General features: G+C 48.8%; 4 protein-coding genes across 12 annotated transcripts; 3 read left to right on the forward strand and 1 right to left on the reverse strand.

Moving 5' to 3' along the window:
- Positions 1 to 2,772: 2,772 nt before the first annotated feature.
- KLHDC1 (kelch domain containing 1) lies at positions 2,773 to 33,037 on the forward strand. The gene is made up of 13 exons (XM_082317845.1): positions 2,773 to 3,634; positions 7,358 to 7,428; positions 10,043 to 10,160; positions 11,121 to 11,239; positions 13,030 to 13,108; positions 14,017 to 14,100; positions 15,263 to 15,346; positions 21,471 to 21,529; positions 26,251 to 26,363; positions 27,143 to 27,215; positions 31,446 to 31,530; positions 31,871 to 31,923; positions 32,057 to 33,037. Exons 1-13 carry the CDS (start codon positions 3,533 to 3,535, stop codon positions 32,229 to 32,231), a joined length of 1,215 nt encoding a protein of 404 aa, XP_082173971.1. The 5' UTR covers positions 2,773 to 3,532; the 3' UTR covers positions 32,232 to 33,037.
- Positions 33,038 to 33,342: 305 nt separating this feature from the next.
- KLHDC2 (kelch domain containing 2) lies at positions 33,343 to 48,208 on the forward strand. Of its 3 annotated transcripts, none has more exons than XM_082318239.1 (14): positions 33,343 to 33,408; positions 35,114 to 35,281; positions 36,127 to 36,206; positions 37,228 to 37,345; positions 38,704 to 38,819; positions 41,145 to 41,226; positions 41,315 to 41,398; positions 43,484 to 43,564; positions 43,642 to 43,700; positions 44,050 to 44,159; positions 44,628 to 44,700; positions 45,817 to 45,904; positions 46,989 to 47,041; positions 47,339 to 48,208. In XM_082318239.1, exons 2-14 carry the CDS (start codon positions 35,126 to 35,128, stop codon positions 47,460 to 47,462), a joined length of 1,224 nt encoding a protein of 407 aa, XP_082174365.1. In that variant the 5' UTR covers positions 33,343 to 33,408; positions 35,114 to 35,125; the 3' UTR covers positions 47,463 to 48,208. The 3 variants fall into 3 exon arrangements, 2 of the variants coding, with proteins under 2 accessions (XP_082174365.1, XP_082174364.1); XM_082318238.1 differs by having other exon boundaries at positions 33,381 to 33,470; XR_014228866.1 differs by lacking the exon at positions 47,339 to 48,208 and having other exon boundaries at positions 33,381 to 33,470; positions 45,817 to 46,085.
- On the reverse strand, positions 43,707 to 73,681 carry NEMF (nuclear export mediator factor). Of its 6 annotated transcripts, XR_014228864.1 has the most exons (34): positions 73,571 to 73,681; positions 72,471 to 72,539; positions 71,698 to 71,800; positions 70,335 to 70,460; positions 70,101 to 70,249; positions 69,820 to 69,887; positions 65,382 to 65,468; positions 64,354 to 64,430; positions 63,744 to 63,814; positions 63,578 to 63,653; positions 62,468 to 62,530; positions 62,049 to 62,126; positions 61,033 to 61,241; positions 59,448 to 59,633; positions 58,888 to 58,951; positions 58,173 to 58,261; positions 57,416 to 57,519; positions 56,921 to 56,983; positions 56,026 to 56,138; positions 55,328 to 55,385; positions 54,888 to 54,946; positions 54,274 to 54,394; positions 53,853 to 54,129; positions 52,992 to 53,034; positions 52,857 to 52,906; positions 52,358 to 52,505; positions 51,965 to 52,042; positions 51,698 to 51,892; positions 51,041 to 51,073; positions 50,138 to 50,244; positions 49,997 to 50,040; positions 49,821 to 49,900; positions 48,899 to 49,040; positions 43,707 to 43,966 (listed from the first exon to the last, which is right to left on the reverse strand). XR_014228864.1 is itself a non-coding variant. In XM_082318235.1 (33 exons), the coding sequence occupies exons 1-33, from the start codon at positions 73,627 to 73,629 to the stop codon at positions 48,963 to 48,965; spliced, it is 3,222 nt and encodes a 1,073-aa protein (XP_082174361.1). In that variant the 5' UTR covers positions 73,630 to 73,681; the 3' UTR covers positions 48,402 to 48,962. The 6 variants fall into 6 exon arrangements, 4 of the variants coding, with proteins under 4 accessions (XP_082174361.1, XP_082174360.1, XP_082174362.1 ...); XM_082318235.1 differs by lacking the exon at positions 43,707 to 43,966 and having other exon boundaries at positions 48,402 to 49,040; positions 53,853 to 54,126; XM_082318234.1 differs by lacking the exon at positions 43,707 to 43,966 and having other exon boundaries at positions 48,402 to 49,040.
- An 11,347-nt stretch (positions 73,682 to 85,028) lies between these two features.
- ARF6 (ARF GTPase 6) lies at positions 85,029 to 89,074 on the forward strand. Of its 2 annotated transcripts, XR_014228910.1 has the most exons (3): positions 85,029 to 85,125; positions 85,201 to 86,426; positions 87,884 to 89,074. XR_014228910.1 is itself a non-coding variant. In XM_082318515.1 (2 exons), the coding sequence occupies exon 2, from the start codon at positions 85,604 to 85,606 to the stop codon at positions 86,129 to 86,131; it is 528 nt and encodes a 175-aa protein (XP_082174641.1). In that variant the 5' UTR covers positions 85,029 to 85,125; positions 85,201 to 85,603; the 3' UTR covers positions 86,132 to 89,074. The 2 variants fall into 2 exon arrangements, 1 of the variants encoding a protein (XP_082174641.1); XM_082318515.1 differs by having other exon boundaries at positions 85,201 to 89,074.
- The last annotated feature ends 15,327 nt before the right edge of the window (positions 89,075 to 104,401 follow it).

Here is a 104,401-nt window from a genome sequence, read left to right on the forward strand (position 1 = left end):
GGTGGAAGAAGGGGTGGCCGCCCCGTCCCCCCACTACGTGCCCTTGTAAAAAGCCCCTCTCCAGCTTTCCTGTAGGCCCCCTCCAGGTACTGGAAGGCCGCAGTAAGGTCTCCCCGCAGCCTGCTCTCCTCCAGGCTGAACAACCCCAGCTCTCTCAGCCCGTCCTCACGGGAGAGGTGCTCCAGCCTCTGAGCATCTTCATGGCCTCCTCTGGACCCCCTCCAACAGGTCCACGCCCTTCTGTTGGGGGCCCCAGAGCTGAACTCTCCTTGCAGGCCCTGGCGCAGGCTGCACTGCATCTCCAGTGGTCCGGGGCTTCTCCAGGTTCAGTTTTACCTGCCATAAAACATCCATCAAATATGGCCGGCTGTGCATCCGTCCTCTTTGTACTCCTGTGCCCGAGCCTTGTTTTCGCCTGTTGACACCTCCAGTCTGTCAGATGGCACAGGACGCTTCTCTCCCATTCTTCATTTCTTCTCACGCGTTGATCGGTCTCCTAAGGCTCACCAGCTCTGGATCGGGGCTGTTGTCAGTCTGCTAAGTCCTGCGGTCGGTCACTTCGTTGTATAACATCTTTCCTAACTCTGCCTTGCCTTTAACTACCGCTTCGTGGGACTCTTTCCTAGCTGGAAGGGTGCCCTTGGACGCTGGTCCTTACTCGTACACGCTGACAGCAACTGTCCTACCCGGGTGCCAGGTTTCCTAGGACAGCTCTCGGTTGCCCGAGAGTTCAGTATATGGTCGTAGCTCTTCAGCTCATCGCTGCTCACGTGCCAGCGCTGTCAGGCGGGGTCCCCTCCCAGTTGGTTCCATCTTGGCCAAAAACACACGACGGTCTCCATGGTGGTTTTTACAGATAACCAAGGACCCACTGTTCTACACAATTTTTCCTTTGGCCCTGAGCAGTTGAAGTCTGTTGCGACATACCAAGTCCCGGTATAGAGCACGATAAATGAACACGCTGTGCCTCACACAGTTCAGTCCTGTGGGGCAGCTGCCTCCTCTTCAGGTGAAAAATGATTGTTTCATTCAAGCGCTCTGAGCCCCCTCTCTCAAAGTACAGCTTCCACAGAAGGCTCACAAAGCAACTCTGAAAGAAAGTTTCTTGATCAAAAGACTGCAGGGGTAGAATCATGGAATTGTTAAGGTTGGAAAGGACCTCTGAGATCATCAAGCCCAACCTGTTAACCTCACTGCCTGGCCCACCTCTAAACCCTGCCCCTAAGCACCACATCCACACGGTTTTTGGACACTTGCAGGGACTGTGACTGCACCACTGCCCTGGGCAGGCTGTGCCAGGGCCCAACCACTCTCTCCGTGAAGAAATTTTTCCTAATATCTAATATAAAGCCGGACAAAAAATGTCAGCCTATTTTCTATAGTCCATTCTCAACTGCATAATTTATACTCACTCCTCCTCATCTGGGAGCAAGCTCATGGGTGAAGCTGCATTTACTCTCTTCAGACGAAAAGCTACCATCTGACAGGTCTCAGCTATTTTGGCAGGAAATATGATCCATTTTTCATCTCAGGCATGCAGCTAGGTGCAAATTATGAACCCAATCCTTACGTAAGTTCGTCTGTTTGCTAAGATTACCACTTAAGGAAAATCTGGTTTTAACATTCAGCTCGTGCCTCACCTGAAGAAGGAAGGTACACCTGGAGAAGGAATGTACCCCTCATCTAAAAAGAAACTAATTTTCTTTTAAGATATGACCAAACTGGGAATATAAAGCATATTCCTGCAGCATCCTGCTGTATTTGGGGTTCTGTTAGGTTGCCTGGAGCCTCCCACCAGAGATATAAAAGTACTCCAGCATGAGCTGTAGACTTCTGTTCCACTGAGCCATCTGTCTTGAGCTCTGGAAGCCATGCCCAGCTCTTTGTCTCCGCCGCCTGCCACGGCTCGATTGGACATCACAGCGCTACGGTCTCAGCACATGTGGGCAGAGAGCAGAGCATCAGCTGAGACAGCCTGACGGTTCATCACCCGACAGCACATCTACCTCACGCCAAAGGTGAATCGACGGAATTGTTTTGTTACACCGAGCACGACAAATATCTCATTTTCATGTCTGTCACTGCCCCACTGGCAAAGCCATGGGCTGCTGACTTTGCACTGTTCCTAAGCCTTTCTAAGACATCACATTGTAGCTCTACCCGACCTATAGATCTATAGATCTAGTTTGCCTGTTACACGTTTTTCTTAACTCTTCCAGTTCCTGTGTTTTAACCATCATCCCCCTGCATCATCATTACATTTCTTCATTTTAATATTAGCAGTTACTGACAGGAATAGTTAATGTCTTCCCTCCTAGATCCAACAGAGGAAGCATATGTCCCACTTTCACAAGAAAATCTTTACAATTACTTTTTGGTGTCCTTTTACAGGATGCTAAAGTGCTCGTTTCTCACAAGCTCTACTCTACTACTCTTTCTGAAGAGCTGTACCTGGTTTATTTTGAATTCCATTCATTCCAGCTGGATCCACAACTCAGCTGGAAGGGCAGCGTAAGAGGCTATTGCTTTTCCCAGCCTGCTGTTTAAGGGCAGGCCAACATATAGGAAAGACTCTATAATGGTGGGGATAACAGGGATCGGAAATCCCTCAAATAATGAAAAGCGTGTAGTTTGGGACATGAAGGGAGGTGACCCATTGAGATGCCAACATCAGCTTTATTCTGTTAGTTACCTCCAGCTCAGCACTGGCCCCCGTGCGCAGGTCCTGCGCAGCACCTCCGGTGTTCTCCTCAAGGACTCCCCGCACCGCGGTGCGTAGCTTCGTCCTTCACCTCCTTCCAGGCTGCAGGTCAGAGGGGAGCACTCACAGGATGTTTCTCTCTGGGGTCAACAGTTTGAACTCGTATATAACTGTTTTAATTCCTATCAGCTACCATTTCATAGCTGCTATTTCTGGCGGGAGCATAACTTGTCCCACCTTCAGAGACAGAGCGAGTTCTGCTGTGGTTGTCTTACACCACCTCCCACGTGGAGACCCAACTCTTCCTTCCATTCTTGCACTGGATTTGTGTTTCGGTATCCTATTCTCGGTGCTTTTTAACTCCTCTCGTGCTCTTTATTCACAGGCTTCCGCACGGTTTATTAGGCCTTAAATCTCACACCGTACGGTTCAGCGTGCCTCGCTGGGCAGACGCCGCGTTCAGGCCCACGGCAGGAGTCCGTACCCGCACTGCCAGCGCCCCTTCCAGGCGCTGCGCCGGGACAAACCTGGCCAAGCGCCTCCACACGGCCCCCTCCCAGGCCGAGGCAGCCGGGGTCAGCGGGAGGGCCGCGGCCCGCGGGCACCGCCGGACGGCACCGCACCCGCCTTTAACCCCCGCCCGGCGGCTCCGGGGAGCCCGCCATGGCCCCTGCGCTGAGGGGAGGGTGACGCCCCACACTTTGGACCCTCCTCGCTTCCCGTCCGCCTGAGGGGAGCGACCGGCGGAGAAGCTGCAGCCTCTCCCGGAGGAGGCGGTGGCGGGACGCGAACACCGAGGCAGGCGAGCTGCTTCCTCCTCCTCCTCCTAAGATGGCGGCAGACTCCGCGGAGCAGTTCTGCGTGGCCGAGGAGCGGAGCGGCCACTGCGCCGTGGTGGACGGGAACTTTCTCTATGTGTGGGGGGGATACGTGGTAAGGCGGGAGGAGGCGGCCGGAGGGCGCTGGGGGCGAGGACGAGCAGGGAGGGAGGGAAGCCGGGGGGGGGGGGCGCGAAAAGCCGCACGGCGGGGCGCCGCGCCGCCGCACGGGGGGAGCCGGGCTGAGGGGAGCCGGGCTGAGGGGAGCCCCGGGCGGGGAAGCGGAGGGGGCTCCCCCGTCGCCCTGCCCTGCCCCGCCTCGCCCCCCGCCGCCCCCTCAGCCGGTGCAGCCCCTCGGCGAGCCGGGAGCCGAGCGCTGTTTACCTCAGCGCGGGCGCTGATTGGCTGCCGGGGCAGCGCGCCCCGCAGGGGCGGGCGTTTTAAATGGCGGCGGCGGCGGCTGCTCTGAGGAGAAGGGTGCGGGTGGCGGGGGGGGGGGGTTCCTCCGTATGCTGCTCTCCTCTCGTCTCTTTGGTCCTTCTCTAAGCATCGGTGCCTCTGCCCGGCGCCCATGGCTGCCTGCTGCTTCGTTTTCAGCTGCCTCCATCACGGAGCACGCGTTGGGGAAGGGCTGGTGGAGCCGGTTTGCTTCCCCTGTCCTACAAACGTGCGGTTCCCGTGTGCTCTGGGAGTGCTTCTCTAGTCTCCCTTCCTCTGTGGGATGACGGCTATAATTTGTGGCTTATTTTTTACCAGTGTGTAATTCTTGTTTCTGAGTTCCTGCATTTTTTACTTGTTAGTAGTTGTGTGTTATGTACAGTGCATTTTCTCCCTTAGAAAGCAGGTCTGTCACTTCAAAACCAAGCTGGTGGCAGACTAAAACCACATCTGCTTTTTTTCCATCAAAAGATCAGTACCAGTTCTGGCATAAGTAAATCCTTCTGACTCTTATGTCTGGATGAATTCAGTCCAAAAGAAAACTATGAATGATGCTACGTTATATGTAGCCAGTTCATTTTATCCACAGTGTTTGTGCATGTTGGCCCTAAAATGTGAAAGTAGCTCTGCTTGGTATTATTCCTGGTCTTGATCAGGTTGAAAACATGTTTCTATTAATGTATTCTGTATTCTTCTATCTATATTTTTCATGGGCTAAGGTAAACTTTCAAATGTGCAAAGCTGGTCCTTCTGTACTTAAGCAAAGAGTTCTAGTTGGGAATTCCTGGATTTAAATTTGAAAATACATTGTATGTTACGAGCGCATGCGATAGCAGGGGGAAGGACATTTCGAGGGCTCTCGGGTACTAGTGGCTAGTTGTCTCTTCTGAAGCACATTATGGTTTACTTTCTGGAAATTGAAATGGGTTTTGGTTGGTTGGGTTTTTTTTAATAACTAAAAACGTTTGACTTAAAAGGTGGGGTAGAGCTAGGCAGCTTGTGGAATTTGAGGAGTTGCTGTGCTCCTGAGCTTGCTTCATTTGACCTGGAAAGGGTTGTGCTGCTGGTGACTACTGAAATACTGAAAATACAGACAGCTACTGCGTACTGAAATACAGCCCCGCAGCTGCGGTAGGAAGCAAGGCAGCAGGGTTTCACTCGCTGGGTTACCCTGGCATGCCTTCTCTAGCCTACTGCATGGCCAGGCTTGCCCAATACCCAACTGTAATGAAACTGAGGAACCCTCGGAGCCTGTAAACTGCTCCCACAGCTTTTCTTCCCTTTGGGGGTCTTTGGTAGGTAGTGTTTCTTGTGACTGCAAGTCACATACGGATTTGAATGCATATTTTGTAGAGTCAAGAAGTTAACCACCTTTAGAATAAATATATATTTAAATAACGTGAGTCATCTGTGATGTACAGGAAGATTTAGTGTCCTTTTCTGGCCTTAAACTCCATAATACTCTGTATAACTATGCAACACCTAAATCGCTGGTAATTCTCAGTAGTTCTCTATGCTTTGGTCTTTAGAAACTAAGGTTGGACTGGCTAGCGCAATATTTTCAAAGGTTTTCTAATAAAGGATCCTGGGTTCATGGCACAGTCAACATGGACAATGTGTGCTAAGTTTAGCAGATAAGCTTTGCAAGCGTTTTTAGTAGTTTTACATATTTATTTGTGGAGAGTATCGTGAAAATCATGGTTACTCTTTAAGCAGTGCTTTACACAGGTAAATCATTTTCTGTTTTTACATTTTACATGTTGATGGTGGACTGCTGCCCAGCTGAATTATTTTTGGCATCAGCGTGTTTGCGCAGAGCTGGTTCTGTAGCAGACGCTCAGCCTCTGACCCCTGACGTGTCTAGATTAAATTGGGTAAACTTGTGCGCTTTGTGAAAGCTGCACGCTGTGTGTAACAGCAGAGCCTGCCTTATGAAAGGTACCTGGCAGGAGAAGCTGGACCAGACATGGTGCGTGATGCCTGATTGGCACCTTTCAAATTGAGAAGGTAATAATAAAGAGTCATTTAAAAGCAAATAATCACTATCAGTAACTGAATTGTTAATAATTAAATTTCAGTTTTGTATTTAACTTCCTCACGTTCATTTAATTTTGATCTACCTTTTTTTTTTTTTTTTTAATATTTACTGACTCTGGTCGCTTACTCCCTCACAGTCTTTCATTTCTTTCTAATGCTAAGACAATAATTAATGGTACAGTTGTTACTCAGCCTGAGTGCTGCAATTGCATTCTTTTGGGCTTCCTTCTCCTGTTTGTTATTTTTCCTCATCATTATTTTCCAAATTATTCTTTCTTTCTGACGTGGCCTCTCTTTGGGAGTCTTCATAGATCTGTTTTCCACAGAAGAATTAATTTTCTTGTTCGTGCTATGGCATAGGTTAAGCTCTTTAATATTTGACATTTTGTTCTTTCAAGTTGCTTCCTTCAGTTGCTGCAAGTAACTCTTCTTTTTGTGCTTTTCAGTTACGCTTTTCTCTACACTTTTCCATTATGCAAAGAATTGCCTCCTAATTACAAGTATCTCCCAAAACAAAAGATGATGAGTTTTAATTCAGCAGATTCAAATCTGGTCTGGTTTATGTTGTTACGCATCTTTCTTGGTAAAACATTAAGTTGGTCAATCTGTACCTTTAATGAGTGAGCCGGAGGAATTAAGTTCCTTATTTTTAAAATGAATACTTTTTTTCTGACTTTTGATTTAGTTGTTGGGTTCTTTACCCAACTGCACAGCCTGGCAAGGTATCAGTTTCTGGAAAAGATAAAAAGGGGTTGTGGAATGAGGAAAAAATCCTTCAGGTGAAGGAGAACCCTCTTTTCCTTAAAGATGCAAAAAGCCCCAAAGAACAGCATTAATACTTTGATGCTCGTCTTTGATGGTCTGTATTTGGCTAACAGTACAGCAAAATTTGCTCAGAGTGATCGCATCAGTGACTGATGGAAAATACTTCCTTTAGTAACAGCATTTTAATAGAGGAGGGAAGCATCTTTGACAGTCTCTCTTAAGATTTTTGTTGGTTTGGTTTTGTTTTTTTTTTTTTTTTTTAAATCCATGGTCATGTTATGGTACTGTTGTGCTACAATCAACAAAGCTCAATGACACCAGGAAACGCCTAGCACAGTATTTCTAATAGCTTCAAAAAATGAAAAACATCTTTTTTGAAGTTCTAGTATAAAATGTAAAATATTAGCATTATTGAGCTGCCTGTTTAAAACTGTAATGATCAGAGCAATAAAGTTGGGGAATGACTTATGCCTTGGTAGGTTATCTCCTTAAGATTATTCCGTGTTGCTAAGTAACATGATTTGGTATTTCATTTTAAAACGTATGGTATATAATGCATAATTGATTTTAAAATTTGCAATTTTTTTTTCGGTTTTAGTCAATTGAAGAAAATGAAGTTTATCTGCCTAATGATGAGCTCTGGATCTACGAAATGGATAGCGGGTTATGGTGAGTTGCATAACTTATATTTAATTAATATATAAAGTTGATCTTTGCATAGATTATAATTAGCTGCAGTGAAAAGACTTACTTCAGTTCCATGAGTTATTGGTCATGTTCCCTGGAGTTTAAATAGCAGATGTTTAATGTGAAGACTGAAGAACAGACATATGTTCTTGCAAATTGCTGTAGGAAACACATTAATTCCTTAAGTATCATTGTTTTTTTCAAGAGGATGTTTGAAATGGCTGGCTTAAGGCTCTGTTGCTAAAACAGGTGCATTTTATTTGTGCGTTTATTTTGGCTTAGTTCTGCATACATTGATTTTTATGTTAAAAGGAATATTTAAACACTGGATATTTGGGTTCTTGATCTATTTACAATTATATACTTTTTGTTCTTACTTGTGTTACAAGTGTATTTGCATAAATAACTTACAACTATCCAGATCTTGCGCATCACTAGCAATTTAATCTTTACATTTTATATTCATTGTGTTCACACATCGTATGTGGGGAGAGATAACAATGGCTATTTTTTAAGATTTCCAGTGGTTTCTATTACAATAATTGCATTTGGTCTTGTAAGGTAGCATGCATTTGTGCTTATATATGTTTTCTGCCAGCTGTCTTTCTAGTCTCCCACCTGTTTATATATTTCTTGCATACCATATTCAGGAGATTCATTGCATACCCATATTCAAGGCAACAATTTGAAATGGAGGGAAAAAGGGAGGAGGGCTAGATCAGGAAGGTGTCTTGTAGTATGTATGAAATTCCACATCTGTGCGGTCAAGTCACTGACTTTGAAAACAACAGTTTGCGTATGGTTAGCTGTGAAGTTCTAGCAAGTCTTTTTTCTTTTTTTTTCTTTTTTTTTTTTTCTATTTTTTTAAGATTGCACCCTCACTGAGACTGTGGTTTGCTGTCTGTTTCTTTTGGTGAAAGGGTTGCCTAAAGCAGCCTCATACTCGTTTTTCACCCCCGATGTCCCCGTATCGGTTGTACTGGTACAGCTGTTTATATGGTCACACGGGAAATTGGATCAGGAAAGCGATCTGGGTTAAATATAACTTTTCTTTTTTCAAGGTTATTTTTAACCTGGATCCGTTCTTGATCTCATTCAGTTTACATCACAGGCAGTGGTACGCGTACGGCTGAGCGCGCCGCAGGACACGGGAACAAGCAGGAATGAGAGGGCAAGAGCAGAGAAGGGAAAGGTGGGCTGGCCGGTGGCAGTGCTGCTGCCAGAGCAAAGCTATTTGGAAGCAGTGCCCTTAGCAGCTGTTAACAAGCGCTGTTTTCCATAGGGACAGGTTACACCCACATCATTCACATCTGGTGATCTAGCGCATAAAAAGCTTTTTGCTTTAATGGCTGCTTCCAGTTCTTTTAGGTCGGTCAAGCGGCAGAACTCAAAGCTGTAAGAATCCTTTTCTCGTGCATAGCCATCAGTGATAGAAGTTGAAGGTGTCTGATAAAGATGCGGGTGTATCCAAGAAGGGAATGAATGGAATTGGCTGAGTCAGCAAGTGTGGTGATACTAGACCTAGCAGAGAGAAGAAAAAGTGGAATCGGGCTTTGAAGGTGGGAGACCATGACTGAGGGGGGAGACCGGGCTAAGGACCCGGTTGGAAGGCACAGAGTCAGGTGGAGAGCTGAGAAAAATGAACGGGAACAGCAGGGGAAGGAAGCTTCAACCAGAAACCGTGGGGTGACAGCAAATGGGATGTCGGCAGCAAAGCTGGGGCAAGGAGTTGGAGTGCCAGCGCGGAGAGGCTGGGATTTGGCTGCTGAATCTACAGAGACTGAAGGTGTGGCAACAAGGTGGAAATCCTAAACAAATCACATGTCCTCTGTGCACGTACGTGTGAGAGGGAAATGCAGGGCCCTGCCTTCTGTAGAAATTTCAGTTCCTAGGAAAGCTCTTTTCAATGCAGAGTGATGATTCTAAGCGCAGTCTTGGCCTAATGCTCAGCCTCGTGAGTTCGGCAGAAAGCGAGTTTTGTCAGGTAGTTGTGTAGTGCTTGAGATTGTGTGATGTTAGGATTTGCATCGCAGGAAGTTACTGGTTTGTACGTGAGAATAGCAAGGAAAAGGCTAGGAGCTGCTGCTGCTGCTGAACAGAGGACTCATTGCTAAAATTGGCATTATTGAAGATTTTTTTATTATGCTAAATGCAGTGCAAAATGCAGTTTTAGAGTGGGTACCAAAATTAGTGAGTACTTCTGACCTTTATTTCTACTTCTGCCTTAGTTTTCCATTTGTTAAGTATCAGCAATACCATGTTCTCATTTCAGGAGTTTTTGGAGTTAAGAGTATTTCCAGGTTTTGAATAATTAATGTTTCAGCTCTACTAATGCTCTCTTAATATGGGCTTCACCTTCAGAAAAACTGAGATGCTTCATAAACACACGCACAATATTCACGTGAAAGTCCTCTTACACCACAGGAGCCTGACTTCGTGTATCAGCTGTAGTTTCTAGTGCTAGCTATGGCCAAAACATTGCAACTGTATTTTTAGGTTTAAGTCTAAAAATTATTAATACATCTGTGTTGGGTTTGTTAATTTTAGCAGGTTTGAAAGCAGCATTATAAGACTTAATGTCTGTGCTAAATTGCAGGACAATGCACCTAATGGAAGGAGAGTTACCTACCTCCATGTCAGGAAGCTGTGGGGCAAGCATTAATGGGAAGCTGTACATTTTTGGTGGATTTGATGATAAAGGATACAGTAATCGGGTATTGTATTCTTTTCTTTCATAGCATGTTGTATTTGAATGCATAATAATGCTGACCTTACTGTTTTGTCTGGTGTACTTTGCATTTGAATGAAGAAATTTAAGGAAAAGCTCTATTTTTGTAGAAAAAGTTTACTTTTAAACTGGCAAAAAACTTTAGTTTTTGTTTTAATGTTCAGCTCCATATATTTTTCTGGGATTTTTCACTGAATCATAGCTTCAGATGAAGACCCATTACATGAAACCTTCTGTATTTGTTTCTGAGAACTGCCAGTGCTTTCCCAATTGCTTTTTTTTTTTTTTTTAAATATGTTGGCAGCCATAATTGAAACTGATCTCAGAATATCCCTTTTATTTTTGCTCTTTGATAGTGATTACCTTTCTTATATAATCAGCTAATAATTAAAGTTAAAATATAGCTACCAGTTTTCATTGTAACTGAAGGCTGGAGTAGCAAAGTAGAGGAAATGAGCTGTTGTATCATTTAGCGTAGATGAAGTCAGGGTTCAGTCCTGGCTAGAAAATAACGGAAATGGAGCCTGTAGTCGGATCTCAGTTTAGTGCTCGGTTCCCAAGCCTTGTTGGTATTTGTGCAGTTACCTGGTTAGGTTAGGCAGAACTACTGACACTTCTGCCAGTAGAATGGAACCGAGAGCTGTTTGGCTCGCCGAAGTTTTTTGCAAGGCTTCAGCTGACTCTGGAAGGAGCAGGAGATGAGCGTTCTGGTCTGGCTGAGAGAAGGCAAGGAAACGTGCTGCTAATTCTCTCGCTTGTTGTGTTCTTGTTGTGTATCGGATTCTTCCTATAGGTTGCTACAACCTGTAAACTTCACTGTCAATTCCTTTTTTTTCAAAGGAAGTAGTGTATTCTGGGGGTGGTGGGCTGTTCTTTTTGCTGGTGATTTGTGCTGGGTTCTTCGACATCATTTATACTGAAAATGTTGTAATTTTTTTCTTTTAAGCTGTATTATGTTAATTTGCGAACAAAAAATGGAACCTATAGGTGGAAAAAAATTACAAATTTTAAAGGTCAACCTCCTACACCACGTGACAAGCTTTCCTGCTGGGTGTATAAGGACAGGTAACACATTAAGAATATTTAATATGTGTTAATTGCAGAGAGGAAGTACTATAAAGTGAAGAGAACACGGGTTTGGGATTCATGAAACTCTAATTCTTAGCTTGACTTGCTATGGGATTTTGTGTAACTCTCCTAACAACTTTCTGCCAGAGTTTTCTCACATGTGAGCTGAATTAACGGTAAGTATAAACCCACTTTAGGAGAGGGTTGGGAAATGTAGTGAAAGTTTCTGGAATGCTTTGAGACTTTAGATAAAAATCACTATGCATCTATTACTTATGGTTTTAATTTTAACACGTTAAAAGTCAGTATACAAATTACATTTTTTTTTGTTACATTATGTAAGCATTAAATTATTACCTGCAATAAAATATATTTAGTATATTTTCAAGGATTTTAATAGCATACAAATGCTGACAATTGCAGAGGCATTTCAGTGAGTATCTTTATTTTCTAAGAACAAAGTCAGCGTAGATATTTGTGTTGTAAAAGTTACTGAGTGTATTTGGAAAAAATACTTAGCTAAAAATAAATACTTCACATTTTGTGTTTATTATGGAAAGTGTCTGGATATTGTGGCATGTGCAGTCACAAGAAAGTGACATGTCAGTGATTTGTTATAAAAGTTATTGTAAACAAGAAAGAATGTGATATACAGTGAACACTATCAAATGTAAATGATGTATCTGTTTCTGGAGTCCACAGCTAGAGGGGTTCTGCATAAACTGTATAATGCCTCTCAGCACTGTATCTTGGTTTTGTAATTCTAATTTAACTGCAAGACATACGAAATTACGTATATTTGAACAACTTCTCCGGAGCTGTTAATACAAGATTATTCAAAACTAAATTAATCTATTCAGAGTATCATGTAATCCACATACTGAGAAAATTACCTACTTGAGGTGGCAGAGTGTAACCTTTTCATTTACAAAAAGTATTTGGGGACAAGCTATGCACCTTTTCAGAAGTATACCTTAAAGTTTCACAAGATGTGAATTTGCAGATGAGGATGTCGCGGTGTATTGCACAATGCTTTCAGTAACTCTGTTTCCCTAGGAATGTCAGTCTGGAATGACCTTCACCATCCCATCATTTCCTAAATTGCCTTCTCCCAAGATCACTAACAACTATACCAAATATCCTCAAATGTTGAAGTTAAACAAAACTTTAGGAACCATTACTTATGGATGGCCATTTCATGGGTGGAATTTTAGGCTGGGAGGTGTGTAACAATACTTGCAATGCAATATGTTCAGTAGTGCTTAGTTGAAAGAATCTCTGTATAAGCTAGGGAAGGGCTTTGTGGGTCACAGGCAGTCTGTGGGCTGAGCCTTGGGAACACTTGTTGTGAAAAGCCGTATACAGAAGGCTAACAAACATAGCAGGAGCATAGGAATTTCAGTAAAAAGGGCAGGAATTCTAGCAGAAGCATAGGCAGTTCACTGTCTTGCGTGTTATGTGTCATTTTGAGGCTCGTGTCTGAAAATGTGACTGTGATAAGCTTGGGGATGGAGGAATAGAGAACAGGGACTTTGAGGTATCTTGAACCTCCTTCCTTGCTTCTGTGGATTTCTGTCAGGGTTGTCGAGGAGTGTAACAATATTACCTTCATCTCAGTAAGGTTTTCTGTGTAATTAGGTGCGATATTTAAAGTATTTTAATTTGTCTATATTATTAATAGCACAGTAGGTAAACCAAAATTTGAAATTAATTATTACAGCTTATTCATTTGAATGTTATTTACAAAACAGCTAAGTGAACTTATTTTTTTATTGTTATTCTTTTAGGCTAATATATTTTGGTGGCTATGGCTGTAGGAAGCATAATGAACTGAGTGATTGTTTTGATGTCCATGATGCATTTTGGGTAAGAGATTTGTCATAATTTAGAGTGATCTGTCCTTTCTGATTGTCAAAACGTGATCTTTTATACTATCCTCAGTAAGTATGAAAATCTGTCTGATTTTTCTTTTATTTGTAGCATCAGCAGAAATGCAAATTAGAATCTTCTACTTAGATTTGAAATCTCAGATATTGCATGTTGGGAGCGGTGGGTGTTCAGTGTATTCCACGTACCCAGTGCTAGGCTTTGAGTGCAATGAAACAAAATGCTGTCAAAGCAGGAACAAAGGCAGTACTTTAAATCTGAAGACATATTTTAAATATAAAACTCCCAGAAATTTTTAGAATTTATTTCCTTGAAGTAACGGTAGGGAATTTATAGCTTCACAAGTCAAACTGACAAATACTTTTGGTTAATTTCTTTAATTTGGTATCCAGAGTAAATGCCATTAGTTTAAGATGCCTGGATTAGCTAGTTTCCTATAATGATTTCTTACAGCTAATAGAAAGAAGGAGACTGATTATGTAGTGACAAGAATTAATAAGAAATAGATATGCATTCAATGGAGTATCGATCCTTATAGCAAATGTTAAATATTGACTTACAGAAATGTATTTCTTTGTACAATATATTTATTTCTCAGTATGTTGCACTCGGAATTAGAAGGTAGAATTTGTCTACTGCAGTGACTGGTGTCGGAGCCCAAAACCCATTTTCAAAAGCGTCATCAGCCCTAACATTCCCAAATGCTGTTGACCTTCAGCTAGACCTGAGCTGCTGCATTGTTATTAAAAATATTAACAGACGTTTCTTTTAATAAAATTCTGTACTTAGTTTATTTTCTGTTCACTTCTAGGTTTGTGTCCTTTAATAAGCACAAAGACTTTAAAACAGAATAAACTTATTTTTAATTTTTTAACTTATTTTTTTAGGAAGGACAGATATTCTGGGGATGGCATAATGATGTTCATGTTTTTGATACAACCACACAAACTTGGTCTCAACCAGCAATTAGAGTGAGTGGTTTTTAGTCTTGTCTTTTGACACAATTGTGATTTTACTGCATTTTGAGTAGTTATTGTGCTCTAGAAATTGATGTTGGCAGAAGTAATTTGAATATGTTTAATATCGCTCAGGCTTGTAACATTAAACAGGAGGACACTCAGTGCATCTGAAATGTGGAAAATTCAGAACCAATATGAATTTTTTTTCCCACAGGATGTTACTAGACTGGTGTTTTTTCTATAATGTGGTTCTGATGCAAAAAATATTCTAAGCTTCAGAGAGGGCTGAAAGAATAACAGTAGTCTTGAAATCTAGTCTCTCTTGATTCATTATTCAGCTTTTACAGGCTTAAAAAAGGCAAGGGGAGAGATGGTAATTGAACAAGCATCTCCCAGTCACGCTATATTGTTAGAATAAACAGATCAGGTGCTCTTCGGCAAATACATTATTTTAATAGTCTTCCAAAGGAGCATGTGTACTTACTTTACCAGTAAAATAGTAATGCACACATTTCTATTTATTGATATTAATATGATAGTATACTATAATGGTTCATAAAATCCTGGTGAGTTTAAGAAAGAACTCAGTAGAAGTATATTGTAATGAGTGTCTGACACTGTTTTATAGTCTTTATGGGATGTTCTAAAATGCAAAAAATTACCTTTGAAAAGTAAAAGCCAATTTTACTATCTTTATTTCTGATTTACACAGGGAATACTTTTTGGCATGTGGCTATTGGATGTAACATCAAATTTTAAGATCTGATTTCCAGAGATTTTTTTACCAGTTCCTGATGGTTCGCACTTTGGAAAAATAAAGCTGCACAGGACACATCAACAATAACTGATGTGCTACTGTAATTTTATGCTTAGGAATTAAAGATTAATTGAATTTCACTTAAGTAAAGCAATGATAAATCAGATCAAGAGGGAATATATTAAACATTAGCTACTGAGGGAACTCAATTAAAGCTGTCCTTGGCAAATATGTATATCCTCTAATGTCTGTGAAGTCTTGGACATGACTACAAATTATTTCCTTTTAAAGTTGCAGTTCTGGCAGCATATTGATGCATGTTGGCCTTACTTTTGCAATCTCTGTGGTACTGACTTGCCAGTAGCATTGGCTGGCACTTTGATGATGTTCTGAAGGATCTTATTTTGGTTCTTTCAGGGTGGAGATCCACCTCAGCCTCGAGCAGCTCATACATGTGCTGTGCTGGGAAATAAAGGTTACATCTTTGGAGGACGAGTGCTGGTTAGTGTTTAATTAAAACTTTTTACTGTCAGTAATATTATTTCCTTGGCAGTTATTTTTTTTATAGCAAATTCTTTTTGTAATAGAAAAAAATGCAAAATATTTTTGGCCTGACCTGTATGTTAGAGGCGTTGAATCCAGGATGCTTCTTTTCATCCCAGTCTACAAAAAGAGGAGTCTGTCTTTCTGTCTGTAGCATTAATGATGAAGCATATACTGTCCCCAAAAGGGAAGAAACAGATGACTGTATGGTAAATGCAAACGTTTATAAATCAACAAAAATGGCTGATGTATGTGTAACCTCTGCAGGAGATGGTTCTTTGAGAGTGGAGCAGAAGCAAGCCTGCTGATAGACCAGGTTTAAATAAATGACGAGATGCTAGCATTCTGTGCTTGCTACAGCTTAGCAGATCTATACATCAGACCTGCTGGCTTTTTTTTCCCCGTTTCACTTAATGAAATGCTAGCAACTAGTAAATATAACTGGGATTTTAGCTTGTGCTTCTCCCCCTGGCCCCCGCTCCCTGCTGAAGAAAGAGGAAATGTGTAAGAACAGTCAATTTCTCACGTACTCATCTCTCACACCCTGATGTTTACCTTCTGGGAAAGCGAAGTTCAGAATAGCAGTTGGGATACAAGATTTTATATTTACAGTTGCAACATGCGGTTCTGAACGGTAGGAAGTAACAGATCTCAGTTGGCTTTATAATTTAAACTTTTGTCATTTTTTGCACATAAGTGACTGAAATACAGATGTCTGGAAGAGCAGCAAGTGATTATAATGTCTGGATACAGAGGTATTAGTCTCCATACGTTCAAGCTGGTACAGATGCTGCAGCATGTTACCTGATAGCACAGGTCCTTCCAGTCCTGTTCAGCCTCTCCTCTGCTCTCTGAATGCCAACTTTGCAGTCTCAGTCTTTACCTTTAGCATGCTCTGTGCCCTTGATACAGCAATATGTGAAGCACACTGTAGAGATTGCTGTTAACAGCTTTATTCTGTGCATCCAGTATAAGCTCTTTACTGCAAGAGTAAGGCTTGTATTTGCTTTCTGACTAGTTGATCCAAGACTGTACCATTTAATACACTGTGGGAGGATCTTAAATGTGTTGTCCCTTAGGTAATAGTTAAAGGCAGCATAAGAGCTGTCTGTTTAGGATGCAATCAGTGCATACTTAAATCAAGGCTAGAATCTTGCTATAATCTTAACTTTTTTTAAAAAAAAAAAAAGTCATAGGCATCATCCCCCGGTTGTCTGTACCTAACAAACTTGAAGCCACCACTGGTAAGCGAGGAGATACTAAAACCTCTCAGCCACACACTTAATTTTCCTAGTACTAGTCAGAGGACATTTTCTCTTCAGTTCTCTGCTGAAGCATTAATGTAAGAATTTAAGCTTGAGGCAGCAATCCAATATAAAAAACATATTCCTGTCTTATGTCTGAAAATAAGGATGGTAGTAGGTAGTCTTAACTAATGCAGGCTCCCTTATCGTTTGTACGTTTTTTTGCAAGAATAGTTTCTTTATGGGCTGGAAAGCGCACCAACTGTTTTTAGAACTGCTGCAAAAGCATAGTGAAGATAATATTTTTAAAGGTCTCTGTATGAGCTGGAGTTTATAAGGAATGTGAGAAACAGATTCTGTAAGGCAAGTAAAAAAAAAACCTCCTAATTTAAGTTACTGTGTACTCTTCCATATTTTTTTAAATTTACGTTTTTAGCTCTTTTTACCTTTAATTATATTCAGCTAAAGGATGAGACTTGGTGCTTTCTATCTCTACTACTGTGAAAAGTAACAGTGAAGAAGCTTTTGAAAGCCCTCAGTGCTGCATTTCTATAGTTCTGTTAGATGAAAGAGAAGGAATTAACTGTTTGGAAATGCCCTCCAATGAACATATGCCAACTTAATCTTGGCAAGCTGCCCTAACCTAAACCCTGTATTCTCAAGTACTTGCAAATAAAACAGGGTAAAATTGCACTTTGTTCCCTATGCCCTGTTTTTCATGCTGTAAAAGCTGTACTCTCCGGCAGTGCTCTTCTCGGGGAAAGTCTACAGTTCTGTTACAAAATGGCTTACTCCTGCTTGCTCAGACAGAAACCAGACGTACAGATCAAGGCAGGTTCAGAATGGCCACCCAATGGCCAGCCAGTTTTTCAGTTTGAATCGCCTCCCACAGCTTCAGGAAAAGTTTTTACCCAAGTACCTTTTCAGAGCAATCAGAAAAGAAAGTAACTGAAATTGATCCTGTTTATTCTTACCATTCTGCCTTATGTGGCCTTTCATACAGGCTCACAATCTCTGGAATTGTTGCTAAAGCCCCACCTCTTGACTGAGAGAGACCGGCACGCAGTAGCTTCCAGAGCTGTAGGTTTGGACAAACTTGATTTGCAAATAACTCAGGAAATAAAGGGATATTAAAGAGATTGAAAAAGTATCTAGTCTTACTTGGATCTTGTGCGTCAGCGTTAGCTGTGCCAGGCTAAGCGAGCCCTGTGCCTCTGCTACGGACTCGCTCTTTCGTGTCTGCTGTATAAATGAACTCTTGCTAACCACAGCTGAATTGAATCCTGCTCCTCATTTAGCAAGCCTGCAGACATGAGAGGGAAAGAATCCTAGATGTGAAGAAGTAAACACGCAGCTCAGGACCTTCTGGCCTACCGTTTATTTCTGAGCACTTCCTCAGCCTTCAAAGCCTTGCTCCCTCTGCCTTTTGTTAGCAAGGGCTATCTCTGTGTGCCGCAGAGGTCTGCGCACCAGAAACAGAATAGCACTGAGCGTTGTGCCCAAGCTAGTTAGGGTGGCTGCGCTGTGCCTGTTGCAACTGAACTGCTTTGTAACTCCAGCTAGGATTCTCATGCAGCCTCTGCAAGTGAAATTATTGGTAACCTGGAGCTCGCCTGTCATTTCTCCACTGTGCTGTTGCATGATTAGATGTGCCCTGAGAGGACATGCCCTCTGGCTTCTATTTAACTCTGACTATTTGACTACAGGATTCAGAAATACAAGAAGGCTCTGATCTGAAAAGGTTTTTCTCTTCCTCAGGCAGCATCAGCTTCCTTAATAACCATTTGCTAAATTTCAGTGAAACCGCTTGGGAACGGTGTCGGAGAAGAGTAAAATTTTGGAAAGCTCTATTTAATTTTGTAGGAGAGCAGCAAGTGTAATTTTCACCTTAGTGATACTCTAGTATTGATTCGCTTTCTATCCTAGAAATAAAAGGAAGGCAACTTATAAAGGTTAGGGAACATTCAGTGGGGCTTGAGGAATTAATGTAAGTCGTGAAACAGGAAAGGAAAGCTAATGACATCAGAAAACGCTACATTTCCTGACAACAGGAGTAACTCCTCCCCAAAGGATGAAGTCGCATTTCTCCATAAATTAAGGAGCAAATACGGGGTTGCTCTGCTCCTCCTTCTCCTTCTAGTTCACCATAATACAAATCTTCCCAGGGAAAAGGCTCTACAAGGAACCAGAAAGGGCCAGGAAGTGTCATGAGGCTTCTCCTATTCATCTTTCTGGGAGGAAAGGGCACCTTTTTCCAAACTTGGAGCTAGAACTGGTAAAAGAAGATGATGATGATGATGATCAAAATCAATTGTACCAGGAATCATTTGAAAACAGGCTCAGAAGTATTATGTGGACTCTGTTCCTCCAGGTAAGCCCCTGAAAAAACAGAACTGGGAGAAAGTGGGAAGGAAGGAGAGTTAGTCCGAAAGTCGATGCAAGTCTCATGTTTGATTTAAGTGGAAAGTTTTCATGTAAAGAATGATGCAGTAATAAAACAAAGTCTTTCCAGCAGCTCTTCACACATCTGATGCCTTAATGTATGCATGTTTATATTTCCTGTTATCCTTTCTGTCACTGAAGATCAGAAGATACGTTGAACTGCAGTCCTTCTCTTACAAAGATTTGATCTGTAATAGCTGATTGTAAATCTCAGAATGGAAAGCTGCACAGAGTTTGCTGTAACAGCAGTGAGCTGCAAATATGTCACCCTTAATGCCTTTCATCGTGCTAGAAAGCTAATCCTGAGACGAAGCAGATCCTGGTTAATGTTTACGAGGCTGCAAATAAATGAACATGCTATAGCTAAGTAGGATGTCTTAAGGAGTCCTTGTAGCTCAAAGGGAAACGCAAGCCCTCTTACGAGGCTTGATGCCTTTAAGCCCATTAAGAATCATTTTAGGATTATCAGCTAAATGATTAAACATAGTAGGTAGCACTTACAAATACGTGAGAACCTGCAAGAAAACTTTGCATGTGGCAAGTGACGATACTATAACCTGACCGTGCGCTTTACAGTTTCCCAAATAAGGGTTGGGTAGAAAGGCATTTTCATTTGTTAAAGCTATGTTAAAGGACTGAATCTTAGACATAAATGTCCAACTGGTGCTGTGTTTTGAATTCAAAATGAGGTTGATGTAATTATGCATCTGTCAATCTGTTGACTCATGAGAATGTAAAGATTATAATACATTGATTTCCCAGGGACCAAGAAACTGAAAACTGCTCTGTCTTCTGCCTAATGCCTAGGAAAGGAAAGTCAGCGAGGAGCTCTTGAACAGGATCTTCTTGAAACCTTAATTACCAACATAGCAGCAACTTCCTTTCTTCCCTTTCTTTAATAGACATCCTCCGTATCGAACTGTGTTATTGCAAGATGATGAAATATTTTTAGTTCTAGAGGCCAGGATGTTGCTTTCTCCCCACCCTACCCCCAAGTGTATAGCTGTGTACAGGTACAGCAGAAGATACTAAGAAATTGCATTTTGCTTTCTGCTTGTATAACTTGTTCCTCATCTCCTTCAAAGCCATCTGAAGGAGCAGGAACCTGCGTAGACTTGTCATGGAAGACAGATCTGTTCCACTAGCTGTCAGTTGGACCCCACGTTATTGTTACAGTCGCCCTCTTGCAGGGATAAAGTTTCTCGGGCAGTGCACAAAAGCCCTTGCATTCTGCTATTCTTTAGCCTACTGGCCTCTCTGAAGGCGCTCCCAAAATGCTAGTTAACAGTCTCTTCCCTTGGACAGAAAAGGGCTAGCACGTACTTGATCAGAGGAGGCCGTAGCTATCCTGAAAACCTTGCTGTTTCCTGAAATACCCCGAGAGACTTTCCATAGCTCTGATGCACAGCTTCGGAAGTCTCAAACTCACTCACTGGCTGAGTTCTCAGGGGTAAAACTACTCCTATTCTGACTTAAATGACAAGTCTAGTTTCTGCCTCAAAGGATCTGCAAGCTGGAGAAAGGCTTATTCTAATAGATCTATGGACTACCCTAGGAGAAAAGAAATTGTAAGGTAAGGCAAGATATATTTCCCTACTTCTCAGATATTGTTTTGTAGTACCTAGGGGAATCACAAATATCAGTCAAGTGTATTGCGAGCCATTGAAAATATTGCTATGGTCTAAAGCAAAGAAATTCTTTCTTATATCCCCCCCCCCCCCCCCCCCGATGTTTCTAAAGCAATTACTTTCTTCATCTCAAAACAGAGGCAGGTATGCAAGTGTATTGATTTCCCCTTGTTCTTATTGACACATTCTGTTACTTTTATGGCAAATGCTAAAGGGTCATAAAACGTTGTTGTTGCTAGTAGTAACTTTGCGAAAGGGCTTGCCTTCCGGAAAAGAGAGAAAAACACAGATGTGATGAACTTTTTGTGGGATGGCATGTACTGAGTACAGTACCTACGAGAATATTTCAAGGAATAAGTGCCCAGGCAGGAGGATGCATAGTTCTGAACAGAACGCAAAGAAAAATAATGAGAGGAAGCTATATGTAAGAGTATTTATACCTTCTGCAATTACCTGCCAGGAATTCTATGGACAAAAATTGAATACCTTTGCAGGAACTGAGTACCACATATTAAACTACTATTAAAAACTAAGATTGGCCCCATAGTGCCATTGCATTACTGTAATATTCCTGACAGTTGCATGGGTTTTTTGAGAAGAAATGCTTTTCATCTGCCACATAATACAGAGTTGTTTTAAGGCACATGGGTATGGTTTTCTTCAAAATATTGTTACTTGGAATATTCTGTCTCGGGAAGGCCTCGCTGAAATACTTTGCTCATTGATTGCTTAATATAACACAACTGGGATTTTATTTATTTGTTTTAGCAAACTAGAATGAATGATTTGCACTGCCTGAATTTAGACACTTGGACTTGGTCTGGAAGGTAGGTTTCTCTCTATAACACTTAAAGTTGAATGTAGCAGATTGAAACATATTGTTAAATAGTTCCAGTGCTAATTTTGTAGCTTTTCCGAGAGGAGAATGGGAGTTTGGGGACTATTTTAACAGCTGTTATATTGTGATTTCAATTTAATTTAATTTGGTAGTGGTTACTAAGCTTTTTCTGTTCTGCACCAAAGCGTTGATGATGCTATTTTAAGCACAGCATGCAGTGATTTAACATCCTCATTTTCAAGATGGGTACATTTATCCATATGGAATTTTAGTTTGGATGTCTTTTTGAATACTGTTTTTACTATCTATATTTGGCTCGTTATGGTACAGAATGGGGAAGGATCTCCCCCCTCCAAGATAAGCATCTTAACCACTTTTTTAAAAATCAAGTAAAAAGCATGACCTAAATATTTCAGTTTTAAACTCAATCAGGTATTGGTATACTTCCTAAGATTTGTTTGTTTGCACGTAGCATTTATGATAGTGCCTACTACACGTGTAGAATCGGTGGATAGATTGTTAGCTGATAGACTACCCTGGAGATAAACAGTAACTGATGGGCGATAACCACTGTTCTGTTCCTATTCTCAAGATAACCTAATAATAATTTCATAAAATTCACGAAATACCCCTTTCCTGAGCATGTGTCAGTACTGATCCTGCTCCAGGGCTTTGTGCTTCAGGCACCTGCGGTGGGCAGCTTTAATCACCCGTGGCTGCCGATCTGATCCTGCGCTACGTGTGTTCCTCTGCCCCGAGCCGAGAGCAAAGCCAGGGAGTAGGCGCAATCCCCCATCCGTTCTTTCTTGCTGCTGATGGCAGCAGGACAAAAGTCCCACAGCGTCCTTTCAAAAAAACTTCTCTTTGAAGATGTCTTTAATTAGCACTTATGATTAACTAATCGGTTTAATTCCCCTTTTTCTTTGCTGGCTGTTTTAAAATTAAGTGTTCTACCTAAATGATAGCATTGTCCCTCTTAGACTGTGTAACTTTACCTCTGAGTGGATTGATTATTCAGATTAGCTGCTTGCCTTTGTTGTTGTTGTTGCAAGAGCAGCGGCGGTTTGGCTTGCTTTATGCCGCTTTAAAAAAAGGAAACCTGTGGCAGTAGAGTGACAAGTCAATGAAAGGAGCTTCAAGCCCTGGAGGAGGAGTGCCAATGTCAAAGTTCTGTCTTAGTCCTCATCAGCCAGTCTTCCCTTTTCTTTGGCGTATGAAAGCTAATATTGAAGTTCTTAAAAAGTCTTTTCTGTTCTTGACCTGACTACAACAGGCTGATTTTACGCACGTACACACACATATCCTTAGACTAAGGATGGTAATACTAAATGCAGCCGTTCCTAAAAACTGAAGGTTGTTCCAATACTCAATTATTTCTATATTGTGATCCAAGAATAGTTCACAAGACTTACCCAGGAGTTAGTGTAGAGTCTGATCGTTATAAATTTAGGAGCCTACTATCCAGCCATTCTATAGCACCTCTGCAAAGAGTCTTTGAGAGACCGAAAAAAAAGAGATTTAAGGGAGACTAAAAACAGATATTCAAGAGAGACTAAAAAAAAGATATTTAAGAGATTAGGAAAAATAGAGTCTTTGCGGAGTGTCTGCTGCTGTGCTGGCACCTCGCAGGAGGCAGAGCGTTCATCTTTATTCGTATCTAGAGAAATGTAATTCAGACTATCACAGGTGGCAGAATTTAGATCAGCCATTGTCAACTGCAAATCGGGGAAAATAAATAAAAAAAAAAGGGTACTTTCCTAGGGCTAGATGATGTTTTCTCCAAATAATTTATTTGTGGCTATTAATTATCTGTTATGGTAAAATCATCTCATATTACCAGGCCACCTATCAGCATGCACAAACATACAATACCTCTTAGCATGATTTCATCTCCTAATTACAAGAGGAGGAAAAATGGGTGTATCTTTCAGGACGATATCAAATTAATACTTACATTTTGACTTCAGTTTACAGTCTGTCTTTGCAAATTGTTTGCAAAACTATTTCTGGCTACACACTTCCTCTCATAAAATCGGTAGCGGTCGCTGTGTTAGAAACTGGGCATTTGTAGGGATCATCTCCAATATAAAGAACTTGGTCCCAAAAGTCCCGTGATTCCACACACAAACATTGTAAAATAAGACAGAGTAAATAAATAAAACAGGCCAGGGTTTGGCTTTTTTTCTCTCTCTTTTTTTTTTTTTGTCTGCAATTCACATAGCAAATAAGTTCTTGCTGAGACCTATAAAGTTATGTATTAACAGTGTGAAGTAAAGAAAATCACTCTATATCCTTTGAGTACCAGCAACAGTTTTGAATCGTTCGAATCAGACAGTCCATTTCCAGCTGAAAACTGCCTCTAAAAAGCCCTAGTGTCATTCCAGTATTTTACAGGGGGGGGAATTCCTTCAGACTTGTTTGCTGTCAGTGTATTTTTCCCTCCAGGTATTTCTTGCAAGGAACCTTTCCTTTCTTTATGCTCTAGCTTCACATTCCTTTCTAGTGAAATTTCTGATCCAATGCTGAATGAAAAATTGGGCAGGATACAACCTTTCTGGTCTTGATAGCAGAATTATCTCAGGCATTCTGCAGCTGCACAGAGATTGCCTTTGATTGCCCATGTGAATTCTCACCACATGAGACTCAAGGATTTAATACAGATTAAAAAGTTGGGCTGTCTGAACGCTGCTGACCAAGACAAGTTGACTGCAGGTGTTTGAAGTTCTTCTGTACAGATCTCCCAGCGAGGAGGATTTGGCTTGTGCAGTCCGACATTCAAATTCACTTCTTGGACATCCTCTCCGAAAAGAAAAATTCCAAATGCAATGATGATTTTATTTAAAGCCCCACGGTTTTTCATTAACCAGTCATGTCAGATTTTTTTCTTATTCAACTCTATGCAGGTTTATTGAGGAATTGCGTAATATTAACATATTAATCCAGGAATATCTTCCACATGAGATGGCAATTTTTATTTTAGTTGCCGCTACCCAGAAGTTACCTTGCCTTCCCTGAGCTCCACTGACCTGTTATTCAAAATGTTCAATATTATGTTATTTCTGTTACTGTGATCATTTTCTCTGTCAGTAGCAGGAAAGATTGAAATGTTATCACCCGTCAGTATCTGGTATATATTTTTCTAAGCATCAAAGCCTGTTGTATCTCAGCACAGTCTGCCTCTTTTGCCAATTTTAGAAGCATCTTATACAAGAGTTGTGCGAAGCAGGCACTCAAACATTGTGACTTGGCTTCAACTTCAGTGCCAAATTTAGTAGGACAGTTTTGCAATCACTGTTTAATTAGCTATGATTCTTCAGTCTTTGCTTCCAGATGGAGAACTGCTTAGCAGTCCCCAGCAGTGAAGTTCCTCTCGCTGAACTGCAGATGCCTGTATTACTCACCCCAGGCTTCCTCTGTGCTCAGTGAAGAGAAACAGGCGCTTCTTGGGCACAAGACAACTGCTGCTAAGGTAGACATCTAAAATAAATCACGAGTTGTGCTTTTCAAGGACCTGTTTCTCTTCATTGATTATAAAGGAATTATGAACAGCGCAGACAGTCATCTATGTTGTAGCTTGAGCACACATCTGTGTCTATTACACTCGCCTCACTTTAACAAAGTGGAGGAAAAAAAAAGTAACTGGTTCTTTGAGATAGAGTCTACCTGCATTGAACGTTCCTTTCTCGCCCGCTCTGGACAGTCTCCAGCTAAGATTCTGACCCCGCAAGAGAGCCTACAGGTGTTGGCACCTGCTTTTTCCATCCTCTTTCCAAAATGAGGACATATCGAGCGTGCGGTGGCCTAGATTCTTTGTGTCTAACTTTAGGTACTTTACAACAGAAGTTGCCTCTCTGCTTAGTATCAAGATACTAGGTGGGCTGATGCCCTCTGGAGGTCCTTCCTTTTCTCTGCTGGATCCTCCTCAGACAACCGTACACCTAAGTGCCTAAGCGAAGATAATGGGAATTCAGGCCACCCGCCCTTTTGTTCAGGTTCTTTGCTCCTCAGATTCTCATCTCAAGCATACCTAATTGTGCAGCTAAAATTAAATCCACAGATAAAATCTGGAAGAACTATATTTTTGTAATATGACCAGATTTTTAGAGTAGTAAACCTACATATGTTTTGTACTTAGGAATTCCACTTTTTACTAAAATTTATCTCAAAGTTTGGGTGACCCACTGTTGTCTTAAAAGGCACAATGGTTGAAGAGGTAGTAGCTTTTGGACAAAAGGTAAAGCCACAATCCTTGTATCATTTAAGACAGTTTTCCTAGGAGTGGAGAGACTGCAGCCCCTTGGGATTCATTAAATTTTATCTCAAATAACTGAGTCTGTTTACCTACATGTCCTGTGCAGTTTATTTGAATATATAGGCCTGCCTTTGCTGTCCTAAGTGCTTTCAGTTGTATGTTAAGGAGTGGCTGTAGTGATCTTAAGAAACCAACCAACCAACCAAACTAACAATCAATGTTTACATTTGATATTTACATAACTGATTGTTCAGAGAACAATTATTACAAGAAATTACTTGGTTTAGATTTGAACACCGCTCTGCTCGAGAGTGAATTCAGATTGCGTAAGTGCAGCTTTTTCACTGGGAAAATAGCCAAGCTTGTTCTAGGACAGACTAAATTAACTGTTAAATTTTCTGGCAGGTTACTTTTCAGCATTCTTTGTAAAATTGTTTTTGTTTATTTGTTTCACCAAGAATTAATATCAGTGGAGAGAAACCAAAAGATCGATCCTGGCACACGTTGACTCCGATAGGAGATGACAGACTCTTTCTTTTTGGTGGACTAAGTTCTGATAATGTCCCTTTAAGTAAGTAATTTAGAGATTATCATTCTATTGTACACTTTAGTACTAACCTCGTATAGTATGCACACTTGTTGTCTTTCTCAAACTACTTAGACCTAAATCTTGTTACAGAATTTTCATGGTGCTTGAATATTTCTCTAGCTATCTTATTACTTTTATAGAAATGTAGGAGTACATTGTGTAGTACAGTGAGAACGTATGATAATAAATCTTTCATCAAACTGTCTTACCATCTAAAAGAATAAAGGCAAGAGTCTCACGCATTCCGATATGAGCAAGGGGTAGCTTTCGATATCAATAGCAACTGCAGTAAGAAGATACAAATAATAATGTCGACATAATGTAGATTTCTGGATGAATAACAAATCACAGCTACAAAACGTTAAATGGGAAGTAGCGTGGTCATATGCAGAGTTCCTTTTCTAGAAAAGGCAACTTCTTTTCATGAAAAAATTTGAAATTAGTGAAAGGAGCTTTAAGTGTCACCGATATATTTCACTGGGAGGGGGTGATTTTCAAAGGGACATTGACCTGTTTTCTCAGTGTAGCTAAAAGAAAAAAAGTAAGTGTATTTTAATTCCAGATTCCAATGCAGTGAGCTTTCTGTGACTGAATGGTTAAGTTAACTTGCATCTTTTCAGTTTTTGTAATTTAATGTGGTGATGATGTTACTGTTATCTTAATATAATGTCCTTTTAGACCACAGAGCTTTTTGTATAAATAAATAAAAATGGTAATACTTTGTCCCAGGAAAAAGTACTAACGTATGTTCTCCTTTGTAGGTGATGGCTGGATTCACAGCATTACGACAAATGGATGGAAACAACTTACCCATTTGCCTAAGAGTAGGCCTAGGTATACAAAAATAGATAACGGTTGCTGAAACTTAGGCATTTTAAAATATTACGTAATTTTAAATTATTGAACAGTATTTTTAAACTACATTATAAGAATATTTTAGAAAATTAATGCAGTATGATTGAATAGTTTGCTTTACTAACTTACGTTCCTTCATACTTGATACAGCATTATTACTTTCTGTATTTGTTGTAGTTGATGCTTACTTGCATTGCAAGATTTTTTTTGTGATGAAGGATCTGGGTGTCCAACTAACCTGGTGTTCTATAGCTAAATTATTTTTATATAAGAAAATGTATATCATGTAACTTTTGAGGAATTAATAACCTATGAGAATAATAAACATTGATTAATGTTGATACGTTATTAGAAACATGGAGGAGACAACCCTGAAAATGTTGATCCACCTTTCAGGATTCAAAAGTATTATAAAATATCTTGTTTGTTTGGGTTTTCTTCCCTGAGCAGAAGCAGCTAATTATGATTACAGTTTTGCAAAACTGAATTTAGCGCTAAACAGCAAATGACTGTGGAGTTTTGTTATTTGAAGGACTTCGCTGCCAACCAAAAAGGACCTAGTTCTAGAACGTGTATTGTTCATACTGGCCACAATACTGTCTCTTCTAGAGTCTGTTCCCCTTCCCCCGCTAGTTAAAGACTACAGAAAAAGATTGATTCTTTCTGACTAAAGAAAGCGAGTTTCATGCTCTGAACCTGAAGGTTATTTAGAAGCTGCCATTGGAAACAGGTGCTTGCTGAGCACAGACTTTTTTTTTTAACCACAGTATTTATAGTGTAAATACTATTGAGTTGATTTGCTGTAGATAGTAAATACTCAGTTTTTCATGGAATTCATTCTATACATTCACCCAGGTACTCTCAGCACAATTTTATATCGTTCTTTTAGCATAGCATACAATTCTGGTCTGGCATTTGTATGCTTCCTGCCTTATGTTCTGTTTTCTATTAGTGAAATATCTTTACCGCAATTAATTTTCTTCCTGTTTTATCCTATTCTAGGGTGTCTTTTAACTATAACAGCACTGTTAGACCAAGTTTGCTGCTTTCTTATATTTCAAACTCTTTCGAGCCCAAATAAACGTACACCTTAGCTTTGTAGAATATTTTCTGTCTTTTTACAATCAGCGAACCGATGAAGGGACTGATGACTGCCTTAAATAACAAAGCATATCATTAGCAGTCAAGGATCACGTTTGTCTTCGTGTTCAGGTCTTAACATGGATGATCTCATGGAAGTCAACTGCTGAAGTGGACTGCCTCACCTTGCGTAATTATTTTTGGTGGTGCATCCTGAAAAAGGATCAGGAAGGGACAGCGTGTGCTCTCTCTGCAGGCAGCAGCCCAGGGAGCTGCAGCTCAGCCTTCACTCTGCAGTTAAGCGGGGCCAATGTTTGTGCCCCGGGTGGCGGTAGGGCTGGCTGTTAGGTGCCTGGGACTCGTGAGCCCCAAGTGGCTTTCGGGCAGTTCAAGGGCAGATCCCGTACTGGGCTACAAAGCGGAACTGTCACTGGGCTGTGCTGGCAGAGAGCAAGCCACCTTCCTTGCTGCAGCGCCAAAGAGGGTTCCTCAGGCTGACGCTGCCAAATTTGCTGAGGACTCTGCTGCACGCACAGCCCAGACCCTCCTAAGAGCTTTTGGGTCCCATGCTGACCAGGCTGAGAGCTCCCTCAAATCCAAACATGTCCTATGGTTCTCCACCATCTGAAGGTTGTGGTATGCGGTTTGTAGGCTGAGGACAGTTGTGTTTCATTGACCTAATTCTTTATTGAAGTAAATGACACCACTCCCCCACCCCATTTTTTTTTTTTTTTTTTAAAGATACTTCAATAACCTTTTTCAGGAACTCCTGGGAACATGGATAAAAGGAGCCACACCAAAAGCCCGTCTATATATTGAACTAGTTTGAGTGTGAAGGACTTGTACCAAATTGTATCCCTGTTCTTACACAGGGTTCCTGCAGGATCTCTGCAGCTGAAAAAGGCTTAAGTCAGATCTATCGCTCAGATGACTGACTTCACAGCAGGACTTAAAATGCACTGGCAATAATATGTATACGTGTACTTCTTCTGTATATTTCTATTGTTTTATAATAATACATGGTATATCACACATACATGAGTGTATTTTCCTGATGCTTCTGCAAAATTGATTCCCTCCTTAAATTCTGTAAAGAATAACTTCCTCCAACCTTCATTTTTAGCAATTTCTAAAAAATTGTCTTCCGGGTTATAGATCTGTGATTCTGTATTGGTAGAAAGTATTTTTCTTCTTTCTGTCCATCAGTTGTACTTCAGCTAACATTTTGCATGCCAGGTGAAAATACAGAACAAATTGTATGTTTAACTTATAGATTCCCAGTGTTTTCAATACAATGTAATTCTGCTATTCTAGTTAGAAGAGCTGTGTAAAAAAAGGTTGCATCAATTCAGCATCTGTATAATTTAAATAACATGCTTTATTAGAATGTTTAGGTGATAAGTTAGAGCAGCTGTGAGAGGACATAAACTCTGTCAGTCTGTAGAAAAAGCCTCAGGTTGCGAGCTAGGATCTCAACAAGGTCAAGGCAGGAAAGGCTTCCCAGTGTTCTTCGGTGATGAAGTCCAGGCCAGAGTTGTCCTAATGCAGATAAGGCAGAGACAGATCTATCTACAGGTATGAGGAAGAGAAAAGGTGGGATACAGTCTAGCCTAAGGAGAACGGTGAATAATTACTGATGTGAATGGAGTAAGAAAGTGAGAACGTTTACTTTTGCGTGAAAGTCCCAGTGGTGCGTATTATTCTGGTTAAGTAGACTTAAAGGGCCAGAGCTCTGTGGTGCTAATCATCTTGTGATGTTTACTTCAGTGGTGATACACCAACAGAAAAATTATAGATTTTGATCTGCTGATAGTAAAAAGTAAATCTAGCAATTGTAGCTGCTGAAGTAGCAGAACCTTTGTTTCTGTAAAAGCAAGATTATACAAGTCAGATCTTGTTTTGCTCTTTTTTAATACCATGTGCTTTTATATGCACAATACAGAACTGACTTGTGGGCGTGATGTAAGTAATTGACACACAGAAAATGATCCCCAGGAATCTTTGGGGGAAGCGTAAAACTGAAACAGGATAACTCGTGTTCTGAAGCTCTCATCCTAGTGTGCAGGGATAAGAGTCAGTACCGAAAACCCCACAATCTTAGTGCCATTAGAATTCTAATCGTGAATTAAAGAAATAATGGAAAATTTAAAAAGGAAAAAAAAAAAAAAAGGAAAAGAAAAGCTGTTCTTGGCAAAAGCTTGTTTTGTATAGTTGTTCTCTGAAAATTTTCCACTGTAATGTTGTGTTGAAGTAGTGATAAGTAAGACAAAGTATATGTCAGTAGAGTACAGAAAAGTCAAATAATGACCAAAATACTGTTCTGTATGACACGTAATCATTGAGCAAAATTCTCACGAGATGAATAGTCACATTGCTCTCTCCTTTTATGTTGTTAAAGAAATGAGTAATACCATATTTTAAGGTATTATTTTTTACCTCTGAAGACTTCTGAAATAATGTCTTTGTCTTGGTTTCCTAAGCCGTGAGGGTTACGTTAGCGTGCTCTGCGCACGTCCGGCCGCCTCTCCTGCCCGCCCGCATTGAAACGGGTCAATCGATTCACAGTAACCCATGTCAAAGTAGTAGGAGGCGCAGAGATACTAAGTCCCAACACGCTCTGTGCAAATAAACGGCCACGCAGAAAAGAGAGACTCTCGTAATGGCTTCGCTCCAGAGAGCGCTCAGTGCTTGTTCTCCATTCTTCCATAAGAACGGAAGGTCTGCCTTGAGACACGGGTTGATAAAGAACAGGCTCTAGTGTTTCTGCAGCTCACGGAGCAACTTGTAACATACGTTACTTCCAGTTGTAAAGTTCTCCTGGGTGAGTAGCGAGGCCAGTAAGACTTCAAGGCTCTGTGCCTAAGCAGTGGAATCACAGGATTAGAAAAGTGACCTTTCCGTTTTAGTTAAAAGGAACTTACGTCCTTAGAGCAAAAGAGTCTTTTGAAAAGAAACTTAAATATGAAGAATGGAGGAGAGTCTGTGTGAGGTGAAAAGGTTAATATGCAAGTAAACTTACTGCTTCTCTGAAACCCTTAAAAACATTGAGGTTTTAGATTTGTTTTGCTGATAACACACAACTGCTTGTCCTTACTTGGTCACTAATTCTATTTATAATTTTATTTCTAGATTGTGGCATACAGCCTGCCTTGGAAAAGAAGGAGAAGTGATGGTGTTTGGTGGAAGCAAAGATGACTTGCATTTCATGGACACAGTCAGTAAACCGAATAATGCGATCCTAGCACTCTAATAATTAAAATTGAAATAAAGTAAAGTTGATACAATTGCTGATGCTATTGGGTTCGTTCATATCGTAAGGTGTTGTGAGATGTGACCTTAGGTGTTCTTGGAAAGTAAGTTGTGAGGTTTTTTCCCTGCCCTCGTTAGGCTCATAAAAAGGAATTTGTTACTCAGATTCTTTAAAAATAATTATTTAAGTATTCTCAGTTTTAAATAACGCATGTGGTAATACATGTTACGTTAATCTAGGAAATAGCAGTATTTGAGATAAGCTGTTTGTCATTTTGATGGTTCTTTTTTTTTCTGTTGACCAGGGTCACTGCAGTGACTTGTTGATATTTCAGACCCAACCTTATTCGCTCCTCAGGTGAGTTGAGGTTATTGGCACAAAGAGTCTGGTGGAAATCGTTACGGCGCTGTGCTTTTACACACAGGTCTTTAGGTTAGAGACCACATACTTAAATATTTTTTTTTTCTCCTTTTTTTTCCTCCTTCTTCAGGTTGTGTCTTGACTGCATTGGTAAAAATGCAGCTCTCCTAAAGAATCAAATACCATGCTTGCCATCGAAACTTTTGCAGCAAGTGCTGAAAAAAATAACCTTCTGGGCTGCAGTTAACCACCGGCAAGAGAAGAAAGCTGAAACGGAAGGACAAAGTCAACTAAATACCACATGAACAATGGCAACTAAACTGTTGAGCACCTTGGTTTATTTACGACGTACAGCAAAGTCTTTTGTTAGTGAACTTTACTAATGCTACAGAACAACTGTATGTTAAGCTGAGTTTCTAAGTGAAGTTTGAGAACAAAGAAATCCTTTTTATGGAAGTCTCTTTTTGTTTTCTGCGTTATAGAAAACTGATAAAACTTCATTTGTATATATTGTTAACTTCTGCTGTTGTGGTCTTAATGAGACGGTCCATATAACTTGTTCTTTTTGAAGGTGAGAGATGATACAAAATGTTTTCCGTTGGATAAAATACGGCTTAAGTCTAAAATCTTACTACAGCCTTATCCCTTCAGCCTTTATGGAAAGATAAAATCAGTTCAGCGCTGTATCTTTGGAAGATTCACGCTTGTCAGCCTTGAGAAAGGTAACTAATTTGCTAACACCACCGAATCCGATTCTTTGATCCCACCAGACTCTGGCCGCCTGCCCCAACGCTGGCGCCAGGCCTCTTACTCCGAGTAGGAAAACGGACAAGCGAACCGTGGACCTTGAGGAAAAAGCTGCCCTGAGCGGCATCGCCGGCTGTACGGGAAAGCTTACACGCCGTTCATACTATGGGTTTACTATGTTTCTGTAATCAATGAGTCCTTTTTGAACTAGGTTGTATATTGTATTTCGGATGTGTAAAGTTTATATTTAATTCTTGTTTAAAGAAAAAAAAAATGCTTATTTATTGGTTAAAAAGAGCATATGTAGTACTTGCTATTTTTCTGTTTCAAACATTTAGTTAACAGGAGCGCAGTCATTAAAATTTTATAGAGAGTTGAATCGCGATTGCTTTTGACGGTTTTTTTGACATTTTTATAATCTTGCAGACCTTGCTTAAAGGGGGAAAGGAGTTTTCGGAGCAAAGTTATATCACAAAGGGCGGGTTTGTGACTGGGGATTGCAGCAGAGCCATAGTTTTACACGTGGTGAACCCTACGCAAAGATTGAGGTGGCTTTTTTACACCCAGAACCCGTCCCCTCTCGGCTGAGGGGGGTTCCTCCGGGCCAAGAACGACCCCAGCTCCCGGCCGGGCCCGGGCCGGGGCCCCGGGGCGGCGGCGGGGCGGGACGGCGCCTGCGCGGCGCTGGCGGAAGCGGCCGCCCGCGGCGGATGTTGTCGCTGCGCGGCCGCTGAGGTGAGGGAGGGCGGGAGAGAGGAGGGGGCGGCCGCGCCGTCCGGGCCGCAGCCCCCGCCGCGGTAGGGCCCGGGCCCCGGGGGGGGCGGGAGCGGGAGCGGGGGTCGGAGGGGAGGCGGCTGGGCAGGGCGCCGGAGGGGCTCGGGAGCGCGGGTCTGGGGGCGGGGGGAGGCCGGAGCGGGAGCGAACCGTGACAGAAAGCGGGAAGGGCCGGGGGTTGTTAATGGGTCTGGTGAGCGCGGTGATGGCGCATTGCTCAGCGCAGTGCGGCTGCTGCTGGGGTTGGGTCGTGTGGTACGGCTCTGTCCCGACAGATAAAATCTATCGGGCCTGCCTCAGCGCAGGAGGAGACCGCGTCTGGCCCGTCGCGGTGTCGTGAGGGGTGCGGACAGGCGAGGCAGAGCCATAGGGAATGGGGAGTTGCAGCGGGTCGTGAGAAGCGTTTCAGTACGGGACTAAAAAATTGCTAAAGGGGGACAGAAGTTGTCCAGTGTGTCTGAGGTTGTTAAAAACAAAATAAAGAATGGTCACTGGGGAGAGGTCAGTAAAAATCTGGTTAACTTGAAGCAGACAGATTTCATTGAGGCGTGCGTAAGGCTTTCTAATTTAAAGCGTAATTAGAGCTCAAAAATAAACTACCGAAGGTGGTGTAGTGTCTCCATCGTTGGAGCCATGCAAATTAAACGAAAATCTGCCAGGAGCGGTGTAGGTATCGAGGATTTTGTGTGAGTGCAGGGTCTGGCTGTCTCCTTACGGTCCTTTTCACTTCTCCCGCTTTGCCCGGTTGCACAAAGCCATTGCTGGGACTGTCCAGCTTCCCTGACCTTTTGATCTGTGCCTGAAAAGTCTTTCTGTGGTGACAGTTTCGAGTCATAGCTGTAGGAAAGCTAAAGCAGAAGGGGACTTGGGAGTGGCTCCTAAGTGGAAGGCGGCTTTGGCTTTTCGGGGTCCCCGTGCTCCATTACGGGCCGCGGCAGAGCCGGCAGGCAGCTTCCCGGATGACCTGGCAGGGCCGACTTCAGCGTCTCCTCCCGGCATGATTCCTCCCGCAGCTGGGGCTTTGAATTGCCGGTGTCCCCGGTGGCAGCGTGGCCCTGGGGCTCCTGCGTGCCACAGCCCTGGCGTGGAGGCTGCTCTTGCCCCTGAGCTGCGCAGTGCTCGGGAGCCGTAGGCTGGGTGCGCGTAGCTGTTGTCTTTTCCAGGGTTTTGGCCTTCTGCGTGCCAGCATTGCCAGCAAGGGGCTTTGTTTTGTGTTTCTTTTTTTTTAGTGTAGGTAACGTGTCCTGCATTTAAGAGCTGTTGGAGGGTTTGTGTGTGGGATACTTGGCTTAGGCAGCCCAAAGTGACTTTGCCTGAAAAGCTGCAGGAGTTTCACTTTTGTGAAAACCATGCTGTAGGCAAAGCTTTCAAATTTATTCCGTTGTGGGTTGTTTTTTTGGTCATCAGTTCGTGTATTTATAGATAAGTGTGATTTTTAAAAAAAAAAGATAGAGACCTTGGCTTAAATTGGCAACTGAAACGATTAGAAATTACACACAACGGAGGAATCCCCATCTGAAACTTTCTTGACTGATGGGATAACTTCTTCCACTGAAACATCATTGTGAAAGAAACAACAGTGTGTAGTACTCTTTTTTTTTTTCCTCTGGTGGTTTCCCCTGCTGGTTTTCAACGCTCCATACTATGTGTTATTCTGTGCACGTAGCGCTGTATCGAAATGGCTGATGATAACGAAGACCTGCAGGCAGATGAAGAGCTCCCGGCTCCAGCTGAGGACAGCTTTGAGCAGCTGGAGAACGATAGCCCTGCTGAGCGCAGCGGGCACGTGGCAGTCACCGATGGACGCTGCATGTACGTCTGGGGAGGCTATAAGGTACGCTGTTCTCCTTGTTAAGTAAGATTTCTGCCACCTGTGGTGCTGGTAATTACGTCCCATTAGTTTGGGAGTGACTCTGTAAAATTATCCCTCCCCCAGAAAAGAAAAGCTCCAGTTATCAAATTAGAATATGACATTTAAGAGTTTTGAAATACTGAAATGAATCGTGAGTGTTAAGTGCAGATCTTGGCAAACAGATAACTTGTGTGGGATGCAGGGTATTGTTTGCCTTTGTCAACTCACGTGTCTGTTGGAAGAGAAGGAGATGCTGTCTGATTTGAAACACACACCGTGCGAAATGGTGCTTTTATTTACAGCATTATCAGCACAACTGTGTATTGCGTGTTAATGGTCATGGGTTGGTTATGTGTGACACTGGGGTGTGTGGGTACTGCAAGCAGAACCAAGTCATTTTACGATTTTGACGGGAAAGAAGATGAATTATCAATGAACTCAGTAAATAAATTGGTAGCGCAAGGCAAAGCTTTGGTGTATTGTTCTGGTGGTGTCATGCAAGGGGTGGGGTAACTAAAAAGGAAATTTTGGCTCATTTATGCACTCTGGATGTCCTGCTTGGGCTAGGGAAAGGTTTAATTTCCGTTTACCCCAGTGTCTGGCTCTGCTGGGAGCTTGCCTGGTCCCCAGCAGAAGCTAAAATGGGCTAATACCTGCTCTCTGAGGGCTGCCGTGCAAGTGAGAGGTGCAGGAGTGCGGCAGGCACTGCTCCGGCTGTTTTCTGTTCCGTGATTAGATCTCTGGGCGGGTGTAAACATTCACAGGAGTCTGTCAGTCAGTATGTCAAGCATCCCTCTGACATTTTTCTTTTCTGACCTGTTCTGCAGAATGCCCAAGTGAGGGGATTTCATGACTTCTATCTGCCTAGAGATGAAATATGGATCTACAACATGGAAACTGGAAGATGGTACAGTAAATAATTAACTTAATTGTTGTTTTTGGGGGGAAAAAAAAGATAAATTCTTAAATTGGTACAGAAAGCATGCTAAGGGTCTGTGAACAGAGAGAGAATTCCCTGATCTGTTTGTTCCCACCTATCAAACTGTTGCATAAACATGTAAAATATTTCCAAATATTTTTTTTTTTTCTGTGAAAACAACAAATACGTTTTCACAAGGTGAAGTAGGAAAGGCAGCTTGGACAGGAGTACGTGATCAACAGTGTGAAGTGTTTTGGGATGCCTGGTGTAGGATATAGCACCTGAAAATTGTATTTGTACCACTTTTGATTACAGTGATACGTTGGGGAGGGAACCCCTATGGAGTTTTTTATTTGTTGTCCTTTTAAGAAGTTGTTTTTAAATGTTGATTTAGCAGCCAAAGAAACTACTGTGTCATCTTAGCTCATTGGGAGCCTGGAAGTTGTGGGAAACCTGCGTGAGGGTAGTGGGAGAGAAGGGAATCCAGCGCTCCAAGTCAGTAGCTAGCTAGGGCCCTGCGCTGCGAAGCCAAGTCCCCTCAGCGCTTTGCAGAAAGTGCCATTTCAGCCGTGCTTCCAGTCCCCCCTGGGGTTAGGGAGAGCCTTGGACATGGGCTGGAAGCTTACCTTTGTGGTTGTAATGTTTACAAACATTAAAAATCCAGTAGCAAAACAGAAACCTTCAGTTTAGACAGGTGCATCCTCTTTGCCTGAGGATCTTTCTGGGATTTTGAACGGGAAAGGCATACCAAACTCCTGAACAGGGCAGACGGGATTGCTCCCCCACAAAACATGTATTAATTAAATTGCCTTTTCCCCACCCGCCTCCCTCATGCCAGGTTAGTGTGGTAAAGTGTTAGACCTGCAAGGGTGCGAAGAACTCATAACTGAATGGTCCACAATGACCTGTCGTAATTAAAACCACACTGGTAGCGTTATAAAATTCCACTCCAGCTAAAATTGTTATTGTTCATTTTTATCAGATAAAATAGTTTAAACTGTGCTTCTAGGAAGAAGAGTAAAACAGAGGGCGACGTTCCTCCTTCCATGTCTGGAAGTTGTGCCGTGTGTGTAGACAGAGTGGTGTACCTATTTGGAGGCCATCACGCACGTGGCAATACAAACAAGGTTAGTCATTTAAAGGTAGACCCCTCCTTACAAGTAAGTTTCTTCTCATTAGCTTTTGTCCCCATTCTTTTATAAACTGGAGGTAGCCTTTTCAGTTAATTAAAATCCATCCGAAGCAAGAAATGTATAATCATAACAAATCGAGGAAGCATTTTCTTCCGAATGACTGGACAGGTTGGATCTTGTTGCAGAGCTTAAATGTGAGTAACAGGGGATGCTGACGTGTACCCGGTCACTGTGTCCTCCATGGCTTCTGCAGCATAATATTTTGATCTGCTGGCTGTCTCTAGTTCTTGGAGGCAGATAACCAGCTTTCTCATCCCGTCAGCGGCTTCCCCAGATGTCAACTAATTGAAGCCGTGTTCTTTTTGTGCTTGCCCAAGAGGTTTTGACTAACAAAATACGGCACCTACTGCTTGGGTTTTTTTTTTCCCATGCAGGTGATTAGCTGGCTGACTTTTACCAGTTCAGTGTATTAATTTCTCTGCAACAGGTCGGATAACGTGACGTTTGTAAAACAGGTCAGCCTTCACCTCTGCATCGTTTCACACGAGGATTGTACTCTGCTGGCTTTACGCCACTGAAGAAACACCACGACCTATTACTTGTTTTGCTTGCGGTTGTTCTTGAGCAATTCACCCTATAAATTGTATTGCATTGGTGCTTTTGAGTTTGCTTCTTTTGAAAGATGGGAATTTCTGGAGGTCACTGAAATAATAGGAGGAGGTGATTTGTAACTGCACTGTAGTTGTTTGAAATGTTATTCTTCTCTAGAGTCTCTGAGAGTATTTTCTGACGTTCTGGAAGTGTGGTTTAAATGAAGCAGGTTTTTTTGGCCTCGCTCTTAAATATAAACTGAAAGTAGCTTGATGCAATGCTTGCAAACAGTCTGAAACAAACTACATTTACAAAGTATGACTTGATTCCTTCCCGCTGTGGTATTCTTATATTTCAGTTAGTTTATATATGTGTATCAGCTATTTCTCTCCATGTAAAATGATGTAAGACGCAGAGAAGGGATGATACCGTAACAGATTTTTTTTTTTTATTGTAAGACAACTGCTACTTTGTAGACACCTTCATTGTATCCCATTTCAGCTTTCGGATGGTGCAACACAATGTCCATTGTCCTGTTACTTTAGTAAAAAAGTGTTTGGGGCTTGAGTCTGCAACAAGATAAGGATCTTGGGATCCCTGTTTTGTTCCAAGCATTGTCAGTGCTCTGTGCGGCTGGGAAAAGAACTTTTAAAGTATTTCTATACAAATACATGCTAATTCAAAGTTAATATTTTAACATCAGTCAGACTTAAGCTTTAAGCTAACTGTGTGGGTAAAAAAAATCTTTTTATTTTCTACAGTTCTACATGTTAAATTCCAGATCCACGGACAAAGTGCTGCAGTGGGTCAGAGTAGAGTGTCAGGGGGTACCCCCTTCATCAAAGGACAAACTTGGCGTTTGGGTTTACAAAAACAAGTAAGGCTCCAGCAACGAAGTCAGCACAGCTGTCCTCGCGCGTGTCTTTGCTTTTAATCACTCTTGGTCTTGTCCTTGTTGTGTCTTTTTGTTTGAACAAGAGCTGCGGAAGGACTTCTTGCCTGCAGCACATACGAGCTTCGGGAAGATGCTGGATTTCTTCCCCAGCCAGCCTTTTAAAACGGTTCCATCCTTTAATGGTTGATAAGCAAAAAAACCTCACTCCCAGTTTGGGTATATGTAAGCTGCAAAGTATCTGTGTGAGTCACATCCAAAATGTAGGCTCATTACGGGCAAATCTTCCACGGTGCGTTCTCAGTCCATGGCTTTAAAGACACTCCATCATGGTTACTTGTATCAGCGTCATTCCTCTTGGCAATTGCCTCGGGAATGATTCTTCACAGAAGCCTGTTCTAGGATTCCCCGTATCACACAAAATGCAGTCTTTTGGTTATGTCTTGTGGGACAGCTTGCGTTTCTTTGATAGCTGAAGAGCAGGAAGCCATTTTAATCTTAAAATTGCCTGTGGCTTTTTCGGTGCTTAATTCGGTGTGTTTTGTGCTGGTGGCACAAACCAAGGGATTTGTTAGATGAACTCTTCATGTTATCTGATTTAATGTGTGGGGATAGTGTCCCAGAGATGCCAGAAGGCCTTTTGGCATTGCAAACCTTGGAAAAGACGAGGAAGACAAGGAAAAGCTGTTGAAGCCAGATGAGCTGACATGCAAAACATCGTTGTTGCCTTGCACCCTCCTCCCCCATTCAGTTAGCGTAGCGCTACTCCCCTAAGCAGGGAGCTGTGCCATGAGGTTGTTCCAGCCTCCTGGCACTGGAGGATAGACTGAGGAAAGCCCCTGTTGTAGTTTCCTGCTTCCACAGGCTTGTTGTATCCCAGCTGCTGAGGAGGTGGGGATGGACGTGAGTCATCTCAGGGGAGCTCAGGGGCTTTTGGCTCTCTTCTTGGAGCTGCTACCCAGGGCTGGTTTCTCGGAGGGTTCCTGGCTTCCAGAGGACAGAACTCCAAAATGCTCTGGCGCAGGTGACACGTGGCCAGAATTGTCCCCTTGCGGGAGAAGCTGGAAGGGCTGATCCCCGCAGAGCAGGGCTCTCTCCGCAGGCTCCAGGCACCCGGCGTGGGCAGTGCTGCTGGGGTACGTGATGCCAGGGGCCGAGGAGGTCTGATGCGAATATGAGGTGACGGTCAGCGGCCTCTAGTTGTTCTTTGGTCACAACCGGCAAGGGTTACAGGTTCTTACTGTCTTGTCGTGTCAGGGTAGGCGTTTAAGCTGCTACCTACGAAACCCTACCTGGACAGCACGGCCATCTTCTGCCTGTTAGCACAACTGGCCTTGGCTGTATCCCCTCTGGCTCTGCTGAGGCAGAGGAAATCAGGGGTGCTGTATGTCCTTGTGTTTGAACGTGTATGGTGATTTTGGTGTGTAACACTAGAGAGGGCTCTGCTGCTTTGTCCGTTACGTGGAGACAAAGCTCACTGCTGTGGGATTTGCTGTAGAGACTCATGAAAGATAGGAAATTGCCCGTGGTGCTAGTTTGCAGATTCTTGACGTGGAGAGAAAGCTTACTGTTACGATACTTGATGTGATCAGTTTAGACATAAATCTGTGCAAGGCTGGAGTTGTGGGTGTTCAGTTAGGCGGTGTAGATTGTTTTCTGTTGCTTCATAATTCAATAAAAATTTCTGGCAAAGCCATGCCATTAGTTTCTAATATGTGCTAAAACCCAAACATAAAACTTAAATTACATTTTTAAAAACAAAAAGAACAGTAAAACCAGATGAGTGCCTGCTCATAATAACTGTTCTTCAGGTCGTGTCCCTTGGTCTCCTCCTGCCCTGCCTTGCCTGGCACGCAGCTCCGCAGTGACCGTGCCCAAGCTGTCATGCTGTCCCTTTGTTTCGTGAACATTTCGGGGTCACGGAAAACAGGCAGAGGGTGTGGAAAGGGTGGAGGCAGGAAACTGCAGGGCTAAACACCTGTAGCCGCTGTGTGGGAGCTCTGATAGCAAAGGCTGAAGCGCAGCGACCTGGCAGCAGGCCTGGGAGCCTCGCGTTCGGAACCAGAGCAAAGCTTGGAGGCCTGGGAGGTGGCTAGAGAGGGGTTTAATGTGGGTGGTAGGGTCGATTAGGCAAGAAACAGGGCCCCCCACCCGGAAAACTTGCATTGTAGGCATATTGGAAGTAATGAAGCCAAAGGAGCTTCCCTGGTTTTCCTGCCTTCTGTTTGAGCACAGCCTTTACAGAAGTTTAATTTGTAGCAACAGACGTGCCAGCATTTCTAACAGCTCTTGATGCGTGTTTTGTTTCAGGCTAATATTTTTTGGAGGCTATGGGTATTTTCCTGAAGGGAAACAACGGGGAACTTTTGAATTTGATGAAACCTCTTTTTGGGTAAGTAAACCTGGAAGTAATTTCTATTTAAAATTTAACATTTAATTAGTGCTTATTAAAAAATGTTGCTTATTTAATATTTTTAAAGAATTCAGGTCTTCCTAGAGGGTGGAACGACCACGTGCATGTTCTGGACACTGAAACTTTTACTTGGAGCCAGCCTATAACTACGGTAATTATTAGCCTTACGTCCGTTAATTAAGTTACAGCTCTTAAGCAGTATGTGTGCTGTGTGCCTTATCTCTTGTAGCATCCTTTGAAAATAAGCATGGCTCTGCTAGGCCTGGGCTCACTGCTTTAACTTGCCTCAGGTTCAAAGAGGGTGCTGATAAACCGGCCCCTGGCGTAGCTGCGCGGGGTTGGTAGCGGCCTGTCCCAGCAGCGGTGCCTGCTGCGCGCTCGGTTACCTCGCAGTGGGACGCCGTCTTAACCGGTTGTACCTCATGGCGGGGTCCGATCTCTAGTCTGTATCTCCCTGGCGTTATTTTAGAAGATGTGATTAACTGCCTGCAAGCAAGAAGCACAGAAATTCACTCAAAATACATTTTTCTACTTTTCCGCTCCGCCCTGCAGCCTCGATTACGTGTCACCAGTCTTTGACTGTCAAGTGTTCAGTTGTCAGGTGCTCTGTGATCCTGCCTTCTTCGGGGTACAAACCAGTCCCTGAATGCCAGGAGTCAGAAAAGAGGGAAGAGCTCTTTGAAATCCCTAGCGCTAGCTCTATGTGAGAAATGCCTTGCAGGGTCCTGAGACTGGCACTCCACAAATGGACTGTCTGGAGCTGATCTTGTCTCGGTGCGAAGTTTTTTTCGCCACGGGATGAATCGCAGGCCGCTCGCTCTGGCTGTGGCTGGCGGGAAGGACTGCGTCTGCAGCGCTGCTGGTTTCTGCTCTTCTGGCTTCCCTCCTGGGACATGCAGTCTGTCTGCTCCAGCCAGGGGAGGAAACCCGGCCAGGAGCTAAAGCTCAGGGCTCCGTGACCAGGGCTCTCTTCCCTCCTCGTGCTTCCTGAGCGAGCTGTCCTAATTCCCTGTACCTTGCTCTCGTGCCAGCAAAGCGGGGCTGTTAATTTCTCCCCTGTATGTGGGCTCCGCGAGGTGTCACTCGGTTGCGTTTGCAGTCTTACCTACAACGTGCTTGGAGGGGAAGGACTGGTAAGAGGGGTTTGAAACACTGTTGGTAGCACTAGCCTTGGAAACACCCCTTCAAAATAAAAATTACCTGCTGCCTATTCAGTAGCATTCTTGAGGCCGTTTAAACTGAATTTAAACCATTCATTTCCCTAGGTCCTCGCTCCTCTCCAAAAACAGGAAACCTGCCTTTTATTTTGATCTGTCTTTCTCTCGTCATCTTTTTTCCGGTTGACTTGCTTGCTTTCATGCCTCAGTGGCATTGTGCTCATGGGGAGCTCAGGAAAATGAACTGTATGGTTTCCTGTCATCCTCGCTGTAATGTGACGGTTTGGTACATCTCACTTGGGTGCTGAACTGGGGTCAAAACAAAACGGAACGCTCCGTAATTGCAAATAGACGCCATTGGAAGCGTCCCAGGAGTATTCAGGAACAGGCACGCGGAGGGATATTGCCACACAATTGGAGGAAAGGAAATTTGAGAGAAGTAACTCCTTATTCAGATTACCAAAGACTTGCTTTGTCTTACTACATACAGATCTCAAGTATTTCAGAAGTCACTCAAGAAAAATACTGTTTAATGATTTATTATGTCACTGTCTCATTTACAGTCTGAGGTCCTCTGTGACTGGCTGAACCCTCCTCTAAAAGCAAAATTTATACCTTGATACTTAAAGAGGGGAAAAAACCCAAACAAACAACATTTTTAATGAGTTTTCTGAGCTTCCATCCCCCCAAAAAAGCAAGTTTCTGCACACAGAATGACTTACTGGATGATTTTTCACTCTCTGTTCCTTGTTGGCCTTAAATCTGGCTTTAGTTCAGCCTTTCACCTCCTCAGGTGACTGAGCTGTGGAACGGTCAGACCTTGCTTTGCCTTGAGCGTGATGTCCAGGTGAGCTCGCCTGGGAGGAGCCCGGCCCCTGCCCCACCGCGCCCGCTGTCGCACCGCGCCCCCCAGGTGCCCGGCGTGGCCGTAGCCGCGCCGCTTCGTGTCTGTGATGGGCATCTTCAGCCCAGCTCCTCTTCACTTGATCTTCTGCAGGTTTCTGGTGAAATGGCATTTTCTCTCTTTCGTTATTGTATCAAATAAACTTACCTCCTTGTTTCACATTGTCTTTTCCCAGGGTAAAACTCCGTCACCACGAGCAGCTCACGCCTGCGCCACGGTGGGCAACAGAGGCTACGTGTTTGGTGGCCGATACAGAGTAAGCCCCAGCCCAGTTGCACGATGCGTTACTGAAACCCGAGCGGAATATTTCAGCCACCGTCTGCTTTATTGCAGGAGTCCAGAATGAACGATCTTTACTACCTGAATTTGGATACATGGGAGTGGAATGAAATGTAGGTACTAAAACTTGCGTTCTTTTGTTTGTAAAGCAATGTGAAGATGCCGTTTTTATTCGCTTCTAATCGTTCCAGTGAAACTTGGTGAACTCCAGCAAGTAAGTAAACTCGGGTAGAACCAGTCCTCCTGATCAGTTGCTGACTCTTGCTGTCGGGCTTTTTTAAGTATTGATATGAGTAAAATTCTTTTACTGTGTCTAAAGAAATTAAACTTGCCGTTGGGTCATGAGCTCTGCGCAGTATGAAGCTGCATCCTTCAATATCTGAAAAATAATCAGAGCAGAAAAGAGCAGCAGTATTTTATTGTAGCACATGTGTAATTTACAGTGCTTTTATTGAAATCCAGAATCGCGCAAGGCATTTGCCCCGTTGGCCGATCGTGGCACTCTCTAACACCGATTTCCTCAGACCACCTCTTTCTCTTTGGAGGATTCACCACTGACAAGCAGCCACTAAGTAAGTCATTCCAGAGGGATGTTGTGTTGTCTTTGCCTTCCTAAACAGTTGTGCACGGAAGCTTGAATTATTGCCTAGTCACCTTAAATTCTTTCTGAATTCCTCCCATGCACTTGTGATCCAACTCCTTAGAGTCAACAGCGAATTTCACAGAGCAGGAGTCACCCAGTGCGTTGAGACGCTGTTATTTATAGAAATCAGTCTGCTCTCAAAATGTACCTAATGCAAATTGCAATTAGTAAGAGCTTTACAGTTCTCCGTCTTTCCCTTCTGACTTCGCTCCCATAAACCATTATTAAAGGGCTGTTTTCAAATAGCCAGCCCAAAGTTTCATAGGGTTTTTCCTAAAATACTTGATTTATTTAAGAACAAAAATGGACCGTGTTACACCAGAGCACATGTTTCTTGCAGCAAACATGAAAGAACTACCAGAGTACTGTTTGTATTTGGGGTTTTGCTTGCTTTCAGGTGATGCTTGGATTTATTGTATCAGCAAGAACGAGTGGATACAGTTTGAGCATAACTATTCCGAAAAACCGAGGTACGGTAGACGCTTTCCTGGAAAGTTATTAAAAAGAACGAGGAGGCTTTTCGTGAGAGGACAGGCGTTCCTCTGTACAGCACTCGCTTTTCTTACCAACACAAACGCCAGCTTCTACCCCAGAAATGCAGGCGTAGCGAGCGTGCACGCAAAACGCGAGATGCATACCAGCGTAGGACCGGGGCTGGAGGTAGCGTGTAGCTCGCCGCTTGGGAAACAGCGGGAAACACGGGGATTTAGGGTTTGATCCCCTGGCTGCAGAGGTGTCCGAGCCGCGAGTGCCAGCACAAGAGCTAACTGGGACCTGTGTGTTCTTGCCCTGCCAGCAAACTGGCCCCGGGCAGGCGTCACTGGTTTGAGCATCCTCGCTGGTGGCTAATCCTGTGCGCACCCAGGATATTTTTGTCTTCCTGCTGAGTAAATTAGAGATGATGACCTGCAATTTAAAAGCATCAGAACGGCTGTGATGCATGCGTTTGGCGTTGAAAACACTCGCGTCACGTGGGTTATTGTGATCCAGCTTGTCTGGGGAAGCGTTCTGCTCCGAGGTTAAATGGGTTAAAGCAGCGATGCTTCCCGGCCTGCCCCTCTGGCCTCGCTCCTGCTGCTGGGTCTGTTTTCCCGGGGCAGTAACAGGGCTGAGCTGCTGCCCCCACCCGCTTCTCCCCCGTTTCGAGCAGAGGACGGTGACGTGTTGGTGCTGAACGCACGTGTGAGATCAGTTGTTTCCCCAAGTCTTAGGAGAGCGATACAAAATCGGACTGTGTTCGGTCAGTCTTTTGACTCAAGCGGGGCATGAAAATAAAGTTTGTGCGAGCCGATCGTGCCGGCCGTCCTCCGGAGGCGACAGCACCGTGGGTTTCAGACGTGCCTGCGCTCGCAGGCAGCCCGCCGCTCAGCCCCGCAGCCCCGCTCTAACCAGGACGCCTCACGCAGCCCACGGTTTGCTGACCCGTTTTCTTTCTCTGAACACAAACTCCTGTTGAACCGGTCACGTCTACCGCGTACTGGTGGCAGGGCAAACTTGTGTGTCTTAACTGTAAATACAACTCCTAAACGTGCATTATGGAGCGGGGTGGGTTTTTGATTTAATGCAGCGCTGCCTTCTGTTTCCAGGTTGTGGCATACCGCTTGTGCAAGCGAAGAGGGAGAGGTGATCGTCTTCGGGGGCTGTGCCAACAACTTACTTGCCCATTCGAAAGCTGTAAGTTTATTTCGAGCTTGCCCTTCCTGCGCAGCCCGGCCCTTCCTGCGGGAGCCGTGGCGTCTTAGCGCTTCAGCAAGCGCGAAGTGCTGGCAGTCGGCAGCGTGATCTCGTGAGGACTGACAAAGGTGCACAAACAAAGCTCGAAGGGGAAATGTTGTGATGCTTTTCTGGAAACCAGGTCATTGGGCATTATTTAAACTACGCCTTGCTTTCCCTCACACGTGTGTCGCGCTTGGAGCCTGTCCTTATCTCCCAGCTACTGCCTCAGCTTTGCCCTGTGCGTCTCACGGGGGTGTTTTCAGGGAGCCCCTCCCCGAGTGATTTCTTCACCGCGATGCCTGCGGGAGGCCTGCTGAGAACAGGCTGAGCAGCGCGGGGCTCTTCGGCCGGGACGGGGGCGTGCCAAGGTTGGCTGGGAAGGGAGACCGGCAACAAGCACCTGCCAGTGCGAGAACCAGCGGGCGTCAGCTGGAACGGGCGAGCGGCAAACGAGCGGGGCAACACTTCGTTACGCGCCAGCGGCTCGGCCCTGGCAGACGGCGTGGTTACGTGCGTGCCAGGAGCTCCCCTGCAGACTTGGGAGCTCTGCCCGCGGGTGCTGGTCCCGTTCTCTCCTCTCGAGCACGGGGGGGCCACCAGGGCCCCCACACTTGTGCTGACGGCAGCTTCGCGCCTCCCGGGGCTGCAGCCAGCCCGGTCATGTCTGACGGCAAGAGGTGCTGCGCAGGGAGGGCGTGGGAGCCCGGCCGCTTTGGGCGCCCCTTCCCCTCCAGCTCGTGGTACGAAGTGGCACTAGGTAGTTCTTTTGATTCATCCGTACTTCCCCCAGTGCCCGTAACTTCCCTATTTTAAGATTTGGAGAGCAATTCTGCATTCAGCTTGTCTGCTGCCTTTGTGATTGGTTTTTTTAAGTCCAGTCTACTCCCCACCGCCGGCCTCTCCAGCCCCCGGAGCCGTGCCTTTGCTTTCCTTTCCAGGCTCCCGCGAGCCTTGGCTGCTTTGGCTCCCGCTGCAATGATGTGAATCCACATAACCAAACTGCTTCTCTCTCTCTCTCTCTCTCCCCCCCTCCCCACCCCAGGCTCACAGTAATGAAATACTTGTGTTTTCGCTACAACCAAGATCGCTCGTAAGGTAAGAAAGCAAGACTTCAACATTAAACAACTGTCACATCTCCACCTAAGACAAAAGTAGGGCATGGTTACCGCCAGACCCGTTGCTTACGTTCCTAAAATACTTGAAAACATGTCTGCCCCTAAAGAATGCCGACAGAACGGCCGCCTGTTCTGACAGGACAGAGGCGCCCTTTCAGCAGCGCCTTTGGCTCCATCGACGAGAGCGAGCCCTCCCGAAATAGCTGTGAGGAACGCGCCTGCCTCGCGGCGCTTGCCGAGACCGGTGCTAACGGGGCCGTGTTTCCCTCTCCCCCAGGCTCTGCCTCGAAGCCGTCATTTGCTTTAAGGAGATGCTGGCCAGTTCCTGGAACTGCCTCCCCAAGCACTTGCTGCACAGCGTCAACCAGCGCTTTGGAAGCAACAACACCTCGGGCTCCTGAGCCCGCTGCCGCCACCTCTGCCCGAGCCGCGCACGGACGGGCAGCTCTAAGATGTAATAATTTTACCGAGTGTGGCAAACATAAAACTTGTATAGGTTAAATATCTGTATCGTCGTAGGTAGGTGCTTCTTGCCTTTAAGTTGCATGTGAATGGCCTAGAGAGAACCTATTTTTGTGTAAAGACGTTTGCAATAAATGTATTTAATGCAAGTGGAGAGGTATCCTGTGCTAAAGCTAGTTCTGGGTTTGTCCACCGTGAAGGGCCAGCCCCGAGCGGGAACGACGGAGGGGCGCCAGGGCTGCTGCAGAGGAGCGTTGCTTTAGGCTAGGCTGACGATTGCGGTGAGGGGCGAGCAGTCCTGGCTTAGGCCGCAGCGGTAGGAAACGGCTTCACGTTTTGCCACAAACGCTTAAGGGCAGAGAAAGGGGATTTGGGAATTGGCCGTTGTCAGAACTGAGAAACTGTCGTGAACCTGCAGATGTTAAAGCACCGCTACTCTGCGTGTTTGTAGTTTGTTTTTTTGAAACTCTTTTATGTTGTGGAACTTCAATTGTGAGCCTTAGGTAGCAGATATTCTGCCCTGAGAGGTGTAACGGAAAGCGCTGGAGCCCGGTACCAGCTGTGTCCGGCGCCTGCAGAGCTCGCCTGCAGCACGGGGAGACGCCGTGATGCCAGCAGGTGACACCGGGGACAAGGAACAGGCTCTGCTGCTGTGGGGAAGGGGTGAAATCGTGTTTGAGTGTCCTCAAAACAAAAAAAAAATTAAAAACTTTGACTTCTAGAACAGAATAATTCCCGTCTCGTAATTCCTGCGCCGGTTTCTTGCGTAAGCCCTAGCTCTGGCTTGGGCAGGCGCTCGGGGAGCTGCGGTTTCGCGGCTCTGGGGCGCGCTGACGGAGCGCGCGGGGGCTCGTTCTGACCGCCAAGCCCCGGCTCCTCTTCCCTGCCCCTTCCTCGCCCCCGCGGGGCGATAACTGCGCGACGGCTACGGCTGGAACCGCACCGTCCGGCTCCTGCCAGCCCAGGGCACAGCTGGGGAAAAGGAAACGCTGCCTGTTCTCAGATGAAGCATTTTGCACTGAAACTCTCCTGTTTTTACTAGAAACTCCAGTCCCCTTCGGAGGAAAGCGGCAAGTTTGGGGAAGAAACACCACCGCAGAGTTGTGCTGCCGCAAATTCACGCCCGCCTTTGCCCAGCGGCGTGGGGAAGGAGCGCTCGGCTCCAGCCTTCGAAGCGTGGGAGAAGGAACAGCGCGAGATGGCGTCGCTGCCCAAGTGCCAGCGATTTACTTGCACAGCTTTACGCTATTTGTATCGAGTTGTTCGAGTCCGAGCCGCGACGCGGGCACTGGTCCTCGTCTGCCAGCTACCAGGGAAGCTAAATTCAGTCAAACGCCCGGCAGCCCGGGCGGGTCGGTCTGTCTGTCCGTCCCACCTGCGGGTGCTGGGTTCGGACTGCGCAGCAGCGCAGTTCGGTGGTGAGAAACTCCAGTAGGGAATCACTTCTTTTTCCTGTTCAGGAGATGAGGTGCAGACACTTTCACTTTCCCGGGAATATTTCTTGACAAATCGGTATCCTACAAAACATTAAAGACGAGACGTTGAACACAGCAGCAAAGCGCTTACGAACACCCTCCTCGCCCCGCTGGCGCTTCCCAGCCTGCTGCTGCCCGCTTCCGCCCGCTTTCCCCCAAAGAAAACGGGGCCGACGGCAGCCTGCCGCTTTCGCGCCATCTTTTATTAACGAAAGACTTCATGGTTTTCTGCGCAGCTCCGCTCAGGTGGGCCAGCAAGTCCCCGAGTTCCCCGTTTGCTTCAAGGCCATTAATCGTGAATTGTGTTTTTCTAGCAGCGTGCCACAAAAAGTCAACGCCAGCTCTGCTGCGATTCGCCGTTTCTGCTCAGTGAACTCTCCCAGGCTGACAAGCAGCTGCCGCGGAGCAGCCTGGGCTGCCCGACCGGACGGGAAATGAGAAACGAGCACCGGAGGAGGGCCAGGCACGAGAGGCGGCGCGGGAGCAGCGCGGGGACCGGGGTGCAAACGGCTGACGGAGCCGCGGGAGATGAGCGCGGCGAGGAGCCGGCCCCCTCCCCGGCAGCAGGTACCGCAGCGCGCAGACCGACGGCGCCAATTTGAGAAGGAAAGGGAGGAAATGGCAGAAGAAGAGTAGAAGAAACCTGCGCGGGGCGGGCCAGGGCCTGCCTGAGCGGGGAGACGCACGTTCACCCCGCCTGCTAAAAAACCAAGCAACAGCACCCTTGGCTTTGGGAGCCTTTACCCCCGAAATGGCGCTAGCGGACATTTTGCTGCTGCTGTTACGTTCGTACAGGAGAAACTAGGTAGAAAAACCAGTCACCTTTACGCTGCGGAACAGGTCTTTTTCTCTTGCGCTAGCTTCTTTGGATTGCATAAAATTATGCAAGGCAATCTTGGCCGCTGGAAAAACACAGGGAAGATGTAAACAGCCCGTAAAAACGCGCTGGCTTGAACAGGCGGAGCACTGAAAAGGGTCCAAGTGCTTTGATACAGTACCTTTCCCCTTCTTCTGGGTGCCTGGAGTGAGCTTGACTTTATACCTTTCAAAAGAAAGGGTGTCTGTCAGTAACAGGCGGGGTCCCCTCGGCCAGCGCAGGCTGCCGCCAAGCCCTCCCCGCCGAGAGCGCCCCCACTTACTTGTAGTTCGTCATGGCCGTGTAGGGAGCGCAGATGGGCACAGCGAAGAGCAGAATATCCTCGGGGTGCGGCTGGCCCGTCAGGGAGTCCAGCAACGCCTCGCCTTCCTGAACGGGCAGAGGAGCTTTCGCTAGTGAAACCAGAGGGCTACTGGTTTCACTGGGGGGCAGAGGCCGAAGGGCCTCCCCCCTTCCAGCTGCAATCCCGCCGGTACCGCGTGGCAGGTCGCACGACGCGGTTATCAAAACGTCTCAGCTGAGCTTTGTCGCTCACTTCGCTGGCACTGAATTACCAAGCCACGATTCGCTACTGGCCATCTTCGATTACTAAAATCTCATCACTGGAAACAGGATGGATTTAGTTTTGAATGACCCAAACGTAGTTACTTCTTCACCGGGTCACCAAAAGCTTCCCCCTCCGGACAACCCTTATCCTCCACTCAAGAATTTAAAGAAATCTACTTATTTCCAGCCTCGGGAAACACCCGCAGCCTGTAATTATAGAAAACTTGGAAGCAATTTTGTATGTAAATAAACTTGGAAGCTAAAGAGCAACGTGGCCTGCATCGTATGGCGCCGTGCTCCACCCAGAGCCGCCGTTCCGGCGGGGCGCAGGGACCTCCAGAGGCAAAGGCAAGGGACAAAGCCCCGCTTTCTACAGGGGATGGACTGATGGGCAGAGGAAGAAGAAAAAAAGGCGTTTTTTTTTTTTAAAAAACACAAGAAAGCTGGGTTCACACAGTCATGGGCAAGAAGGGGGCGGTGACAGCAGAGCCGCGCCTGCCGGAGGGCTCGCTGGGAGCCCGTGCCTCTGCTCTGCGCGCGGCAGCAGGGGCCGCCGGCTTCCAGCAGGAGTGAAGCCGCCTCCGCGGCGCTTATCGGAGTTCCAAAGACGAGCATTTACCTCAGCTCCTGGCTGATCCTGGTCTTGCTCCTCCTGTACACACAAACAAAGGAGACATCAGAGCTGAAACGAGCACCCAACTGCTTGTTTCTCCCCCAGCCCTGGGAGAAAATAAATTCTTTTATCAGCAGTGCACAGAAAGCCACGGTCTCACTGCAAAGAGGGTTTAGCTTGTTTTAAAGCAGAGGTAAGGAGAGCACTTTTGGGGGGAGGAAGATTTCTTTCCAAACTCTAATTTGCCTGGCACACGCCGAGCTGGGAGGAGAGAGCGGGGCTGTGATTCGGAGATCCTGCCTCACACCCACAGACCTGGCGAGCGCTCAGCCATGTTTCAGCTGCGCCGAGTGGGAGGCACTGACCGAGCTGGGTCCTCGGCAGCCCGGCGAGGCTCGGTACTCCTCCGAGCCCTCGTTCTGGCTGTGCTGGCAACGCAGCGTGTACACAGATCGCTGCAGGGTTTTTTTGGCTGCTTCTTGAAACCAGCGGGCTCTCAGAGTCAGGGCATTAGGCACAGCGTTCTCCCCAGCGCCCCAAAACCAGCGAGAGCCGCTCAGCCTCCCTGGCGGAACAGAGCTACGCAGCGCCAGGAGAGCCACGCTAGCGGGTGGGAAGGGACGCGCGCGTGGACAGGAGGGGAGAGGCGAGCGTGCTGCTCACCTTCTCATCCTGCTGCTCCTCCAGGGCTGGGTCCTGCGACTCGTGCAGCAGGATTCCTGCTGGGAGCGTCTCCTTGCCCCCTCCAGCACCACGACGCCCAGCCTTGGGTTTCTGCTGTTGCTTCTTCGCTGGCTCGTCTTTTGTCTTCCCCTTTTTCCCTTTTTTCCCTTTCTCCTCCTTGTTTGACCCTGCAGACTGTGGTTACACGCAGAAGTGGTCAGAGCCAGCGACCGCGCCACAGGGGGAGGCGGAGCTCCTCTCACTCACCCCCAGCAGCTTCATGATCAGCTCCCGGTCCTCCTCGTCCTGGTCCTTGTACTTCTCCTTCATCTTCTTCATTTTACTCTGCAGAAGAAAAACACACCAACAGCTTTAGAAACAATGAATTTTGCAGAGTTTTGCTTCCACAAACACCTAGACACTGACCCCCCAGACACTTCCCTTCCAGGCCTCCTGAACCTCTTTCCGAGGTTTCAGCAAAGCGGTTTCAGCGAGGAAAGCAGAGCGTGCTCAATGCTGACAGACCAGCACCATCCTCCTGAAACCACCAAGAGTCTAAAACCATCAGGCGGCCACAGACGCCTGACAGAAACCCGGTATTTCTGTCCACGCTTCACATGGCAACGGCTCAACCCGTGGGTAAACCTGGTCCCTGCCCACCTTCTGGCCCCGCTTGACGGGCTGAGGGGCCGGCGCCCCCTTATTGGTGTTGGGAGCAGGGGGAGGCTGCGGCTCCGTCTCTTTCTGCTTCTCTTCAGGTGGCTCCAAGTTCTCAGCATCGTTTTGCTGCTTCTTTTTCTTCATTTCTCTAAGGAAAAGAATCACTTGACACGCCGCCTCTTGTGACGACAGGAGAGGCTGCTGCTCTCCCGCCAGCATTACCACCCTGCTTCCCGGCTACAGGGGAAGCTGGGGCACGTACGCTGGAAATAACCCCTCCTCAGCAAAACCTCGAGCCCACGAGGGCACCAGAAGCTGCTTGCTCACAACCAGCACTCCCGAAGGAGGGGAGCAGCCGCCATCCCACGCTGGAAACGCAGGACGGACATCGACACGGAGCAGCCCAGAGCGGGAGGTGCGAGGCATGCCCTGCGCCCGGGGCCTGGAGGGGGACGGGGAGGAGGCATTCACCTCGCTGCACACGCGAAGAGGCTCTCACCTCCTCTCCTTGGCAGACAGGTGCCTTCGCCCCTGGGACTTGCTGTCACTCTAAGAAGCGAAAGGCAGTTAGAGCACACCGTGGCCAGCAGCAGTTCACACTGCTCTTTGCCAAACGTCTGAGCTGGGACCTTACCAAGCTGGGTTCTTCCTCTTTGGGGACGATTTTCTGCAGGGATCTGTGGGGAGATCAAAGTGGGGCTCATCAACAGACGCAGAGCAGCTCAACCACGGACGCGTCACCACAGCCCAGACATTGGCTAACTTGGTTGCACCGCTTTCGGCTTTCTAGTTCTTGAAAACCCCAGCTTTGGTGAATGGAAAAGGGCAGCAATACCGGGATTCAGTTTACAAAACAAGTCTTCGGATCTCTGCCAGCTCGTCTCACGCGCACACGCAAACAAGCCACAAAGACAGCCTGGGTACAGCGGGCGCTGAAGGAACCCCTGCTGTTCAGCTCCTCCTGCACACAGCCCCGCTCAGCTGCGGTGTTCCCTGCAGAGCTGTCCGTTTCCACCCACTCCATCCCGTCTCCTTGCACCCTCTAAGGAGTGCCACTTCCAGGGACAACTTCCACACGCCGAGCAGTAACTCAGCACCAGCGTGGCAGAGCAGAAACAACTCATGACAGTTTCTCGGGTCTGAACAGCTCTGAAAAGAAAACGGGGGCAGCCATCTCCTGAAGAGCAAACTCGGAGCGCGGTGGTCAAGGGATGCGTAGGCCAAAATGGGGAACAGCAGCCACGGAAGAGCCAGATACCCGTGTGCACGTGCGCCTGTACTTCAGGAGGGGGGCGAAAGCAAGCAGCCCACAAAGAGCTGTGCAGGGAAACGGCAGGGAATAGCACGCAGCGTGGCAGCATTCAGTATTCGTGAGCTGAGCATCGAAAGAAGTGATGGCAACTCATCACAGCCCTTGTCTTGGCAGCATTTTAACAGCACAGAGATCCTCAGAAGCGCCCGCCTTGCTGATAAGCGCAGCTGCTGCTTCACTTACCTTTGAGGCTGAAGATGCGACAGGTCGATTGTTGTATCTGGGTAATTTACCTCCTCCTCCTCCTTCACTTCGCTCTTTGCCTCCGGATGTTCCACTTCATCTTCAGATTCTCCATCCTCCTCTTCGGAGTCGCCCTCAGGTGCGGGAGGGGCGTTTGCTGTGCTCTGGTCGAGGTCAGCGACGCCCTCATCACGATTGCTCTCGGACGCGGCTTCCACATCCTCTGGCGCTTCCTGACACTCTGCTTTTTCCTCTTCGCTGCTGCTGTCTCCTCCTTCTGGGGCACACAGGTGAGGAAAACACGGCTCGCGTTAGAAACGCCAAAGTGACGCACGCCACAGCGCAGGGCGCCAAACGCCAAACCCCGAGCGGTCCCGTCTGTCAGCCGGTGCACGCAGCACCCCAGTCACACCCCCTGTACCTAACAGCTCCACTTCTTCGGACACCAGTTCACCGGCACTGCTGGAAACCGTTTCCAGATCCTCGTCCTGTACTTTGATCTTCCTTTCTTCTCGGTGTCTCCAAACACAGCTTTCATCCACCTAACAACAGAGGCGCCTTTACGTTAGGCCAGTACCAGCTCCAGCGACATTCGCCAGCCCATTCAGAGAACACCTGACTCAGCTTTATTCTCTCCCTTTGAACACTTTTTGCCATTCAAAAAGCAAGAAAACTAAACCAGCACATTTAAACCCAAGTCTGACAACCCAGAAAGCACAGCTAGTGAGGAGTCACACGCAGCTGCACAACCAGCAGGCTCCCTAAGCACGCAGATGCTTCAGACAGAGCCGGTATAAAAATCTCGCAGAGGTCGTAATGTTCGCAGTGTCTGTTTGTTTTAAATGAACAGTGCAAACTGGGGAAAAGTGGAAATGAAAGCAGAGTAATTTTCAGCGAGTGGCATTTTATGGGATTTGTCCCAGGGGGAACAGAAGTAATTGGGAATATACTGATAAGCAAGAACCAGAAAATAAGCCTCCTACAGCTCAAACCAAATTACAAAAGCCAGCAGGAGCTGCACAGAGAAAGCAGTACCTTAAACAAGAAGCTGAAGCCCATCATCAGATACGAAGGCGGAAGAAAATTCTTCTTCCCTGAAAAACAAAGGCAGATTCTCATGAGGAGGTTTAACAGCTCTGTTACGTGACATATTTTCAAAATTCATTTTTATTAGAGGCTTTAGGCTACCAAAAAAATTACACCGGGGCTTGTTCTATCTCTTGGATGACAACAGAACAGGAGAAACTCAAAAGCAGCTTAGCTAACGATCTTCTGCCCAGGGCCTCAGCTAGAAACGCTGCTGCAGCCGCCTGATGTTCTGTCTGAACCACTCGGAACAGATTGTCGGGAGAGGAGCGGAATCTGTCGGCTGCCACGGCGCGGGGGGCAGCTCAGGCGGCTGCCGCTGCAGGACAGCACAGCACCTTCAGCCAAAACGCCTGAAGTCAAATTGACACTGTTCCTTTGTGTCTCACCTCGGATCATGAAGCTTCCAGTAGTGAGGTATTCTCCCGTAGGTGCAGTTTTAGAAACCTAAAAAGATCAGGATATACCATAAAGAGTATCTGTCACAGAAGGCCAGCACTGTGTAACAACAGCACTAACAAAGCGACATTCAAGCAGGCTGCGTTTTTAACTCCTGGGAACAGTTTGCAGAAGGACTCGGTTTCCGAGGGGTTCTTCCTGTCCTTTGCAGGGTATTCTCCTAAGAGAAGTTTCAATTCAATCACACAATACTGGCACCGCGTTTTAGAAGTCCCGGGCGAGTGACTGGGTTATTCAGGCAATAAGAACACTAAAGGCACTGCGACCTTCAGTTTCATGTAATCTCTCTGCCCTTACACTTGAGTTGATGGGACGCACAGCGAGACTGCGGTTAATACACAAGCTAGAAGCCCAACTGAAAAAAAAATGAAAACTTCGTTTTCAATAAAAGTCCTCTCCCTCTGTGAGTAAGAAGCCAAGCTTGCAGCATTTCCTCTGTCACGTGCACGTTGTATCAGCGGTCACCCCTCCGCCCCGGCCCTAAGCGCGGCAGAGCCGGGGAGAACCCGCAAGGAACGGTATGAGAACAACGGTTTCACCCGCATCCATCAGTTCCCACACAGAGACGCTTCGGCTGCAGTCGCACACCAGATGCTCTGGCTCAAAGCTGACGCGGGAGTGTCCCTACCTGGTTGTGGGAGACCCACCAAGCGCTGGTGACAACGCGGGCATCCCAGGCAGCGCTGTAACACAAGGCCATCGTGCCCGCCTCCGTCAGGGTTCGTGGAGGGATCGGTTCACCTACAAAGTAACACCCAGCACATCAGTGAACGCGATCCATGCACAACAGATTACATTCTCCAACTTCCACGCGTGCCCTAATCCAGCGTGTGAGCTTTCCAGGGGCCCCGGGCAGAGACACCATGGCCTGGCTAAGCTCGAAGGCGGTACGGACAGCGCAGAAGCAGCGTCAGCAGCTGCTCGTCACAGCTCCCCATCGGAGGCTGAAGCCAGCTGTGCTACTGCTCCTTCCTCAGCTCAGCTCCAGGAGGGAGCAGTAACCGTGCTCCTCACAACACAAGGCCAACTCCCACCACCTCCCAGGAGCGGGGCGCAGGCAGGGATCGCACAGCTGGTCTCCCATGAGATCCGTCCTACCACGTCAACGCTTCTCTGCCGAGATCAGCACCCTCTGTCGGCACCCAAACTGCTTACGCCACCCACCAAAGTCTCAGCAGGACTCCAGTCCCCACGGCCAGCAGCAAGCCCTTGCACCGCCGCCTCTGCCAGAGACTAACGCTTGTCTCCGCGAGCACATCACCATTGCTCCTTCCCACCAGGAGCTCAGCGGAGCAACTGCAAGCAGCAAGTCATGGCTGGGAAGCGGCAGCAGCCAGTGACAGCCTGATCTCGGAAGGACTGATGCCTCTCACACCCTAAGGGGAACGCCTGCCGGAGCTGGGCACCACTGCGAGGGGGGAAGGCAGCTCGCCGGGCTGGGCTCAGACACGCAGCGCAGGGACCGCCAGCCCACAGGGCCCCCAGGCTTCTACGAGTCCCTGCCTCAGCCCCACGCTCGGTACCTGATGGGTTCTTGATCACACAGCTTGTGGCTCCGTGGAGATCGGCGTGCACGTATATGTCCCCTGGAAAAGAAGCGACTCCAATCAGTCGCACACGTGGTAACTACACAGGTCACTCGAGCTAAGGTGAAGGTTTCTAACGTTAGCTGGAAACAGCTATTTTGGCTGCAAGGAGCAGGGTGGGAAGAGGACACAGAAGCCTTTTAGTCCATCCCAGTTGCTCCATGGAGAATCAGCTCCTTTGCTCCTGACAGGAGTCCGTCCAACCGACGCTTATCCCACAGCGCTGGAGGGTCCGGTCTCCCACAGCAGAGCCCCCAGCACCCCACGGACAACACACACGCAGTCTCCAGGACTCACCACCACCAAAGTCCCCTTTCACCTGAGGCCCAGCTTAAGAACAAACCAGACAGACCACCCCGTGTCATTCTTTTACATTTACCAAACTGGCAAAGAAGAGAGAAACCCATGTACTCCACTTAATCGGACTCTCACCTGGCTTAAGATACCGCTTTACAATCAGCTCATTCTGCTGTTGATCTCTTCCAGCAATAATCAGGTAATTCTCAGAACTAATGAACCACAGGAACTTCTCAAACCTGCCAAATTACATCAATCCACTGTGTGAAAAACACCTGGAACTAACAGAACATTACAAAGGTATTTTTTTATACCAAACTCTAAGAATATCCGTCTTAGCATCTACTCTTTACAAAAGACACTGCAAATAGTTTCACATCCATCCATGCGCCTGGGGCATAAAAACAAGGCACAGTACGAATATAACATCACTGCCAACAATATTTTGAGATGAAACGACAAGTACCATCACCACAAAGCCCAGCTGCCTCCTATTTATTTTTATTTTAATAATTCAGCTATTAGACTATGAAAAGCTTTGGTTTTTTTGCTCTTGCCTTTTTTTTCCCCCCCCCACTGTTACTATTTCACAGAGCTGCCAGAAAGCAACAGTGAAGTTCCCTATTTTTACTAAGCCCGTATTCCTAGCTGTGTTAAAAGCAAAAAACTGCAAGTCCATGTCCACTGAAAGGAACTTTCCCAGGCAAAGGCACTAACAAAACCAGGCCGGCGCCTTCAAGGAGCCATTTTAAGGAGACTCAATACAAAGCGTAGTGCTTAGAAATCACAATTAGCTCCTCTTCTAAGCTAGTGAAAACTCAGCCTGACGCAGCCATTCTAAATTTGTGCACGTTCACGATACATTAGATAACGACAATGAAACTGTACTTGCCAATAGACCTTTCTCGCTTTCTGAATGGTGGTAACTGTCTGAACTTCCCTCAACGTCTGCTTCGTCTTCTTCTCAGCCGATTTAAATGCCTATTTAGACAGAAAGCACGATCGCAATCCGCCAGCAGAGGAATCACAAAACTGGTAACTGAACAGTAGGCAAGCGGGTAGGAAACGGCTCTAAAATTTTTCAGCGTGCAGGCTCCACACACTGCTGTTGACAGGCCTGCGCTGCCCTCATGCACATGTAAGATAGCTGCCCTAAAACCTTCCCAAATCTCCGCCCTGGATAGCCACCCCCATGAAGATTACCAGCTCTTTGATTGTAAGGATTTCCACTGATTTCCCACTCCTGCCTCCAGAAGCACTGGTCTGCGGTATCCCCACCTAGCACCGGTCTTAGGTATTCACAGCGCTACTGGGGGAAACCAGGTGATACAGCAGGGATCTGCAGTCCTCTGTCCACTCAGCTTAAAAGCTCAAGAATAAAACCACCCTCATTGGTTGTTTTTACCTTCCATGTCTCGTTCGGACTACCTAGACCACGTTCGGATTTTCCACTGATCAGTGACAGGGACTTTGCTTTTAAATGGTGTGAATTCTGGGGTTGCCCTACGCAGAGGCAGGAGCTGGACTCGATGATCCTTGTGGGTCCCTTCCAACTCAGGACATTCTAGGATTCTATGAAATACCTTCTAAAAACAAAGAAAAAATACCTTTTCTGCAGCTTCTACTGTCTTCTGAGTTTTCTTAGCTGCATGTCTTTTGTGATCGTAGTACCTGCAAAACACAAGGTGGTTTGTGTCGGAAATCCCACCAGATTCACTCATTTTTAGAATGTACTTATCGCAGTCCTCTACGTTTGCCATTAGCATTCACTTTTGAGAAGATTTTTGTTGTTTAGCCCAGATCTTCGGCTTAGTCTTCACCCGAGAAAAGCAGCCAGATGAAGTAAGTCCCCCCTCAGACAGACAGAGCGCTGCGTTGGGGTTAATGTGCGCAAAAGCAGCCATTTTGTTCCCTGTGTCACTGTGCAGAATTGTACTCAAAACTAAATTAATGTGCTGGCTAGAGACTAGCTGCTATGCAACAGTGAGATACTGGGTTTGGACTAAGAAAACACACGTCCTAGAGCTCAGGGCAAGCCACCCATTTCAATTTCTAACTTTTATTTTTAACAGGATATAGACAGAGCCCTTCCTATGATGTTATCACTAACAACTGCAAGCATAAAGAAACATCTCCTACCAAAGCACACATTTACTGTAAATCTTACTTTTTGGCATTGGCATATGCAGACAAACTGAGATCAACATCAACTAATGACGGTTTGTTTTTCTGAGGTTTCTTCAACTGCTTGTTTTTATTCTTTTTCTTTTTTCCCTTTGGTTCTTCCGTTTCTTCTTTCTCTAAATCAGCATCCTCCTCCTCCTCTTCCTCTTCAGATAACACATATGGGTTCCTAAAAACACATGACATCACATGATTAAGATAAGAGCACTGGTTATTTTTTTACCCTTAGTGCAATGCGCTCTCACTTCTATTCTCTCATGAAGACTGGAAATGGCCTAAGGAACCCTTAAACCACGTTCACTGTGCAGCCGCAGGAAGGCCCCAGGAAGCCTTACGTGCAAGCCTGTTTATGCCTTGGAGTCAGCCAAAGTTGGGGGGGAAAGAAAATAAAAGAGCCCAAATTTTCCAATCCAAGGAAGTGACATTTTCCAAGGCAATTTCTTCTATCAAAAGACACACATCCATGCTATCAACCTAGAGAAAAATCGAGACTTCAAACGAAGAACAGTTCTGAAGATCTACTTTCATAAAGTAAAAGAAACGCAAGACATTCTATGCGTGACCGCCACATGAAAAGAGAACAGTTACATCGTCATATTGACTCATTGGAGAGGACAGCAATGCGCTGCTGGTTTAAAACCTCAAAAAATATCTGCTCCGCTGTTTTCAAAGAGGTATGCTGAGCACACGCTAGCTGGATTTGTATTTGCTCCTCGCCAGGACATCAAATCCTGCTCGATACAGCTGTACTAAGTCTGTGTAGCAAAAGGTGGTGGAGCAGTAAAGTTCTTCATAAAGGAAAATACATCTCCGTAGTCCTCTGTACTGAGGATGCACGATTCAACTCGTGATGGACTTACTGAGCGGTTTGATCAGCGAAGCGATCACCGCTCACTACTAAAACAGACGGAGAAGGGAGAACGATGACACAGTTGCCAACACAGAACTCACTCCTGAAAACAAGTTTATTCTATACACTAACGTTTCTGAAAATGAGGCAACTAAAAATTCAGAAATTAACTTTGCCACATTACAGCTTTCATACCAAAAGTTCTAGCTATAAAAAAAGAAATTCTCCCTTTTTTATCTCTAGCATCCTGATACAGCGTCAGAGAAGGTTTTTAAAGACACTCCAAACACTGCCTCACTGCCAGTTCTCTCATCAGGGCTTCTACAAGAACCAGCACCAAAACTTGCAGCTCGCAACAGCTGGGCGGGATCTCATGTGAATTTTAGATGAAAGAAGAGTAAATCAGAGAGTTAACTGCTGAGTGACAGACTGGAGCTTTGGACCTATACTGCTTTAGGACACCTTCCAATGGTTTAGAATATAGCCAGACTCTAAAAATACTAAACCAAAAGCTATTACAGTAACCAAATTACTGTTATTTTTCAAATCAAAAAAGAAGGTGTCTCTCTTTGCTCACAGAACTATGTTCTCCTCACGCTGCTCTAAGAAAAACTGAACAATTTAAATACCAGTGCACAAGCTTTGTCTCCTGTCTCCTATGCAGCTCGTGCAGTCGGTCCTACTTGCATTTGGCAGAGGTGATCCGCAATGTACTCACCTCAGCAGCATTGTGATATGATTTGTCTGAAGCTTTAGTTCTTTGATTGCACTTGCAACGGGGTCTCCCTGCGCTTGAGCTTCTTTAACAATCGCTCCGATCTCTGTCCAGTCTATCTGGTTGGCTAACGCACTACGGACCACCTGGATGGCTCGGTCGACGATCTCCAAGTTCATTTCTATAAGTTCTCCTTTTATCTTATCAGCTTCCTTAAGGAAAGAAAAAAGTTTATATCCATTGAAGCTAAACACACACTCAGCAATTGTTTTAAAAAAAAAAAAAAAGTAGTAATTAATATTGAGATGAAATTGGCTGAGGGAGCTGGGGGGGCTCAGCCTGGAGAAGAGGAGGCTGAGGGGAGCCCTCATCGCTCTCTGCAACGGCCTGAAAGGAGGCTGGAGCCGGGGGGGTCGGTCTCTGCTCCCCAGGAACAAGCGATGGGACGAGAGGGAACGGCCTCAAGCTGCGCCAGGGCAGGGTTGGGTTGGATATTAGGAAAAACTTCTTCCCCCAAAGGGCTGTCAGGGCCTGGCCCAGGCTGCCCAGGGCAGGGGCTGAGTCCCCATCCCTGGGGGGATTTAAAAGCTGGGGAGATGTGGTGCTTGGGGCCATGGTTTAGTGGTGGGCTTGGCAGTGCTGGGCTAATGGTTGGACCTGAAGTTCTTAAAGGTCTCTTCCAAGCTAAACGATTCTGTGATTCTATGATTCTATGAAATCCAAGAATGGCACTGAAGGGATCACAGAGGACGACGGCCAACTTGACTCCTGCAAGCAGAGCAGCACAAGCAAATTTTGGCAAGCGAGGTACAAAGCACTGACAGGGGAGCAGAGCCCCACCGGGCAGGCCTAGGCTCCCCGAGGGGCCACAGGGTGCTCAGTGACAACGGCGGGCTTCACTGTAGGACCTAACACTGACGGTAGCAATGCAGACCAGCAGGTACAACTCTTCAAGAAACATTATGTATCTTCTCACTTTAAAAAAAAAAAAAAAAAAAAAAAGACAACCTCAGTCTTACCTGAGCTTGCTGAAGAGCTTCTAATCTGTGCTCATGATCCCTACGGACATTTTCAAGTTTCTTCAATGCTTGTTTTTCCTTTCAAAAATAAGAAAAATGGAAAAATATATATACAAATGGCACCTTATCACCTAATCACTGCAAAACATTGATAAGTGCACTCCAGCACAGAAAAACACAGCAGCGTAAGAGATGCAGGGTCTCCAAAATATTGTTGTTAATGCTATTACTTGTATTCCAAGCAGAACCAACTGCTACGTGACACATCTTGAAATCCACTCCCTGACCACCACTGACTCAGCACTTCCATAGCAAAACCAAGGAACGACACCTCCCTCGCCCCAGGCTACAAGAACCGAATGAAGCATTTGAAGCTCAGAGAGCCACCTCGGCTGACTCGCTCTTGGATGAGAGCATACCTGCTGCAATGCTTTCAGATCAATTTTCTGTCCCTCTAGCTTGGAGTAGAACTCATCTGCTGCCTGCAAGAGAAAATCAGTTTTAAGAATCTCCAAGTTGCACTAACTTATACCAGCAACAGGCAGGCAGAGGAGGTTCCGCTCAAACGAGGTGGCTGCAAAGCACTAAAAGAGGAGAGAGATGCTAAACCAGGGTTCAGTAACTTCCCCTGTTTGACCTTCGCATGAGACGAGTTCAGCAAGACACTCGAGGCTGTGCCTCACTGCAAACCAGGGGCTATGCACAAGTACATACGTGGCCAAACTACGGCCCACATTTTTTGCTAAGAAATGACTAAAAGGAAGCTGCTGTTTGACACAGTGTACTCTTCAGATTAACTGACTGCAATGATAGACCTGTCTGCCCTGAATTCCTGCTGCTTCAATAGGCCAGTTAGAAAAAAAAACAAACCACAAAAAACCTAGAAAGTATGCCTAAGAACTGCTCCTGGTGTTCCAGCTGCCAGGCGCTGTGCTTAAAACAAAAGAAGAGGAAGGTTTTAGGCTGCTTGGATCATCAGTGCTGTGGAGGACAGAAATTCAGCCAAGAAGCAGGGTAGGAAAGTGAAATGGGAATTCTGGAGATCAAGGTCAGGAACAAGACGCAGTTAATGATTTTAGATGTTAATGCGTGAAGGACAACACTCAAGGAAATACTAAATCAGGTGCCTGAAGCTTTCAAAGTAGTAACCAGAAAAGTATAAACGTGATGACTGTGACGACCATTTGCCCCCAGCGATAACTCAGCATCTGAGCTCCCACTAACGAAATCTTTGACCAGGACAGATAGCAGCCACCTTCCTCACAGGCTCAATGCACACCTCCGTTCCAGGCCACACGCTCTATTCCAGCTACGGGATCTAACTGAGCTAATAAAGACAACGCTGCTCAGCAGTAGCCTAAAGGCCCTGTTTTAGTTGGCCTTTTCTGCATAAAACATTTATCCATAAAATTAATCGTCTCTTCCAAGGTCTATGTTTTCATTAACAACTTCTGCACTGTAGTTTAATTACTCTTTCTAGCATCAGTCAATTAAAGCACTTAAGTACAGTATCAGCAAAAGCACTGTACCTTATTGAATGAGTCAAATTCCAAGTACGGACATTTTGAATGTTGAGAAAACAAGAAAGGATGAAATTCCTCATATCTGTAAAATACACATTTGATATTATCACCTGAAAACTAATTTATGTGATGCAGACTAGTAGAAAAAGAAATAAATACTTCAAATATTTACGTGTAGATATCTTCTGCTGGTTTATCTGGTTCCAGACTTGGCTTTTTCTCCCTTTTCTGGATAATATAACCCTAAAAGAATACATAAATACATCATCAGCATTTGTCTTTGAAAAGGATCCCCCTTATCTTGGCAAGGCAGCAAGTTTTAGGTGCTAACCGACTGATCAGCATGAGACAATAACGCATTCTAGCAGGGAGACCTCGTGGCAGAAGCAATGTGATTGACTGAGTAAAGCCCTGACCGCTTGCTTGTCTTGACTCCAACTTATTCCAGAAAGAAAGGTGAACTTCTCTCATAAACCTCAGGACTATCCTACAGCTTATCGCACGGACGCACAGCTTACATGCAGAACAGTGTTACCTGCTATTAAAGCACAAGCGCAATTCTCGTAGGACCTACATAATCTGCTTGTAAATTATTTAATCGCTGCACATCCAGTGCAAGGAAGCAATTTTGATTCCCCATCACTACCTGGAGCCCAAGCTCACAGAATAAAAACTGCAGCTGGTAACACCAGGAACAAGCACGTGCTGAACAATACCTGCCTACCAGTTTAATTCTGCGATTCCTGTGTAACTGGTAACCAAGGTGCCCGACTGAGACCCACCTTTCCACTGAAGTTGTCAGTTAGTGTCATGTATTCTTCTGCTTTCTCTAAAGCAGTAAGCACTTTTTCAATATTTTCTAAAGAGAGAGGGGGGAGGAGAGGAATATTTTAAAACACCTAGAACAGAAAGATATTTTTATATAAACATAGCACAAAAGCAAATCAACAAAAGACCCAGGAAACTGCTCTTCCGATTAAGGGCCCAAAGCAACCTGTCCAGCCTAACCACATTAAACAGGATTCTAGCACGTCCTAAAAATAAAATCGCAGATATCCTTTACCCCTGGTGCTTCACTACAGCAGTTACTCTTCATTTTAAACAGGGGGCTTAGTACATATTTTACATTTGGGGAATTTTTAATTAAAAAAATCTATATAGGTACTTCTAAGACATAATTATTCAAGTATCGTGGGAAAAAGAAGACGACACAAATGCTAGCACTTTATAAAAGTAAAACTGTAGAGGCAAAGCATAAACCAGTAGCTGTGAGAAGTTATTTGCTTGTTACAAAGCTGATTTATTAAGCACCATAATGCAGTAGGAAGTAACAAATCCTTTTGATTTATGGCAAATATAAAGCACACAAGAAAAATAAGACAATGGAAAAATCTACTCTGACTTTACCACCAAATTCATAATTTCCCAATAAATGTAAAGCTGCTACTTTATCAAATCCCCACCACGTTTGCTAGAGATAAAGTAAGACTTTGATGCTAACTCTTCTCTACAAGATTCTTGTAAAATATCCCTTTACGCAGCCAGAGTTCACCTGATGTTTGAGGTAGTATCTCATTATAAAATCATTTCGACTATAGGAGGAGCCTGATGTTTTAATTCTGATATATGCACAATTCAAGAGTTTTAATGTGAACAAGGTTGGTCCCCAACCTATAAACATCACAGTATACAACCATACAGTCAGAACTACAGGTTGAAGGATTACTCATCTCTTTGGCAAAAAATACTACACAGACATAAAAATTACCATATATGTAGTAGGGCCTTTAAAATATTATTTCCTACATACCTTTACTTTCCATATGCTGATCTATTTTGACATAACCAGAAAATCCAGCTTCTATAAGGCAATGCTCAATGAGAGTGGCTCCATAAGCTGTTAAGAAAAAAAAAAAAAGAAGAATCATCTCTAGAAAACATTCACAATTAAATTCACATTCACATTAAAATCATGAGAAGCGTTTCAACAAGCTATGGCCATGAAACTCCAGCCAATCCTTAGCGAGGCCGGGGAGAGCGAGGGAGTTGTGGTCCCGAATTCAGGAGGCAGAGTCCAGAGAGAGCAGGCGATCAGGACTGCGCGGTGGCAGGGGCCCTCTCAGAAATGCTCTCTGAGCAGCTGGGTCTCAGCTCGCGGCTGATGAGTTCTTACAAACTTAAGGATGCTTCGGTTCATCTGGAACTGGGAAAGGTCTGGGACAGAGTGAGGACATACAGGAAGGACGGGCTTCATGTTGGCTATGATGGAATGAAACCTTTACATTTAAAAGGGGGTAGGAAAGTTTCTGAACGGAAGAGTGTAAGAAACCCAACAAGGGTGGCAAACTGCCTGGCTTGGGATAAGGTGTTACAACAGGTGAAGCCATACAAACTCTGTAGCTTCAAATAAAGAACTAGGAAAAAGCTGGCAAAGCCAAACGTGGAACATGAGTGACAAAAGAAACAGATGCAGCCCCATCTAAACAGGGTGCAGAGAAGGAGGAAATGAAAACAGATCTATAAGCTCCTACAAAGATGCTTAAAGACTAAGAAACAAGATGGGGCCACGGCAAACCAGGTTTAACTAAGAAGACTGAGAACAAGCAAAGCAGAAACATGGAGGAAGGAAGACAACCACTGGGACAGTGCAGCATCAAGCCTAGAATGATGTAGGTGACCTTAGAGTAGGCGAAAAGGACGTTAGAGTCCAAACAAATTAACAAGATAACCACTTGAAAAAAACCAGCACAATCCCACGGGAATGAAAACCCAGGCCTAAATCTGGGACAGGAGGTATTAGGGCTGTAGTATTAACCGCCTGAGCAGAGCTGCTGGTCACCCTAACGTGCCGAGGGACAGGCAAGAGATTGTGAAAGCAGGACAGAGAACAGCTAAATCAGGTTTCAATCATCCCAGCCGGCCTGGAGAGATGTCACATCACGGTACAAGGCTGACACTAAAATTGACCTGGATCCATGCTAGCCCAACAAAAGCCCAAGAAATCTCCTACAGGCATTCACAGCTCAAAAGGGAAGATCACATCAAGCGAGGAAGTTTCTTAGAAGGAAAGAAATTAAGACAATCAGTAAAAGGCAATGTCTGCAAACACCCTGCAGGCTATTTAAAGATGCTATTTTGGAGGTTCAGAACAAATGCATATCACTTATTAAACAGTGTTTCAGAAAAATCCAAGGAAGGCTGGCATGACTAAACATCGGGTTAAGAGAAACTGTTAAAAGCAAAGAGTTATCTGAAGTTTTGTCCCCTGTGGAAAATGGGAGACAAAACTCTGGCAGGTGAATGTAAAACCCAGCAACACTGGCCAAAATTAGTCTTGAGAAAATCGGAAAAAAAAACCATCAGGATTAATAATAAAGTCTTTTCTGGATATATCACAAGCAGGAAGCCTGCTAGAATCAGTAGGTTCAAGAAATGATCAAGGTGCAAAAGGAACACTCAGATATGACAAGAGCAGGAAAAATAAATTAATGTCTTGAGTTTCACTCATAGTGCAGAGGCACAGGGCAGCTCTGGCTGGAACGTTTCTCTGCAGGCAGTACATCGGGAAACCTGCCTCAAATCCAGCTGTCAGAAGAGGTGATGGATCCAACAGACAAAACAAGCAGCAGCAAAATCCTCAGGATCATGCGGTACTAAAAGAACTCAAGGACGGAGATGCCAAACTGTTAACTGTAGCCTGCAACGTCTGTCTTGCCTTAGCAGCAGAGGCACAAGGAGGTTAATGCACTGGCAATTTTAAAAAGGGACTAGAAAAACTACCAACTCTTTTTAGCTTAAAGACTAAAACTAGCAGAGCGCTTTGCGCTAGACACAGAAGAGCCCGCAGTTCCGTATTTTGCATCATAACTCTACAAGACAGTTAAAAAGCACAAAGACAAGGGAGGTCAAACAGATATGGTCTCCTTGGATTTCCAGAAAGCATTTAGCAAAGCTCACCCCAAAGCTCTCGGAGGAAACAATCTGCCACGGGATAACAGGATAGCCCCCGTCTGGATTAGAACATGGCCGAAAAACAGGGAACAGGGAGAAGGTATAAACTGTCAGCTTGGAGGGAGGGGAGGAAAGCTGAGCTCTGCGGGGACCTACTCTAGGGCTTGCACTGATCAACGCAGAATCAGAATCGTTTAGGTTGGAAAAGACCGTTAAGATCATCGAGTCCAGCCGCTAACCCAGCACTGCCAAGCCCTCCCCTAAACCATGTCCCTAAGCGCCACATCTACACCTAACTGACCCGGGAAGGGGGAACAAAGCCTGCTGATGAAACTCAATTTGTCTAAGTAACAAAGACAACGGCCAGCTGTGAAGAACTGGAGGAGAACAAGGAACAAGCAACAGTGAGTGATTAGATACAGAACTGACACATAAACTCACTGTAAAACAATATAAAACGATCTACATGAGGAAAGACTATGCTACTCATGCATATGCCCCGCTGCTCATTTCTATTTGGGAGCAAGACCTAACAACAGATGGTCCTGTGGAAACAGAAGCTCGATTGTCAGTGAACGCAAAAGAGTCGAGCTGCGTGTTGGGAATTACTAGGAAAGGAATAGCGAACAGAACAAGGGAAATCATGCCACAGTATAAATCCATGCTGTACTTCCACTATGAATGTTACGTACATTTTTATTTACCCCGGTTCAAAGCAGGTAGAGCTAGAAAAGGCACAGAGAAGGGCAACAAGGATCATCACAGGCTTGGAAGAGATTCTGTACAAGGAAAGACTACGTAGGCTTTGCAGTAGGCTGGTCAGCCTACAAATGACTGAGACTTATAAAACAAGTGGTGTGGAGTTGGTAAATAGGCAGCAATTGTTCACCATCCCTTCAAATCCAATACTAGGGCACCAAGTGCAACTGGTGAGATGAGTCTCAGAACAAAAAAAGGAGGTGGCCTTTCATGTGGCACGGAAGCAAGTGGAACTCCTCACCACAAAAACACCATGGATGCCAGAAGTTCATACAGGATCAAAAAGAGATTTGGTAAACACATGGAAGGAAAATCCAACCCAAGCTCTTCAATACAAAGATGCCTGCTGATCAGTCACGGGAAGTCTCTAAACTGTAAGACTGCTGGGATTGAGAGACTCTTCCCGGAAAGGATCAGTGTGCCTGTTAGGGCTGCAGGCTGATGACAGTGCTGGGGACCAGGCGCTGGCCCGAGGTTAAGCTTACTGCATGGGCTGTGAGGAACTGCGGGACACAACGTGAGAAACAGCAGGACGCGACGGTCAGCAGCGTGAGAAGTGGCAAAAACTAGAGAAGCGGCAGGAGGGATGGCTGGGTTTCACGGGTGGTTAAGGAGCGGGGTGAGCAACAGCCAAACTCAGACAGTAACTGAAGGGAAGAATCGTGGACCTTTTAGAGCGTGGAGCTTTGCCAGGCCGGCTGTGCCTGGGCAATCAGAGCAGTAACACTACATAAGGCCAAGGTTACCTAGATAACAGTATCAGAAATACCAAAATCGGGTATGGATATAGCAAAACTGGGACCAATGGGGGAAAGTAATTAGCAGCGGGTTGTTTGTTTAGGAGGAGAGCAGGGGGGAGAAAGAGAGGGACAAGGATGGTGAAAAAGCGAATCAAGAAATGGGGAAAGTAATACTTAGGTCTGCAAATCATGGGATTTGAGCTGTTCAGGGGTACCAGCCAGGCAATCCTGCGCTTGATCAACACTGCCAAAGCAGGAGGAGAAACCAAACTCGTTCTGACCGTGTCACGCAAGTCAAATCTGCTTTCTGTGGTCAGGAAAACCGGGGCACAGGGTGCTTTGCCCAGCTACCAGAGATCACCCAGAGGGACATCTCAAGCATCCTGGTATTACCACATCGGTACTCGTGCCAGGACTGGCAGCACTGGCACACTCCAGTCACTTCCTAACAACATCCTTGCCCTGACTATACCCTCACATCTCCTATTCGGTACCACTGAAGACAAGACACTGGACAAAATGCATCAAGTCAGAGCTCCAGCAGAGCTCTTCTCAAGTCCTCATCACTGCAGTCACACGGCAAGGCTCATCTCTTTGTGCAGCTGGCTTGGAATCAAAAAAACCTACTCTGTTTTCAAAGTCTTAGGGTTTTTGTTGTTTTTCAAACACACATAATAGCAGACTGTCACGAACAACATCCAAAAAAAAGACGGCTTGAAGTTGTTCAAATTTTCAGCATCATCAAAACATAACACGTATTGACCCCATTCCATTTTCTAATGAAACACAATTACTTACGAAGATGTGGGTTAAGAACCCTCTTCAGTTGTTCCCCTTTGGGTGCATTTGATATAATTTCAGTTAACCTACAAAAGATAACGGAGAGTTGTCACTCCAAAGAACAATGGGTTTTAAGACTACGTTGTATTGCTTAGAAGCTACAAAACACTTTCAGTTTTAAAAAAAGAAGTGCAAAATGGCCTGTAATTTGCAAAAAGACTACCCAAAGACACGCTACCTTTCACAGTTCCAAGTAATTGGGGTTTATTCCAATACATACACCACCTAAAAGCAATTACCTTTCCAAGGTTGGCAGAGGTGCGGGTGCTTTTGCGCTGTCGACTGGGTATCGTTCCCGAACCGCAAACCTGACATCATCCGCTTCATCCGTGCGAAACCTCAGAATGTTTAAAATGACGTATTCATGGTCTGTCAGGACAATGTTACCCTGCGAGCACACCACGGGGGACCATCAGCAAAGGCCATACTCACGTGCTTGCTTACAGAGGACACGCTTGGAGCTTTGCACTCACCCTGTCGTACAGCTCAACGATCAGGTGATAAGCAGCTTCGTCACTTCCAAACTGGAAGTCCACAATTCTGTCTATACCCAGCTGTTTTACACTGACAAGCCTTCTGGTCTTTAAATGCTTACGGCACTGGCAAAAATGGAGAAAATGGCTGTGAGATGATGCAAACAGGCCTGCTCGTGACATCTTATACTGAAATACATTCTTAGCTATAGATCCCTCCTGTGATACTGACCACTTAATACAAATACCATAAGGGTAAAAATGCCGATATCGGTAATACTGAGACAAGACAGCTCTTAGCAAAATACTACCTTGATATTTATAGCTAACATAATTGTTCCAGATTCTTAACGTTAAGCCATTTTTGCCATTAAAAACTGCTATTCGTTTAGCTCAACAAGTGTGCAGCTAGTTCAAATTCAAAGGGTTTATTTTACAAAGAGCACCGGGATTATCCCTGCGTCCGTATATGACGCGGAAAGCCACCCTGGAGAACCTTTGCTGAGTCATTTCAATGAGGCCGCATCCAGAGGTGGTGGGCTAAGCAGACCTGTGTGAGCCAGCACTCAGGTTCCATCCCTGCACACCTATCCGCAGGAACACAGCCTAGCAGCAAGATCTGAACCCTCGAAATCCAGCAGACCAAACAGCGGGGCTCTATTAACATGGGGTACTGCATCCAGGGCCTAAAAATTCGGACAATCCAACTGGAATGACAAGGACTTTGCTGGAGTAAAATTCCAAAAGGTCTCGGTGGCCCAGAAAACGTTCAGCAGCTTAATATTAGTCTTCATAAATTTAAATTTTCATTGTTTCAGGCACTGAACATCAACGGTGTGACCCCAGGCCCACATTTGCTCTTCCCTTGTCTTCAGTCACCCACCTGATCAGGGTCCACCAAGCAAACCATAGAATCACAGAACCGTTTAGGTTGGAAAAGACTTTTAAGATCATCGAGTCCAACCGTTAACCCAGCACTGCCAAGTCCACCACTAAACCATGGCCCTCAGCACCACATCTCCCCGGCTTTTAAATACCTCCAGGGATGGGGACTCAGCCCCTGCCCTGGGCAGCCTGGGCCAGGGCCTGACAGCCCTTTCGGTGAAGAAGTTTTTCCTAATATCCAATCTAAACCTGCCCTGGCGCAGCTTGAGGCCGTTCCCTCTCGTCCCATCGCTTGTTACCTGGGAGAAGAAACTGACCTCCACCTCGCTACAACCTCCTTTCAGGTAGTGAAATCCTTTCAGTGTTTTCTTCTGTCTCACATCCTTCCACTATTTCCTTCTGCCTCCAAGGACAGAACATGAACATTGCTTTCCAATATCCAGCCATCTTATTAAAAAGAAACTGTAGGTTAGTTTACCTTCATTGCAAAGCTAGATGGCATCATGTTTTTTGGCCACTCGAACTCCGTCGTGTGAATGCGTATACCAGATTCAAGCAGCAGCGTGGCCTTGCAGTCTGGTCTGTTAACAAAATAAAGACTCACCACTCGGCACATGAGCAGCCACCCCTTCCCACACACCAGTTTCCACTGGAACGAGACCAAAGCACCACAAACCAGTGGCACGCTATCTACAGAAAACACCGTTGCCCAAACTAGTAAAGCCCATAGTGCTGCAGCCAGGCTGGCAGCGAAAGGACATCCACCTTTTAAATTTATGGATAATTTGGCCAAGGAAAATGCCTGGCAAGCAATGGAGTTAAAAATTCTCCAGCACAACTGGAGGCAAGCAGATGAGTCCAGCTCAGACACCACGGGAGCGGACAGGTTAGTGACCCGACACGAGCCCTACCTCCCACGTGGCCTGGGCCCCAGTGTCACTGACTACGTGTTGGTCTTCATTCCTCCAACTCCTCTCTTCCCTCCCCACAAAAAGAAACAATGACAATCGTGTGTTTTTACACTAACACCTGCAGCCTTTTGTATATTTTCTGCAGTATTTCACACTCCATATGCTACCTCCCAAGAACCTCCTGGGTAAAAATTACTGCATTTTATCAAAGAACAATAGAATTTCACTGAAAACTAGTTGGAAAAGCCACACACCTGTCAACAGAAATTACACACATACAAAAAAACTCTAGTTCTTATATGTACGGTAACAGCATAAAGAAACGTAAAGAAGTTCTTACTTTTGAAGGCGAATAAGATACGTCTTATTATCCACATCATAAACATTGTTTACTCTCATTCCCAATAAGCTGCCAAAAAGAAAATACATGCTTTGAAGAATACAATACACAAACCACACAAGTGGCTGAAAAAATCCCAGTGATAATTAAAATATACAGAAGTGCAAGTTATGATAAATTACCAAGCAGCAACTGAAAAGGCAGCAAAGGAAGATTAATGGAATGAGCTGGAAGCCAAACAAACAAAAGACGGAGAAATTGCTATTAATGGACAAAGTGCAAAAAGCTGAGTAAGTCGAAGGAAGAACAGCCACTGCGCACACCGTGGCTGCAACCAGACAGCTTCTGGATCTCCAGCACAGGATGGAGGCCAGGCTGCCAGCTCCTGCAAGCACTCCTCTTTGTGGCAGGGATGCAAAATTTATCGGTTATACTGGAGCACTTTGCTCCTCCAGGCTCACACGGGGAGCCCTTTGCCAGCATGGGGCACCAGTATGCCCAGTACAAGCAGAGAAATGGCCCAGGGGGACAATCTCGTCATTTTATTCAGTGTGGGGCTGAATGTGCAGATGGCCCTGGCTGCCAGAAGGGCATGAGAGCTCCATGGGGCATGGGTGTGCGGAGCACCAGGGCTTCCCAGCGGGACAGAAGAACGCATGACAGACCACAGGGCCTTCCCCACACAAGGGGGGAAGGGAGAGCACTCAGTTGCTCCCCAGGGAGAGGCTGGGGGCCAGGAGCAGGCCAACGAGGGGGGAACAAGAGCACCAGGCCTCCCCCGAGGGCGTGACAGGTGCCGGTGTCCATTGCTCCCTGCGACGGCAACACCGAGCAGCGCGGCGCGGGGCCAGGCAGCGCCGCGCCGTGCAGGGTGCGGAGGAGCGGGGCCGGGCAGAGCAGACGAGGGGGGTTATGCGGAGCTCTGCCAGACAGCGCGGCGCAGAGGGGCCGGGCTCCGCGGGCAGGGCCGCCCCACACCGCCCCGGGGCCGTGAGGGGAGAGAAGCGCGACCGCCCGGGCCGGGCCCCGCTCCTCAGGGTCGCAGCCGGGGTGAGCGGGCCCGGCGCCAGCTGGCGGGGCGGGCCGGGGGGGAGCGGTACCTCTGCCGGAGCTCGGCGAGCACCGCGCGGATGTCGACGGTGCTGAAGCGGGACTTCATGGCGGCGGCGGCGGCGGCGGCGGCGGCTCCCGCTCCCACCGAGGGCGCTCCCGGCCGCCCCGCGCCTGCGCAACGCCCGCTACGGGTCGCGCCCGGCGCCAATTCCCTCCGCTCCGCGCACCCCCCCCCCCTCCGCGCGCATGCGCCGAGCCGCGGGGGGGGGGGGGCAGGGGGCTGCGGCCGCGCTGCCGCCGTGCGCCGGCAGGAGGCGGTAGGGTGCGGGGCAAAAGGCGAGCGGGGTCGGTGGCGGAGTGGCCCAAAAGGAGCCCGCGTCTCTCTGTGTTGCCCAGGCTACGCTGCAGTGGCTATTCACAGGCGCGATCCCGCTACTGACCGGCACGGGAGCTTTGACCTGCTCCGTCTCCGACCTGGGCCGGTTCACCCCTCCTTAGTCAACCTGGTGTCCCCCGGCTCCCCGGGGCTCACCATATTGATGCCGGCCTTAGCGCGGACGCCCGCTCGGCATAGCGCACTGCAGCCCAGAACTCCTGGGCTCAAGCGATCCGGCGGGCTCAGCCTCCCGAGTAGCTGGGACTACAGGCGTGCGCCACCGCGCCCGGCGAGGGCGGCCCCGCCGCCGCCGCCTCCACGGCCCCCGCCGCGCCCGGGGACGGCCCGCTCCCCGCCTCCCCCCCCCCGGCCCCCTTCTCCGGTCGCAGCCGCTGAGGAGGCAGCCGGGCTCCGAGCTGGTCGAGGACAGGAGAGCTGGCACCCCCTCAGCACAAACCCCAATTCCTTGTTTCTGACATCAATTTGGGGTTTGCTGCCAGCGCCTCGCGGTGGGATCCAGCTGGGGGCCAGCGGAGGATCGGGCGCATCTCTTTGATGAAGGAATTTCTTTAAAAGAGTGTTTCTGGACCCTCTCCCTTCCCATTGAGAGACGCCTCATTTTTGCCCGCTATTCCTCTTCCTTCCCCTGGAGAAACCCCCCCAGGAGATGCGGTCGCCGCTCCTCTGTCCTGGCCGGCATTCCCCAGTGCGCCTCTGTCCTGGCCGGCATTCCCCAGTGCGTCCGTGCTGTCGTGCCCCAGCCTTAACACCTCCCGATACCTCGCCGCCCCGCTCCCCAGGCAAAAGGAAACTGGGTCCCGCTCTCTCGCCCGGGCTGTGCTACGGGGACTGTTCACAGGCGCCATCCCGCTACTGATCAGCACAGGAGTTTTGACCTGCTCCGTTTCCGACCTGGGCCGGTTCACCCCTCCTTAGGCGACCTGGTGGCCCCCGGCTCCCCAAGGACCACCATATCGATGCTGAACTTAGCGCGGACGCCCGCTCGGCACAGCTCGCCGCAGCCCAGAACCCCCGGGCTCAAGCTGTCCGCCAGCCTCAGCCTCCCCGGCGCTTGGATTACAGGCACAAGCCACCGTGCCCGGCTGGTTTTCAGGCTTTTTCAGGTTCCGTGACATCCATCTTGTGTGGGCTCTGCCTGGCCACACAGCGGCAGTGGGGAACTGAGAGACCATCCTTGTATTTTATGCTTAAAAATGGGTGGATGGATAGACAGGAAAGACAGATTTCTGAGCACAAGGTGGTTTAAGCAGCTGAGAAAGCCCAGAGTCCTCATTTTGAGCCAGAAGAGGCACATCGTGATGCTCTGTTTTCATTTTAAGCCAAGCGAGGCGCATCAGGGAGCTCTATCTCCAGGACAGCTCAGTACAATTCATTTACCGAAGAGCAGATAAGAGATGTCCCGCTCCCTGCTTTGAAATACTCCTCATAGAGAAAGGCTTCTTGATTCGTCAGTGTTTTCCTAAGACTGTAACGCTCAGAGCTGAGGACACAAATGAGCTGTGACAGTAAATACCCGATGGAGCAGACTAATGAGACGCTCCTGGGAGCTGGAGCCCTGTCTCGGCCTGGAGCGGGCTGCCTAAGCCGGCGGTGTTTGAGGGATGCTTACTGACCCGCAGGTGTGCAGGGTTCTCTGAGCCAAAAACACGATGGGAAACTCTGCCGCCCGTCATTTCCCATTTTAGTGGTTACATCTATTGGGATCCCAAAGGTCTGGCTGGGTCCTGCGCTGTGGCCTTTCACCGCTGCAAGAAATCACAACAGACACCACCAAAACATGAGCACACCTGAGTGAGCAAGGCTGGGGCAGCATCTTCAGGTCAAACACCTGTGGGAGATGCTTTTGCCTTTCCCCAGTATTACCTGACCCGTTTGTGATTGCTCCCCGGCACAGACAGCTGACGAGCGCAGGGTCGTGCGGGGGAAAGATGCCAAAAGAGGCTGGGTCCCGCTCTCTCGCCCGGGCTGTGCTGCAGGGACTGTTCACAGGCGCCATCCCGCTACTGACCAGCACGGGAGCTTTGACCTGCTCCGTCTCCGACCTGGGCCGGTTCACCCCTCCTTAAGCGACCTGGTGGCCCGTGGCTCCCCGAGGACCACCATATCGATGCCAGCCTTAGCGCGGACGCCCGCTCGGCACAGCTCGCTGCAGCCCAGAACCCCCGGGCTCAAGCCGTCCGCCAGCCTCAGCCTCCCCGGCGCTTGGATTACAGGCACAAGCCACCGTGCCCGGCTGGCCGCAGCTCCCGCTGCCTCCGCTCTCCAGCGCTCGGCGACCAGCGCCTCCAGCCTTGCCGTGGCAGCCGGGAACTCGGGCAGCAGGATGCAGTAGTGCTTCAGCAACACAGTGGGAACAGGGGGAAGAAGGAGCATCAAATACAGAAAGCAAAATTTAGCTGTTCTAGTCAAGATTCAACACAATACCTTGCTTTGGAAAGGCCAAGTTAAGCTGTTATAGGCCAAAAAATTTTCATGATCCTGCTCTAGGATGTCCAGTGAGAGCTCGGAATGATTTGCTGAAGAGAGTCTCGGAGGCAGCCGACTTACTGCAGTGAATAATTGCAGATGTAATGAAGTGTTTTAATCTTAGAGAAGGATATTAAAAGTAACAAAAATGTAATGCAAGGAATAAAATGCAGGAGCTTCTTGCCTTTATCCACTCACGGCTGCAATAGACAGCTGTCTGGAAATACTTTCACAGAGTATTTGAGATCTTCACTGTGTGTTTTGCCACTGTCGGAGGTCTGTCCGAGAGAGCTTCCCCAGACATCCCGTGAGAGTAACTCTGCACTGGCCGGGGCTGGGGATGCTGCAGGCCCCTCACCTCTCTCTGGCTCCACGGAGACCTGGGGCTGCACGGAAAGCTCGGAGCCAACATGCTCCGATAGCCAAGGCAGCCTTTGGGCTAATCCAGAAGCGCAGACCGCTGCCCCTTTCCTAGCAGAGCGAGCCAAAGCTGACCCCAAACCATGGTCTGCCATTGCCAAAATGGCCTTTTTTTTTCCCCCTCCAGATACACCTTATTTCTCCAGACACGCTGAGCGCTAGCCTGGCGGATCTCTGGGGGGTGCAAACATGCACAGTAGAGCAAGGGTCCTCAGACTGTCGCGTTTATCCATGAAAGCCGTGCAGACCACCTCCGAGGGTAGGAACCATCCCTGACTCCACGCCAGCCGGGAGGAGAGCGGAACCAGCTGCTGAGGTGGCAAACACTGCCGGAGAGCAGCGCCAGCCCACAGAGCCTCCGCGGAGCCCCTCCAGGCTCTCCCCACCGAGGCTGTAGCTGATGCCGTGCACAGAGCCAGCCTGCAGCCAGCTTAGCCCTGACCAAAGGGCTAACGGCACCGAAGGACGGTGTCTTTGCATTGCATTTCTGAAGTGCAGAGGTCAAGGCACGGGTGTACCTCCTGCCCAAGCACGGACATGCCTCAGTTCCAGGCAGGGACACGGCTCCTCCTCGAGGCACAGGCACACCTCCTGCCCCAGGCCAGAGCCAGCAGCAGCCACTCGGGAGGCATCCAAGCATTTCTTCCAGACTGCCTGACCCAAGTTAGTGGAGCAAAGTCCAGGGCTAAAGTACACACAGAGTAAGTCCATCTCAGAAAAGACAAACAAGATCTTCCCCAGTGCTGCACGAGCCTGAAGTCCTTAATGGTGTCAGGGCTGCATGGGAGAGAGAGACATCTTCTTCTGGGCTCCTATTACCTACTTAAGGAAGAGCTGTCAGTGACAGCTGGAGTTTTGGTTAAAGGCATTAAGATAATGACTTAGGGGTCACAGGCATGAGGAGATGTAGGCTGGACATCCACAAACAGGGGAGAAAGGCAAGCTGTCTACGCAGAAATAACACTTAACGCAGGGCTGGCATCTCCTCCCGCCAGTAAAACGGGGACTATTTCTTCCTATACTAAAATTTTTCATCACATGAAGAAACATAGCAGGAGTGAATCAAGACATGAAACTACCTGGTTTGCCTGAGCAAATCTGCTGGGAACGAGCTTGGCAGACTGAGGAGGGACACTGGACAGCCAGGATGCAGATGTAGAGCCCTGACAGCAGTGCCGGCCCGCTAGCAGAGAGGTGTGCCCTGGTGTGGCTGCCGGCTGCCGAAGAAATGAAAAATGAGGCCACCCAGAGCCGGGGAAACCTCAGTCGCTCAGCTCTGAGCTCGGGGGGAGCTCTGCCCCGTGGTGCCCACCCGACAGCCGGTGGCTGCCTCTTGCTCAGCAGGAGCAGCTGCTCCAGGCTCCCGCTGAGCTCCCCCATGCGCGGGAGCTGCGGCTTTGCGCAAAGCCGTACGGGTGAGCTGGGCTCCAGCCTCCCGAAGAACCGGCTTGGGGATCCCACTGAGCTCCAAACCTCCACCCCTCGCGAGGGCCAGGCCATACTCGGGCTTTGACCCTTTGAATGACAACTAAAACACGCCTTGCAGGAAAAAGCCCTTGGGAGCTGCCTGCAAAAACCCCTCTGCATTAGAGCGTGGAAGCAGAATACAGCAGATCTCTGCTGGCCCGCGGCTCTGACTGCAAAGCATCCCCACCCTGAGCTTCCCAGGCATCCCCGTGTCACTGCCGTGCTTTGCAAGACACCAGGGCGGCTCAGAACATCTGGGCATCGGCGATTCCCTGGCTTGGGGTCCAAAAACCTCAGGGTGCAGGTCTCCATGGGGTCAGCCAGCACATCTGGCCGAGTCCCGGAGATCGTTGGTGTATCTCCCGCTTTGTTCCTGCTGGGAAATATGGGGTGTGAAAATGCAAAAATCAGAGAGGGAAGGAAAAGCCTCACAAATTATTTTTACTCTTGTTAAGGCTTCATGATTTTTCAGGCCGATATTGTCATGGCGGTGATTCAGGATTTTCGCAGATGGAAATTTGGGCAGGCAGTGTTCCCCACCTACATTTCCTCTGTCTGGTCCTGAAAATAACCTGTGAAAGGAGAAGCCAGCTTGCCAACAGTAACTACAAGGGCATTTCGATGTACTTTAGATACAAAACAAACCCAAACAGCCTGGAGGGCAGGCTGTTTTTCCTGCCAGGAGGCCCCTTTGGAAGCGCCCTTCCCCGCTCCCACAGGAGGCTAGAGGAATTCCAGGGAGACCAGGACAGGGCTTTCTCCTGATGAGAAATGTGGGATTTCTAGCGGTTCTTCAGGGTCCTCAAGACACTGTTTCAGCACACGCACAGGCTAACAGAAATCTGCTGCAGTCGGAATACTCTGCAACACCCCCTTCCCACCTCTACCCCTTCCCTAATGCTGTTACATTCACCTTACGGGAAGAGCCCAAGGATCTGTTTAACGCCGTGCCGCCGGTGAAGCTGCCGGTGGCGAAGCGCACGCCGCCGGAGCCGGCAGGTTTAGTTTCCTGGCCAAGCCCAGCTGCGGTTGCACAGACCGACGTCGCAGAGTCGCAGGAAGCAGGGCCGAGCCGCCCGTGGGGGACCACCGGCAGGCGGCCGCGACCGGGGCCAGCGCTGATGGAAAGCGCTTCTCTAACCCGACTCACCCCAACTTGGCCCGTTGTATCAGGTATCTCGATGACAAGGAATCTACCAGTGGAATGCGATTGTAATATCAAGGACGGAATTTGTTTTCACAACAGAAGAATTTCTCTAACATAGATACTAAACCCGAAGCATTATTATACTCCCCTTTCCTCCCTTGGAAAGCCACAAAAGTCTTTGAAGGATCAGCGCAACAGAGTCTTTTCCCATCTCCCTCTGCCAAAAAAGGAGAGAAACGTAAGCAAGATGAGCTACACCATACTAAAATAGGTTTGGCCTGATAATCCAAACTGATTGGGAAGGTAGTTATATCCAAAGAGATAAAAACAAAGGGGGTTATCGATCCATTTCCTTGAGGTTTGCTAAGTCTGACGTGACGGCTGTTAAGGTGAAGGTGTATCATTTTCGTTCACCACTTTATCGCGACAGCACTTGGATCACTGGTGGAGGACAGAACGTGCAAACACAGCCTCAAAACAATAGATGCAAACCTTGGTACCTGCCTCGCCCGTAAGTTCCTTGTGGAGAAAGAAACGGTAAGGAACAGGCCGCCCTGCAGCCAGGCCCCGAGGAGTTATCAAAAGGTCCTATAGATATTTGCTATCTCTTTCCCCAGGCTTTAACCCATGATCGTTTTATAACCATAATTGCTTTTTACTCTCTGGGCTGTAAATCCATCCCGGCATACACCAGGCACTCCGTCCAGCGACACATTGTCAGCCGGTGCTTACTTTTAAAATATTTAACTTCTGCAGGCTACCCAGTAACTCGCTGGGTGTTGCCAAGGTCCCGAGCAGGTTTTTAATTCTTAAACTGAAACTGAACCCCTTCTAAGAGGTCACGTTTTTCAGGTAACCTAGAACATGTCTGGGTATTGTAAATGCTTTTGTTGGGTATGTGACCTTGAAAATCAACCAGCAGCTTAAGAACCTAGGCTGTATCGGGTGCGTCCAGTGCCTAACCTGTACTTCTTTCCCCGAGGGGTGGTTAGAGGGTGTAGATTTGTATCAACCTTCTGCAGGCCGAGCACTGAGATTAAGAGTCCGTTTTGCTCAGACCATTGCACTTCTTCATCTTTGATGACACATTTCCATCCCACAGTTACTCGAGTCGCTATCTTAAAAATAAGAACCTGTCTTTCAAAGCACCTCGTGCTGGGACAAATCCAGGTTTTAAAGGCTCGTAACGCAAGCTATGTTATCCCCTGGCTCTCCAAGGTGAGATGCAGTAACTCTGCAGGGACACAGCAGCGGGGCTCCTCAGACAACGCAGCTTTTATTTGCCTTTCTAAGTTATGCCATGTACATTCTGCTTCCTGTTTACCGTCCTTTCTGTTCATTTATGGAAACGAATATGACTCTACATAAAAAATGTTTCAAAAGTAGGTGGTGCTCTCTCACCAGCTTCTCACCCGTTCTCTGCGGGATTGGTAAATGTGAGCTACAAGGATTGACGTGCGCAGCGCTTATTAGTGACTAATTTGAGATCTTAACTATTGAAAGTGCTGACTCCTCAAATGTCTTTTTGCTATATATCATCCTAAAGAGCAGTAATAATTACTTTAAAAACACATGCCAAACCATGTAAAATCTTCTTCTGGTGCACAGACCACAGGGACAGAAAGTTTTCCTGACGGGCAGGGAGGATCCTCACAAATAAAGCCCAGCGCAGGTGAAGAAGCGTTTGCCTGAGTGGATCCCACTTCTCTTCTACGACTTGTAGCCACATCCCCACGTCCTCAGTTCAGTTTTGGGTTTCCTGTGTGCAGCAGTGCAGCGTATCGCTTCTCTGTCAGGTTTTTAGACTTGGATGACGGCAAGGTCAACTTTGCAGGCTTTCGGCAGGTCACACAGCGGCAGCTGAAGAATACAGCACCGTGCTCCAGCTCGGGGCTGGCCCAAGCCGAAAGGCGCTGATCAGCAGCAGGGGCAGCAGTGGGAGAGCTCGGGGAGCTACCAGGGTGCCCAGCCTGTCCCCGCTCCGGCTGCCGAGGGACAGGGACACGCAGCTGCTAAAGCCTCAGAGATCCGTGGGGCAGAGGCAGTTGAGCAGAAGCTGCCGACCGCAGCCTGGAGCAGCACGGCTCATCTCGGCCGCAGGCCCACCCAGGGCAGGGCACGCACCAGGACAGGAGCGGGCCCATGCTGGCAAAGGGATAACACAGATTGGAGCACCCTCTCGTTCGCCGCTATCAAGCACGGGCACGCAGGAACCCTGCGGGGAGAGGAGCAGCTCAGGAAGCGGCGCTGCCGCTTAGTCAGCGGAAGGCCCCGTTGCACAGAGATCGGCTCCTCAACGGCTCCAGTGCAAGAGCAGCTGCCGTCTCCCCGAAAGCAAGTCCCTGCCTTGGCACGCGTGCAAGTATTTCACAGGTCCCATCGCTTCTAGTTTACCAGCAGGGAAAGGAGAGAAGGAGCTCTGGAAAAACAGAAGAGCCCAGCTGTTTGCCAGGTGAAATGGGCAAAGCCAAAGCTGGCCAAGCCCCACCTGCAGTCAGTCCCCACGGGTGAGGGACAGTGCAGTCACCAACAAACCTAAAAAAGCCATGATTCAAGAGGAGAGACCCAAGGAACAAGGGTGCAAGGGTGCAAGGACCCAAGAGACCCAAGGTCCAGGTGCAAAACAGAGGGGGAAGATGATAGAAAAGGCACTTCCCCGCCCTGCAGTTACTCATTTCGGTTTGTGCCTCACGGTGCCCGCCGGCGCGTGGCCCAGCGCCGCAGCACAGCCATCCCCTCCTGCAGCCTGGACAGACAGACGTCCCAGACGCCATTCGGTGTTTCACTGGCTGTGCTGGCTGCTGGGTGCTGAGATACGTAATGCTTGAGGACCGCGTTCCTCAACTGGTGGATCCCGGGAGAAAGCACCAAAGGTAACTCTCAGCTATTAAAAAGAAAAGCAGAAAAAACCTCACGGATGGTCACATCTTCCCCTTAACGCTTATGCAGTCAGAACAAAAACGCCAACGAGGCAGTCGTTTCCTGAAACCAGCAAACGCTGCTCTGAGGCCAGTGGGCAGAGCGGTCGATGCCTGCACAGGGACAGAGGCAGTACTTTAAAGCTCCTGACATCTCCTTTCCCAACTATTTTGGTCAAGACCCATGGTGTTGTACCACTGCTGCCTAATTTAATAAACTACCTCTTGTGTTCCCCAGCACGGAAACAGTCACACAGAACAGAGCCAAGTAGAAACCCACGAACGTCCACATCCTGACGTTAATTTTAGCCCTGCTCAGCAGTCAACTCTATTTAGATAAATTTCCCGTGCTAGCGAGACGAGACTAAACTGGCTGTATCCAGTGGGATCACCGCAGCTTGCTGTAAATCCCGTGCCAGTACAGTACCGAGCAGTATTATCTGCTGCTTTCAGCACCAGAGTACGAGCTCTGGCACTGCCTGATGCAGGCAGGGACACTGGTGAGCCCTGGTGTCGGCAGACCGTACCCCCGGCGCAGCCTGCACGCGCTCATTAGGAGAGGCCACGGATGGTATGTTTTCCTTGGCATCCTCCCTCTCTGCTCGCTGCATGAAAGAGCAAGGCTTCCGCGGAAACTCTTATTGTCATCCCCTTAGTAATTCCGTAGTCTAGGAAATCTCCCATTCTTCCAGACTTTAAAGACACCAGTTTCCCTTTTGCTGTTCCAAGGGGGGTTGCTTTGCGTGTGCCACATAATCGCAAAAATGCCTGCCATAAAAATTAACTCAAAATTTGGTATTTTTGAAGGGATAGAAGGATCTGGTGAAGTCGGTCTTACACAGGCAATCCCCAAGTGAAAGCATGCCTGTGCTCTCTGAGAGCCGTGCAGTCCAGAAGGTGACCACATCACCTGGCCTCCCTGAAGGCCAACCCCGAAGTGACCACAGCACATTTTGCTGGTTTTGTGTTCTGGGTGCCGCTTCCCAGGTCCGCTCCATCAGCTCAGAAGCAACTACCAACACGGGCTTGCTCTCCCCTTGCCCTCCTCCCCACAGGCCCTGCCAGCAGGAACTGGGCGAGCAGCCCCCTGCGCCAGCGTGCCAGGCCTGGAGGACCGGCTTACGCATACCAGCCTCGCTGGCACGTCACCGGCAGCGCGGGGTTGCGACATGTCGTGCCTGTGAAACCGGCCAAACGTGCATCTGCGATGTACGTGCAAAGGGCGCTGCTCTGTGTCACGCAGGGCGTGCTGGGGCACCGCTCCCGGGGAAGGCAGGCGAGGATTGTGGCCAGGGAAGTGAATGCTGTGTTTCCCGAGCGGCTGGCCACAGCCTGAATTTCACTGGCCTGAATTATAGGGAGTGACCCAAGACAACAAGGAGCCATAAACCCGATGACACTATGCATCGCGGGATGGTTTGGGTGGGAAGGGACCTCTAAAGGCCACCCAGTCCCACCCCCTGCCATGGGCAGGGACATCTTCAGCCAGACCAGGTTGCTCAGAGCCCCGTCCAACCTGGCCTTGAATGGTTCCAGGGATGGGGCATCCCCCACCTCTCTGGGCAACCTGGGCCAGCGCTTCACCACCCTCAGCGTAAAAAAAACCCAGCGCCCTAAGACAGGGGTGTAGTTTTAGGCGGGGGAGGCCCTGCTCAGAGGGCTCTGGTGAGGGCCCGCCCCAGCAGGCCACAGGTGCGGTGAAAGGGCCGCTCAACATCACCTCCCCGCCGGGGCCCCAGCTCCTGCCGCGCTGCCCCTGCCAACAGCCCTGCGCTTTGTCACCGCGCCGCTCAGGACCGAATACGCCCTCAAGCCGCGCTCGGGTCCGGTGACAGGGGCGCCCTTGGCGCAGCACGACCGGCCGCGGGCAGGGCCTGGGCTCCTTCCCGAGCCTGACCCCCTGCACCCGGCCTGCTTCTTCCACCGGCAAGCAGGGAGCCGAGGCCCGGCGGGACATGGCGGCCGCGGCACCGCAGGAGCCAGCGGGCGGGCGGGCACCTCAGGGGGCGCTGAGGCCATCGCCGCACCCCACGGGCTTCCACACCCCAAAGCGGGGCCTAAACCCCCCCGGGTTCAGGCCGTCCGCGCGGCCCCCGAGCCCCGTCAGCCTCCTCCTCCCCACGGACACCAGCGGGCGGCCGCCCTGCCCGCCTGAGGGGCCGGGGGCGTCGAGGGGCGGCGGCCCAAGGGCTCCGCCACGGGCTCCGCCGGGGGCCGCCTGCCCCTTTAAGACGCGCCCCTGGCGCCCTCCGCGTGTTCCTGCTGACGTGGGATCGCGTGGCGCCTCTCCCCACCCGGGCCCCGCCCCTCCCCGCCTGCCCGCACGCGCAGTCCCGGCGGCGGGAGCCCGGCCCCGCCCCGCGCAGGCGCAGGAGCGGAGGAAGCGGCGCCCCCCCCCCCGCCCGCGCCGCGGGGGAGGCGGGGCTGGGCCGGCGCACGCGCGCCGCGCGTCGCGGGCCGCCCGCGCATGCTCCCGCCCACGCGCGAGAGGGCGGGGCTCCGTCGGCGCAGGCGCGGCGGCCGCCCGAGGCCGCGCGGGAAGCGGGATGGCGCGCGCGGCCCGCGGCGGGGAGGGGCGTGGCGCGGCTCCCCCCGCCCCCCTGCCCCGCCCTCCCGGCGGCGCACGCGCGCTGGGGGGGGCGGCGGCGGCGCGGGGCGGGGGCGCCGCGCGCAGGCGCGGTGGCGGCGGAGGGGAAGTGAGGCGGGCGCGCGCGGCGCCTTTTCCGGCGGTGCTGGCTGAGGAGCGGCGCGGCGGGAGCCGGCCCCGAGCCCGCGGGCCGCCCTGAGGTAACGGCCCGGCGCCTCCCCCCCTTCCCCGCCCGCCGCGCCGCCCCGTCTCACGCTCTCTCCGTCCCTTTGCAGGCAGGACGCGGAGCCGCCGCCCTCTGAGCCGGCATCCATGAGCTGAGGCGCCGGGGCGGGAGCCAAGGCAGGAGCCGGGCGGAGCCGCCGCCGCCTCAGGCCCGGCGGAGGAGCGGAGCGCGGCCCCTCTTCCCGCGGCGCCCGGGCCGCGCCGCCCCGCCAGGCCTCCCCTCACCCCCCCCCCCCCCCGCCGCCGCCCCGCTTCTTCCGCAGCCGCCCCATGCGCGGCCGGCGCTGAGCCCCGCCTGCCCTTGCCCCGACACCCCCCCCCCCCCCCCGCCGGGCCGGCCCCGCTCCGCTTCGGCCCCCGCCCCGCCCGGGCTGCTCGGGTGGGTCGGTGCTCGCCCTCCGCTCCCCCCCACCCCCGACCCCGGAGGCGCCGGGCCCCTTGGATGCCGCCGAGATGGGCAAGGTGCTGTCCAAGATCTTCGGCAACAAGGAGATGCGGATCCTGATGCTGGGTCTGGACGCGGCTGGTAAAACCACCATCCTGTACAAACTGAAGCTGGGCCAGTCCGTCACCACCATCCCCACCGTGGGCTTCAACGTGGAGACGGTTACTTACAAAAACGTCAAGTTCAACGTGTGGGATGTCGGGGGCCAGGACAAGATCCGTCCCCTCTGGAGGCACTACTACACGGGCACGCAAGGGTTGATCTTTGTGGTGGACTGCGCCGATCGCGACCGCATCGACGAGGCCCGCCAGGAGCTCCACCGCATTATCAATGACAGGGAGATGCGGGACGCCATCATCCTCATCTTCGCCAACAAGCAGGACCTGCCTGATGCCATGAAACCCCACGAAATCCAGGAGAAACTGGGCCTGACCCGAATCAGGGATAGGAATTGGTACGTGCAGCCCTCCTGTGCTACTACAGGGGATGGACTCTATGAAGGGCTGACATGGTTAACATCCAATTATAAATCCTAATGAGAGAATAACTATTTAGTCTACAAAGAATTAAAGAAAAAAAAAAAAAATAACCTACATGGCTTTCCGGAAGAATGATTCTCTACTGAAAAGTAAAACAAAAGCATCCATAGGATTATGATCACCTTTCTCCAGTTACCACCCTTTCCTTCTGCACACTTGACTGGATTCCTGTTTTAACTCTTCTTGCTTGGCGTTAGGATGCTCTAATCTCCGAATGTGACACGAACACAAGCACTAGATGCTATGGCAGACTTCCAGCAAACAGGGGAAAGACACATTGTAGACTTGCTAAGTAACTTTTTTTTTTTTTTCTCTTGATAGCCCGTACGATGGTTTGATTATTTTGGGGGATGGTTGGGGGAGGGGTACCAATTTCAGTGTATGCTTCTGGTTCTACTTTTTTGATTATATTTTTTTTTTTTCTTCTATCACTTTGCTGTAGATTGCTACTTTTTTGCATTCATGCAGAATATGTTGATAGATCTTCATCTAGTAAACTGAAAATTATGGCTTAAAATCAAACTGCAGTCTGTCTTTTTATATTAAGGACTTTTTTTAAAGTTCTGTTAATCTGTAACTAAGTAGTGACTCTCAGTCTGTCTTCATATCTCAGACTAATAATGAAACGAATTCTTGCCTACAGTGGCAGATAGCGAGAATACCATTGTAACATGTTCAAAGTGCATATCAGGCGTAATGTTAACTAGGTAATGTAAGAACTGCTTTGAAATGTCAGCTGTGAAGTTCTGAACCATACATCATGCATGAGAAGGGATGCAAATAAGTTCCCCATACTACATAGCAACCATATAGCAAATAAGACATGAATGATGTAATAGTTCCAGGGTAGATGCTGTTCAGTTTTTGTCTTGCATTGCAAACTGAAATGATGTTTAGCTGCAGTTTTTACTACTCGTGTCAGCCTCCGATTCAATGCAAGATAGGTTCCTTCCAGAAATTGCAGCAATAACGTGTAAGCGTTGCAACAAGTTTTACTTTCAGTCACAGATGTTGAGGCAAAAATTCTAGCACCGACTTGCCTGGCTTGCGATCGAGACAAATTGCTTTCATCTCAAGGCAGTTGGAGACATCTAAATCTTAAAAGGATTTCTGATTCTTTCTGACATGCATGTTGTGGAGAAAGAAAATTTTTTTTTTTTGTAGACTTCCGAAGGGGCAAGTTCCGTGCTAAGCTTTAATTGAGCTGGGTAATTCTGACATCTGAATAATAGCCATTTTGAGGAAATAACTCGTTGGTTTAGTTTTCCAAGGCTCGACTGAACTCACGCAGGTAGTCGCAGGCTTCGCCATCCGTCTCGGTAGCCGGTTGTTGCTGTCGTCCTGGAGGAAGGGAACTATGTTGGATGTCTGAAGCCCATTGAGTAACTACTAATGAGAGCGGGGAGGAGAGAGAGAGAGAGAGAGAGAGAGTATACGACTATGAATGTAAACTTCCATAATTAGTTCTTAAAGGGCAAGCAGCTCATTTGCCATATCACAGTTTGCAGATGTGACTGGCAAAAAAAAAAAAAAAACCCAACACCCAGAGCAAGTATTAGTATAAACTCGCAATCAAGTATTAATGCTGGGTGCAAAACCCATTAAAGCAGCTGGTTCTTATTCAGCCTTAAGGATTAACTTCAGATTTCCTCAAGGAGTTAAACTCGATTGGGGAATTCTAGGAATGTATGCTACAAAACCAGAAGAAAATGGCTTTTTTTTTTTTTTCCTTTTTTTTTCTTTTCCAAGGATATGAGTTTTACATGAAATCGGGGGCATTACACTACATTTCTGCAGTGTTGACTCTGCATGCTAAGTACATTGTATATGGAGCTCTTACCAAAGATGTATGGGAAGATAAAAATACCGAATCCGCTTCTGAAATTGAATGCTTTGGACCACTTAAAAGTTCCTTTAGAATATGGTTCCAAAAGCCTCGATGGGGGTTGCAAATGGGACTGGATGGGGTCTTGAGGCTAGAAGATAGAGCACTGATTGACTGGAAGCCTTCCGAAGTTCAACAGAGTCTGCAAAGGCTTCACGTAGAACTCTGAAATCTCAGCTCTAAGGAAGAGGAGGTGAGATTTTTTTTTTTTTTCACTCAAGGCTTTTTGCCGTTGCTCTATTTTCTAGCTTTTTTTTTTTTTTTTTTTCTGTTGATGTAACTTAACAAGTAGTGTGGTGGTATAAAGACTAAAAATACAAGAATATGGTTACTGTTTTCTTCTGGAGCATAAATAAAATAGCCAAGCACAAAGTAAATGCCTAAACTGGAAAACTTGAAGCTCTATTAATGGTTGTTGAACTTTCTTGAAACTATTCTCAGTCAACATGAAAACTTCGATAACTTCATTTTTTGTCTAAGTTGATTTACTGTGTTTTCAAGTGCTGGGGCAGACTTCTTTGCTAGACTTTGCATTAAGTTGAATTCACAATTTTGTATTTCCTTAGTAACTTTGTTATTCTGTTTTTGTAGGTGAAAGGCAACTGATTATGCTTTGAATTTTTTTAATGTCTTGGGGGGGGGGGGGGGGGGGGAGAAAAAGTTACTGAAACATGTGGCAGCGACGTCAAAAATAAATGGCCATTGCTACTGAACAAAATACAAAGGTTTCACTTTCAACATGACCTTTACAGGTTGTAGCTGAACCTCACCACGAACTAGTGGCTCTCAGGCAGTAAACATAGCCTGTAGGACAAAGTGGCAATCTGTAAGAAATCCTATGATTTAAAAAACTAATCTGGAGTTTAAGTGCATCAATTTGTGTTCATGTGAATTTATGGAGTAAGTTTTGAATGGCGTTAATCGTGTCTGATAAGTGAATGAGTTTGTAGACTGTGATCTCCCTGACTAAAGTAAACAGGAATTTTGTGTTCTCAATATGGCTGTAGTGTTGGTAAAGAACTAATAAGCAGAAAATAAAGCAATTATACAGCGGAGCTCTCCTGGTATGTTACTTATATTTAATCATGAGAGAAACAGAAAGGGGCAATATGGTGCTGGAGTAGAGCGTTCTGCCGACATAAAGAGGTCTCTGTTCCGTATCTCACGGTTTTGAAAGCCTGTCTGTAATTCCTTTGAGACTTAGATTAGCGACTATTTTTATAAGCGGAAAGGATGATACTTCTTTAATACTCCCACTTGCAGTTAACAAATCTTTAGCAAACTTTAGTGTCAAACCGGTACCGCCTGGGCGCCGGCCCCGCGTAACTTGGGAAGGTGACCGGCTCCGTGGGAGGGCACGGAGGGACCGTCGCCGAGCGGGACGGTGCCGTGTTTCACGGAAGAAATTACTTGGTCGGAAAGGGACGATATTAGGCCAGCGTAGAAAACGCAGCGATGGACAAAAGGGTGGATGAGCGAATAGGGGTGCTCGCGGCGCGACAGATGCGACGCTGGGATGTCTTTGGTGCCTGGACGGGACGGGAGCGAGGCGATGAAAGGACGTGGGCAGGTGCGGAGGGAAGGCGCGGGGGCCGGGCGCCGAGCAGCGGGCTGGGGCGCGCGCGGCGGGCTACGGTTACCGCGACAGCTGCCGTCCCGCGGGCCCGAGGAGAGGCAGCCATGCTGCGGGACCCACCCGCCCAGCCCAGCCCGAGCGGGGCTGTCGGGCTGCTCGGGCAGGGGCTTTGCTGACGGAGGGGACGGCGGAGGCTTGGAGGTAGCACCCAGCACCCGCAGGTGCGAGGCTGAGGGGACGGCGGAGGCTTGGAGGTAGCTCCCAGCACCCGCAGGTTCAAGGCCGAGGGGACGGCGGAGGTTTGGAGGTAGCGCCCAGCACCCGCAGGTGCGAGGCCAGGCGTTAGCCGCTCGGGAGGGTCTTGTCACAAAGCGTTCGGGGACGTCATTCGGCCAGGTGGGAGCCGCAGGGCAGCCGCAATCCTCCGCAAAGCCTTTTCGTTCCAGGGTGTTTAGGCTGGGCTCTGGTCTACCTGAATGTCAGTTAAGGGTGTGGCTGTGTAAATGAATTTACTCTGACTTAATTAAGCCACTCAGAGTTTGGAGACAAAGCTCCAGAAGAGTAAACTCATGTCTCTTTCATTGTAGCAGTTAGTCATTTCTCAAAATGTCAGCACTTATCGTTTTAAATCGGACCTTTGTTACGGCAGCAGTTAGCGTGGCTCCCGAGAGCGCCCTTCCCGAGCCGTGCCCTGACTCACGCTGCAGCGGAGCGGTTTTCCCCAGCCACAGGGCCGCGGTCCTCACGGACAGGGGTTGGAAAAAATGTGCCTGCCCTCCCCAATTGGAAATTAACCCTGCTAATACGATAGCCCTCCCAAAGGAATGGCTCTGGGTTTCAAAAACTGAGTTGCATCGTCAAAACAGCTGGCCGCAAGATCTGTGATAGCCGGTGGCTTCGCTGGCGGAGCGGGGCGTTAGTTCCCGTGTCGCTGGGAATGGGAGAAGCGGCGTCGGGAGCGGAGAACTCGCTCTGGAGCATGGCAGCAGCCTTGGTGTGGGCGCCGTGACTCAGACTTCCCGCTACCGCACGGTTGTGCTTTTTTATCTTGGACTTGTTTCTAATATCTGTCCAGCTGAAGGGCTCAGTGTGTGGCATCTGAAATCACCCCGGCTTTGCCGCTTTCTGGCAAAAAAAAAAAAAAAAAGAAAATCTTTCCCCTTGCTTTGGGGGGGAAGCGTCAGCTTTCAAGAGCTGTTGGTGAGTTAGTGGCATCTCCGCTTACTACTTCTGTTCCTCTTCCGACATCCTAACCGCGACGCCGGCACCGATGCCGCTCAAGCCTGTACGGTTCAGCCTTTAAGCAGACGCTTTCAGGACTTCAGGCCGAGGTGGATGACTGGAGCACCGCAATCCATCTCGCTTTCAAAATTTGGAGCACCGCAAAGAGCGGTGTAATTTTAGCCCTGCCGTCAGTTCTGGAGGGGCGAAGCGGGTGAGTCAGAGCCCCGCGGTGCTCGGCAGCGAGGGGTGCGTCCCCGGCAAGCGCCGCGAGCTTGCGTGAAAGGCGGCTTTTTATAGGCGGTAAAACTGGGTACGCGGCGTATTGTCCAGGAAGTCGCTCTTCTCTTGCTTAAGAACAGGTATCTCTGGCCTCCTTAAAAAAGAGAGGAGGGGAAAAAAAAAAAAAAGAGTAACGATGTGAGTCATCTGCTGAGTTCTCCAGCCTCAGAGTCTCACAGCGGTTTAACAGGCTCAGGCCCTTGCTTCGCCTCGAGAGAAATGTTTTGCCTTCCAGAGGATGGACTTCATTCCTCTGTTACTGGTTCCTTTAGTTGCGTCTTCTAGGGCAGCGTTAGTTAGAAAAACTACTTTAAGCAGGATTTAATGGGTGTCTGTTTTGTGAGAGATGGAAATTGATAACGCGTGAAACTCGGTAACGCTTGAAACCCTTGTTTTCCCATAGGAGTGTTCAGATGAGTGCAGCCTCGAGGGGGAACCACCAGCAACTCCGGGCTCGGTGTAGGTACCCCCTGTGCCCCGACTGCCCTCGGACTTGGTGAAAACTCACTCACTCAGTGGTTAAAAAGAGAAGAGAAGGAAGCCAAAGTGTAGATAACAAGCTGAACTCCTGAACTTGTTTCTGTCCCTGTGCCTGGAATGGATTCCTTGTTTGAAATATAACGGGGGTAACGCTGCCTGGCCAGGCGCCGGCTTCGTCCCAAAGTTTCTTCCCGATGGAGCGGGAGGGGAGGGGAGGGTTTCTCTCTCATCGTTGCAGGAGATGAAAACTTGTGGAAAGCTGCAGCAAAACGCCGCGTTGCGTGGCGAGAGTTGTTTGGCTGTGTTACGGGGGTGCACTCTTAATTCATGGTTTGGGGGGAAGTGAAAGACCTCGAGGCAGCCCGCGCTGCGCTTGGCTGTCCTACGCCGGCCTCGGCCCCTGCAGCTGCCGGAGAGCAGGACGGACGGGGCGGGCTGGCTGGTGGGCCTCGGGAGCGAGGGAAGCATTTTCCCGGGCTTAACTAGGACTATTTGAGAAGACTATATTGCTCTTCGCGTGCCTGAGCTGCAGCGATGCTTGTCCCCGAGCCCGCGAGGGTCCCTCAGAGGAAGGTACATCGTGGGGAGGCGGCCAGCCTCCAGCACCTGCCTGGGTCATCGCTGCTGGGGAGGGAGAGGAGGAAAGCATCCAAGGCCGACACCAGCCCCAAAATACCTCTGGCGTTCGTTTGAAGCTGGTATTCGAAGAAGAAACTCGTGACATGAAGGGCGGGAGGTGCATGGGTTTGCAGCGCCGGGGTACGGCTGCAAGGTGGAGCCGACGCCGGTCCCGGTGCTGACAGCTTCTAACTTGGAAGTAACGTTTGCTTGGCATACTTTCTCAGAAGGAGACTTTGCACTTTGCATGCGTGGAACGTGGGGTTGCGTAGTCTTCGTGCTGTTAATATTTGCTGTTTCTGCCCTGAGGAGCTTTCTACGTTTTCCTTTTGAAAAGAGGGGGCTGTTGTGGAGCAGGCGCTAACCCCGTGGCTGTTAACTTCCAGCTGCCGCCCATCAGCGGACCGAGGTGCGCTCGTGCAGTTATCCCATTAGCTTAACATCTGCCAGAACGCCCTTTCCCCACAGGGGCTGGATTAGTCTGGAACTGACCCAGCTCTTTGGGAAGCTTTTCCTATCACGTACTTGTGGCTTTCAGTCTGCTGCCCCAACCACAACCGAAGCCAGCGCCTGTTTCTCACCGTAGAGAGGAAGCTTTTGCAAGCAGAGCAGTGATTTGGCTCTACCTTTCCCTCCAAAGCAAGTCTGTCTAAGTGTTCAAATTGCATCGTGTTTAAATGTTCAAATTACATCCTATATATCATGTAGCTACTCGTATTTTCGATCTAAAGGGTTGTTGACCTGCACTGGGCTGGTTTTCATGTCAGCACTGAAAATAAAAGCATTTCAAGGGGGAGGCGAGGGGCAGCAGCAGGACAGATGCTGCTTGATTTCTTCTTGCTGCCTGATACCAAGGTTCGGGACAAGCTTCCCCAGCACACCTGCTAGCTGGAAGATGAGCCAGGCTCAGCGAGGGCCGACGTGAAAGTCGCTGGCATCCAGTGCTGCATTGTGGAAGGCATTGAATCGCTGCCAACGAGTTGTCCCTGGATCTCGCTCTGGCTCATCTTACAACCTTGGACTAGTTAATGAGTGCAAAGTCCTCCAGCCCTTGCCTCCAAGCATCTTGAGTATGTGGCGCGTGTGAGCCAGGGTCGCCGTCGGCCGGGCTGGGATGCTGCTGCCCGGGCGCTGGCGATGCTCCTGGGCTGCTCCTGCCAGGCTCCTGCAGCTGCAAAGGCACCTTTTTGCCTCAGAGCTGCTTCTGGCCACTGAGCTGCAGCTTTCTGGCCTTTTTTAGGGAGGGATGGGAATGTTTCAGACCAGGATAGGGATACGTTCTCCCTTAAGTAATGCTGTCTGCAGCCTTGCAGCTGCAATCTCAGGATCTCAGCTCCTGCCTTACCTGTTTGGCTGATACCTAGTAAAGAAATGACCGCCTGCATTTTCCCCTGGATAGGAAGTTACACCCTTAAACACAGCACCAAAGCTTCCCAACTTTTGTTTCCATCATGGACCTTATTAATGATTTACGAAGGGGGATGCATCTTCCCCATGAGGACGAGCTACAGCTTTTCACCTCGTTTGAAGCCGCACATGGGTTTCCTTCAACCGAGGCCTCCTGAAACCCCTTGCTTCCACACTATGCTTGCTTTTGCTCGTGGTTGCCTCTTCACCACGCGGCGTCCCCCAGCCCCGCCGTGCCGTGGGGGAGAAGGGGCTCCGCAGCTTCTCCTTCCCCTCCTTCACGTGCTCCAGCGGCTCCCGGTCCTCCCGGAAACGCTCCAAGTAGTGAAACTGGTTAATCACGTTGACGCTGAAGGAGTGCTGGCATCCGAGCGGGATCTGTGGATTAACTCGTTCCGCCCGGTGTTTGCCAACTTCTTGGCAGCCTGATGCATTATTCAGCAGCCACGCTGCTTTTGGGCCTTCGGAAAAACTGGAGCTTCCCAACACTTGAGGGTTTTATGAACTGACGTCTCTCCGCCGAAGGTCGCAGCTTCCTCCTCTCTTGGATTGCTAATGAACCGCAGGCAGCTTAACGCCGAGACCTGGAATATTTTGCTGCCGGTTCCCGTAGTCTGGAGAGGAGGCTTAAGGCAAGCAGGCTTACTCCTGAGCTCTAACCCACCTCCCAGCGACCGCCTTTAAAAAAGAAGCTGCTATTTAAGGCATTGGATCTGTGGATGTGTTTAACATCTGCCAACTCCCCAGCATCCCCAGGTTGCCAAAAATGTGCACCGCGGCACCAAAGGCAGCTCCGGGACAGCCGCGCCGCAGCTGCGTGGGTACAAACCAGCCTGCTTACAAACCTGCAGTTCAAGCCGGGGCGCTTGCAGATGACAGATAGGGAGGGTGAGGTGACTAATGAAGAATAAATATCCTGTTGCGCCCTCCTCGTAGGCAGCGATGTCTCAACACACCGATGGCAGAAACGGGGAGGTGGGAGGTGGGGCACAGCCGGCTCCATCAGCCCTGCTTTTCTTTTGCCTCCAGGTGTAAGAGAAAAATGGGGTAAGGCAGAAGCTGGCATGGCTGGGATGCTCCTGGGGGAGGCAGGGGATGGGGGCTGCGCGGAGGGTGGTGGGGACGGGAGGGTGACGGGGACGGGAGGGTGACAGGTACCGGGCAGAGAGGCAGAGCAGTGCCTGGGGGAGGCTCGCTCTTCCTCAAACACATTTATGTCCATTGGTTTCAATAGCAAAACCTGGATTGCTGCATCCTTTCCCACACTGCGATGACACCTTTGAGTTTACGCCAGTGGAAGGCATTTGCAGGGCCATCAGGTCCGAGATGACAATTTTCCATCTTCTCTGATTTTTCAAGGTACTGCAGAGTTGTTGTTGTCAAAGCCTCTTCCCCGTTTTGGAAACATAATTGAAATTATGCAAATGCCGGTGCGGCACCAGTGAGTGAGCGATGCGCTTAACGCCCCGGCGCAGCACCGCTCCGACGTGAAGCTGTTGTAACGCGAAAGCCCCGCGCCAGCCGGGGGGAGGCTGGGGGCTCGGCCCCGCTCCTGCCGCGGCTCCTGGTCCCACCGGCACCGGCGCCTGCGCCGAGCATCTGACCCTGCTCCGATGATGCTCAGAGCTCACTGCATTCATGCCGAAACACCCGATACGTGGTGGGGTGTGAGTGCGGGGATGGTGCCTGGATCTGGTTACGGTTCAGACCTGGGATATGGTTCGGGCATTGCCCTGCTGAGCTGGCCCCGAGAGGGAGCGAGCCCCGGCTGGGTGAGGTGCTCGCAGCCACCCTTCGGCTGGGCGGCACCGAAGCTGCGCCGGTGCTTTGCAACTCAGCCGCGATGGTCAGCGGCGGGAGAGGCGATGAATAAAGTCTTAGGGAGAAGCTGGCTGGGTGGCATCTTGAGCGTCCTCTTGGAGCGGGATCCTGGGAGGGGCTGCCGACGCAAAGGCAGGCCCTCGCGGTGCGCAAAGTCCTGCAGAGAGATTTGCAAGAGGGAAGAAGGAGGATTTTGCCAAAATAAAAGAGCTTCCCCCCCACACCCATCTAGGCCTTTCCAACCACACGTCCCTCAGCGGTTCCTCTTTTAGCACCGCGTCTCCCAGAAAAAAAAAAAAAAAAAGTGTTGACTGCAGCTTTTCTGGAGGCTGCAGTGCTCTCGCGTCGCTTAACGCACAGCTTTTCCCCGGCCTCCTTCCCGCTGCGGTTCTTAGGCTGAATGCAATCTTTTCCGGTCTGATCGCATGGCCAAGGAATGTATGTGCATATACAGTGTGTGTCTGGAGTAAGTTAAGTGCCAGCAGCGAGGCTTTCGTGAGCAGCACGGAGGAAAAAATGATGCCCAAGTTGCTGCTTCCCCAGTTCCCTTTGGCTTTGGGACGTCGATCCGGCAGGCGATGGGCTGCTCCGTCCCGACCTCGGCCTCTCCGCCTGCGTCGTGGGTGCATGGCAGCGATCTCTGCCTCTCCACGGTCAATAAAATCTTTGCCAACTGGAACAAAAATATTAAATCCGGTTGGCTTGGAAGGTAATGCCGGCTAATAAATAAACGGGGTTGGAAAAAAAACCCTGGGTGATCCAGCGCTGCAAACAAGCATGTCATTCAGTGCTCCCTGCGAGACACCGCGGGAGGGTGCGGAGGGTGACGGTAGTAATTAAGCAAGCAATTAATGCTAGACGTGAAGCTGCCTCCCAAAGACACAAGGAAATCCAGACTACAGCTGTGCTGGCGTTGCTTGTCCTGGCAAAGCCCCTGCCCGTGCTGGGGGGGGGGGTTGCACGTGGCGCCTTCGTTTGCGGGCTCCTGGTCCGTATTTAAGGAGAAGCACCAGGTCGGGGGCTCGGCATCCCCCAGTGCGTCCAAACCTCTCCGTCAGCTTTGGTGGGATCTGTGCTGCCCGCTCCCTCCCACCAAAATGGGCCTGGAAAATGCCATCTGGGGCGGAGGAGCGGGAGGACCAGCAGCTCTTCCCTGCTGCCAGGGCTGGGCAATCCAGCGCAGCGGTGCGAGCTCCCCGAGCATCTTTCCACACCGGCTGCTTTGTCAGCTTGGAGCTCTTGGGAAAAAAGAGCGGGATGATGTTTCTGTAGCGGAGCCAACATCTAACGCACTCCGCTTGGCTGCAGGCCGAGCGTGGGGCCGTGGTCAGGCACGGCACTGGATGCAAAATGCCTTTAAATGTAGCTCTAAATTAGATCTAAATCTAATTCTGCGCGCTGGGGGTGAGCTCACCCGCCCCCTGCTCCGCACTGCTGGCGGCGACACGGCACGCTGCTGGAGATGGCCGATGGCCGCTGGAGCCCGGCGCAGCAGCACCAGCATGGCTTTTGCCAAAAAGCCTGTCGGCGGGTCTCCGTGCATCCCCGACCCAGTCCCTGCAGCAACAAACGAAACCGGGGGAGAGCGGCTGGGAAAGCGAGCGGGGCCGCGGCGGCGGGACCCTTTCTGCACCCGCTCCTGCCTGTGGGCGTCCGTCTGGTTTTTGTATTCACATCGCCCAACCTAATGTCCCCCTGACAGCAACACGCAACCATGAAAGCCACCCAAATGCTGCTTTCTGCCTTTGCACGCTGTAAGTGAAAGCGAAAAAAACCCTGCGATGACTGCTGCTAGCTTAAATTGCAAAGGTGTGTGTGTATATATATATAAATAGATTGCAAAGTTATATATATATGTATATATATATATATAAATAAATTGCAAAGGTTTATCTACATTGGTGTTCAATGGGTGCCCAGCTGAAAGCATCCCTTTCTTGGGATGCTGAACCACTGCCGGTGGCTGCAGGGAAGCTGGTCCTGGCTAAAACCCTGGAGGAGATGGGGACATTCGTGAGCCGGGACTGCAGAGCCCGACCTGGTCCTGCGCAGACTTCCCAAACCTGAGGCTGGTGACGCCTGTTTGGACCCGGTGTTTTACTCTGGGGCAAAACCTTCACGCTCAAGCCACAGCACCCCCTTTTCTGCTTAAGCTAAAGGTCCTTTATGCTGCTGGATGGCTGCTGGGGGGGCTCACGGCAAGGAAAAGGGGTCCTGACGTGGCTCCTGGTGCTGTCGGGTGATTTTTTTGGGCAGATACACCATCCTCACTTGGTTTGTGGGAAACTCAGGGACTGGCTCTGGGTGCTTCTGCCCTTTCTTTACACGAGTGTGAAGCCTCGGGAGCAACCCCCCCACCACCTCTGCAGCCCTGTCTCCCTGGCACCAGCCCCCTTCTTCCCAAAATATCCCCTCCACAAAGCGCTCACAGCTCCGACTGCCCCGGCAGCATTGGCAGGGCGTTGCCTGCAGGCCTTTCCACTGAATTATATATAACACTTGGGTTTGGGTTTTTTTTTTTTTTTTGGAAGGAAATCTGTTGCCAAGCAATATAGCTGTGGCCCTGCTTTCTCCTCCCAAACCAAGACCTAAAAGCACATGTACGTCTGCAAACATCTGATACATCTGAAGCGGGGTTGCAGGAGGCTGGATCACAGGTTATCTGGTGGAAAAGCCGCTGGCGGGGCTGGGAGAAGGCTTCCCTTTCATTTTCCAGAGGCTGCAAAGTTGGAAGTGCAGAGTTGTTTGATCCCGGAGGCTGCAGGAGATATGGGGGATCCCGAGAGCCCCTACGGGGTTCTGCAGGGAGGGCAGCAGCGGGCTCTCCCGTGGTTTTACACCCGGCCTGTGTACAGTCTCCTGGACAGCCCGTCATGTAAAAACATTGGGTTTTCCCCCAAAAGAAGGGTGCTGCGATGCATGGACCAGCCCCGGCACGGAGCCGCTGGGGGGGGCAGCGGGGACAAATCTGAGCGCCGCAAAGCCGGAGAGCGAACATCGGCGCCCGCAATCGCGCCGCTCCTCAATCAACGGCGCCCACGTGATGGCGGCGGGTGTAGATTAACAAGAGGGTCAATATTGACCCACGTCCCACACCCGGGAGGCTGACAGTGCCCGTTTGCCTCCTTGGGAAACCTCTGGTGGGAACGACGGCACCCACCCTGTGGTTGACTTTGGCCCCGGTGCCAACGAGCATCGTCCCCGCCGCAGCCCTGGGCTGGGGGGGGCCCGGTTTCGCTGCAGGCACAGCCAGGCTGACACCCCAAAATGCAGCCGCGGGAGGGTTTCGCCTCTCAGCAAACCGGAGGGATACCAAGTTTTCTTGATTTTTTCCCCAGCTGTTCAGCTTCGGAGGGAAATCACACCAGCGTGCTTTCCTCATTAAGCGCTGTCATATTTTCCAGACAGAGCCTCAGTGTGCAATGCTGGAAATTAAAGTTATTCTCCTTTCTCAGCTGAGATTGCTGAAGGAGCTTAGATTTAACGGGGTGCCAGCAAGCCCCTGTTTCCCACCCCCGAGCCTGCAGAGGCACTGGGATGCCCCGTCCCCTGCTGCCACTTGTCCCCCACCGCATTTTCCCCTCTTTTCTCTCTCGAGCATGTCTTACATTAACGTGGAACTAAAACGAAAGCAAGCAAGGTCAGTGATGCCAGCAGTGCGGCTCTGCAAGCTCCCCGTACCCGGGGCAGGCTGCGACGGCGGGCGGAAAGACGTGTAGTCCAGGAGCGAACCCCAGTTTTGGCACACGGATCGGCTGACGGTGCCGAGGGTTTCACCAGCCCGGGTGTGTGCGGGAAGGCAGGCTGTGATTTGCATCGCCAGATCACAAGTTGCTTTTAAAGGATGTGACCTAATTAAGTTTCAGCTCTTTTCAATATGATTTTCATAGTCACGCGGCTTTTCCTGACCTGTGTAACCAGCCGTCCCGGCAGGGATGGTTCGGGGTTGGAAGTGGAAGAGGAGAAAACGTCTAAATTCCTCCTGGGAGCGGCTGCGGAGGCGAACCCCAGGGTCCCTCCAGAGGCCCTCTCTGCACCCAAATTTCACTCCCCATCGTGAAGCCGACAGGGTCACGGGGCTCTCCCCATCCCTGCAAAACAGGGGGGCTCTGCAGAAGCTTGGCTGGAGGGGGGCTTAGTGGGCAAGGGGATCCCAGGGCTGGCAGCAAGAGCTTTTCTCCCCAAAACCAGCTGATTAGTGCAGAAGTTTGCTTCAGAGTAGTTGTTTTTTTAAAAATTATTTATTATTCCGCTATTTTTGGTGTTTAGGGCCAAAAAACCAGGGTTTCTTGCTGCACCGTGCTCCCTCCCCATCCCCAATACCACCCGACCTTCGCTGTCAGCCCAGCGATAGGCTCAGCCCAAAGCCGGGCGACCAGAGGCTGCGAGAGCTGGAAAAATAAATCACTTCGGTGGATGCAGCGGCGCGTGTCGGATTGCAAACCGGAGCAAGCGTTTTGCATCCCGGTTCCCGCAGCTCGTGGTGCGGAGGGCAACCCGGTTCTCCCACCCCTCTTCCCGGCGTGCCCTGCCTAAATCTGTCCGGCTGGATTTAGGGCATGCCGGGAAGAGGGGTGGGAGAAGTTGGGGTGAACCTGGCCCTCCTCTGGACCAAGTATCCTTCCCAGAGCTCAGTGTCGGGACTTCCACGAGATGCCTCCAGCCAAGACGGGTCCCATCAGGTCTCCTAAGCACAAGGCAGCACCAACCATCCCTTGCAACCTCCCCAGAGCCATTTAAACCCCAGCAAATATTGCTTTGAGTCTTAATTTTCCCTACAGGAATGTCCAGGGAGGGCCCGCTCACCGGTGAGGGTAACGCATGTCCCCGGGGAGGGCATCCCGGGTGGTTTTTTGGCTGGATGAGCAGTATATCCCGCATTTCCCTGTTGCTATGGCAAGGGTGAGAGCTGGGATTTTTGTGCACGGGTTGGTAAATCGAGCCCGTTCTGCACGGCTGATTTGCCCTCCAATTAAGGGCATTCTTCACTTCCCCTCACAATTAGCATAAAGAAAACCAATTAACTCCTGCACGGTGAATGCCGAGCGCCGCTTTCCGCAGCGGAAAACCCTGCCGCTCTCCCGCGTTTTGATACAGTCAAAAACCTGTTGATGAAAGACATTTGTCAGGCTGGAAGCAGACCCCACGCTGACGCCAGTGCACGCCGGCGTGCGGCGGCACCGCTGCGTGTTGCAGCCCAGTCCCTATGGGAAAGCCCGGTTTTGTCCCCCCGGTGAATCACGGTCTTGCCTTTGCCAAACCCAGCTGACACTGGGGTTCGGCTGTGAACCGTGGATTTGGGTGTAAAAGGAGATTTCCTGAAGCTTCCCGGCCATCCTTGGGCATGCTGGCACCCGCGTCTCCTCTCCGCCACCGCTCCTGGGCTGTGCCGGCCACAGGGCAATGCCATGCTTTGCCGAGCACCCCGAGCAAACTGGCGGCAGGTATGAAGGGCACCTCCGCTTCCCCCCAACCCCCTCTGCCACTCATCCTCCTTTTTTTTATGGCTAAAGCCAGCCGGGAGCGAGGCACGGGCTTGGCCGCGGGGTTTTACCCATCCCGCCGCTGCTCTCGTGGTGTGCACGCCCCAGCAGCTACGCCCGTAATCCCGGCCATGAGGTGCGGCAGGTATTACCTGTTCCCAGACTGCTCGAACTTGCCCTGCGTGGCTCGGGCCGTCCCGAGCAGCTCCCCGGCTCCCCCAGGCCCCCCCAGATGAATTTGGGTCTTGCACAGTCAATGTGCCAGCGGCTGCTGCTGCTGCTCCTGCCGGCAGCAGCTTTGCCACCCCGGGGCAGCGGGACGGTGGCAGCAGGGATGAGCCATGCTCTCTCTCCAGCCTCCCAAAATAAATACAGGAGGACCTTCCTGGTGGGAGAGAACAGCAGCGTCCCGTGGAGATAAGGGGTGACCGGCGACACGGTCTGACCTGGCTCCCGCAGCACCGCCGAGTCCCCGGCATTTGCCCCCGGGATTCCCCGCCACTGCCACACCACCTTGCATTTGCCTGACTGATGCTTCCTTTCAGGGGCCACCCCGGGTGGCCCCAGCCAGCCTCTGAGCAGGGAGGTGACTTGGTGACTTCCAGCTGCCACCCTACATCGTGCTCTCGGCTCCACCAGCTCCTCCTGAATTTCGGTTTCCCGGAGGAGCGGCCGTGCTCGTCCCAGCCGCCGCGCTCCGGCTGGTTTATCAGCTCCCGGCTGACCTGGAGTGGAGCCCGTGTCCTTCCCAAGCCCGGCACTGCCCAAAATCCCAAGTGCCGGCGCTGCCACGCTCCCGCTGAGAGATGTGCCCTGGGTGGGGGCACACGCGGCTGCCCATCGTCTCCCCCCTCCATGGCAAACTTCAAAAGGGTCCCAGGGGGTCTCGGGCCCCCCAGGCCACGGCTCAGGGCGTTTGCTTTCCTCGGGCGAGTTTATCTCATCCGGCGCCGGCGGCGGAGCAAAGCCCTCGCCTTGCTCAAGAGGAAACGAAAGAGCTGCCGTTAACGACGGGCGGCCACGTGCAGCCCCCTCCCTTCGGCACGGCTTTGGGGGGGGCTTATCCATGCCGTGCACCAAAAAACTGCAGCAGCCATTTGGTTTGGAGGGTTTTTTTGGGCTATTTTAACAGAAATTAGGTGCCCCTGGGTCCGGGACGCTGTGCGTCCCCAGGTTGGTTGCCCTGATAGGTTCCCGCTGCAGGGAGCAGCCCTGCAAGCTCAGCAGCAGGATGGCCAGTGCCCAGAGGATTCGGGGAGCTCATCTCCCCCTCCTTCCCTTTATGGGGCATTTTTGGTGTTTGCCCCCACTGGGAAGCTCCGAGCTGCTCTTTGCCAGCAAGAAATGGGAGCAAAAAGCACAGCCCCTCCCTGAGAGCTGCTCACCCTGCTGGTTTGTCTCAGGGTCCCCACTTGCTTTAGAGACCCCCAGCCCCAGGTCCGGCAACGCCAGCAGCTAAAGAGGCTCAAAAAGGGCTGCGCAGAGGATGTGTCTGGCTGCTATTAAATACCGAAGGACGTCGCCGGGAAAGGACGGCTCCATCGTTTGCTGGTGGCTGTTGGGTGGGTGTCAGGAGCTGCCGCTCCGTTTGGGCAGTGCATGGGGGGGACACGGCCCCTTCCCATCGCTTGGCGGCGGACGGAGCAGCCTCACTCATGCAAAGGTGCCTGGAGCATCCTTCATCCCCGGCACCGAGCCCTCAGCCCGAGCAGAGCCCGGAGGTTTGTCCGTGGAGGGGGTGAACCCCGTGGCCCCCCGCACCCGTCCCCAAGGGCCGCCCGCGACGCTGCGACAAGCGATTACACCGACTGTCCTGAACACGACATTGAACCCCGTCCGTCAGCCCCCACCAATAATCCCTGGGACAAAAGACCCCGAGGGCAGCTCCCACCCCCGCCAGTAATTCCTCCCCTGCGCCCTAATCCCCGGCCCTTCTGTCGCAGCAGCCAAATCCAATTAACCGTGCAAGGATCGCGCTCCGCCCTCCCGGCCCGGCGGGTGTTCAAACAGAGCTGGCAGCGCGGCGGCGGCGCGTGGGGACCCTCCGCGGGGTCCCGCGGGGACGGGTGCTGCGGGGTGGCACTGGGGGGACTGGAGAGGAGCCATCCCTGCCCTTTAGTGGGGTTTATTCCCCCCAAAAAGGACCTTCTGATAGCCGGGAGGTGCGCCCGGGCAAGGCGCAGCCCCTGGTGTGAGGCAGGGGAGGTGGTCTGGGACTCGTGGCCATTGCTCTGCTTGGGGTGACTCTTTTTTCCCATTTTCCCTGTTGGCTTGGCAGCGGCACCGGCTTCCACGGCGTCACTCCAAACAGCAGCGGTGTGGCAGCCATCACACCCATGCGGCTCTGACTCAGCCTCCAAGACCTGATAGCTGTATGCACGGGGTTTGCCACGAGCCTCCGAGCTCCCTCACATGTCCAGATGCAGAGGAAGATGCTCTGGTCCTCCTCCGACCCGGTACGGGGGACGGCTTGGGGCAGGAAGGATGCTCTCCGACCTGGCCGCGCTCCCAAGGCCGCCGACGGCTTTTCCCACGATCTGATTTGCAAAAAAAAAAAGGCTCGTGATGGAGGTACCGCAAATGCAGGATGGCCTCAACAAACCCCCACCAGGAACAGGGTGCAGCCAAATAAACAGCCCAAATGTTTGTATTTGCAGCCTTCGCTGGGGCAGCGACGTGGATGAACTCGAGCTGCAAGATCGGGACGTGAAATCAGATATTTTTGGGATGGCTGAAGCTCGTGGGACAGAAAGGAGGGGCAGCGCAAGGGGAACTGGAGGGTGCAAAGGCAGCGCGGCGCTGGGAAGGGGGTTTGCTGGGACCACCAGGGACGTGCCGCCGGGGAGACGCTGCCTTTCCGGGCATAGGCTGGGGGAAAAGGTGCATAAATGATGGCTGGCCCCGGGCGGCCGCAGAAGTGCCAGGCAGCACCTTAAATCAAGTGGAGAAATGCGGGGAGGTGGAGGCTGAGTCCAAGGGGATGAGGTTCGACCTGGCCAGGGGATGGCTGAGGGCGGTGCGTCGGCCATCGGCGGCTGCCCCAAGGCCTGAGCTAATGTTTAGCTTTGGACTTTGCCAAGTTGACCAAGGGGCAAAGGAGGACGAGGGCAGGAGGCCCGTGCGGGGCGGGGGGTTGCTGCGAGCCGGCGCGGTGCCTGGGTCCGGGCTCCTGCACCAGCCCCGGCTCACAGGGGTGTGATTTCTGGGGGTAATTTCTACCCTTTCGGTCCCAGTTCGGTGGGGGAACATTTGCTGACAAGGCCTTGCTGAGCTCCCCCGTTTAGCTCAGCTCTTCATATAACGCTCAGCCCTTCGTGATTTATTTTATTCCCGGCACGCCGGGCTCCAGAGGGGCGTTTGCAAGGGCTGCACGAAGGGGACATCATCGTGGAAAGGGCGAGGGGCCTGGTGGCATCTGTGACAAGGCTGCAAAAGTGTCCCCAGCGCTGGCACAGGGCTGAGCACGTCCCGCTAGCCTGGATAACCCGCCCTGG

Source organism: Platalea leucorodia (genome assembly GCF_965183815.1).
Source record: "Platalea leucorodia genome assembly, chromosome: 7".
NCBI lineage: Eukaryota > Metazoa > Chordata > Aves > Pelecaniformes > Threskiornithidae > Platalea > Platalea leucorodia.

Coding starts and splice junctions, on each gene's coding strand:
- KLHDC2 (XM_082318239.1), top strand. CDS start 35,126: ATGGCTGATGATAACGAAGACCTGCAGGCAGATGAAGAGCTCCCGGCT. Junction 43,701..44,049: donor ACATGGGAGTGGAATGAAAT/GTAGGTACTAAA, acceptor ATTGAAATCCAG/AATCGCGCAAGGCATTTGCC. Junction 44,160..44,627: donor CACTGACAAGCAGCCACTAA/GTAAGTCATTCC, acceptor GCTTGCTTTCAG/GTGATGCTTGGATTTATTGT.
- NEMF (XM_082318234.1), bottom strand. CDS start 73,629: ATGAAGTCCCGCTTCAGCACCGTCGACATCCGCGCGGTGCTCGCCGAG. Junction 58,952..59,447: donor GCATATGCCAATGCCAAAAA/GTAAGATTTACA, acceptor TGTGTTTTGCAG/GTACTACGATCACAAAAGAC. Junction 52,907..52,991: donor AAGAGGAAGAACCCAGCTTG/GTAAGGTCCCAG, acceptor TTCGCTTCTTAG/AGTGACAGCAAGTCCCAGGG.
- ARF6 (XM_082318515.1), top strand. CDS start 85,604: ATGGGCAAGGTGCTGTCCAAGATCTTCGGCAACAAGGAGATGCGGATC.
- KLHDC1 (XM_082317845.1), top strand. CDS start 3,533: ATGGCGGCAGACTCCGCGGAGCAGTTCTGCGTGGCCGAGGAGCGGAGC. Junction 3,635..7,357: donor ATGTGTGGGGGGGATACGTG/GTAAGGCGGGAG, acceptor TTTCGGTTTTAG/TCAATTGAAGAAAATGAAGT. Junction 27,216..31,445: donor TTGCCTAAGAGTAGGCCTAG/GTATACAAAAAT, acceptor TTTTATTTCTAG/ATTGTGGCATACAGCCTGCC.